We start from the raw sequence: 124658 nt of genomic DNA on the forward strand, positions 1-124658 counted from the left end.
ACTAAAAATATTTTTACTCCTATTTCATTTTTGTATGGAAAATTTCATTTCTGCTCTGCCACAGGAAGACAGCGTTATTGATTTATTTAAAATATTTATGCTGGATTGCAACATTAAGACAGACACATGCATTAGCAGGCATGATTCAGAACAATGCACCCACCAAGTTTATTTCTGAATAGGAGGTTGAGGAGGCTGTCTATAAACATCAAACAGCTCATTTCCCACTAATTACTGACACCTGCAGATGACGCTGCTCTGAGAAGATGGCACCATTCCATTTGTTTCTGCTGCCATTAGCATGGTAACATGCACATCCTGTGTGTGATACAGAATGCCCAAGGATGGTCCATGTCTTTGGAGATTTCCCATTTTCTCCTGAAAATTCTAATAGAAGTATCTGGAAGTGCTGGAGGCTGGGCCATCAGAAGTTTCTCAAGCTAAAGACAGATCTGCTAGAAGCAGATCTCCTCACTCTCTTCTGGTGGGATAATGCAGAATTCCCAGTGTTGGGGGTCACATTTCTGCCCGCCCATTCATGCACTGTGTGATCTTAGGAAGATAGTTTAGCCCCTCTAAATCACGGGATGGAGATAAATGATCAGTGCCCTCTCATCAGAACATGGCCCAGGCACAAGGAACAGAATGCTGGATGCAAGCTACTCATCCTGATATGGTGCTCAGCCGTGTGTTCTAAACCCACCCCTGTCACCATCCCTCCCTGACCTTAGTTTCTACCTATTCTAGCTCCCTCTTGCTGCCAGCTCCTGGAGTCATCTCGCTCATAGCATGGACTTTCTCTCACTTCACCTTGAACTTTTCTAAGACCCATGTCTGTGTGGAAAGCATTTTTTAAAATGGGGGAGAGGCCATGTACATTGTCTCAAGTCTGTAATTCCAATTACTCATGAGGCAGAAATCAGGAGGATTGTGGCCAAGGCCAGCCTGGACCAAAAAAAAAATTGTAAGACCCCATCTCAAATGATAATGATGGACATTATAGTGAGCGCCTGTCATCCCAGCTACACAGAATGCATACAGAGGGGAGATCTCTATCATTCATTCCATAGCTACTCAGGAGGCTGAGACCTAGAGGATCCCAGTTCAAAGCAAATCCATGAAAAAGAAACTGTAAGACTCTGTGTCCAATTAATTAGCAAGATGCTGGACTGGAGGCATGGCTCAAGTGGCAGAGCATTGGACATTAACCAAAGAGAGTAACAACAAAAAGAAGACAAGGAGGGAAGGAAAGAAGGAAGGAAGGAAGGAAGGAAGGAAGGAAGAAAGAAAGAAAGAAAGAAAGAAAGAAAGAAAGAAAGAAAGAAAGAAAGAAAGAAAGAAAGAAAGAAAGAAAGAAAAAAAGAAAGAAAGAAAGAAAGAAAGGGAAAGGAAACGAACACAATAGTCTTTTATTTGGGATCCAACAAATCAGAAAAAAAATAGTGTCTTTTTTCTGGGAGAGGGTCTTGGTATATACCTCAGACTGGCCTCAAGCTCACAATCCTCTCACCTCACCCTCCCTGAAGCATGGGGCACCCCACCCAGCAAGGAATGGCATCTGCTCTGCTGCAGGGTGCCCTGCAGAGGCCTCGGGCACTCTGGTTCATGCCATCGTCTCCCTAGTGTATGGACAAAAAAGTTGAGACGTCACTTAAAAAAAAAAAACTTCCAAAAAGCCATAAACAGTTCATGAAAGGAAAGTCCAACCTGCCTCTTAGTTTAGGAAGAGTTGTTCAACTTCATGAGCAATGCAGGAAACACAAATTAATTGTGAGCTACTGTTTCTCATCTATTAGGTTAGAAAATGATGAAAAGCACCAATAATGTCTGCTGCTGGCAGGGCTGTGTGCTGTCGAGTTCTCTCCTGGCTCGCTCATGAGGACCGATCACAGGGACTTTTATACCAGTTAGCCTCACTGTGTCTATTAAAATGTAGCATCCTTCGCCATAAAGAAAAAATGCAAATCAGAGACACCCTAAGATTTCCTCTCACCCCAGTCAGAATGGCAGCCATCAAGAAAACACATAACAGGGCTGGGAAGGTGGCTCAGTGGTAGAGTGCTTACCTTGCATGCATGAGGCCCTGGGTTCAATTCCTCAGCACCACATAAGCAAAAAGAAAAAAAGCCGGAAGTGGCGCTGTGGCTCAAGTGGTAGTGTGCTAGAAGAGCTGAAAAGCTGAGGGACAGCGCCCAGGCCCAGAGTTCAGGCCCCACGACCGGACCCAAAAAAAAAAAACAAAAACAAAAAACACATAGCAACAAATGCTGGCAAAGATGAAGGAGAAAAGGAACCCTCACACAGTGTTGGTGACTAGGAATGTATACCACTGTGGGAATTAGCATGGAGGCTCCTCAAAAAACTAAAAATAGATCTACCTTACCACCTTACCATACCAATGGAAGAGTGTAAATCAATATACAAAAAAGGCATCTGTATATCTATGTTATTGTAGCTCTGTTTGCAATAGCTGAACAGTGGGATTGCCAAGATGCCAGACAACAGATGAATGGATAAAGACAATATGACATGTATACCATGGACTATTACTCAGCTTTGAAGACAAATGAGATGAGTTATTTGTAGGAAAATGGATGGAACTGCAAATCATCATACTGAGCAAGATAAACAAAGTTCAAAAGGCCAAATATCACAGTTTTGCTCATTGTTTGAATCTAGACCTAAAATATATACATATCATAGATGATAGACAGACAGATAGAAATTGTCATTGTGCGATGAGGTGGGGGAGGGGGGAAGGGGAGAGGGAAAGAGAATGACAGAAGGAAATTCACTGAAAGCCGCTAGACAAGAGGGGTGGGAGATGGGAAAGAAAAAGCAATAGAAGTACTCAACCCAATATGCATTGCAAAATAATCCCATGAAAGCCCCTGTATATAATTAACATTCAAGTTTAAGTTTGTGTTCTTTGAGCAAACACCGTCACTATGAAAAATATACCCATTACCAGTAAAACTTGATGGATGAAAGCCTGGGACCAGAACATTTCATTGAATCATTGTGTGGGATTGGAAAGCCAATATTTATTACAACTTTGTCACAATGTGTAGAAAAAAAGAATGGAACACCTCCAGGAGGTTATAATGAGGTTTCTAATGGGAGGAAGTGGAAACAAATTAACTTTTTCCCAATAGAGTAGCCTGTTACATTCTGGTACATCATGTGGATACAACACTGCTCACCTGTCTTCCAGCACCACACTCTGTAGCAGTTTAGAAGAATGAACTAAACCAGAATCAGTGACTCAGACCTGTAATCCTGGCTACTCAGGAGGCTGAGATCTGAGGACTGCCATTTGAAGCCAGCTGGGGCAGGAAAGGCTGTGAGTTTTTTTTTGTTTGTTTGTTTTGTTTTGTTTTTAATTTTTGTTGGTCATGGGGTTTGGACTCTGGACTTGGGCATTGTCCCTCAGCTCTTCAGCTCAAGGCTAGCACTCTACCACTTGAGCCACAGTACCATTTCTGGTTTTCTGGTGGTTAAGAGTCTCACGGACTTTCCTGCCCTGGCTGGCTTTGAACCTCGATCCTCAGATCTCAGCCTCCTGAGTAGCTAGGATTACAGGCTTGAGCCACCGGTGCCTAGCAGTTGTGAGATTCTTACTTCCAATAAAGTACTCAGAAAAAGCCAGAAGTGGTGCAGTGACTCAAGTGGTAAAGTGCTAGCCTTGAGCAAAAGAAAAAAAAAGTGACAGCAAAAGACTGACGGTGCCTAGGCCCTGAGTTCAAGACCTAGGGCCAGCAAAAAAAAAAAAGAAAGAAAGAAAGAAGGAAGGAAGAAAAGAAAGGAAAAAAGAAAGAAGGAAGGAAGAAAAGAAAGGGAAAAAAAGAATTAAATGTCTTAACCTGAACAACAAACCAATTTAACCCACTCCTTAAAAAGGAGTCCAGGTATGGTACAGATGGAGGTGGTAGACTGCTTGCCTAGCATACACACCAGGCCCTGGAACTAGTCCCCAATACTATAAATAATGAATAAATACAAAGCCATAGTAGAATGTTGTGGATTGTGGAAGACTATATTTTATTTTATTTTTCTCTTGGCAGTACTGGGTTTGAACTCAGCTCCTTTTGCTTGATAGGCAGGCATTTCTCACTTGAGCCCCGCCCCCTGCTGCTTGCTGGGGGGGAGGGGCCGCTTGAGCCACGCCCCCACATTCCATTCTTTTACTGTGAGAAAACATCATGCTGTATTCTCAGCAATTTCTTAAAATGACTAAAACTCTCAACCCTCCCGTACAACAACCCACTATGTATTTCTGCCGAACGCAGAGCGTTTGAGACACCCATAACCTAATTATTTAACACTTAATGAAGCCACCAGAGGACAGATGTGTACACACACTCCTAATGTCTGCCCCTCAACTGCAATTAACATCCCCCGGAATAAAAGCAAACAAGGAGGGAACATGGCAGAGCTACAAAGTGAGTGCAACACAGGCTTAGCAAAAGGAAAGGAGCCAGGGAGCACTTCCCGAGGGCTGTTCATGGATGGGGCTGCTTGTCTCAGTGAGGAAGGGGGTGGGCAGGGAGCACCTCACATCCCCAGGATGCCCCTCCTGGATGACCTTGTTACTCAAGCTGTTGGGGTGCCACGAGCCCCTTCAGGGCTGCTTCTTTGTAAGCATCAGCTGCCCCCCCCTCCCTGCACTGGACCTTGGAAGCCACTGATTGAGCCTTTCTCTCCATGTGCCCCAGGTCTAAGCTACTAATAAATGTGGGCACCCCGTCTCCCTGCCTTCACAACCCCCGCCGAAGCTTCCTCCCCCATTCAAGCCAACTTTCTCCACTAATGATCACCAGGCACCGTGCCATCTCTTCCCTGAGAGGCCTCCAAATTCATTGTAGCCACTTGTTTTTTTTCTCTTTATATTTTTCTCCCCAGAGGCCCACCACCCATCATCTTAAAGATCGCTTTCTTTGACAGTTAAGCGCAGTTGTGTGGACCAATGTGACATTTCTTCGCTAGCATAATCATTATTTCCTCTTATAATTTCTCAATTGTTTCAGGGCTCCCCCCGCCATTGTTCCCCACCCTTTGAAGACCAAGATTTTCAACTCTACTTTAGCTGAAACACTGCGTACACTGCGTACAAGGGCAGCATCAGCAGAATTGAACAGACTTAGATCACACAGGAATAAAGCAAATCGTGCTGATTAGCTAAGCGGGCTGAGCTTTGTCTTGTAAGAAAACTACTGACAGATTCATTTAGCAACAATTCCAAACAAAGGTAGTTGAGACTTGAGATTTGGGGCAGCTCTGATCACCTCTAATTATAAAATAACTCTTTATGGTGAGAAGCTGATTGTTGTACTCCAAATGTTTGTTTTGGAGAAATCAAGGAATTCTCCAAACACATCCGGACTCCAGGAGAGAAATCTCACTGTTCCCTGATGGTGAGAGGAAGGATGAAGCACCATCAACAAGAGTTTCAACCAAGCTCAGAAGCTCATGCCTCTAATCCTAGTTACCTGGGAGACGAAGGTCCAGAGGATCAAGGCTCAAAGTCAGCTGAGACAGAAAAGTCCATGAGCCTTCATTTCCAATTAACCAGCCAAAAGCTGGGCTTAGGAAAATGGCCAGAGTAGTAGAATGCCCGCTGAGCAAGCAAGCTCAGGAAGCTGAGTCCAAGTTCTGGTATAACCTCCCTAGACTGGAAGGTTCCATAAGCATCCCATGCCACCTATGAGCACTTTGCTCTGGGCCCATAGGTAGTGTTCGTAAGCTTGTCATATTATAGGGGTGATCAAGGAAGTCACTGGTGGGCCAGAGTCAATGACTGATTGCAAAACCAAGCTGTCAGTGTGGTTTCCCCCAGTATAGACCAGAGCCTGAGCATCACTGGGGCTTCTCAGAAATGCAGAATCTGTGGCCATCCCTGGCCTCTGTCATCACAACCTTACCACGGGGCAAGATCCATCAGTGACCTATGTATTAGAATGTAGAAGTTTGATACACACTCCTCCAGGGACAGGAACTATCATACAGAAGACAGCTGAGACCTTAAGCTGTAACTGCCGCTTCATCTTGGCTTCTTTGAAGACTCTAGGTTCACATGAAGATGCATGTGTCTGGGAGGACATGGAGTTTGGAGTGTATGGTATTGTTCAGCTCAGCCTGAGGGAGATAGAATGGCAAAGTCCCAGGCAGAGCATTGAGATGTCAGAGTTTGTCTCTTGGCTAAATCTTGGGTTCCATATGTATTTTAAAAAGTGCCCATGGGGGGCTGGGAAGGTGGCTCAGTAGTAGAGCGCTTGCCTTGCATGCAAGAGGCCCTGGGTTCAATTCCTCAGCACCACATAAGCAAAAAGAAAAAAGCTGGAAGTGGCACTGTGGCTCAAGTGGTAGAGCACTAGCCTTGAGCTGAAGAGCTGAGGGACAGCGCCCAGGCCCAGAGTTCAGGCCCCATGACTGGACCCCCCCAAAAAAAATTTTTTTTAAGTGCCCATGGGCTGGGAATGTGGTTAGTGGTAGAGTGTTTGCCTAGCATGTATGAGGCCCTAGATTTGATTCCTCAGTACCACATACACAACAACAACAAAAGTGCCCTTGCCAAGAGTGTTGGCTCAAGCCTGTACTCCCAGCTGTTCAGGAGGTAGAGATTGGGAGAATCTTGGTTTAAGGCAAAAAAACCCAAAAACAAAACTTAGAAAGACCCCCATCTTCAACCAATAGCTGGGTATCGTAGCACATGTCTGTCATACCAGCTATGAGGAAAGCATACATAGGAGGGTTGTGGTCCAAGTTGGTCCTGGGCAAACTAGAGGCCCTAACCCTCCAAAATAATGAAAACAAAAGGCCTGGGGGCATGGCTCAAGTGGTACAGGAATGCTGAAGGAAAAAGACAGAAATCCCTCCTCCTTGGGCACTGAGACTTTGGGCCAAATCTGTCTCCCAGACTCCATGGCCTGTCAGCCTCTGTCCCCTTGCATTGAGAGTTAAGCTCAGGCTCCTGAAGTCCCTCCTAGGCATCTGGTATAGACTTGCTGTTTAAAATCAAATGGTTTTCAAGCACGCAGCAGCTGGAGGTGACCTACTGAGCTTCCTTGCATTCTTTATCCTGCCAGAGAGAGAGAGGGTGAAGTGGGGGGGGGGGGACAGGAGAGAGAAAGGAGCTATTTTTAATTCCTGGCCAAGAAAAATTTTTTTTTTTCAAATCCACTCTAATATTATGAGCTCAGCCTGTTCGAACAATGAATTCTGTTTCCATAATTGTCCTGTCCACAGTTCCACTGGGAGCTAGAACAAGAATCACAGTGGTTTCTAATTTAAATCCACCGAGTTCCCCAGCGGGAAGGGGTGGAGGATGGACGTGTTCTGGGAGCCCTGAGAGAACCCTGAAGGAAGGAAGTGATGGCTCGTCCCCAGGGCCAAGCCACATAGGTCATAATTAATATTTAACTCTGCTTTTAAGAATAAGTGGTGAGCCCTGAGCCAGCATGCATGTTATCTGAGGTCAGGAGCTGGAGAAATGCGTTGATTGATTGACTGGCTTTTACCCCCTCCCCATTTGTGCTCCTCTGTGTATATGATCATCAATAATGAGGTCCAATGTACAATGTCCAAAGCATTTTCTAAAAGGTCTCCTGCATTCAGCTATCAAGCCAGCCAGCCCTTGTCTTGTCCTGACAACGACCTTCTGAGGAAAGCAAGAACTTCCTGTGTTTGAGAAGATAAACTTTTGTCTCTTCTGCCACCAGATCTGCCAGCAAGATGGTTCTCTGTCCTTTAAAAACAGGCCAGGCATTGTGGCTCATCCTGTGATCCTAGTTCCTTGAGAGGCCAGGATTGGAAGGATTGTGGTTTGAGGCTAAATTCAGACAAAATGTTTATGTGACCTTCATCTCAACCAATTAAAAAAAAAAAAAGCTGGGTATGAATGTCTGTCATCCCAGCTATGCAGGAAGCATAACTAGGAGAAATCACAGGTCCAGGTCTGCGTCTGCCTGGACATAAGTTCAAGCCCCTATTCAAAAAATAATGAAAGCAAACAGAGATAAGATATGGCTCACACATTAGAGCACTTGCCTGACATGAGGCCTTAAACTTAAACCCCAGTACTGTCAAGAAGGCAACATGGTAGAAAAGGAGGAGGAAGAAGAGGATAAGGAGGAGAGGGAGGAAGAGAGGGAGGAGGAGAAGCAAGAATAGGAGGAGAAGGAAGAAACAGTATGAAGAGAGGGAGGGGGAGGAGGAAGTAAGGGAGGAGGGAGAGGAGGAGGAAGTAAGAATTTAGTATGTAGCTTTTCATCTGATTTTACATGTTAGAGATGTCTATAAACCCAGAAAAGTACAGAGCCTGGGCCAGGCACAGTGGCACAAAGCTGTAATACCAACTACTCTGAAGATAGAGGCCAGTGTGTGCAAAAGCTCTAGAACCTTTTTTTCTTTAATTAACAAGCAAAAAAGGCTGAGAGTGTGACTCAAGCTCAAAGCCCACCCCCCCCCCAAAAAAAAGGAACAGCAAATAACACATCTTCAGATCCCACACAAAAGAACTTACAAGTGTGAAAAATGTTCCCTTTATTAAAATTTTTAATATGAAATGAATAAACCTTAGAAACCATCCCAGCCATGGGCCATTCCCTCCCTTCTCCCTTTCCTGCCAAATGGGAGATGCACCCCCAGGCCCCTGTAGATGCCTTTACCCTCTGCCAGCCGCACCCAGAAACAATCTAGAGTAGCACTGTTTGAGCTGCAGGAAGATTCTGGTACTTGCACTTTGTCCCAGGATATTAGACTTCCTGTGATGACTGTTGCTTTGGGCACAGCTACTTTATTTACCTTAGCTTTGCTGGCCATGGAAGCCTGTGGTAGGAATTCTCTGGCTGTGTTCATGTTCCTTACATGGGTGGACATTTGAGTGGATAGGTTCTAGTGTGCTCTTCTGCAGAATTGCTGTGGACTCCATTCACAGACACCTGCAAATTTTGGTGGTGGGTTCTCACATTTCCTTCACATGTCAGGTTGCTATCCAGAAAAATCTGAACCAGTTCCAGAAAATCTGGATTCACTCTGGAAAAATCTGTGTCCATTCTGGAAAATCTGGACCAATCTTGGAAAATCTGGAACAATTCTGGAAAGTCTGGACCCATTCTAGGAAATATGGGTCCATTTGGAAAAATTAGGTCAATTCTGGAAAAATCTGGGCCAATTCTGGGGAATCTAGGTCCATTCCAAAAAAGTCTGGTTCTATCCACACTCCCATGAGCAAGGCAAGAGAGGTCCACCACCCCCATCCTCTCCCGTATTTAATGTGATTTGCTATCCCAGGTTTCTTCCTGTGGGATGGTTTTCCTCTTGTTCACAGTAGACAAAGCCAGCGCTGGAAGCAGATGTATGAAACTCGAGGCTGGGGTGCTGAGGGTGAACCTCTGGAGAACTCACCGGTCTGCTGTTACAACAGAGCTGGAGGACACAATGGACATGTTTTGAAAACAAGTTGTGGATGGGAAAACCTGGGGCCAGATTGACTGAGGCTTTCCAGGCAGACTCTTATCACTTAGCCATATTCTTAGCCTTTTCTTTGCATTTTGCTTTAGAGTCAGATGCTGGCTACCTTTGCCCTGGCTGTCCTTAAACTCATGGTCCACCTGTGTTGCGTAGCTGGGATTATAGGTGTACAGCAACATGCTTGGCTGGCTCCCCAACGCCTTTTAGACAACTCACTTCACCCTCCGGACCTCAGTATCCTCCTCTAAGGCAGAATCTGATCTGAAACCTATGTCACAGTGTAATGCAGGGGTGTATGTGTATGTGTGTGTGTGTGTGTGTATTTGGTGGTGCTGGGGTTTGAATTCAGGCCTGCACACTTGCCAGGCAGGTTTTGTACTGTGGAACCATTCCTTTACCCTGTTTCTTACTGGTTATTTTTACATTAAGGTCTCACTTCCTACCCAGACTCCTGCCTGACTGTGAGCTGACTATTTTTGGCTTCCCATCCTAGCTGGGATGACAGGAGTACACCTCCATACCCAGCCTCTTCCATCGAGACAACAATCTCTTAAGCTTTTTTCACCTGGGTTGCGTGGAACCAGAATCCTTCGAATCTTAGCTTCCTCTGAGGCCAGGATGACAAGTATGTACCACTGCACCAGGTACAGGTTAAGAAGGGAGGGAGGTTTGCTTGAACTTATCTTCCCAGGCTGGCCTCCAACCCCGATCCTCTCATTCTCAGCTTCCTCAGTAGCTAGAATTACAGATGTGAGCCAATGTACTCAGTCTGAGAAATAGGGTATATTTGAAGTCTCCTAGCCACAGACTTGGAGACCTGAAGAGGGCAGGTGTACACAGTAGGGGAAGCCCACAGGATTCAGTTCTTCTCCATCGTTGCTTGGATCTATGCCATGAGGGTGTGATAGCCCTCAAAGTCCTGCAAAGATCCCAGACCTAAAGAAAGAAAGTTTGGGCTGGGTGCTGGTGTCTCACACCTGTAATCCTAGCTATTCAGGAAGCTGAGATCTGAGGTTCATGGTTCAAAGCCAGCCCTTGCATGAAACTCTGAGACTCTGATCTCCAGTTAACCACCAAAATGCTAAAAAGGGAGCTGTGGCTCAAGTGGTAGTACACTAGCCTTGAGCATAAAACTTCAGCACCCTGGCCCTGAGTTCAAGTCCAGGACTGGCATAAAAAAAGGAAGTTTATGATGGGAGAGGGGAGGGCATAATGCTAAACCTACCCCATGCAGGGGCCTGGGAAGAAAGCAAATTGGAGCTGCTCTGCAGTAGAAATGCCATAGGAAGCCACATCAATTCTCTCTTCTGAAATTCCTCTTGCCAGCATTGTGAGTGATAATAAATCACTCATTTCTGACACGGTTTATTTTTCAAAGGATTTTTATAAGCAGCATCCAGCCATCTCATTTCAAACATAATTCAACTGGGGGGGGGGGAGTGGATCCTGCTATGTTTATTATTAATTAAACAAGATTATAGAACCAACTCAGTAAACATAGACAGAGGAAAGCAGGCATCATCCCAAATATTTCCCACCAGAAGTTTCTAGGGGGCTCCCAGGTAAGGATCCTTTTGTCTTCAATCCAAATATCTACTCAGGCCTCTGCCTAGGATGTGGGTGCTGGAATTAGATGCACCATGTGTGCAGATGTTGGAATATTTATTGCTAGTTAAAACTTCATGTCCTCTGGATTGATGCTGGTGTATAAGGATAAACGACTTTGAGTCTTGCAGGTAGTTTGAACAGGTGTAGAGGAAAGATTATTTAACACCGAGCTCTGCTTTCTGTCTTTAGATTCTCCAGGAAACACGAAATCCGGATCTCCAGGGACACTCCAGATGCGAAAAGGAAATCAATGATAAATGTATAAAATGAGGCGAGTTGTTTCCCACTGGTTGGGAGTGGGGTTCCCCCCCCCTTTTTTTTACGGTCTTGTTACCGTTCCAAATTTATGAATTCTAAAATATTTAGAGACTTAGTTGAAATATTTAAATGCCTTTTTAAAGACTGTGTAGGCAATAAGGCTGTAACCTGACAGTATCCAAAGTGCTCTGCACAAATCTCTGCTCTGCAGTACTCTGCTCTGCTTGAGAGCCCTTCCATCCCAGGCTTGAGCTCCATCATTGAGATGCGTCGGATGCAGAGATGGATGCAGTTGGATGAGGGATGGAACAACACCCACAGCAAGATGGCTATGTCATCAGTAGAAACAAAATTGAGAACTTGGGGTCTTCTGCTTGTTAAGCAGATGCTCGACCCTTTGAGCTGCACTTTCGGTCCTTTTGTAGAGGTCATTTTTGAGACAAGGTCTTGCTTCCTGTCCAAACTCATGCGTGAAGCACAATCCTCCTGTTTTAGGCTTCTCAACATGACTTAATGAGTGGTGCATGACACAATGACCCATTTCTTCCCTTGATATGAAGTCTCACGGAATGCTCTGCCCAGGCTGGCCTGCAACTGTGATCCTTCTCACCTCAGTCTCCGAAGTAGCTAAGAATACAAGCGGGAGCCACAGTTCCCAAAGGGGAATTCTAAAACAGTAACAAAATAAAGACTGTGCTTTTCCCCCTTAGTTTTTCAGGGTTTTTTTTTTTTTTTTTTTTGTGGTTTATGTTTTGGTTTTCTCTTTGTTTGCTTTTGGTTTTTTGTTGCTTTGTGTGTGTGTGCTGATCTTGGGGCTTGAACTCAGAGCCTGGGGGCTGTGACTGAGCTTCTTGTTCTACCACTTGAGCCACAGTTTCACTTCTGATTTCCTTTTTTTGTAGTAGTTTATTGGTGATGAGAAGTCTCATGGATTTTCCTGCATGGGCTTGCTTCCAACCATGATTCTCAGATCTCAGCCTCCTGAGTAGTAGCTAGGATTAAGCAGAAGCCACTGATACGGGCTGTTTACTTTCGAAATTTGTTTTTCAGATAGGATTTCATGCTTTTTACTTTGTGGGGGAGGGGCAGGGCTGGTCTCAGACTTTAATCCTCCTACCTTTGCCTCCTAAGTAGCTAAGATTTCAGGTATGCCTGGCCTTATCTGCATTTTAGTTAGTTGTTTATTTTACCCGGTGCCAGTAATTCTACAGGATGCCAGGGATTCTGTCTTCTTCCCTGGCCTCTAGATCTTTTCATTGGCCTAAATTCTGCACAATTGTTACAGTTGCACTTAATGATCGAGTTTCTGATGAGCACATTGGATGACTTGTCCTCTAAATAAACACTGCATGCAATATAGATGCTAATTTGGCAAACTGCCTGTACCCAGTCAGTTCCTCTCATCCCTACACAACTTCCAAACTCGGGAACTCAGCTGCATGTGTTAAAATAGAGAAAAATCTGGGTACCAAGACCCTTAGTGATTGGAGTCCCTTAGGGTCCAGTTTAGGTTTCCAACCCCTGTACATGATCTGTTTCTGTATTTAAACAGTAGATTTAAATCAATTACTACAAGGGGATGGTGAAGATAAAGAAGTAGAATTTGAGTTACTTCAGCCCTGCTCTTCATGGTGACCATGTGGAGGTTTTTTTTTTTTTAAATTTTATTTAACAATTTAAAACATCAGAACAGAAGAGCTGACAAGGGTCATATTTTTGTTGGATGTGCGCAAACTTTTTTAGTGTACACCAGAGAGGTTTTACCGAATTCAAATAACATCTATGGCAGGTCTGTTATAGGAGATAATTTTGCTATTCAGGAAGGGGGCATAAAAATGATGGACTTGGGGTGTCCGTGTGCTCAGCAAACCATGACACCAACCCCCTCAGCACAGGGGGTTTACTGTTAGCAAGTTCAGGTCTATGAGACTTTGCCTGATCAGGGCCCTAAGGCCACCACAGGACCTCTCTACACAATGAATCCCACAGGGAGTTATTCAACTATACATATCTTAACTGCCTTGAGAGTCAAGTATGCTAGAAATTACAGTATCCATTGTTTATTGCTATGTAGCAAATAAACTGAGCAGTTGAAATTGATTATGTACATTTTGACCACATGCATTTTATCGTGGCACAGTTCCTGTGGGTCAGGAATGTGTGGGTATCTCAGCAGGATGATCCACTATCTCCTCTAAGATTGCTGTCCAGAAGACTCTTATCCTCACCTCCTGGGCCTCTCCCGAGATGCTTGAGCTTCCTCACAGTATGGTGGCCAGTTTCTCCCAGAGCAGAGGCTCCAAGACAGGAAACAAGGAGGATGCCACAAGGCCTGGCTCAAGCTCCTTAGAGAAGTCACTTCCATTTCCACTGTATCTATTTATTAGAAGTAGCCACATTCAAAGGGAAGTGCATTAGTCTCTTGTTTCTGAGAGGGTAGATGCCAGGTTGCTGGGATCTAACTTCCATTTTACTATGTGCTACTGTCAGCTTTGATGATTAAGTGATTAATTGATTGACTGAGTGCAATACTTGGAATGGAACCCACAGCCGTGTAGCACTTTAGGCAAGCCCTCTAACCCTTGGAGCCACACCCTGAGCCCATCTTGCATTTTCAGAGAATATTCAATGGCAACCATATGAGGAGTGAATCAGGAGGCAGGGATAGATGGGAGAGGCGACTCACAAGGGAGTGATACAGCTTGGATCAGGGAGTAGGGCCAAGAAGAGAGAGGTGCCTGAATTCCAAAGGTGTTCACTGATTGGCTGTTGGGGAGGAAAAGGGGCAGGTCAGAGATGATGCTAGTTGGGGGGGCACTTCTGGCTTATGAGTTGTCTGCGCAAGCTGTGGGAATAGACCAGGAGCTCTCACTTCTGAAGGGGAACCTGAGAGGGAGGAGCAGTTGTTTAAGGGTAAGATCAGACTCAGGCTGAGTTTAAACATACTTAGCTTGAGACTAGCTATCCTAACAGAATGCTGGATATATGAGGCATGGGCTCAGGACTGGAGAGTTCCTTTTAGGCCTGTGGGGACAGAATGGAAGGCAAGTGATTTGGTGGGGGGGGGGGGGGGGTAGAGAAAAATGGCATTTAAATCCCTTTCTTTAACTCAACTCTTTTCCACTTTGCTGATTTGATTGGAAAGATTATAAAGTCTTTGCTAAACGATAAAGGGTAGGTGATGGATTTCTGTGACTTTCATCCAAAAAAGTTCTGGCCACACATAAAGCAACTTGAAAGGGTTTGCCGTCTGGCACAAAAATAAATCAGCTCTCCCCCCCTTCTCCCCCCCCCCCCCCAACACACCTTTGAAGCTGGAACAGTCAGTGTTTCATTTACATGCAAATGGATATAGACAGACAGACTGACAGTTGCCTTCTTTAGAAGATGGAAACCGTCTTTCCTTTTCCTACCCCTGGTACAGGAAAGAGTGGCAGCTTGAGGCAAATATTTCGTCTTCTTTTTTCCCTCCCCCAATTGCTAAGCAAGACCACGCTTGTCCCGTTAATGCTTCTATAACCTCTGACACGATTGCTTCAGAACTTTTCCTCTTGGGTGAACCTTCCACAGCCAGAGGCCTGGAGCTTTAATTAGAAAGCAAATCACCACCCCCAGGTGATCAACATGCAGAGCGAGCAGGTCTCCACTGGCTGGCATTCTAGAAAGAGCAGCTCAGGATGGACAGGTGTGGTCAGCAGGTGAACACCCCAGAGGGCAACCCGGGGCTCCTTTCTTGGAAGAACATGCATGTTCAAAGCTATAACAAGGGGGAAGAGAAAGGGGATGCTGGCCACACCTTTAGTCTTAGCCCAATCCCACCTTTACAGGGCCTCACTTCTAAGAAAGAGATCCTGAGTGTGGAAGTCCTGTCTTGATCATGTGTGTGTGTGTGTGTGTGTGTGAGAGAGAGAGAGAGAGAGAGAGAGAGAGAGAGAATGCTGGAGCTTGAACTCAGGGCCTGGGTACTGTTGCTGAGCTTTTGTGCTTAAGGCTAGTGCTCTACCACTAGAGCCACAGCTCCACTTCAAGGTTTTTAGTGCCTAATTGGAGATTTTAAAAAAATCTCACACACTATCCTGCTTTGGCTGAATAAGTAAATGCAGTTAAACTGAATGTGGTGGCTCATGCCTGTAATCCCAGCACTCAACAGGAGACAGGAGGACTAGGAGCTCAAGGCCAGCCTGGGCTATATAGGGAGGCCTTGTCTCAAACAAACAAGAACTCCCTACACATTTGCCCACCCCAACTCCTCTCTGATGTGTACAGCCACTAACAAGGTCTCTGTGACTCTTGGCCTCCTCCCACCCAACCCCCAACCCCTGTTCCCTTTAATGGGGAGGAGAAAGGAAAATTAGACAATGTGTTTTCCTAGAAGGCCACAGGCGCCTGCTCTCGTGTTCCTGTTGGCATGTTATTTAAGTTGTGTAACTTTTTTGTCGGTTGTAGGGCTCAAGGCCTGGGTTCTGTCCCTGAGCACTCTACCACTTGAGCCACAGAGCCACTTCCTGTTTTGTGATATCTCCAACTTCTGGTTGGAGATAAGAGTCTCACAGAGACTTTTCTGCCCAGGCTAGCTTCAAACCATGATCCTCAGATCTTAGCCTACTGTGTGGCTAGGATTACAGATGTGAGCCACCACCAGTGCCCAGCTGTGTTAACTTTGAAGACCTAGCTAAACTTGTATTTCTCCGGGCTAAGTGGAAACTCAAGGGAGGAATTTTTTTCCCCAAATTAAAACGATCATAAAACTGATTTGGAGAAAAAAATTAAATAAGAGAGAGAGAGAGAGAACAGCAACAAGCTTACGGAAACCAAAATGCATCTGTGTGTCCATTTCACCATTACAAATAGAATTAATCCACACATTTAAGGGCCATCCAGTGGGGTCTCCTCACGGCTTCCTCCTGTGAAACGTGTTCTCATCCCAGAATGTTATTAGACATCATTTATCTCCCTCTAATTTATTAGATTATGTCTATACACTGCTGTACTTGTTTTAACAAAGTGGTTTTTAAACAAATAGAAGTAAATGTGGATTTAATTTATTTCACCAAGCCAAGGATCCTGAGTAAAATCAATTTTTATTTGTACAGGTAAGGCTGGCAGCGTGGCCCAGCCATCGCTCCATGCCTGCTCCTTCCCCTGCTGGCGTTTACCTGACAGATGGCTTCATCTCTCTGCCATGATTCTATTACTTACAGAAAAATATACTTAAGGAGAATTAGAGGGCTTACTTAAACTGACAAAAGTCACCAACGTGCATGTTATAGCTGACACTGCCTCTCATTTACTCCAGCAAATGGAACCTACTGGGAAAGGCAGATTGTCAGTTTTTATTTGTAACTCTTTCGTTTGGGCTAATTTATGGTAGACCTTTAATGCTGCCCTAAATGCAAGAAGGAGCCTCAGCCTGGGGTATGAAGCTCCTAAGATCAACGTTCTCTCTTGGTGCTTCTCAGAGCTGAGGTGTCTGGGGTGCCCTCTGCATGCTTCTAAGGGGGTCTATCTTAGGTCAGCTCCTTAATTCTGCATTTCAGTCCCTTTCTTTGTAGGCCTTTTGACAAACAAGAAGAAACTACATCATTTCTAGCCTCTGCTAGAAACTCTTCCTCTGCCTCCCTCCCTCCCTTCTTTCCTCCCTCCCTCCCTCCTTTCTTTCTTTCCTCCTTTGCCAGTACTGGGGCTTTGAACGGAGGTGCTGGGTGTTGTTTGCTAGCTTTTTCACTCAAAGCTAATGCTCTACCACTTGAGCCAAGCTCTTTTGGGTAGTTAATTGGAGATAAGACTCTCACACACACACCCAGACTTTCCTGCCTGGAATTGCTTCAAACTATGATCCTCAGATCTCAGCCTCTTGAGTAGCTAGGACGGCAGGATAGCTACCCTGTTGGTGTCCTTGCAAATTTCTTACCTTTGCACACCTAAAGAGATCTGGACACTGGCTCTTAGGAGCTGGGTGTGAACGAGTGTATCTCTCTCACCTGTGTGGGCAGACCAGGAGGCATTCACACCATGGTAACTGGCAAGTACAACTGGGGGGGGGGGGGGCTACAGCCACACCCACCTTCCCTTTGTTCCTGGAGTCCATTGTATTCTCTTCAGGGCTTTGTATCTGCACACTCCCTGGCAGAGGATTCACAATTTTGAAGGGACCCTTTCATTATTGAAGGATTCAAAAACATCACGCACTTCTTCCTCTGATATTTCTCTGTTCTTGACCAAAAAAAAAATATACTGCTTCAACAAGACAATAAAAAACAGGTCCCCCTGTGGATGGGGACAGGAGGGAAAACCTGGGAGAGAGTGAAAGAAATTTACTCATTACCTGACTTACGTAACTGTAACCCCTCGTACATCACCATTATGATAACAATAAAAATTAAAATTAAAAAGGGCAAGAAGATTGTGGTTCAAAGCCAGGCTGGGCAGGAAAGGCTGTGAAATTCTTACCTCCAATAAACCACCAGAAAGCCGGAAATGGTGCTGTGGCTCAAGTGGTAGAGCACTAGCCTTGAACTAAAGAGCTAAGGGACAGTGTTCAGGTCCAGAGTTCAAGATCTATGACCAACAAAAAACAAAAACAGAATTACAACCAATTGCTGGCCACTCATGCCTGTAATCCTAACTACTGAGGGGGCTGAAATCTATAGGATCTAAGTTCAAAGGTTCCAGGCAACCAAGAAAAGTCCTCAAGACTACATCTCTCACCAGCAAAAAGCTACGGAGGTGTGGTTCAGGTGGCAGAGCATTCATTGTATTTAATTTATTTTTTGTCTTTATTATGTTGAAACAATCTCCCTAAGTTATCCAGGCTGGCTTTGAACCTGTGCCTCTTCTATCTCTCCTCCTGAGTAGCTGGGACAACAGGCATCTGCCATCACACCCAGCTGGCTTCACTTCTGTCACAGAAGCCTACTGGTAAGTGCTTTTGAATTCCAGGTCTGAAAGTCCTTTCTGCTAGAAAACTGGATGCAGAGTTTTGAGTTCAAATCGAGTTCAAAGAGGCTTCCCTGAGCCTCTCCTTTGTCCACTCAGGCATGCAAGGCAGGTGTGGTGCTTTGTGTCTCTCCTTCCAGTTCCTTGGAAGGTGGAGGCAGGAGGATCAAAGTACAAGGCCAACCTGAGCAAAGTTCTTATCACCTGTCTCAAAAACAGAATACAAGCTGGGTGCTGATGGCTCACGCCTGTAATCCTAGCCACTCAGGAGGCTGAGACCTGAAGATTGCAGTTCAAAGCCAGGCTGGGCAGCAAAGGCTGTGAAACTCTTATCTCCAATAAACCACCCGAAAGCTGGAAGTGGCGCTGTGGCTCAAGTGGTAGAGCACTCGCCTTGAGCTAAAGGATAGTGCTCAGGTCCTGAGTTCAAGCCCTATGACCAACAAAAAACAAAAACAGAATTATAGCCAACTAAGTGCTGGGCACTCATGCCTGTAATCCTAACTACTGAGGGGGCTGAAATCTGCAGGATCTAAGTTCAAAAGTTCCAGGCAACCAAGAAAAGTCCTCAGGACTACATCTCTCACCAGCAAAAAGCTATGGGGCTGGGAAGGTGGCTCAGTGGTAGAGCGCTTGCCTTGCATGCTTGAGGCCTTGCATTTGCTTCCTCAGCACCACATAAGCAGAAGAAAAAAAAAAAAAGCCAGAAGTGGAGCTGTGGCTCAAGTGGTAGAGTGCTAGCCTTGAGCTGAAGAGCTGAGGGACAGCGCTCAGGCCCAGAGTTCAGGCCCCACGACTGGACCAAAAAAGAAAGCTATGGAAGTGTGGTTCAGGTGGGAGAGCACCATCCTTGGAGAGAAAAGGCTAAGGGACAGCACCTAGGCCCTGATTTCAAGCCCCAGTACAAGTGCATGTGCACGCACACACACACACACACACACACACACACACACACACACACACATTATGAGGTAAGACAGGAATCCTGAAACTATGAGAAAAATCAGCTTTTGGAGGGAGATGCAGTGTTGGATTTGGGAAACCCAAGGCCAATCTTCTCACATTTAAGCATGTAATTAATGGCTGCTACACAGTGCCACACTGCCCCACTGGCTGCACACACAGTAATTCCCTTCTATCTTTTGTCAAACTTTCACACCTCTCCTAGAAACTCATTTTCTTCCCTAATTTCACACGTGCATTGAATGCCTGTTTCCCTGGGAGCCTCCTTCTCAGGGCAGGCAAAGGCCAGTCTTTTAGGGAATCAAACTTCCTGCTGGAACTTGAGCCCCCTTGCGTGGTGGGAACCCAGCCCCCTCCCAGAGCCACCCTTGTCAAATGGGGCCTTCAACATCTGATTTTCCTCATAGTTTCAGGATTCCTGTCCTACCTCATGATTGTGTGTGTGTGTGTGTGTGTGTGTGTGTACTTGTACTGGTGCTTGAACTCAGGACCTAGGTGCTATCCCTTAGCCTTTTTCTCTAAGGATGGAGCTCTGTCCCTTGAACCACACCTCCAGTCTATCTTTTTGCTAGTGATCTTCCCACTTAATCCCCCATCTAGCTCATTCTGCCTTTCCATTATTCAATTGCAGAAGGACTGAAAATGGTTTAAAATGACTCCAAGAGGTTATTTTTTTTTCTGTGAGTGCAGGGTCAGAAGTGAGCTTTTACTGCATGGCTGTTTGCAGGAGTGTTGGGGTCCTAGGCTCCAGGAGGGGAGGTCACCTCTTCCACCTCTGGGGACCACCAGTGTATTTTGTTTGCTTTTGGTTTTATTGGTTGGGTTTTTTGGTTTGTGGTTGTTTGAAAGTACTAGGATCTGAACTCCTGGCTTCTTGATTGGTAGGCACATGCTCTACTCTTCATGCCACACCCCCTCCTCTGGCCCTTTTTGCTTTAGCTTGTTTTTTTCAGATCTGATCTCACACTTTTGCCCTGCCACGGTGGCTCATAATCCTAGCTACTCAGTAGGCTGAGATTTGAGAATTGTGGTTCAAAGCCAGCTCAGGCAGAAAATACCCTGAGATTTTTATCTCTAATTAACCAGCAAAAAGCTGGATGTGGAGCTATATAAAATCTCAGGGACAGTGCCAGGCTCTAAGTTCAAGCTCCAGGACTAGCACTAAACAACAACAAAAAAATAACATACTTTGCCCGTTCAGACTGTGATCTGCCTACCTCCTCTGAATGAGTAGATGGGATTATAGGTGTGCACCACCACAATCAGCTAATCCTGAGTCTGTGCTCTATATAACTCAGGTAAGCAGAAGCAATCAATTGCTCGTGAGACTGGGGGACGTGAGTCCTCTCTGGATTTCCATTTCTGCTGTCCCAGGCACTCATATGTGGCTCAAGACTGAAGTATTCTACCTGCTTTTTCTTTCTTTTTCTCTTGCAGGGCTGGGGTGTGAGCTCAAGGCCTCAGGCTTGCTAGGTAAGCATGCTACCTCTGAGCCACACCTCTGGCCTTCCTTCCCTTCCAGCTCTCATAGACCACATCTGTCCCACTTTGTAGCCTCTGTGGGCTCCAGGGATGGATGAAGCTCCTTTATCAGCTCATTACTCCGCTCTCCTGTCTGGGCCTTGATGGAGCGGCACAGACACAGCGGCTTCCTCTTTGGAGCGAGCATGAAAGCATTTGCAGCCCCGGCCTCCACGGCTCCAATGAGGCCTGGCTTCCTCACTCGCTCACTTTGCTCGCTTGTCACTTTTTGCAGACATCTGCCCCGCAGCTTCTTTGCTTCCTGACATTAAACAAAAGCGAAGCCGAGGTTTCCTTAATTGGGGATCATAATCAAGAATCTGTCACGAGGGGCTTTCAGAAATTAATTCAGCTCGATCGCTCCTCAGACCTTGGCGAAGGAGCCGGCTTGTTCCTGGCCACATGGCTTGTCCCATTTCATCCCATATTAGCTCTCTAACAAGGCTGTGCCACCGCTCTTTGCTCACAAATGAGAAAAATTGGGGATGATTACAGAAGCTACATCTCCCAGTTCTCACCTAGAGTGACTGTGCTGGTGCTCTACAAGGAAGCTCTGGGTTTTTCTTTGCCAGCTGAGACTCATTTCCCCTCATGCCTGGCACCGTGCTACATTAAAAAGAAGAAGAAAGAAGGGAAAAAAAGTTTGACAACCAGGTACAGTGGCTCATGCCTAGAATCCCAGCTTCGCAGGAGGCAGAGTTTAGGAGGATCACAGTTCAAGGGCAGTGGGGATCAAGGAAAAATATTAGTGAAAATCCCATCTCAAACAATAAGAAGCTGAGTGTGATGGTCAGACATATCTGTCATCCCAGATACACAGGAAGGAGGAGGGAAGAAGATCTTAGTCTGAGAGTGATCCCAGGCAAAAGTTTGAGAGCCCATCTTAAACAAGCAAACAAAACCCTAAAACACAAGGGCTAGAGGTGTGGCTCAAGCTTGCCTGCCTAGTCAGTGTGAGGCCCAAGATTCAAACCTCAGTACTGCAATGAAAGGTATGTAAGGTTAATGTTCTGGCTGACACCCATCCATAACCCCAGAGTTATGGCAATGTTTGTGATGGGGGAGAGACACCAGCATCTAGGAACAGATGGGAGCAGGAGGCTGGGTGGGTGTGGCAGCCTCAGCACCTCCCTGTGCTCCCCCGGGCCTGCAGGCTCCTGAGCCATGGAGTTGGGGGATCCTGAGCTGTGTGCACAGAGCTCACTCCACGTCACTGGGTGGGAGGTTGGGGCAGGAAACCAGGCAGCCGCTGCCTCACAGACCTCGCCCATGCAGCTGGGGGTGTGCTAACCCCGCCCTTCTTTCCTTAGCAGGAGCAGATTGGTTTTTCTTTTCTGTTTTTGTTTTTGCTGGTATTGAAGCTTAAACCCAGGGCATTGTGTTTATTCGCTCCTGGCTATCACTCTTACCACTTCAACCACACCTCCAGTCCAGCTTTTTGCTGATTAATTAGAACTATCTTGCAGGGTTTTCTATCCCAGCTGTCCTTGAACCTGGATCCTACAGCTCTCAGTCTCCTGAGTAGTGAGGATTACAGGCATGAGCCACTGGTACCTAGCTGAAACAGACTTGTTTCATTTAATTATTTTATGCCATCCTGGGGCTTGAACTAGAGCCTGGGTGCTGTCCTTGAGCTCATTTGAGCTCAAGGCTAATGCTCTGCACTTGAACTACAACTCCACTTCTTCTGAATCTGTGAGTGTATGTGTGTGTGTGTTTGTGTGTGATTAAGTGGAGATAAGAGTCTCATAGACTTTCCTGCCCAGGCTGGATTTGAACCACGATTCTTAGACCTCCTGAATAACAAGGATTACAGGCATGAACTACCAATGTCTGACAACAGATTTTTTTTAATATTGTTATTATACCTTTTTTTTTTTTTGCCAGTCCTGAGTGTTGAACTCTGGGCCTGGGCACTGTCCTTGACCTTCTTTTGCTCAAGGCTAGCACTCTACCACTTGAGCCACAGCGCCACTTCTGGCTTTTTCTGCTAATGAGGTGCTGAGGAATTGAACCCAGGGCTTTATGCATGCTAGGCAAGCACTCTACCGCTAAGTCACATTCCCAGCCAAAAATATTTTTATTATCTTTAAGTAGCCATTCAAAGGAGTTACCACTCAACAACAGGTTACTTTTTAAAGATTCTCTCCCCCTACCCCATACACACACATACCCATATTTTAAGTCCTGCTTGAATGCTGGGCCCAGTTGTGATGAAGTGCCCCCAGCTATCCCAATCTCTCACCAGTCTCTTGGGTCCTGAGTTCAGGCCTGCTGTGACCAAGTGCCACAGTGGGGGCAGCTTTAACAACAGAAATGCCTTAGCCCGTAGCTCTGACAGCTGGAATTCTGTGACCGAGGCGTCACAGGGCTGGCTCCTGCCGGGTGCCATCTCCCCATCTCCAGGTCGATTGCTGCCAGTCTTTGGAGACCCTTGAGTTATAGCTGCACCATCGGATCTCTGCCTTCATTGTCTCCTGGGGTGCCTGAGTCAGAGTCCTAATTTCATGGATGAGGCACTCTGCTTAACTTATCATCTGGAAAATCCTTGCATGGTCACATTCACAGGCACTGGGGCTCTAGCATCCTTGGGAGGGACACGTTAGCCTATACATGTTCCCCTTGCTACTCCAGGGAGGCGACGAGCCCCCCCCCATCACTTGCCTGACTCTCCGAACTGTCTCTTCCCATGCCCCATACTTCCCTGGCCCCTTCTTGTGCTGGAGGGACCAAGGCCCTTCCTTTGGGTTTTCAGTGACTCAGCCCACTGCCCACACTGCAGCCTCCTCCCCTTCTACATCCCTTCTACCAGGGGACCTTTGTATATGCTCTTCTCTTGGTTAGGATCATTCTTTTCTCTTTTTCCCTACCTGGGCTCCATCTCAGGGTTTATTTATGTATTATTTACTATCTGTTTTTGTGCAGGGCTTATATCTTGTGCCTTAGCTTTTTCCACTCAAGGCTGGCACTCTACCACTTGAGCCACAGCTCCACTTGTCAGCTTTTTAGTGATTAATTGGAGATAAGTGTCTCAGTGACTTTCTTGCCTGAGTTGGCTTGCTACTAGGATCCTCAGATCTCAGCCTCCTGAGTAGCTAAGGTGACACCACACATGACACTCTTCTCATCGTTCAAGGTGAACTACCTGAGATGAACCAGAAGGAAATGGAACTGCCCACTGCAGGCTGCTAGGATGCTGGCTGCTGTGTAATTCATCTTTGTAGAATTTGCAGTTTGCAGTTTCACCTTTGTTTGTGTGGCTGCTGGTTCTCCTCTGGCCTCCAGCTGGATCTCTAGGCACCACATCTGGCTTTTCCTCATCCTCCACCACACCTAGCCATACATGGCTTGGAGAGGGTCCTCACTACATTCTGTTAGTGAGCTGATCACTTAGCCTACCCACCAGTCATTAGCAATTCACCAGAAGGGAGGGTGTCGCAGGATGCCACATTAATTAGTTAATAAAGCTAGAACAGGATTTAGATATTTGAAGTCATGGGTCCTTGGCCCCCAGCAGGTTAGCAAAAAAGCAGAGGCCTGGAAAGACACGAGGAAACCATCTTTCCTGCCGAGGATATACTTCACCAGTGGGGTGGAGAGAGGACTAAAATGGTCCCCACTGAGCTGAGGAAGATCCTGCTTTCCCAAGTGGAAGCCTGACCCAGATCCAGTGGGCTTTGGGAGCAGGGGCACTGCTGCTATCAGTCTGGCATGTATTGCTCAATCTTTCCAGACAGTGCACATTCCTGCCCTGTGTATCCTGGGCTAACACAGGAAGAGAGGCAAGAGGAAGGTAGAAGCAGGGATGCCTGGCCACAGAACATGTGCATGATAAATGCACCCCTTGGAGTCCTCTTCATGCAAAGGAGCTGGCCAAGACCAGAGGCAAATAGCCAAAGAGGACCCCTTTGGTTGTTAAGGACCACTCCCCTGGTTGCTAAGGACCGCCCCTCTTGTTGTCCAGGACAGCCTGTCTGATTACTTCCTCTGGAAAACATTCCCAAGTCTACCAAATCCTAGCTCCCTGCTTCCTCTTGAACCACAAGCCATATACCAACACCAATAGCTCCTCCAGATGTCCCTGGGACTTAGGTCCCAAGCTGGGGCCTACAGTGTTCTTGGATGTAACAGGCAGGGCTGCTCTGCCACAGCAGGGAGGCTGTCCCCAGGCCTGGCCGCCCACACAGGTGCTCAAAGAGCAGGACAGTGGCTTCATGAGAGACACAGGCCCAGGGAGGGGTCTCAGGACAGGCAGGCACTGGCGTGTCCTGTCAGCTCTCAGCCACCTCTCTACTGCTTCTTTCTTCATTTTGACTAGGACAAAAACTCCCCCAGTTGTTGGCAGAAGTTCAAGCCATACTGGGGTCTGAGGCTCCAGGAGGCCAGCTGTGCCTGACTGCCCACTTCGCCGCGGCTGCTGGCTCCGGGCACAGCTGGGAAGCATGGGACAGGTGTGCAAAGCGCCCAGCAACACAGGTCAAGCCAAGAACCACCTGCCAGGAAGAAAGGAGTGCCCCTTGTCTCCTGCGGCCTTCTGTTCCAGTCCCAGCCCTGCGTGGAAAGTAAATGTTATACAGTGAATTGTTCCTAGCACATCAGCAGTGCATGGCCCGGGCATTTTCCCCAGCCCTCACCGTCATCCATCAATGCCAGAAGGGGAGGCAGAGCCTGCCTGGGCTCTTGGCAAAACACACCGATGAAAACCTTGCACCTGTTGGGGGCTAGGTGGGGGAGGAATACCACATCAGGAAGGGGGTGATCTGCATGGCCTAGAGCATTTAAGGAGAGGGCACCAGGTCTAAGCTGCGGAGAGACAGCCAGAGAGCCACAGCTCCATGCCAACCCCCCCCACCCCGCCCCGGCACGCACCATGGCTGTGCTCACACCAGCTCTGCAGCCCAGCTTCCTCCCATAGGCGTAAGGAGCCCACCTGCCTGTCACTCCCACTTTACTCCAGGAGAGAGGCAGCTGCAGCTAGCCAGGGAGGACTTGAGCTTCCAAAGCAGACAAATGAAAAATGACACTCCTCAGTTTACTCACCATATAAGAGAGGCTGATCTTCAGAGCTCCCAGTCCTCGCCCTGCAGCCTCCGGGTGTGGCTGTCATTGCCACGATAGATGGATATGAATCAGCCAGGAGCAGCTGGCGTCCCTGGCCCCCACCATCCCTGCTTCTCCTCTGGTGTCCCTGGTCCCCACCATGCCTGCTTCTCCTCATTTCCTGTGCCTTGTGAAAACATTGCCACTTCATTCTTCCTGGTGTTCACACAGCGGCCTTGTTTCCTGTCTGAGTATTCTCAGGTATGAATTTTCAGAGTTCTTCAGATGAGTTCACTGTCATACTTAAATAAATTAATAAGGTAGGACTGTCCACTATTTTTTTCCTAGCCCATCTTAAAATATTAAGGACCTGCTTTTCAAATATACGGTCATCATCTATCCCAGCCATGGTGTGTGAGGACAAAATAATAAATATTATCTTTGTCTCCTCTGGCCATCAGCAGAAAACAGGAGGGAAAAGATGCTGTAATTCTTCTCTTCAGGAAGGTAGATTGCTTCCCCACCCCCCTCCACCCCCCACCCCTGCAGCATAGTATCTAAGTCTGACCTTGACTCCGAGTATTTTCTGTCATTTAGAAGAAGGAACCTGGGCACTGTAGTGCACACCTGTCATCCTAGTTAAGTGAAATGCTGAAGTTGGAGGATCGAAGTCCAGGCCAAGTCAGGCAAAAAGTTCAAGACTCTTTCTGGAGAATAACTAAAATCAAAAAAGGGGGAGCTGAGGGTATAGTTCGAGTGGTAAAGCCCTTCCCTAGCAAGCAGGGTGATCTATGTTTAGATGTATTTATTTGAAATAAATAAAAGAAAAAGGGAGGGCTGGGAAGGTGGCTCAGTGGTAGAGTGCTTGCCTTGCATGCCTGAGGCCCTGGGTTCAATTCCTCAGTACCACATAAGCAAAAAGAAAAAAGGCCGGAAGTGGCACTGTGGCTCAAGTGGTAGAGTGCTAGCCTTGAGCTGAAGAGCTGAGGGACAGCGCCCAGGCCTAGAGTTCAGGCTCCACGACTAGATCCCCCCCCCCCAAAAAAAAAAAAGAAAAGAAAAGAAAAAGGGATTTTAAATATTAAAGAAGGAGCTTATGTTTCCTCGGCTGGGCTACATATAAGCCAGCTCCTCCAGGTGGTGGAGTCTGAGGATCGCCTTCTGTTTTCTAAAAGAATTGAGCAAAACTCCATATTGGCCAGATCCATGCACTCCTGGCAGAGGGCTAGAGTGTAGCTCACTGGTAGTTCATTCATCTGATTTCTGCCTTGGCTTCTTTTCTCCTTTTTTAAAATTTTTTTCCTTTCTGATCTATAGGTTGCCAGCAACTGGCTTGATTGATTTCCCTCTATTATTTCCAGAGCGCCTAGCATGGTGGACACTGGGAAATGTTCAGACATGAATTTGCTCTGGATTGGTTTATTTTTCGGATCAACTTATCAGGTTTAAATCAACAAGCCTGGAATTTAGAGTTGGTGGCCCACCCGGCCAGCACAGCCTCGAATTTGTCTTTCTAACAACCCCCTCTCCCTGAAGCCTGAGTCTCTCATCTGGAAAGTGGGGGCTGCCACCCTCTGGACCTGCCTGCTTCTTAAAGATTCCATATCTTTAGCAGATGGTGTCCCCTGACCTCATGCTGACGTCAAGATCCAACCAATGTCACCCTGATTTGCCATTCAAATGATGTCAGCTAACAGCCCCCCAAATGCACCCTTTGTGCTCAGATCTCTGCTGATGTCCAGAGCCTTATGGAAGCTTTTCCAGTATTCCCTTGATTCCCACAAGGCTGGAGTCTCCTGATCCCCACTGTCAGAACCTCCCAATACCTGTTCATGACCCCTCCATTCCCATGACTGCCTTGTCCCTACCCCATGCCAGGACATCTGCATTCATATGCCCCCACCTAGTGCCACCATGCACCTTCCTAGCTTCCTGTCCACATCAAACTGCAGTCACAGTGTGTTCTCTAGAAATGACCCCAAAGCCAGGTGCTGGAGGCTCACACCTGTCATCCTAGTGACTGAGGAGGCTGGGATCTGAGGATCACAGTTGAAAACCAGCAGAAAAGCCTGTGAGGCTCTCATCTCCAACTGACTTCCAAAAAGCCAAATGTAGAACTGTGGCTCAAGTGGTAGAGCACCAGCCTTGAACGAAAAAGCTAAAGGACAGTGCTCAGGCCCTGAATTTGAGTCCCAGTACTGGCAAAAATAATAAAATAAAATGAAATGGATCCAGTATTCCATACAGCCCCAAACATCTCTTCTCCTGGGTCAACTTCCAGGTGCCATTAGACACTGATTCCTCATCTTGGCTGGTCTGTGTTCCGCTTCCTGGTGACACCTGAGTCCTCTGGACCAGCATGCCCTGTGCATGGCCCTTGGGCTCTTAGGTTTTGGTGTCTTCCACACTCTCCTGGGGCACAGTGGCTCTGGGATGGCCCTGCTTTCCGACTCTATCCAGTTGATGAATTACAAACCACATCTTCTACCCATATTTGCATAGAAAATCAATCATTAGTGGTGAAGCATTTTGTTAAACTTCCCTGTAAGAGCTGCTAGAGAAAAAGAAATGAGATGAGAGTGGATTTGTCCTCCTGAGAGCTCCCCTCCTCCCCTCCTCCCCCGCTACCCGGCTTACCTCGCCCCTCCTTGACCATCCCGAAAATTACTCTTGTCTTGATGACTGGGTCTTTTCAGACACAGAATTAGGTTTCAGCGCACTGAGCAGTTTCTCCGAACTCCATCTTTGTTCAGGAGGGTCTTATTTACCAAAGTTAATTTTGTTCCCATTGCAATGTGCTCCAAAATAAGTATGAATCATGTTTATTTTTCTCTACAGTGTCCTACCAGCAAGTAGCAATTGGAACTAAATTACCAGTGTTTGAGCAATGCACTCCACATATTTTAGAGCTGTTTAAAAGCATCTTGCTGGACAAAAGCTGGGTTCAAACAAAGCTATAAACCCAACCATTGTTAGCTTTAGGTTCCCCCAGAGAGGGAAGCACCCGCCCCCCAACTCTGGAGCTGCAATAGGACTTGAGGGAGGATGCGTTTGTTTGAGTTTCCAAAACTAGCCAGGGTTTTATGCCATCTGCTTCTCCCACATCCTGGGGAGACAGGCGCGGCTGAGGACGGCATTCATGTAATGGTTCCGAGCCTATTAGAAATGCAAACCTTTTTATTTCCTTGGAAATAAATCCCTACTTTTTTTTTTTTTTTTCCCAAGGCTGCCCAGAAGGAATTGGGCTGTCAGGAAAGGACTTTGTACTTTGCTCAACAAGGAGATTCTATTTCTTTCCAGACATCAATAAGCCTGTATACTCTAGAGAGGGAGCCTGGGTTAGAGGGGCATCCATCAACCAATACTTATGGTAGGCTGACCCTGTGCAGGGCAAACAACCTGGCAATGTCCTGTTCTCGAGGAGCTCACTATTCCACAAACAAGTCACGAAGGTTGCCCGTACTAGCAGCTCATGCATGTAATCCTTGCTACTCAGGAGGTTAAGATCTGAAGATCAGGGTTCAAAGCCAGCCCAGGCAGGCAAGTCTGTGAGGCTCCAATGAACCACTTTAAAGCTGGAAGTGTAGCTGTGGCTCAAGTAGAACTCTAGCCTTGCGCAAAAAAGCTTAAAGAACAATGCCTAAAGTCCTGAATTCAAGCCCTAGTACCAACACACAAATACACTCCAAAGAATATATGGGATTCACGGTGACAAAGACTAGTTTGGGGACAAATTTATGAGTTGCCAAGAGGCAAAAGCAGGGATATCTGCTATATGCTAAAGACCCAGCTTTGGGCTCCCTGGCCCTTCCTTTCCCCTTCCCCCTCTGCCTCCTTCTCCTCCTTCTGTTCCCTTCCCTTTCTTCCCCTTTCTCTTCCCTCTCCTTGCTTTCTCTCCCTTCCCATCCTTTGCCGTTCCTTCTCTCCCTGTCTTCTAGGCGAGTGTGCTACCGGGGTCTGCATCCCCAGTGCTGTCCAGTGCTTTCTAAGAACTCTTGTTCCAGCCCTGCCTGGAAGGGACTCCAGTGCAGAGGGAAACTTTCTATTAGACTGCAGCCAGGCTTTCCCCTAGCATTATTATTTAATATGCATAGGTTTCCTGGGATACACTGGAAACCTTGAGAAAGCTATCACTGGAAATCTCATGCCTCAGGGTTCATTTCAGGGAGTCTTATCTCACTCTCCGATTGATAGCTGCTTGGCAAGGCCTCCTAATTCTGCCCCTAAGCATTTCTGTCCATCTTCTGTGCCTCCAATCTCTTCTTTCCCAGCCAAGAGTGAGTGCCAGAGATCTCTGAACATACTGGAAGGTTCTAGAATTGAGAGATTCTCTACTGAATCTTCCCATGTTTTGTGTATGTATGCTGGTGCTGAGACTTGAACTCAGGGCCTGGGCACTTCCCCTTAGGTTTTTCACTCAAGGCTAGTGCTCTACCACTTGAGCCACAGCTCTGCTTCCAGCTTTTCAGTGGTTAATTGGAGATAAAAGTCTTGTGGGCTTTTCTGCTGGCTTTATACCATAACCCTCCAGATCTCAGCCTCCTGAGTGACTATGATTACAATTATAGGCATAACCCACTGGTGTCTGACTAAAAAATCAGTTTGTAAAGTGAATAATAAGCTTCAAATGACTCCAATTTTAATATTTTTTTAACATTCAAAAACAAGAGATGGCTCCATTTACCCACTGCTCCCTAATTCAAGGCCCTTTCTCTCCTGACTCTATTTCTCACCTGTGCCCCAGGAATCCAGTCTGGTCATGTGACTTGCTGTGGCCAATAGAATGTGGCAGATGCAAGAGAGGACCAATCAGGCATCTAGGCCTCAAGAGTCTGCACTCCAGGGTTATATCTTGAAAAAAAAAAAAAAATCAGGCTGTTGCCATGGCAACAACTCCAGGCCCCTCCCAGAACAGGAAAACCAGGTGGAGCCCAGCCATGGAGGATGGAGGACCCTGGTGGGCCCTGACCCCAACCAGCCCAGCCAAGGCCACAGAACTTCCAGCCACTTTTCGTCCTGAGCAATAATAAATGGCAAGTCTGCATCGGTGTACCAGGGCCACTATAACAAAATGAGGCTGCCTTGGAGACATGCACTAGAAATGCACTCTCTCAAGGTCCTGGAGGCTGGAAACCAAGGTCCAGGTGAGGACTTTCCTGAGGCCTGGGCCTTGGCCTGCAGACACGGCCTTCTCCCTGTGTCCTCCCAGGGTGGCCCTCTGTCATCTTGGGTTGTATTAGGGTCACCTGCATTGCCTCCTGAAGCACCCACACATGGAGACACACAGGTTTGGGGGGTTAGAGGGTACCCACACACATGAATGGGGAGCATAATTTATCCCTTGCAGAGTATCTGGTTTTCTGGGCATCCTGTAACACAAAGCCCCAAACATTCGAGGGTCCCTGGGGTGGTGGTAATGTTTCTTTCAAAACACAGCAATGAAGATTAATCCTAGAGTCCCTTGAAATGCAAGAGGTTAAACGTTGCAACTGTTGGATTCTTTCTACACTGGTCACAGTCCAACAGACAATCTGGGTGAGTTCAGGCACTGGCAGCAAGTGTGAGAATCTATGTCCAGAAAGGGCTGGGCCCTCATAGCACTTTAACCCTGGATTCTCTGCTTGTTCCAGAGCTTTGGGGGGGGGGGGGGGGGGGGAGGGACACTTCAGGCTTGTCTTCACACCCAGGGTGCCAGCCACAAGGGAACAACCAACACATGGGCCAAGTCCGGCTCATCCACTCCCTAGCCCTGAGGTTGATGATCTGCCTTATCCTAGCCTACAGACCTAGGAGAAAGCCAGGGAGAGGGAGGGACAGTGTCACTCTCACTGCAGTCTACCTCCCCTGCCAGTCACACAAGTGGCTGCAGCCCCAGGCAGCAGCTTGTTCTTTTTAATTAACTTGCTTTTTCCATTGAGTTTCCATATTTGCCATCCAAACTAACACACCTCTTAAATCCCAATGAAAGTCAGGGGTCATGCCGCCTTGGTGCTGGGAACCCTGCCGTCTGCAGTCATGGGGAAGAGCTCTTAGCTCCCTCTGCCCTGCCCCTCACTTCCCTTTCCTCCCTGTCCCCACCAATAAGCCACCAATAAGCTGTGTGTCTACACCAACGTTCACAGCAATGGAATCATACAACGTGCCATCCTCTTAGATCCAGCTCCTTTTGCTGAGTATGTTTTGAAGGTCCATCCACATTGTATCAGGCCTCAGTGCTTTCCCTTTTTGTGATTTAGTAACATTCCATTGTACATGTATGCCACCATTTCTTTATCCATGCATCCATTGGCAGACTATTGAGATGCTCTCACCTTTTGGTTATAGCTCTGAACAGGCCAAGCTGGCAGTTAGAGGCAGATCCTTGGTGAAAACGGAAGTTCTCTGGTTTCTAAGTATATGTGTGTTCCTACACTGTGTTACACTTAGGTGCAGTCAAGGGATTCCAGAGAAAGCACTGGGCAGCCTGCCAGGTCCTGCCTATATGTGGAGTGGAGTTTTTGTTTTTGTTTTTTAACAGTAAATCAGAACCAGAAATTGCCACTGTGTCAAATCCATCCCAGATGTTCGGCCTAGCCTAATATCACACAAACAGAGCCACCTGGCCCTGAGGATTCAAAGAATCCAGAAGAGTTTGATCTTACAGTATTTCCTTTGAAAGTTAAGTGCATGCCGGTACACTGTCCAACACACACACACACACACACACACACACACACACACACACACCTACACACACCTACACACACACACACACACACACTGTCCTATGTCAGCCAAGTTGTGACAAATAATTGTTTTCCAAAGATCCCCCACAGCAAACTCCCTCAAGATACTTTTTGCAGGGACCAAGGGCATCTTTCATCTTTCTAAAAACTCAGAGTCACCATGGTAAATAAGAATTGCTTAAAAAAAAAATCCAAGGACTGTGACCAGTGAAGAAAGAATCCAACAGTTGCAACGTTTAACCTCTTGCATTTCAAGGGACTCCAGGATTAATCTTCGTTGCTGTGTTTTGAAAGAAACATTACCACCACCCTGGGGACCCCTGTACGTTTGGGGCTTTGTGTTACAGCCTGGGATCTTGCTATATGTTAGCTGTTATGCAAAGTTAATTATCTTGGTCATTTGAATGCTTTTCTCCAAACATAATATAATCTCATTACGGACTAAGCAGAGTGAATCTCCAGCCAAATTCCATTTAGGAAATTGAAGGTAATTTAGAGTTATGTGATTTGGAGGGGAAAAAAGAGAAGATGAAGAATCCCCTTTCTCTTCGAAATGCTAATTTTGTCCATCTCCATAATAAAAGTCACTGGTCTGCTTGGGGAGGGTGAGGGACAGGGAGGGGCATTGGTGTAAATGAGGAGGGCCACTGGACCATAGGTGGTAGGTCTGACCTTCCTGTGGGTGCTCTGTACGAGGCAAACTTGGAGTGTGGGCTCTGGGGAGCTTCCTGGTGTGTGCCATTGGCAAAGGAGAGGGAGAGAGACAGAGAGAGAGAGACAGAGTATCTTAGCTCAGTTCAGCTGCTGTAGCAAAGTGTGCCCAGCAAGTCTTCTTTCTTTCTTTCCTTCCTTCCTTCCTTCCTTCCTTCCTTCCTTCCTTCTTCCTTCCTTCCTTCCCTTTCAAGTATCCCAACTTCCCAGGGCCAGTGGGACTCGAACCCATGATCAGTGAAGAAGTCACCAACACTCAGACAGCTGTGCTAGGAATCTATATTAGCCATGGTGACTGCTCTTCACTATACCAAGACAGTGAAGAACAGCAACGAAGTCAAATATCTCAGGGTATTTAAAGGCAAGATCCATGGGGGAGGGGAACACCACTCAGGTGGGACTCACAGTAGTAGTTTCATGATTGGCAAAGAAGCAAGTTACAGAAGCAGAGCCAGCAGTTAGTGATTACAAAATGGCGATTATAATGCCAGTGATTTCAATAACCAAGGCCATAAGTCGCAATACAAAGTCCTTATCCCAAATCTTCCCATCAAGAAAGCAGGTTAGTGAAATAGCAATTACAGTCTCAATAAGACAAGCAATAAGTCCTGGAAGCAAACACCACATTCCAAATTTCTTACTTACTATACCCCAAAATCAAACCACTTTCCAGGTTTTCTGGCTGAGTTTCACTGTTATTTACTGAATTGCAGTAACCTGGTGTTTACTTCAAGACTTTATCTTTGGAATTTTTCCTTTTAATGACTAGCCTGGAGTTTCGTTTTTTGTTTGTTTTTTTCTCTCTACAGGGAGATCCTGCCTTTCTAATATGACCTTATTCTTCATAATCAATACTTTTGTTGGATTTCTAATTTCATATTTTATATTCTTTTTGGAGAGGATCATCATACCCTTCTTCCTTCTTTTCTTTCTCTCCTGTGGTACTAGAGTTTTGAACTCAGGGTTCCCCCCTCCCTTGCTCGACAGGTGCTCTACCCCTTGAGTAATGCCCCCCTCCTGCCCCCATTGACATGTTATTTCTAGGGAGGCAGCGTTGAGATCCCTGGTGAGGACTGACATGAGTCAGGGAGAGAAGGCAGTGCATAAGGTGTCTGTCATTGACTCAGTAGCCAAAGTGGGTGATTAGAACTCAGGACATGGGGTAGGAGATGTGCCGGCCTGGCAGGGCTGTATCTTCCACAATCTCCAGCAGGGGCAGAGGGGCAGCTCTGTGCAGCCCAGCCACAGCTCAGGGAGTCAGGGACAGAGTCCAGGTGTGGGCACCTGGGCATGCACCTCTATCCCCAAAGGAGGCTGAGCCCAGGGACACGGGGTAGTGCACTTCCTCTTACATGGGACCCACAGTCTCTGCCACCCCTTTTTGAGAAGACTCACACAAGAAAGCCATTCCTGTCCTTCCCCACACGGCCCAGCTCCATAAACAGGGGGAACACATCTCCATGTCTGCTGATCAACTCAAGCATGGAAGGTTCTAGACAGGCATGTGGGTGCTTGCTCTCCCCCTTTTTACCCAGCATCCCTTGCTACCTTCAGAGGCTCAGAAACAAAGCCACAGTCACCAGAGTTTCCACTGTACGCCTGGGCGAAGGAGGCCACATGCCCTCCACGCTGAGAAACTGAAGAGAAACTGAAAGAGCAGCACCCTGCCAGGCTGGCAGCAGAACAACAGCCCGCGCCCGTGGCGGCAGCCTCCCCTGCCACCTCCTCTACCCACGAGCGGCCTGTGGACTCAAACCTTTGGACCACTGTCCTTTGCTAACTCGACCCACCCCAGAGCGCTACACCTCAGCCCAGAGACCTGTGCACCCAAAGATTGCCTGTGCTCGGTTGTAACAGAGGCAAGAAGACACCAGCTCTAGTCCCTGCCCAAGGACGAACCCACATGTGTCCACCAGAGGGGAAGCTGTGTCCAAGAAGGGTCCAGGGGACTCAGGAAATGTGTGAGCTTGGGTACACCCAACACAATGAGTATGGCTACTCAGGATGCAGGCCAAAGGTACATTGTCTGCAGAGAATTTGAAAGCAATTATCAAGGCCACATATAGTGGCATACTCCTACAATCCCAGCTACTCAGGAGATGGAGCTAGGAGGGTCAAATTTCAAGGCCAGTCTGGGCAAAAGTTAGGGAAATCCCCATTTAAGAGACAAGAAGTGCTTGTTAGTATATGACTGTAATCTCAGCTATTCTGAAATCGGAGGTAGGAGTATTGTCGTCTGAGGCTGGTCCAGGCAAAAGTTCAAGACTGTCTAAAAAAAAAATACTAAAAGAGAAAGGACTAGAAATGTGACTTAAATGGTAGTGTAGCTTTGAGTTCAAACCCTAATGTTGCTAACAACAACAACAAACTATAAAAAACTGGACATCAACAACTAGAAATCAGCCTGTTTCTTAGTTTTCATTTTTGCTTTTTTTGTTGTGCAGTTTTTCCAGTACCAGGATTTGAACTCAGGGCCTCCAGTTTGCTCAGCTGACATTCTGCCACTTGAGCCATGCCTCCAGCCCAATTTTTTTTGTGTGTGTATGATGGTCCTGGGGCTTGAACTCAGGACCTGGGCACTGTCTCTGTGCTTTATTTTCTCAAGGCCAAGGCCCTACTGCTTGAACCACAGCTTGACTTCTGACTTTTTGGTGATTATTTGGAGATAAGAGTCTCACAGACTTTTCCTGCCCAGCTGGCTTCGAACTGTGGTTCTCAGATCTCAGCCTCCTGAGTCGCTAGGGTTACAGGTGTGAACCAGCACCACTTGACTTGCTGCCCAGGTTGGCCTTGAACCTCCATCCTCCAGAGCTTAGGCTCCTGAGTAATTAGGACTGCAGATGTGATCCACTGGCACTTGGCTTATTTCTCTTTGTTATTTTTTAATATATTGTTAAACTAGGATATGTTAGTTGTAGCATTTCTATGCTTGCATGTGCACAATTCATTCTACCAGCTTCACCTGCTCTGTCCCTCTCTTATCCACCTTCCCATTCCTTAAAATAGCTTCAACAGAGCTGGGTGCTGGTGGCTCACACCTGCAACACTAGCTACTCAGGAGTCTGAGATCTGAGCATCCTAGTTCAAACCAGCCCAGGCAAGAAAGTCATGAGACTCTTACCACCAATGAACCACCTAAAACCGGAAGTGGAGCTGTGGCTCAAGTGGTAGAACACTAGCCTTGGGCACAAACAGCTAAGAGACAGTGCCCAGGCCTTGGGTTCAAGCCCTAGGACATACACACACACAGAGCAAAAGTGCTTGCTCATAGATTTCTGTGACTCTTCTAAATTAGTGGCCTCCTCACATGGCCACCAGCCTTGCTCAAGTGATAGCTGGTCTTCCAGTTCATCATGCGAACTCACTTCCTCTTGGTGTGGGGTGGTTCTGTGCATGGGAGTTCAAGCCAGTGTTACTGGCTTGTGCACACGGACAGTCAGAGACATTTCATAAGAACCAGAGCACCATACAGCGGTTTGAGATGGCTCCTGGGTTTAGCCTTCGTGATCCCATAAACTACAACACTGGTATTTTTAAGGAGCCTTGAGTTCCAGTACTAAAACAAGTGGTGCTACACCCAGACATGACTCCAGGCCTTCTACTGCCTGCCTGTTTCTAATGGATTTGCCAAAAAGCAAAGTCAGGGGCAGGGGCAGCAATGAGCAGGTATGGTGATGGATGCCCAGGACTAAATATCTTCCATTTTTAAACAGGAAAACCAAAAGCCACCTGAAGCTCACATAACCCCAAGCATTTTAAAACAGAATCCATTACCCAATGCCAGTGGGTCATCAGAGACAAGCCCAGCCCCAAATGTTTTCCCACAATGCAATCGTTCCTGCCTACTGCAAGTCTCTCTACAGTGATGCATTATTCACATGCAGCCACAAGCACCTACGTCCACCATGCTGGTACAGTGTGCTGGGCCTGGTGTCCCTCTGCTGATTAACTGACATGGGAAAGGATGTTCATGCTGGGGCTGCTGTCTCTTGCGTTCCCTGGAAAGGAGAAGATGGACCAAGAGCAGGCAAGACAGACTAATATCTGTCTTCCTGATATTAGTCACCAGTAAAATAAAGAAGATACCTCCAGGCACTGGGGACTCACACCTGTTATCCTAGCTATTCAGGAGACTCAGATTGAAGTATCATGGTTCAAAGTCAGCCCAGGCTGGAAAGTCCATATGACTCTTTTTTTTTTGGGGGGGGTCTGATTGTGGGGCCTGAACTCTGGGCCTGGGCGCTGTCTATCAGCTCTTCAGCTCAAGGCAAGCGCTCTACCACTTGAGCCACAGCGCCACTTCCAGCTTTTTTTTTTTTTTTTTGCCTATGTGGCGCTGAGGAATCGAACCCAGGGCCTCAGGCATGCAAGGCAAGCGCTCTACCACTGAGCCACCTTCCCAGCCCCATAAGACTCTTATCTCCAGTGAACCACTAGAAAACCAGAAGTATAGCTGTGGCTCAAGTGGTAGAGTACTAGCCTTGAGCAAAAAAGCCCAGGGACAGTGACCAGGCCTGGAGTTCAAACCCCACAACTAACAAAAAAATGGATGATAGACAGGTAGATAAAGGATGCTTTTCTGGGTACCCTCAGGGGCTGGGACCAAACCTCTTCCAGATCCCCAGAGCTACACCAACCTAGAGCCCACCAACTCCTCACCTGATGTTCATGCAGGTTCTGTATTGGGGCAAGTCGCTGTCAGATGTTATAACTCATGCAGTTGAGTTCTGTCCAATATCTCTTTCCAGCCCACAGAGAGGACTACTTCTCCTGGATGGAGGCCAGGAAACAAACAACATCAATGACAACAAAAACAAATCAAAGGTCATTTAAAGTACTTGGCACACAAGAAAGAAAATAAGACTTTTCAGAGGACTATTATTATTATTATTATTACTATGCCAGTACTGAAGCTTCAACTCAGGCCTAGATGTCCCTGTCCTTTTTCCTTTGGCATTTTCATCTGAGCCTGGTGCTCTACCACTTGAGCCAAACCTCCACTTCCAGCTTTTTTTTGTCAGTTGTGGAACTTGAACTCTGGGCCTGGGTGCTATCCCTCAGCTTTTCAGCTCAAGGTGAGAGCTCTACCACTTGAGCCTCAGCGCCAGTTTTTGATGGTTAATTGGAGATAAGAGTCTCACGGACTTTCCTGCCTGGGCTGGCTTTGAACCGCAGTCCTCAGATCTCAGCCTCCTGAAACTCTAGGATTACAGATGTGAACCACCTGTTCCTGGCTTCTTTTTTTTTTAGCCAATAGAGAAGGTAGTATAGGTAGATGCATCAGGATCTTTCTAGAATCTTCTCTGGGGAATGGTGAGGAAAGAATTTGAAGTGAAGAGTGTGGGGCTTCCAGGGGCAGAGAGCACAGTAAGAATGTGAAAGAATAAAGTATGTAAAACATAATAAAAAGCCTGGAAGGGCTGGGAAGGTGGCTCAGTGGTAGAGTGCTTGCCTTGCATGCTCAAGGCCCTGGGTTCGATTCCTCAGCACCACATAAGAAAAAAGAAAAAAGCCAGAAGTGGCGCTGTGGCTCAAGTGGTAGAGCACTAGCCTTGAGCTGAAGAGCTGAGGGACAGTGCCCAGGCCCAGAGTTCAGGCCCCACGACCGGACCAAAAAAAAAAAAAAGCCTGGAAGGTTCTGCTTGCTCTGCGATGCTATGGTGGGGGGTGGGGGATAGTGGGAGGAGTTCTGTGCACACAATGGCAGCCGGGTGCAAACCTCCATTAAAGAGCAATATATTCTCAGATCAATCATTTTGTGAAATGCGTCTCTGAGGCCCCAGATATGTGATGCTCAGTGAGGGGGATGTGGCTGGAGTTAGAGACAGCAGAGGCAACTGCATTCCCAGGCTCACTCTGTCATTGCTCTTGGCTCTGCACAATGCAGCAATGTCTCCATATGGCCTTGACATGGAAGTTGGGCTGGGGGAAGCCACGGCCTCACTTTCACCATCTCTGATCTCTTTGAAGGATTCAGCAGCTCTGATGTCACTGCAGGAAGCTAACACTTGGCTGGGCACCTGCAGCTCACGCATGTAATCCTAGCTGTTCAGGAGGCTGAGATATGAGGATCGCAGTTCAAAACCAACCCAGGCAGGAAAATCCATGAGACTCTCATCTCCAATTAACCACCAGAAAATCGGAAGTGATGCTATGGCTCAAGTAGTAGGGTGTTCACCTTGAGCTGAAGAGTTGAGGGACAGCACCCAGACCCAGAGTTCAAGCTCCATGACTGGCAAAAAGAAAGGAAGGAAGGAAAGAAGGAAGGAAGGAAGAAAGGGAGGGAGGGAGGGAGGGAGGGAAGGAGGGGGGAGGGAGGGAGGGAGGAGTGGAGGGAGGGTTTGGGAAGAGCTGAAGACTTGAGATTTGGGGGGACATATAAAGAGAAAGGGAGACAATCTGGGGACTGTAGGTCTTCTAAGGAGCAGAAGTCAATTCTGCAGCCACAACACAGACTCTGCTCCAATGGTCTCCCCATTTCTAAGCTGACCCTTACTCAGGTGACCCCATCTTCAGAGAACACAGGTCCTGCATGCCCCCTCCAAGAAGCCCATGCAGGCGCCCACTGATGGGTGTCCACGGGGCAAGGCTGGATATCCTTGTGTGGCTTTTCCCTCTGTTCTTTGGTCTCCTCTTTTGCCTGTGGTGGGGGATAACCCTTCAATAAGTCACTCCAAATCCCCATCTCTGGGGCTGTTCTCGTTACATCTATTTGCATGGACAATGAACCTGCAGACAGAGACGCATACATCAGGGGAGGATCCTGCCTGCTGTCTCCCAGGAGGAGAGGCAGGGTTCTTCTGGCTCACTCAGAGAGGGTACAGAGAGACACACAGGAGATGAGCGAGGGATCACCTGTAGTCTCAACCCCCCTTTGTAGGGCATTTGCAAGCTTGTCCTTTGTTCCTGGGCACAGGCATAGCTACAGCTGAGGAGGGAAGAGGATCCAGAAGAGGTGAGGAAGGAAGGAGGAGAGGGAGAAGGAGAGAAGAAAGACAGACAGACAGATGGACAGAGGGCACACTGTGTGTGTCACACAGGAGCTAGATGGCAGCCTGAATTCTAGGAAAGTGGGTATCCTGGACAGGGAGACCCAAGGCTGGAGGACTGAGGTTCAGGACCCCTGAGCCTTCCTCCCACCATCAGCCCTTCTCTTATTCCAACATCCTAGGGGGAAGTGACGGGAGGAGGCAGCTACAGGACAGACTAAAGAGATGATATGTCTTTATTCTCAGAAGACTGAGCATTACTGTAAGAACTCTTCTGGGCTGGGCTAGAATTTAGCCAGATGTTTTTTTGTTTTCTTCCTCTTATATGCCTATGCTGTGCTGACTCTCAGCCAAGTAAATCTCTTTTCCCTTTAAGGTAGCCTGCCTCTGGTACCTTGTTATAGCAACACAAGCTGATGAAGACAGGACTTAACTGAAGGGAAAGTATGCCATAGCCCTTGCCCAGTACCTACCCAGCTGAACTCTTTCACCATTTCTGTACATTTTATAAGACATCTAGATGGAGCTGGCTTAAAACTTAAGATGCAATTGACTCCAACAGTCCCTGTCAGTCCTTCTGGGCAGGTGGGGGTCTTCCTGTTAGCTAGGCTGGGTTCTTGCTCCAACCTCTGATGCACACTGAGTTTGTTTTACTAGTCCTGGGACTTGAACTTCAGCACTGTTCCTGAGCTTCTTTTGATCAAGGCTAGCTCTCTACCACTTCTAGTTTCTTGGAGTTTAGTGGAGATAAGAGTCTCACAGACTTTCCTGCCTAGGCTGACTTCAATCTGCCATCTTCAGATCTCAGCCTCCTAAGTAGCTAGGATGACCGGTGTGAGCCACCAGCAGCTGGCTCTAAGTTTGTTTTTTCCTAAGAGTCTGGCGCTGTCAATATTTCCCCCCCTCTCCTTCTGATTATCCCTCTGGATTTATTTCTTCCTTCATGGCTCTTTCCTCTTCCACTCTGATTTCTTTTTCATGTGTGTGCTCAGGTATTTTTTTTTTTTTCTTGAGGAGTATTGGTGAGGTGAGCTTCCAGAACTCTCTGCCCGCCTAAGGTGTTTCCTTTGCTCTCAGCCATGATTGGTTGTTTAGTTGAATACAGGGGTGTAAGTTTAACGTGAATTTCTCTTGCATTCTCTGGGAGAACATCCTTCATTGTTTTTTAGTTCCAATATTGCTGCAGCGAGTGCTCAGGATGCCTGGCGCACTCTCTGCCCAGAGAGGATTTCCAACCTTCTCAATATCTACTCACTTTTTCTTTCCAAAATTTTCAGGAGGTTTTTTGTAATACAAGCTACATACTTTTGTTTTGAAACAGGGTCTTGGTGTGTGGCCCAGGCTGGCCTTGAATTCCTGGGCTCAAGTAATCTTCCCACTTCTACCTCTTGGGTAGCTGGAATTATAGGCATATACCACTGTGCCCAGCCATCTCCTGTGTTGGAATTCTAAAAGGACACTGCTCTTTCTGAACTCATCTTTTAGGTCTCAGCTTTTCCCTCTTCTTTCTGAGTTTTATATGGTTTTTGACCTTCAAAAAAACCATATCCCCACTTCTTTATTGAATTGTTTTTAATTTATCCTAATAATTGGCTTTTTGGGGCAATACTGGGGTTTGACCTCAGAATCTCATGCTAGCTTGGCAGGCGCTCTACCACTTTAGCCATACCTCCCAGCCCTTTTTTTGCTTTTAGGGTTTTGTTTTGTTCTTATAGGTCTTCTACTGACAGCCTCCCATGTAGCTGGGATGACAAGTGTGAACCCTCTGTGAAGCTCATTGATTGAGATGAGATCTCTGTTTGTCTGGGCTGGCCTTCTGGTCTCTCCTCCTGCAGAGCTGAGATTACAGGTATAAACTACTGCACCTAGCAGCAATTGTATTTTAACTTCCACAATCTGGTCCTATATCCAGGCAGCATATTCCACAGCAACCCAGCTTGCTGGTGGGTGTGACCTGATGTGATCTCCAGGGATCCTCCTTAGAGGGGTTTGGGGGTCACCGTGTATCCTCCCTTCCCAGTCTCCCTGCTAGCTGTTTCCTCTGAGCGATTTTTTTTCCAGATGCTGACTGCTATCTGCCTCCTCATGGGGTATTAGGGGCAGACAAGGGACTCCTCTCCCGCTGGTCGCCTTCCCTGCCCCCTTCCTTCTGGGCACCCCTCCAAGTGAGATAGGAACAGAACGGACACCATGCATTTAGAAACTTTATGGCACTTTTGACACTGCAGTAATCACCAAGCATGAACAGCTGGCTTCTATCTCCACCATCTTTTTTTATATAAATCCTATTTTCTAGTAATTAATTTTTATTATATTTTACAGAAGAATCAGTCCGTAACAGATTAGACTTTTTTTTTTTTTTTTGTGGTTGTAGGGCTTGAACTCTGGGCCTGGGCGCTGTCCCTCAGCTCTTCAGCTCAAGGCAGGCTAGTGCTCTACCACTTGTGCCACAGCACCACGTCCAATTTTCTAGTGGTTTATTGGAGATAAGAGTCTCACAGGACTTTCCTACCCAGGCTGGTTTTGAACCACAATTCTCAGATCTCAGCCTCCTATGTAGCTAGGATTACAGGCATGAGCTTAGACATTAAAAAATTTTTTTCTTATTATTTTTGAGACAAGGTCTTGCTATGCAATCCAGGCTGGCCTTGAACTTTTTTTCATCCTACCTCCAGCTCCTGACTGCTGGGGTGACAGTGCTGGAAGCTTCCTCACTGAAGATACTTCTGGAAGCACTGTATTAGGGAAGACGGCAGGAAGCAATCTTGCTTCTGCATCCCAAGCGGCTCTCCTCCTCACCCCAGGCTTCCCGTGCTCCTAAGATCTGGCTTCAGTTTATCTTCTCATGGAGCTGTTCATGAATAGACTTGTTTTTCCCTCTACCTGCTGGATTCAAGAAAGACAGGAAGGAGAGGTGAGAGTGGTAAACAGAGGCAGAGGAGAATAAGAGTCTCTGGGGCCTGCCCTCCCCCCAGGTACTGAGGAGTTGCAGGTAGACAATTAGAAGCAAGACAAGTGGTCGTGTCCACTGCTGCATACAGATTTTTAAAAGTTTGGGGCATGTTGGGGTGGACCCCACCGCGGTGCCCAGCCTTGAACCTGGGAGCTTCGTCCCCAGAGCCCCATCCAGATGGGTGAGCTCACAGGCCAGGCCCTGGAGCACCTGGGGGCCGACCTGAAGGTGGGAGGAGGGACACACGAGAAAAGCCAGGACACCAGAAATCACCATTTCGCTCACCAGCCTAGGCCGATCAGGAGCATGGGCAGTGGGGTGCGGGGTGCCCGTCCCGGGAAGTGTCCCAGAGGGACGACAGGATTGGGGGAGGGGGGCTTCCAGAATAAAGCTTGAGGGGTGTGGAGGAAGGAACTCGGGGTATAGGAGCCCCCCCCACTAAGTGCCCAAGGAAAGATGGCGTCTGGGATCTTCCTAGACTGCAGCCATCCATCAGAGCCCCAAGAACCTACAAAGGGGTTCCCAAACTCTGTTAGCCAGGCTGGGGCCCGGCCGGGCCTCATCCCACCCGATCTGGGGGCAGGTGGCAGGCCCACCCCGGGCCCCCACATCCAGGGCCCGCTGGTCCTTCAGCCCCCCCAAGCCGGGGACCAGAGCCTTGCCCTGCCCCCCCCCCCTCTAACCTTTTGCTTTTTTTGAAGTCTCACTTCCTGTCGGGTTTTGCATTTCCCTCCCCCGCCCCTCCCGGCTCATGACACACTTTCTCTCGGGGCCTCCAGGCCAGGCCTTGTGCAGCCCCCTGCGGCCTCGCAGCCCCGGGGCGGGCGGCAGCCCACGGTGCGGCCCCCCAGGCCTGCGTGGAGGAGGCTGCGCCCGAACCCACGGAGCGCCGGAGGATGAACACCCCAAGTAAGCGCTGCGGGGCTGGGGTGGCGGGAGGGAGGTGGCGGGGAGAGGGACGACGAGGTACAGGGAGGGGCTAGGCCGGGGAGGGGGCCCCCAGGAGCGGGGCGGGGGGCTGGGGCTGCGCGGGGGGCTGGGGCTGCGCGGGGCTCCCCTCCCACCAGCCCCCGATCTTCCCTCCTCCCCCTCGCCCGCCCCTCATGGGAGTCTCACGTTGCCCCTCACCGCAGGCAGAGGAAGGGGGCGGCGAGTGGGGGGCCAGGGGCTGGGCCGCGGGTGCGGGGCGTCCCGGGCGCCCCCTCCCAGGGAGGAGTGCAACCTTGGGGACACCTGCCGGGCCGGAAGTCTGCAGCCCGGATGACTCCCGACGATGCGGCTGCTGTCGGGCCTGGAGGCCCCGACGTGGGGTGCTGGAGGCACAGGACGCCCCGCGGGGGCCGAGGGGCGCCAGGGGGCGACCCGCGGGCCCGAGCCGCCCGGGCTCCCCGCCGGGGTTCCGGCCCGGCTGACTTCCGGGGCGCTCAGCATCCGCCGAACCGCCCAGCCTCGGTCTTGAACCCGCGGCCGGCCTCAGCCTGTGCGCGCCCGTCTGGGGCCTCGATGCGTGCCGGAAATCCCGGACCCGGGAATGCGGTGGAGAGCAGGAATGGAGCCCGAGCCCTCCGGCTGTGCTGGGTGTCCAACCCCCCCAACCCTTCGCACCGGTGTGGGTGTGGCTCAGTGCGGGAGTCACAGGGGCAGGCTAGCACCGCACACAAGCTCCCCGGGGAGAAATGGATGCCCTGGCACTGCCCAGGCAGCCACCATCCGCCTCCAGAACTTTCCTCTTCCCAAACTGGAACCCTGTGCCCCCCTCCATTGCATTCCACCTTTCCCTCCCCACCCGGGCTCCCCCCCCACCCATGAGCCGTCTGTGCATCTGAGGCCTCGTCTAGCTGTGTCGCTGGACTTTTGACCTCTGGTGTCTGTGTTACCTCACCCAGCTTCAGGCCACCCTTGCCCCGTCCAGGCTGTAGTGTGGATGGACTCCGAGCTGAATAGTAATTGGCCTGTACCCAGGGCTGAGTTGTATGCAAACCAGAGACTAGATGCCAAGGAGCTATTTCCTTCATTTACCAAAACAAACAAACAAACAACAACAACAACAACAAAAACCCTTGTAAATCAGTGAGACACCACTGATTTGTCTGAAAGGTCCTAATAGTGAATGTTTTAGATTTGGTGAGCCATCTGGTCTCTGTTGAAGTGATTCAGCTCCAGGAGCCAGAGATGAAGGAGGGAAGGTGGCCACCAGATCAGGCCTTGGTGGTGCTTTACCCACCCTCGAACTGGAGAAATCATCCCAGAGGAAAAATGGCTAATGGGTAGAAGTAAGCAAAGAGAACCAGAGCAGACCATCAAGCTTCTGACATTATAGTTAAATCAACAGGAAGTGGAGGGGGGGGGGCTCCAAAACAACAACAAAAACTAGATGAGACTTAATGTGAGGGGAATGGACCACAGGCATATTCCATGCTAAGCATTGTCTACCAGCCAGATACCTGGATCAGTCCTCCAGCAGGTGCCTTCTGCCTCCAAGTAAGTACCTACAGAAGCCAAGCAGGGCTGGGAGGCAGAGATTGGGAAGATCACAGATTGAGGCCAACCAGGACAAAATGTTCTCTAGACCCTATGTCAACCAATAGCTGGGCATGGCAGTGTGCCCCTTTCATTCCAGTTGTGTGGGAAGCACAAATGGGAAGATGTCAGTCTCAGACTGGTGGAAGTGGTGGGGGGGAGGGGGGGGGGGTGGAGGGGGTGGAGTGCAAGGCCCTATCCCTCAAATAACTAAAACCAAAAGGCCTGGAGGTGTGGCTCAAGTGGTAGAGCACCTGCCTAGCAGCATGAGACCCCGAGTTCAAACCTTGGGCCTAACAAAACAAATACATAAGTGAAGGGAAAGCCTGTCTCACAGACAGAATGCCACGGACACCCCAGGATTCGTGCAGGCAGCTGTTCATTCCAGCATTGATTTCCCCAGGGCAAAAGTCTAGCTAAAGTGGGTTTAAGATGGAAGGACAGGAGAACACTTAGGGACAATCTCCCAACCCAGCAGCCAACACCTGGACTTGACATCCCCTGCCCACTCCTCCCCTTGAACCTGAGGCTTAGACAGCCAGCTGTCTTACCTGGACATGGAATAATCCAGAAACTCAACTTGTCCTTTCATCTGAAGCTTTCTTCCTCACCATCCTGCCAGTTGGTCCGGCCGAAGCTCTCTGGAGCAGACTTTGAGACCTCATCATTTGTCCACTTGCTCGGCACGGAAAAACCAATTTCTCTGTGGAGGTGATGATGGATGACATTTGCTTGCCTCGTTAATGCGTCTCTTAGTGGAGAAAAAGTATTCCATTTGCAGCTGGTGGGGAAGAGACCACAGGGCTAGAAAGGGAATTGGGCTTTCACATTGGACAGCCTTGGCCTAGTCCTTTCTCCTTTTAGGGACTCAGTTTCCCCCTGTGTCAAGGAAGAAGATTAGAGAGGGTTTGAGATGGCAGATGGAATTCATATGTAAGCCAATCCCAATCAACTAGTAATGGCTGGGACACTAAAGAATACAAGCTTGGGGTGGAGTAGAGGGTACAGTTCTGTGATCAATTGCCAATGTCTGCCATGGTGTAAAACTCACAATTGAAGCCTGGTTCCCACCCACCCCCATTAGTCATCCCTGCATGACTGAGACCCCGTCCAGCTTCAGAAATCCACAATGACCTTGTGACTTTCAGCTGTGCACTCCCCCGCCCTCCCCAAGATTGCATTTCTTCGGGAACTAGATAGAGACAAATAAACCCTGCCTCTTGCACAAAATTGCTCTGAGGAGCTCAGGAGATGCTTGGTTGAAAAATGGAGCAGAAAATAACAAAGCCTTCTGAGGAGGGGTGGTGAGGTTTATTAATGGACTCTCCAGTCAGTGCTCCTTCCAGCTTGTCTGGGCTTTGACCTTTGGTGCCTCTGTGTGACTTTCCCCCAGAGACCCAGCAGGACAGGTCTGCTTGATTTTCCCTTTCTCTCCCCCCTCCTCCTCCTCTTTTTCTTGCCATATCAAGGCTTCAACTCAGGAGCTCAGGGCTTTGCATTTGCTCATCTTATTTGTTTGACTGGTGCTTTTCTACTTGAGCCACACCTGTAGTCCAACATTTTGCTGACTACTTTGGTGTCCTCTGCCTGGACTAGCTTTGAACTTCCATCCTTTCTTCTTGGCCTGTGATGCTGTATTATAGCAGCATAAGCTGGACTAAGAACCCGTGGCTGCATCCATTTAACACCTGTGGCGTTGTAGCTCAAAGTGGCAGAGCACTAGCCTTGAGCAGAAAAGCTCAGGGATGGTGCCCAGGCCCTGAGTTCAAGCCCCACAACTGAGGAAAGAAAGAGAAAAAAAGAGGAAGGAAGGAAACAAGCAAGCAAGAAAGGAAGGAAGGAGAAAGGAAGAAGAGGAAGAGGAAGGAAGGAAGGAAATATGGTATATATACACATAAAGGAATTTTATTCCTCCATTAGGAAGGATAATATTACGTCATTTACAGGGAAATGGATGGACCTGGAAAAAATTATGCTGACTGAAGTAAGTTAGGCATCCTGTCCTGTAGAAGTGAGAGCAGACAGAGAAAACTCCATGAAGATACACCCAGGGGCACGTGCATGTGACACACAGATTGACTAAAGGATGGGTACCCAGAGATATCTGGGGCTTGAACTCAGGAGCTGGGCGCTGTTCCTGAGCTTTTGTGCTCAAGGGTAGGATCTACCACTTGAGCCACAGCACCACTTCTGGCTTTTTTTTTTTTTGGTTGCTAATTGGAGTTAAGAATGTCATGGACTTTCCTGCCTGGGCTGGCTTCAAACCATGGTTCCCCAGGTATCAGCCTCCTGTGTAGCTAGGATGACAGGTGTGAGCTACTCACGCCCAGCAAATGAACATTTTAACGAAATGAGCAACTGGAAATTGATGGGACCCAGGAGAGGGAGTGGAAGGGCGGTGGGCAAAGGCTGTCCTAATATTCAATGTGCACAGGTGAGATGGAGCCAGCTAACTTGGGGGGATGGAAGAGATGGGGAGAACAGTGAAAGCAGGGACCCTAGCAAGATGCGGTGCACCTCAAAAACTAACACATTGAATTGCAACACCTTTGTGCAACTAAATGAAGAAAAATAAGAGGGTGAATGGGTGTGGGGCTCATGTCCAGCGCAGGACTGTGGGGGAATGAGGAGTGGGAGAGGGGACCACTCGGATGCTGTGGCAGGATGGGTAGGTGCTTTCTCAGGAGCAAGGCTGCGTGTCTGGGCAACTGAGCTGAGTCACTAGCCAAGGCAGAGGTCCCAATTGTTGAATTGTTGTAGCTCTTAACATATGTTGTGCACAGAGAAGATGGACCCCTCTGGGCAAGAGGCTGGCCTGCATTCAATAGGACAAGGGCACCAAAAAATTGTTTATTGGAAATACAAGCTTCATTGAGTGTCCTATGTTTTCTCACAACCATAGCTTAGACCTCTGGATTACTTGTAGCAGCAGGTCATGTTTGTTGTTGCTGGTAGTTCATTGTACAAGTATTCTATGTTTCATTTATATGTCTAGTGGTGGATATTTAAATTGTTTCTTTTTTTTTTTTTACTGTTATGGATCATGTGCCAGTACCAGGGTTTGAACTCAGGGCTTCAAACTTGAGTATGGCTGGCACTCCACCACCTCAGCCAGGCCTCCAGTTGACATTTTGCTCCTTAATTGGAGATAGTCTCTTGGACTTTTCTGTATTGGGTAGCCTCAAGCCAAGATCCTCCAGACCTCAGCCACCTGAGTTGCTGGGATTACAGGATTACAGTGCCGGGCTCACTATGTACTTTATACTTACATTTCAGAAATATGTTTGTTTACCTAAGCATAAATTTGCCAGGTCCTGGAATGTGTTCATATTTTTCCCAAACAAATACTCCCGAAGAGCTACCCAAGGGTTTTACTCTGGACTATGTTCTCCATCCAGGAAAGGCTGACTGCCCTGTTTGTTCTACCTCCTGACTCAGCCATAGCACTGTCTGTTTCTGCGTAGGTGACCTCTTTTGTGAGTTACATTTGCATTTCACTGATCAGTAACTGGATTGAACATGTTTTCTTGGGTTTGATGGCCATTTTGAAGATCTGTGAAATGTCTCTTCCAGCACTTTGCCCATTTTTTTCTCTCCCGCTTTTACTTTTTGAATAGCTGTAGCTCTTTACATATGGTAGCTATTTGTACTTTGTGGGAAATATGGATTGCAGATATTTTTCTTACTTTTTTGACTTGCATCTTATATCCTCGATATTCTTCTGATGAGCAGAAGTTTTGTTTTCGTGGGACACAACTTGTGGTGTGTGTGTGTGTGTGTTCTTATGGCTGACTCTTTTAGTTTTTTAGTCCATTTAAGAAAGATTTGCCTTGCCCAAAATATCCGTTTCCTTCTAAAAGCTTGACTGGTCCATCTTCCACACTGATAACCTTTCCTTTCTAGTCAACTTTATTGAGATATATAATCAACCCAACAGTATGCACCCATTTTAAATACAAACCGTTCCATTGGAGTCTTGATAGATCTACATCCATACCCTCACCACAACCTTAAGTCCAAGGAGATGCCATTGTGCCTCCAAAGGTACCTCAAGCCCCTTTGCTATGCTAGGTGGGTAGCAGGTGCCCCCTGTTTCTGGGGCCATGTGGGAGGCTCCAGACTTCCCCAGACTGAACTCAAACCTGCATCAAGCCAGATTCTCAGCCATGCTCTGTGCACATGACAGGTAGAGACAGAATCCAGTTACTTTAGAGAAAAGTGACAAGTCTAAAACACTGTTCTTCTTATTACAAATAGTGGAGCCAGGAGCAGGTCCAACTGAGATGATAGATTGTTGAGCTTGGAGGAGAATAAAGAAAAGACACAGAAAAAATAAAAGAAGGGGCTGGGAAGGTGGCTCAGTGGTAGAGCACTTGCCTTGCATGCCTGAGGCCCTGGGTTTGATTCCTCAGCACCACATAAGCAAAAAGAAAAGCCAGAAGTGGTGCTGTGGCTCAAGTGGTAGAGTGCTAGCCTTGCATGCATGAGGCCTGGGGCCTTGCATGCTTGAGGACCTGGGCTCGATTCCTCAGCACCACATAAGCAAAAAGAAAAAAAGCCGGAAGTGGCGCTGTGGCTCAAGTGGTAGAGTGCTAGCCTTGAGCTGAAGAGCTGAGGGACAGCACCCAGGCCCAGAGTTCAGGCCCCACGACCGGATCCCCCCCCCTCCAAAAAAAAAAAAAAAAAATAAGAGAAGACCAAAGGTGGGGAGAAATGGTGCAATCTTTGCAAGAATCACCCCCTGATTCCTGGACCAAGCCCCCCTTTTCTCCTCAGGCCTGGAGCAGTGATGTCCTGAGGCAAAAGATCTGTAAATTTGAAGGGCGAGGTGTGGGGGTGCAGTGGGTTGCTGCTTCCTCATCTATCTGCATTGTGAGCCGGAATGGAGGTCTCCACCCAGCCAACCACCACGTCCAAAAGATGTGGGTTTTTTTTTTGCTTTTTAGAAATTTAATTTTATTGGCAGCACTGGGGTTTAAACTCAGGGCTTTATACTTAATAGGCAGGTGCTCTGCCTCTTGAACCACAGCCTCCCGCCCATTTTTCTCTGGTTGTTTCTGAAATAAGTTCTTTCTCCACTTTGTGTCTGAGCTGACCTGGACTGTGATCCTCCTGTTTATGCCTCTTGCTGTAGCTGGAATGATATTTGTGTACCACTCTAGGTCCTTTATTAGGGTCTTCTGAATTTTTTTTAACCAGGCCTAGCCTAGAACCATGGTCCCCCTGATGTCAGCCTTTTGGGTAATTAGGACAACAAGTGCATTCCACCTCACCTAACTATTGCCTGACAGTGAGTCTTGCAAACTTCTATGCCTAGGATGGTCTTGAACCTCAATACCTTATTCATGATCTTTGTGAGTGCTAGGATTGCAGACTTAAGCAATCAACCCAGCCTCTTTCTTTCTTCATGTGATTTTTCTTCTGCCTTGAAGACCTGCTTTTGATATGTCTTGCAGGGCAGGTCTGGCGGTGACTTTGCCTGTTTTCCCTCATCTACAGAAGTCTTTGAACTCAGTAGATTGAATTCCATCTCATCTGAAGACCAGAGTCCCTCCTTCCCTGAGCCTTCTGTTTCCAGTTACCTGTGTTCAGCCAGCGGAAGCCTGAGAACAATATTGTAATACTACTAGAGAGAGAGAGAGAGAGAGAGAGAGAGAGAGAGAGCGCACAGCGCACATATCCATGTAATTTTTATCACAGTGTGTTATCATTGCTTTGTCATTGCTTATGGCTGTTAATCTCTAACTCTGTCTAATTTATAAATTCATGATGAGGACAGTGTGGTTAAGGGAAAGGTTCTCAAGTGAACAGGGGAGGTGTGCACAAGGCCAGCAAACATTGTAGCTCCATGTCTTCCTGGCTCACATAGTCTCTGTTGAAGAGTCTGCTGTCACTCTCACCCCTGCCCCATTCCTGGGCAAGGCGGGACCAAACTCTCCCCCCCAGAAGGGTCAAGATTAGTCAGGACTCTTGCTGCCTCCCCCATTGCATCTGCACCACAGGGTCCCCCACCTGGGCCAGGCCATGCCCCCAGTGTGCACAGGCAGGAGCTCTGTGCCAGGTGCTCACATCCACTTCCCTGGGCTCCTGGGCCGCCCCTGGGGGCAGCTCAGGCTTTGCAGGGCGATAGGGTCAGTACTGTGGACAGAAGTGGGTGATCTGAGCCAGGAGCCACAGGGCAAACTGGGAGGAGCCAGGCTCACTGTGCTGTCCTCCCAGGCACTGCCCTGGCACTGACAGACTGTGTGTGACCATACTGGGATTTGAACTCAGGACCTCACATGGCTTTTTGCTCAAGGCTGATGCCCTGCCACTTCAGCCACAGCTCCACTTTCAACTTTTTGGTGGTTGACTGGTGATAAGAGTCTTATAGACTTTCCTACCCGGGCTGGCTTCGAACCACGTCTCTCAGATCCCAGCCTCCTGAGTAGCTGGGATTGCAAGCATGAGCCACCAGGGCTGGGCTTTGTGCTTCTAACTTTGCACCTCATTTTTTACCTTCTAAAATCCAGCCTCGATGTAGGGGGAGGGGAGGGCTACATGTGATGAGAGGAAGCCAGGAGATTCAGCATTTTATTCTTCAGACCACACTTCCCTTCCCTCCCCTCCTCTACTCTTCCCTTCCCTTCTTCTCATGGCAATACTGGGATGGCACTCAGGGATTAGAGTTTGCTGGGCAGAGGTTCTACCTCTTTGGCCATGCCCCCAGTCCTTTTTGCTTTATTTTTTAGATAGAGTCTTGAATTTCTGCCTTGGGCTAGTCTTAGACTATAATCTTCCTACATATGCTTCTTGGGTAGCTGTGATCACAGGCATGTCTTACATAGCCAGCTTGTATTGTTGAGGTGCCACCTCAGCTTTTTGTCTGAGCTGGCCTTGAAGGGTGATCCTGTTTATCTCTGCCTCCTGAATAACTGGGATTCTAAATGAGAACCACTATGCCCAAACAAGGACCACACTTCTCTCACAGAGAAGGCCACTTTCAGTGGGGACATAGGATACTCCTAATTCCAGTAAATGGGGCCAGCACATGCTTGATGACTTCTTGGGGTTGATTCTGGAGTCTAAGTCTGAAATGCTACCAGCCATGGTCATGTGACATAGCCCAAGACAAAGGATAATATTTGGGCGTGCTCCAGTCTCTATGGTGGAATATACAAGGACTGAATGGTATTCCCCCAAAACCCATATGGTCAGCCCTAAACCCTGGTACCTCCAAATGTGACTTTTAATGTTTTGGCAGTTACCAGGATTTGAACTGAGGGCCTGGCACTCTTGCTCTCCCATCTTCACTAGTTTGGGGTTCCTTGGGGGACACCTTGCTGAGTTAATTTTCTTCTAATTAGCTCTACCCAACCTGCCAACAGAGCTTCTGGGATTTCAGTTTCAAGTCAGGAAGAAGAGGAACCATGGCACTAGTCCCCTGGTCTGACAACTGGAAGCAGACTCATGACTGCTCGGCACCCGGGGGCAGGATGGAGACTGACCTCATGACTGGCCTAGAGGCCCCTGCCCCTTACCTGGGTTTCCCATCACACTCCTGCAGGAGAAGGTACCCACAGTTTCATGCAGGAGACCTGTGCCAGTGCTCAGCCTCTAACCACCCACCAGGAACTTCTCAAGCTGACCCAGACCCTTCCTCCCTGCCTCTAAGCCCCTCCCACCCCACCAAACCTTCTGTCTCCTTCAGCAAGGCTGCCTCTCTCTCTGTCACTCTCTGTCTCCCTCTCCCTTTCCCACTCTCTTTCTATCTCTGCTTTTCTGTTGCAAGGTGCTGGTGCCTCACACCTGTAACCCTAGCTATTCAGGAGGATGAAATCAGAGGATCACAGTTTGAAGCCAGCCCAGACAGGAAAGTCTGTGAGATTTTTACCTCCACCTAACTACCAAAATGCTGGAAGTGGAGTTTTGGCTCAAGTGGTAGAGCCCCAGCCTTGAGCACAAAAGCTCAGGTACAGTGCCCAGGCCCTGAGTCCAAGCCCCAGGTTATGCATGCATGCATGTGTGCATGTGCATGCGCACATGCACACACAGACACATAGCACACACCCCCCCTATAATACCAGCTACCCAGAAGGCAGAGAAGCGTATGGAAGTTTATTGTTATCTTTTTACCCTTTCATGTGCTAGTCAGCTCATTATGTTTAAGTCTTTGTGCTTGGGTTTAAATCTGGTTTGCCCTTGCAGCTGCCCTGGGATGGGTGCAAGCCCCATTTCTCTAAGCCCCAGCCTCCTCTCTAGTAGCTGAGTACAGTATTTCTTGTATGGAATTCATTACTATTTTGCTGTTGTTGCTGTGAGCAAATACCAGCCAGAAATAAGCTGAAAGAGGTGGGATTCATTGTAGCTTCAGGTTTCACGGATCCACCCCCATAATCAGTTGTCCCCAGGCTCCTAAGCAGAGCATCATGGCAGCCTGGGCATGTAGCTGAGGAGCTTCTTCACCTCATGGTGGACAGGAAGCAGGGAGGAAAGACAGGAAGTAGCCACGCAGACACAGCCTCAAAGGCCCACCCCATGACCTGCTCCCTCCAATCAGTCCTGGTCTTCTCAAGTTTCCTCCCCACCAGCCGGGGATGGAGCATTCACCACAGGAGTGCATGGGGGCAGTGCATACCCACCCAGCACTGCTGTGATATCAATGTCCCTCAGTGATGGGCAAAGAGTTGGTGAGAGCCATGCCTGGCCCGGTCAGCTGCCAACAAGGACAGACACGATGTGTATTTATAATCCTGATTTCCTCCACTGCCCTTGTGTGAGTTTGATTATTAATCACTAATTTGGCCTCCTCCCTGGTGAGTGAGGGTGACCTTATAATTTATTGCCCAAACTAGGATACTATTTTAATTTTATTAACATCTGGAAAATTGACTCCATTTGGCGGATGGCTCTGTGCATGTTCATTGCACACGGAGGCTCATAACCACCACCACATTATGGACGCAGAACGGCTCCATCACTAAAATCATAACTATAGCACACCTTCCTCTGTCCTGCCATCACAATCCAGCAGCTGCTGCTGGGTGGCAGTCTTTTATTAAAAATTGTTATTGTAAAGGTGATGTACAGAGGGGTTACAGTTACAGTAATGGACAGGGGTTACAGTACATTTCTTTTTGAGCAGTGTCACCCCTTCCCTCACTCTCTCCCAGTTTTTCCCTCCCCCTCCCCTCCCCCACAAGTTGTATATTTTCAACATCGTGTCTAGTGAGTACCACTGCTGCATTTGTTCACCCTTTGTCCTGCCATTTCAGTGCTCCCGTCTTTTCCTCCCTAAAACAGATTAACTTACTCAAAAGACAAAAAACACAAAACAAAAACAGAAAAACAGCAACAAAGTAGAAAATAAATAAAAGACAAGAAACAGAATAGCATAAAACTTGGTTTCCATTTCTTGGAGATCATTTTGATAAACATCATTTTATATGATTATATGCCCATAGCTATTGAGCCTTTGTGATCCTCTCCTAAAAATATCCTCCTTTGGTCTCACTGTGTGAATGTTTAGAGTCCTGTTTAGTTTCTCATGCTCAAGTGTATTTTCTTTGTCTTTCATCATCCAGGGTGTTTACTTGCAGATTTATATTCTAGTTATAAAAAGTGAGGGAAACCATGCAGCGTATGTTTCTATGGGTCTGAGTTAGTTCACTTAATATAACTTTTTCCAAGTCTTTCCATTTCCTTGTGAATTGGACAATGTCTTTCTTTCTGATGGAAGCATAGAATTCCATTGTGTATGTATATATATATATATATATATATATATATATATACCACATTTTCTTGATCCATTCATCTGTGCATCAGTCTGATGCTTTTCTCTTTGCAAGAATATCTAATCCATGGAATCATCTAATACAAAGACTTTCAAGACTGGCTTCATTCATTCAGCCTTGGACATTTATCTGTGATACAGCATGTATTATTGCCTTCTTCCTTTTCATTGCTGAGTAATATTCTACTGTCTATAATGGATATTTGGGCTTATCCAGTTGGGCAATTTATGAACAATGGTATGTGAACATGAGTGTATAGGGTTTTTGTGTGAACAAAAAAACAACAACAAAAATATGTAGGAGTGGAATTGCTTAATTCCAAGCCACTTCTGAAAGTGGTTTTGTAGCCCCTCCCAGTGAAAGTGAGCTCCAATCTTCGCAGCCATTTGGATTTGGGGTACTAATGGGGTGCCATGATCTCTCACTGGAATTTCAAGTCTTCACTCCATAGTGCTGGCCACACCACACTGGCTTTGCATGAGCTGATTCCATCTTCACACTGGAATGTTGATTTTCTTGGTGCTTTTTCATGCTCTCTGCTCTTCTAGATACAAAGACATAAACTCTCAGTCTAAAGCTTGTCTACGTGTTCTTTTCATGGGACCTTATCTTTTTTATTTATTTTATTTAACTCTTACCAAGCTCAATTTGCCTATTTTTTTTTTTTTTGCTTGTTTTTGATCAATGGGGTTTGACTTTAGCCTGGGCTCGGTCCCTGAGCTTCTTTGCTCGATGCTGATGTTCTATCACTTTGAGCCACAGCACCACTTCTGGCTTTCTGGTGCTTCATTGGAGGTAAGAGTCTCACGGACTTTCCTGCCCTTGCTGACTTTGAACCACCATCCTCAGATCTCAGCCTTCTGAGTAGTTAGGATTACAGGTAAGAGCCACCAGCACCAGGCGATTTATCTTTTTTTGTCCCACATTCTATGTTCTTGTAGACATAGCCAAGAATATTATCTAATTCATGACCACAAATTTCCTGCTCTGTTTCAGATTTAAGCAGAGGATCCATTTAGAATTCATCCAGGGCCTGGACGCTGTCCTTTAGCTTTTTTGATCAAGGTTGTTGTTCTACCCCTTGAACCACAGCTCTACTCCTGGCTTTTTTGGTGGCTGATTAAAGATAAGAGTCTCACGGACTTTCGTCCCTGGGCTGGCTTCAAACAACAATCCTTAGATCTCATCCTCCTGAGTAACTAAGACTACAAGTGTGAGCCATTGGCCCCAGCCTTATTGTTTTATCGTGTGTTTTAACATCCAAAGTGGCACCGACTGACCTCATGTTTCACCGCTTGGCTACAGTTCCCTATTAGTTTGACTGTTACATGTTAGTTTAGCTATGTATATGTTAGAACTAGTTTTTTGTATTTTTAAATTTTCCAGCATATAGATGGGAAGAAACTGACTGACTGTCTTAGGCATTCTCTAAAATTTTGTTACATTTTGGCCAGCAAAGAGCTGTTTTGTGAGTTCCGCTCCGCATTATTGCTCTTCAGGGGCTCACACATGGCCATGTCCGACATTCCTGCACCTCCTTACAGAGAATTCTCATTCTGCCTTGGTGGGCACAAAGTCCTGGGTTCCCACAGAGTGCTCCTGTGGAGTATTTTAACTGTTTGTGAGTGAGCTTGTGGTTCCTCTTCTTAGGGGATTTCAGAACATTTCTGATCTCGGTATGTTCTACGTATTTCTATAAGTTTTGCTTTACATGTGCCAAAGCCTGTCATGAAATCTATCAGCATTCCAGTAGTTAATAACTCCTCTTTTTTAAAAAAGTGACAGATAATGATAAATGTTTATTTTTTGAATTAGCACCCATTAGTTGTATCATTGTGATATTTCCACACCTGTGAATAATGGGCCCTGTCAGCCTCTCCCCTTCCACTTTCCCCTCCCCCCAAGCCATTCCAACAGGTTCCATTATTCTCTGTTCATACATCCACACAAACTACACCAACTATACTGGTCCTCCCTCCCCTCCCCTGCTTGCAGAGCATAGAAATCTTTGTCCCTTTTAATGTTGTTTCCCTTGAATTCCATTGTCTCACAAAAGGACAAATGTCCAACTAGATTAGGGCTCCATCCTTCTCCCTCCCCCAAAAAAAAAAATCTCATTTCAACTTCATCCTCAATTTAAAGGCCGTGCCTGGCTGCGTGCAGTGGCTCCCACTTGTAGTCCCAGAGAGGAGCATGGTTTCAGGCCAACCCAGGCAAAAAGTTAACCAGACTCCATCTCAACCGATAAAAAGCAGGGAGTGGTGGTACATGCCTGTCCACTCCAGCTTTGACAGAAGGGCTAAAGTAAGAGGATCACGGTCCAGGGTGGCTCTAACAGAAAACAAAACAAGACTACCAAAAAACAAGACAGAAAAGGGCTGGAAGTGGTGGTTCAGTGCAGAGCCTCCTGCCTAGCAAGACTAAGGCCCTAAGTTCAAACCCATGCATACAAAATCTCATGTGATTCGTAAACTCGGGAAGGAGTTGACGTGGACCAGCCAGGCCTGGTTTAAGCCTCTAATCCTAGCTACTTGGCAGGTAGACGTCAAAGAATTGCAATTCAAGACCAGCCTAGGAAAAAGACCAACAAACCTGAGGCTCCATCCTGTCTCCGTAGTGCATGCCTACCATCCAGGCTATATAGGAAGCACAAACAGGAAGATCACAGTGGAGCCCAGTCCAAGCATAAAGTGAGACCCTACCTCAGAAATAAGGCAAAATGGGGGGGGGGGGAGGGAGGCATGGCTCAAACAGTAGAGTGCCTTCCTAGCAAGTGTGAGGCCCTGAGTTTAGGCTCCAGCACCACCAAAAAGTAATTTTTTAATGCCACGAATCCCTGACAAACCTACCACACACTGAATGATGGAAATGTAATCGTAAATAAAAAGATCCGGACTCCTACATAGGCAGAATTTTATTTCCAGGCAGTGTCATAATAGGGAACTCCACAGAGACAGAAATGGGTGAAGGGTTGCCAGGCCCAGAGGCAGACAGCGAGAGGGTGTGGCTGCTAGTGCAGGCAAAGTTTCTGTTGTGTTAGGGTGGTGAAGAATGTTCTGGAATTGGATGGTGGTGGCAGTCACACAGCCACGTGAATTTACCAAAGACCACCACAGCCTAGGGTCTTCTTTCTTTTCCTTTTTGTGCTTCAGGAGTTTGAGCTCAGAGGCTTATACTTTACTAGGCAGGTACTGTACCTCTCAGCCACAACTACTGCCAGCCCTTTTGATTTTTTTAAATTTGTTTCTCAAAGCCAGGCACTGGTGGTTCATACCTGCAATCCTAGTTATGCAGGAGGCTGAGATCTAAGAATCAAGGTTCAAAGCCAGCCCAGGAAAAAAAGTCTGTTCTATCTCCACTTGACCAGAAAAAAAAGCCCATTTTTGCCATGTAGCGGGGATTACAAGTGGGAGCTGCCGTGCCTGCCCATGATCATTACATTTCAAGGTGACTGTTTCTCCCTGTCATCATCCACATGTGGAAACATCATTCTGGAAATGGCCCCAGAGTATAAATGGGTTCAAATATTGCTGCCTTCCAGGAAAGCCTTCTTGAATTGGAAATATCCTAGGATTTTCTAACCTGGCTGTAACAGCCCAGCCCCTGAGGCAGGGGCTGAGAAATGGCCTCCAAGTTAGCCTTCTCTGCTATTTCTTGGTTTCATGGAATCAGAAATAGTGACTGCCCTTGAACTGTGATCCTCCTTATTTCTGCTTCTCAAGTAGCTGGGATCATTCTATTCCAGTGGGGCTGGTTTTCAGGTTTCACTGTTTCCTGGTTTCATTGTCCATCGTGTGGAACCTTGAATGCCCCTCAAGTGTGGTTTGGTGGCATTGTGTAGCCCAGTTTCCTCTTCTTGCCCCTACTGCTACCAGTACTTCATGTGGCATCTCCCCAACTCTCTCGTCACCCATCATCTATTACCGCCACCACCCTGACCAGGGTGTCCTTTTTGCAACTCTTAATGAAGCTGTCCTGGCTAAAGAAATTCAATATGATTGAACGGCAGCAAAGAATCAAAATCTAAATATCTGAGAGGGATGAATAATAACTAGGTATTAAGGCTTATTGGTTATTTATTACTGGCAGAAGGCAGGAAAATATTAGCAGGCTGAAAGCTGTGAATTAATCACAGCTGGTGAGAGGCGACCTGGAAAATGGCGTCTGTCATTGTCAACACTGCCCGCTATTCCAGAGGTGGCGGGGGCAGAGCCCTGCGCCTCACTTTCTGTGATAGTCTTTCTTCCCTGATGCAAGCTATCGGCACTAAAGGGTGAGATTTAAAAAAAAAAAAAAAAAAAGGATAGTCAACTACCAGTGGCTCATGCCTGTAATCCCAGCTACTGTAGAGGCTGAGGTCTGAGGATCATCGTTGGAAGCCAGCCTGGACAGGAAAATCCCAAAGACTCCATCTCCGAAATGACTAGCAAAAAGCCAGACTAGGGGCACGGCTCAAGTGATAGAGTGCTAGCCATGAGCAGAACAGCTAAGGGACAGCACCCAGGCTGAGTTCAAGTCCGAATACCAGCACATGTGAACACGTGCATGAACACACACACACACACACACACACACACACACACACACACACACACACACACAAAGACTCAGTGCCCAAGACAAGGGGGGGGAGGGGAGGGTCGCGGGGAGGGGGTGGACTCTCCATCGCTACGGCCTGGGCAGGAGCTGGCACCACATGCCTCTAGTTTTTCTGTATGTTGAACATTTATAATCCCAGATTCCAGGAAAGGAGGCCTAAGCTCCAGCCTCAGGGAGAAGGCCAAGACTTTGAGACTCATCTTCTAAGAATGGTACATGGAGCTTCTTAGAGATCTAGGCTCTCAAGCTAGAGATGTGACTCAGGTGTTAAGTTGCCTGCCTTGAAAGGAAGAGGTTGAGTTCAGGTCCCAATACCATTAGAAAGAGAATCATGGTGTTTGTTTGTTTGTTTTCCAGGAGAGAGCTTTATCAATGCAAGCTTGAATTTCACTCTAGAGGCCCTGAGCTCAATGGAAAAGAAGGAAGGAAGGTAGGAAGGGAGGGAGAGAGGAAGGGAGGGATAAAGAAGAGGAGGAGATAAGGGAATCCCAACTACTCAAGATGTTAAGATCTGAGGATCATAGTTTAAAGCCAGCCTGGACAGGAAAAGTCCCAAAGACTCCATCTCCAAAATGACTAGCAAAAAGCCAGACTTAGGTGCATGGCTCAAGTGATAGAGTGCTAGCCATGAGTAAAACAGCTAGAGACAGCTCCCAGGCCCAGAGGGAGGAAGGGAAGAATGGATGGAGGGAAAGAAGGAGGGAAGGAGAGAAGAGGAGATAAGAAGGGAATGGAAGTGCAGAAGAGGAAGGAAGGCACTCACAGGAAGGTGGAAGGACCAGATGAGGTTGCAGTGATAGGTGGGTGGATGTCTGGAAGGCAGGTGGAATGGCTTCCCCAGGAAACCACCCTGCTGCTACACTTTGAACTTGACCTTAAGCTTGACCTTGCCTTTGACCTTCAAGCTCCCAACAAGGTCTCTTCAAGCTGCTCAGTCAGTCAGTCATTTACAGCAGACTAGTACAGTTAGCACAACAAACAAACAAACAAACACACCACTTTTGCAGACTTCCAAGCGTCTGGGAGTTGGATTGGGCATTGTTATTGCAGAGCCTATGGCTTTGGGCCCCTGGACAAATCTGCCCATCTCTAAGCAGGGCTGTTTTTCTTCCTGCTTTTGTTAGCTGGTTGATTGGCTGCATTATTTGTGTTCTGTGCAGCACTGGGGCAGGAACCCAGAACCTTGCTGGTGCTAAGCAAGTGCTCTACCAGCCCAGGCCAGCAGTGCGACTCAGGTGCACCCCCCTTCTTTGCCAGAAACATCTATCTCCAACATACCCAGAGATCCTAGTGTGTGGAATGCTCTGGTAGGAATATTTCTTCTCCCTGTTCTGAGCAGGTGCTCATAGGCTAGGGAACATATTTAGCATAGCCAGGAGTTGAAGCCTGAAGTCAAGAAGACTTGGAGGTCAGGAGTGAGATGCACCCGAGTGTGAATGGGACTCGGGAAGGCCCTAGGGTGACCGTGGGCCTCCAGGCCTCTCAGGGGCAAGCCGCACCTAGTCTGAGATGGCTTTGCTGGAAAATGCAGCTGCGCACCCAGCTGGGCTGGGCATCCAGCACAAGGAATATCACTGACAGATTTACCAGCTCAGCGTCGAAAGCTACACGAGGCTGGGTATGGCAGTGTACTCCTGTAATCCCAGCATGCCTGGAAAACCTTAAGCTACAACCTTCCCAATATCTGCCTCCCTAGTAGCTGGGATGACAGATGTGAGACATCATACCCAACTCCAACAATCACATTTGAACCTCAGCACCTTGGACAATACATGAAACAGTCCATTTACTCCAAATAGGCCTTCAGGTCTTTGTCTTGAGCAATCATGATTGTGAGAACTCTTCATTTATGGGAAACCAACTGTATTTCCAGGCCTGGGCTTTAGAAATGCACTACAACACCCCTCACATACCACAACCTGTGTGCACCATAGTTCCTGCTTTCTAGAGATTGAGGGCAGGCAGAGTGGGAGAGAGAGGTTGGGTGCTGGGTGCAAGGAGTTTCAGGAAGTTTGAGGGGGGACTGGGCAGTCCCTCTGACCTTCTGGGTTGTGAGCAGAGGAGACGGGGAAGTGCCCGTCAGAGACCAGTAGATGCCCCCAGCCATGGCCTCCGCCTTTCTGTCCCAGCACAGAATTGAGCTGCTCACGTCCAGCAGTGTGGCCAAGCCCTTCCTGTCTCCAGTGGCTTTTTCCCAAGAATTGCTTTACAAAGACAGCACACTGGTCTCCGCTGTGGACATGAAGCCATCACAGGAGTGAAGTACAGATCGGGGCAGAGGGTGTTAGATAAATAGAAGCAATAGGACCCAGAGAGGCAGGGAAAAAGGGGCTTCACTCCAGGAACTGAGTCAGGTCCAGGAGCCCCCCCCCACGGGCCTCCTGCAGGACAGACACAGAAATGGGGGTGGCATGATTTCCTCAAGTCCTAAGGCCTGAGGACCAGCATCTCCCATGTTCCAATGTGGGAGAAGATGGAGGCCCCTGCTCAAGGACACAGCTCGCCCTTCCACATCTTCTTGTTCTTCCTGGTCCTCCACACATTGGCTCCTGTCTGCCCATATTGAGGAAGGCTGGCCAGCTTCACCCACCCAGGGCTTGTCTCTTCCAGGAGCACCCTCCCAGACCCACTGAAAATGTCTTACCAGCCCTCTGGGCAGCCACTAGTCCAGTCAAGTTGGCACATGGAATGAGCTAGCATGCAGAATGCTTCCCGAGACCCAACAAAGGGACATCTGAGCCACAGCCCCATCCATCTCTGCCAGCGAGAACATTTGTCCCTGCTTCTCCTGGCCCTGGTCTGCCCCTCTGCCACCCCAGCTTGTAGACAGAGTCCCTGGAAGGAGCACGCCCCAGCCCAGTGAGCAAGGAGCGGTGAAGAGTTAATAGGATTTGATTCTGCTTTATGCGACTCCCTGTGTCTCCACGCTGGCTTCCATGGCGACATCATTAGCAGCAAGCTGCTAATTAAATTTCATATTTATGATCAGAAAATAAAATCATTGGACCTTTTTGAAATAGGATTTTATGAGTTTGGGCTGAGGCCGCTGAGTCAGCAGTGGGGGGACCAGGCGGCCTGGAACCACACAGCTTCAAGGCAGAGATAAATAAACCCAAGAATGCTGGGGGGCCAAGCCTAGGCTCTAGATTTCAAATCCTGAACTCGCTTTGGGGGGATCTTGGAGAGAGGGAAGGGAGAGAGAGGGAGAGGGAGAGAAAGAATGAGAACTCTACATCCACCATGGCAATATCATAGCAAAAGGAACTCCCACCTGGCCCTTTGAGGGTTTGGGGTTCATGCCCACACTCTTGGTTTAAGTCACAGTGCTCTGTGTTTGGGGCCCCGGGTTTTGTGGGGGTGCTGGGATACAAGGCCAGCTGTTGTACATTTTATTCTTGGATTAACAGACAAATCACTCATTACCCAAAGCTCCAACTTACGCCCTGGGGTGTGTGGCCAGAAGCTCTCCTAAGCCACTTCCTGTTCCTGTATGACTTTGCCCTTCTCCTCCTGGGGTACCAACAGAGGCCTTGGGGGAAGATGGTCTTTCAGGAGCCCCCCAGAGGCATCTCATCCGCCATTTGTCTGTTAACCTGTCCAGTGGGGAGCAGCTGAGACCCCAGCTTTGGGAAGGTCTTGCCCCTCCTCTGTCATGGCAGCCCAAGACAGGCTGGTCCTGAAGTCACCACTGCTGTCCTGCCTGTTGTGAGAGACCAGGGCTCCAGGAAGAAGTTTGAGCAGCGCCAGCCCAGGCCATGCTTCTCCTCTAAATCCCTATTGGGGTTCCTGACCCAGTGCTCAGGGCCTCCCACTCACCTCTAGACCCTCTTCTGCAACTTGGAGGCCAAGGGCGCACCATAGCAAAGGTGACACACATGTGTGAGTCTGCACAAAGTAGATGCCAGGCTTTCCTGGGTCCTCCGGCTGTAACATGGGGATGTGTGACCCGCAGCCCCCAGGGGTCTCCCAGCTTGAAATTCTATCACTTCCTGAACCTTCCCCCCATGCTTCCGCCTCTGACTGGCTCAGGGAACTGTCCAGAAGCTGAAATGCCTTCTCTTAATCCATAGCTGGAAGTACTGGCACACTCCCTGTACTCCCAAACTATGTGGGAGGCTGAGATTAAGAGGATGGAAGTTCAAGGTCAGTCTGGGCAGTAAAGTCTGTCTTCATAGACACAGATGGAGACTCAGGCTTGAGTCTCACCTCAGAGGAAGTGAGACCCTGTCCTAAAAATAACGAGTGAAAACCAGAACGGAAGCATGGCTCAGCAACAGTGTCTGCCTAGCAGTATGAGTGAGGCTCTGAATTCAAACCCCAGTACCACCAAAGGAAAGGAAGGGAGGGAAGGGAGGGAGGGAGAGAGGGAGGAAAAGAAGGAGAGAGGGTGGAAGGGGGGAGGGAAGGGAGAGAGGGAGGGAGGAAGGCAGGAAGGAAGGCAGGAAGGAAGGAAGGAAGGGAGAGAAGGAAGGAAGGAGGGAAGGGAGAGATGGAAGGAAGGAAGGAAGGAAGGAAGGAGGAAGGGAGAGAAGGAAGGAAGGAAAAGAAAGAGAAGAGAAGGGAGGAAAGAAAGAGAAGGAAGGAAGGAAAGAGAGAAGGAAGGAAGAAAGGAAGGAAGGAAAGGAAAGGAAAGGAGGGAGGGAGGCCGTTGGAGATCGCTGGACTGGGGCAGGACAGAATGCAGAGCAGCACTCATACTCCATGTGGCTGTGTCCCTTCCTTACCCACTGAAGCTGGTATCTCAGTGGTCACCTACTGATCTCGCCCAGCCTCTGGCATTTTGGAGAGGGTAAGGGGAACCACACCCCTGAGTCTGGCCCCAGTGGGACCTGGGGAGGCCTCAGGCCCATGTGTGGGGAGACGAGCTTGGTGTGGGAAGCTCGTGGTCAGTTGTATGGAGCGGGGAGGGGCTTGATGGCCACAGGCGCAGATACCTACCTGTGTCTGCACCCTTCCATGTTGTCATGCACCCCTTCCATCCGTCCTTCCCCACTCTTCAGGCCGTCCCTATCCTCTACCTTTAGGGCTGCCTGGAGGAGGCAGCTTGTCCTGGGAGTCACCTGTCCTGGAGGGCAGAGACAGATACAGCCTGGATGTCAGAGAGGGTGGGAAGACAGGAGGGTGGGCTTCAAGGTTTGGGGGCCCCACAGGAACTAACAAAAGCTGAAGAGCCAACAGGAGGAGTGGGCGAGAGGGTGGGTGATTATAGATGCCTACACTGGGAGAATTGCAAGGAAGAGGACTCTGGTCTCCTGAGCCAGATGAGCTGGCAGGAAGGGGTGAGCTACCCTACCCCAGACTCCTCCATAGCCGCCCTGGGCCCCTCTCCAGCATCTCCTTGCATGGGGCTGGAGTCCCCCACAGACTAGGCTCCGAAACAAAAAGGGAAGTGTAACACCTACCCCAGTTCCCTCTGCCAAAAATAGGTGCAGCTGAGCCGAGGGGGGGGGAGGGGCTTCCGGGATGGGCGCTGAACTCCACTGGACCTCAGCACCAGGAGACCCCAGCAGGGCCCAGGGCCCCCGCTGGCCTCTGACTGGAGACCCACGTGTGGGCTGCCATCCCATCTCGGGGCTGCTTGACCCCTTGGCGCCCTCTCCCATCAGGCCTTTGGCTCTTGTCAGCCATGTGGGCCAGTGGCCTCATGTCCCTTCTCACTTCATTCCCTGAGCGAGATGCACAATGTTAACAGCACGTGCGGGCTGTGTGGAGACTGCACGCTGGGCTGGGCCTGTGCAGAGTCCAGATGCCACCCAGGAGGCCACGGGCACAGGGCATTCTACTGTCACCAGGCTCTGGTGGCTCTCAGCTCACTGAGGACACGCCACAGTCTTGCAGCAGGGTTTTGAAGGCAGCATCGGCTTCAGGAACCTATGTATCATAAGTGTGGCCACCCAGCCTGGGCCTGTCTGGCTCTGGGAAGGTCTCCTGCCTCCCCTGAACCTCAACTCCATCATCTAGTCCATCTAGGCTTGCTTGAGTTTGCAAACTAAGAGTCCACCTCTGCCCACAGCAGAACAGAGTAACTCTAGGGATTGGGCTCACACCTGTCATCCTAGCTACTTGGGAGGCTGAGATCTGTGGATTGTGGTTCAAAACCACTCTGGGCAGGAAAGTCCAGAAGTAGAGATATGGCTCAAGTGATAGAGCACCAGCCTTGAGTATAAAAGGCAAGGGATAGCACCCAGGCCCTAAGTTCAAATCTCAGGACTAGCACAAGCAAAAAAACAAACACTTGCAGGAAATGCCAGACATTTGTGGGGTGAACAACCCCCCAGTAAGACAGGAGCAGAGCCACCCCAAAGGGGAGCTCTCCTCCCCTGCTGTTTCTTGTAGGCCCCCAAAGCCTTCCCTCTTCCTCGTAGAATGTTTATAGACCACTGAGGACCAGTGGCGCCTGGTCTTAGCCCTTTTAAAGCGAGGAGCACAGTGATCCATCACACAGACACTTCAGGGTGACCCCAGCCATCCCTTTGGGGATCCCCAGCCCGCAGCCCACTGGGGTCACCTCCAGTCATTCAAGCTCCTGGCACTTAGGGAGAAGATGGAACAATGACAAAGCAGCTGGGCACCCCCCATTTCCCCACTGGGGTACCACGTAACGCTGGCAGATGGTTTCTGGGTACAATTTCGACGGGTGCCTTCCCGCATTAGTAGTGACTGTTTGATCTGCACACAAGTGGCCTCCTAGCTGACATGCACGCCCCTCCATCACCTGCGTGTGCAGCCACCAACACGCCCAGGGTTCAGGGCAGGGTTCCATCAGAAGTTGGGGGACACCAGTGATCCCTGCTCTGCAGGGATCTGTGTCCCCCCCGAACCCCATCACCACACCCACATCAGGTGGAAAGAATGGGGACTGTCACCACTGGCTTTACAACCAGTGAGCGGAACGGCATTACTGGGAGAGGCCTGCGATCTGGGGATCAGAGACCCCAGCCTGAGTCATGGCACCCCCCCCAGAGCTCCCCCACACCTCACCCATCCGCCCCAGCCCCACTCATCGCTTCTCTTTCCTCAGCTCTGCACCTGTGGATGCTAAATAAAACTCTTAGAGGCTCTTCTCCTTTTCTCCGTCACCAGCCCAGAGTCCCTGGGGTCCCCCCTACCATTCCACAAGTACAGCCAGCCCCCCCCCCCAAGTGACCAGCTCCAAACGCCCTTCCCCCGTCCCATTTCCTGCCCCCTCCACCATGGGGACCAAGCTGTCTGCAGCACCTGTATTTGCACAGGGCCCATGCATCACACACACACACACACACACACACACGCACACACACACACACACTTTCAAACTGGAAAGCAACTCCAGAAACTTCTAAAGACTCGTGCCATGTAAATACTGAGTTGCTTATGGTGGTACTGTATTGCTTAGCCAATAGCACACACACAAAAGGCTGCAGGTTCAGTGCAGCTCGGTTAATTTTTTTTTTCTTTCTTTCAAACGTTTTGTTGTTATTGAGCTTGGAGCTTTGCCCTTGCTAGCAGGCGCTTTACCACTTAAGCCACACCTCCAGTCCTTTTCCTTTTATTTTTCAGGTAGGAACTTGAGTTTGGGCTTCCAATTTTGATCACGCTACCTCCACCTGCCACATAGCTAGGATTACAGGTATATGTCACCACGCCTGGAGTATTTGTTAAGATGGAATCTCATTAGTTTTGGGTTTGGGTTGGTTTTTTTTCCCCAGACTGACCTTGCGCCCTGCCTCCCAATTTCTATTTTCCAAGTAGCTGGGATGACCCGTAGGAGTCAACTCTGTCCCTGGCCTTGGTTGTTGTTGTTGTTTTCAGGTATTTTTATTCTTGAATTTTGGAAGTGCTGGATCTAGAGGGCTGACTGTATTGGTTTGCTTTCTGCCTGTGTGGATGTGCCCATTCTGGGCACAGAATCACATATACATGGCCTTTCCAATAATAAACAACTGGCTTGTTTTTCTCAGTGCGTTGTTTCCAAGGGCCATGCCTGTGTAGCATGTTGTCATTCTGGATAAGCTGTCTTTATTTTAAATGTCTCTGGCTTTGAGGGGTCTGGGCTTTGGGGTCTATTCAAGGACTGTGTAAAGGCAAATGGAAGAAAAGAAGCTAGAAGTACAGCAGTGCACACACTTGTAATCTCAGCTACTCAGGAGGCAGAGGTAGGAAACGCTCATTGTGACCCCAAACCCAAGCAAAGCTGTTCATGAGAACGTCCGAAAAATAAAATAAAAACAAAAGGGCTAGCCGGGTGCTCATGCCTGTGATCCTAGCTACTCAGGAGGCTGAGATCTGAGGATCGCAGTACAAAGCCAGCCCAGGCAGGAAGTCTGTGAGACTTTAACCACCAGAAAACCGGAAGTGGTGCTGTGGCTCAAGTGGTAGAGCGCTTGCCTTGAGCTGAAGAGCTGAGGGGCAGCACCCAGGCCCAGAGTTCAAGCCCAAGACCGACAAAAAACAAAAGGGCGGGTCATGTGGCTCGAGTGGTAGAGTGCTTGCCTAACAAGTGTGAGGCCCAGGGTTCCATCCTTAGTCCTGAAGGAAAAAAGAGAGGAAGAAGAGGAGGAGGAGCTGCCTGTGACACCAACCAGCCAGTCAGTCTCCTTGGTGGAGGCTGAGCCAGAGCCCGCCTGTGGAGGTGTAGAGGCCTTGGAGTCAAGTGTGGCTCCGGCCAGCCTCAGAGCTGCAGCCTGGCTGATCCTGAACACATTGTAGCTCCTCACTCGAGCCAAACGCCATGTCCTAAAGTCACAGAGGGCGGAAGAGCACCAAGCTGGTGGCAGAGAGCTCTCAGAACTCTAAGACTGAGTTGGAGGTTCTGCATAGAGGCTGCCTGATGGGGTACTTCACTAAGGTACCCCCTGGCCTCTCCTTGACAGAGATTTCCAGAAGGGTTTGAGTCTAGCTTCTGTGCCCACCCAGTCCCAGGCACCATCCTCTATTCTTCTAGAAATCTTGCCATCCAGAAAGGAGCAGAGTTCAAGGGACAGACTCGGGAGCCTGGAACTTTCTCTATCTGGACCACTGGTCCAGGTTTGTTTGGGGCTTATTTGGGCATTACTGGGGATTTGAATGCAGGGTCTCACGCCTGAACCATACCTCGAGTCCTTCCCTGCTTTAGTTATTTTTCACATAAGGATCTCGCTTTGGGTTTGAGTTAGTCTGGACTGCAATTCTCTTATTCATGCTTCCTATGCAGCTGGGATGACAGGCATGCGTTACTAAGCCCAGCTTGTCTTTTTGTGGGTTTTTTTTAAATTGAAATGGAGGTCTATGACTTTTTGCAAGACTGTCCTGGAACTATGATCCTCCTAATCTCAGCCTCCAGTAGCTGGGATGACAGGTGTGAGCCACCTCACCCAACTGGATCACATCTCGGAGAGGGCATCCAGGGAAAGGGGAGACACAGCCCAGCCCAGAGACCTCAGCATACAAGATGGACAATGCAGGGTGGGATTCAGACCGGAAAGGAGAGAGAGACATGCTAAGTTTCCAGAGGGAGGTTAGTAGGGAGGTACTTAGTTAAGTACCCAGAACAACAGGACCTTAGTGCTATTCATCTCCTGCTACGGACCTCCTCTTCTTAGCCTCCATCCAAGTTGCTAAGATTTCAGGTGTGAGCTAACAGCATCTGGCTACTCTGGTTATTTTTGAGATAAGGACTCACTTTCTGCCAGAGCCCATATCTGAACTATCACCCTCCTGTCTTATGCTTACCCCTTCAGCAGGATGGCACTGCCACACTCAGCTTTTTCCATTGACATGGGGTCTTGAGAAAGTTTTATCCAGGTGGCCTGGAACTATAGTCCTCTTGATCTCAGTCTCCTTCATAGCTGTAAAGATTACTGCTTGGTCTGCTTGCAACTAAGCCTCCATCTTACCTCTCCCTCTCCCTCTCCCTCTCCCTCTCTCTCTCTCTCCCCCCCTCCCCTCCACCCCCTCACTGGAGATTGAACCCATGGCCTTATGCTTGCTAAGCAAAAGCTCTACCATGTGAACTACTCTCCAGCCCACCCTGATTTTAGTTTGTTTTTCATGTAGGGTTTCATGCTTTTGCCTAGGCTGGATCCTCCTACCTCTGCTTCCTGAGTAGCTGGGATTACAAGCATGCACCACCATACCCAGCCCCTTCCTTCCTATGTTTCCTTCACTGTCCTCTGCCTGCTTCGTTCATCAACCCCATATAGCATCTGGGGCCCTGGGACCTTCTACTCAATTGTCCTTGTCTTCTCCTTCCCCTGAATCTCATCATCTTATTTGTCTGCCTTCTGTATGCACTAATGCTGAGTGAATGAATGAATGAATGAATGCCTCCTGGTCCCTTGGGAGTGTCCTCATTACCACACTTTGCAGACACTCTCTAGGTTGGCATCCAAAGACATCAGGAGCCCAATCTGGTCGCATGCACCCTTGAGACCCCAATGCTGACCAGGTGGGAAGAAGAGGCAAAAAGAAAAACTTAAGAATCCTCTGGCTCATCCCCCTGGCTACTCTCCGGAGGGGCTCATTTTGTGATGCTGTGACCTTATCTATGCTCGACCTTTTCACTTAGAAGGCTGTCAGGCCCATGGGTCTGCCCCATGCAATCCTGCGCCAGCCCCAAGCTCCCTGAGCCGGATCTTGCTGACGAACACTTGTGGAAGGTCACATCCATGCTCCTATCTCTGACTTTGCTCCTTCAAACTTCTTCCCCAATTTCTTGCATCAAAAAGCAACATAGCCTGGAGTAGTCACTCCTGTCTGTAATCCCAGCTACTCAGGAAGTTGAGATCTGAGGATCAGGGTTCAAAACCAGCCCAAGCAGGAACGTCTGTTAGACTTTTTTCTTCTTTTTTTTTTTTCGCCAGTCCTGGGACTTGAACTCAGGCCTGGGCCCTGTCCCTGAGCTTCTTTTGCTGAAGATTCGCACTCTATCACTAGAGCCACAGCACCACTTCCAGCTTTCTGTTTGTATATGGTACTGAGGAATTGAACCCAGGGCTTCATGCATTAGGTAGGCACTCTACCACTAGGCCACATTTCCAGTCCCTGTGAGAAAATAGGAAGTAATGCTATGACTCAAAGTAGTAGAGTGCTAGTAGCTAGACCTGAGCAAAAGATCTCAGGGACAGTGCCCAGGCCCCAAGTTCAAACCCCACAACCAACCAAAACAACAACAACAACAAAAAATATGATTTTCAGCCAGTCCCCCAGGAGGGATTCAGAGAGGGCTCCCTGACTTCCTCCTCACCCCAGGCAAGGATAGGCAGGGCATTGAAGAATGCTTGAACCAAAGTGAAGTGTGTAGCTTCCCCTCCCCTGCTCCCTCTCTCCACGTCCCCCCTCCCCCCCCCCCCCGCCCTGTCCTGACAGTGGCCACAGGCACTGGCAGCCTCTGGGGGCAAAGGCATTTCTGTGGAGCCAACACGGAAAGGACCAGCAGAAAGGGCCTGTTCCTCCGGGAAGGCCTGGGTGCCCCCCCTCCATCTCCACCCCACCAGTCCCACAAGGCCAGGCCCAGCTTCCCAGGAGTCACCAGGAGTCAGGGAAGGTGACCTCGCTCTGGGGTGGGCACCTCTGCCGTCAGTGTGCTGTGCATCTCAGGCCAGGGGTGCAGATGGGGCCAGTGTGATGAATGGATATGCACTGCAGAACAGCTTCAATCTGTCACTCCTGACGGGGCCGTGTGCAAAAGCTCTTGTGCAGTAGTGTTAGCAAAGTTGACAGCTGAGGCTGGGGCTGGGGGTGTCACATCTTTCACTTCACTAGTGCAGCTCTGGAGGCTGCCGTTCTGAAGTTCATTGTCAGCACAGATCTGAAGTCACTACAGTGATTCTGCACATCTGGCAGGGCCCCGGGAGAGACCTGGCCATGCCCTCTGCCTGTGTGCGTAGTAACACGCCTCATCCTCCCATCCTGACTTCCTCCGGTCCAAACACAGCAAGCTGAGAAATTAAATTTTTTTGTCACGTTGGGATTTGAACGCAGAGACTCATGTTCTCACTTGGCTTTCCTGCTTGTGGCTGGTGCTCTACCACTTGAGCCACACCTCCAGGCTGGCTTTTTCACTGGTTAATTGGAGTCTCCCAAATTTTTCTACCCAGGCTGGCCTCAAATCATGGTCCTCAGCCACCTGAGTACTAGGATTAAAGGTGTGAGCCACCAGTGCTTCACAAGTTGAGATATTTTTATCCATAGAAAATACCAGTCCTAGGCTGGGGTCCCCCAAGAGTAGGTGGATATTGGCCTGTAAGGGTCACAGAGGGAAATGTTATAGGCACTTTTGTGTTCACAGAGCTGCCTGGGCAGGGCTGTGGGGTGGGCTGGAGAAAAGCCTGGGTGTGGTGGAAGCCAGAGTGATGTATAAGGACTGGCAACCAGGGTGGTGTGAGACCTGCGAGTACCATGCAGGCTGGAAGAGGATCTGTACTGGTGACGAGAGGGGTTCATGGACCTTGGGCAGGATCATTGCAGAAGGACAGATGGATGGTTCTGCTAATGCACAGAGCTGGATGCATAGAGCTGGGTGTGCAGAACTGAGTGAGTAGGCAAAGCTGGGGGATGAAGCTTGTTAGTGGTGTGGCCACCATTGGTTGCATTTCCTGAGCAATGTCTGCGTGCTGCATTGCTGGTGTTAGTGTCCTGCTGTCTGTCCCCCCCCCCATGGCCTGTGATACATAGGTCATATTTTTAGTCTTCCCTCATCATTTGCCCATCCTGGTTTTGTAATAAGAAGAAAGAGAAAAGAACCTGCCACCGTACCCACGAGGGAGGCTGAGAGGGAGAGGATCATGGTTCCAGAACAACTCAGGCAGAAAAGTGAGAGGGAATGGAAGACACAGATGCAGTGGTGTGAGCCTGTCCTGCCATCCTAGCTGTGATGGGAAGCCTCAAATAGGTGGATCACAGTCCAGACTGTCAGGGAGTCCCTATCTCAAAAATAAAACAGTGCAGGAAGATGGCTGGAAGCAGGGCTCAAGTGATAGAATGCCTTCCTAGCAAGTGTAGAGGCCTGAGTTCAAATCCCAGTATCGCTTATGGTCAGTATGATTTAGAAGACATGGATCTTATATATCCTGTGTATGTTAGGATTGTTTTTGCTTGCAAGTAATAGAAACATAATCCAGTGGTTTACAATCTAGAGCATTTCTCACAGACCAAGAGCATAAAGGCCAGCTGTCCAGAGCTGCCACCAATTACCCAAGATGCTAATAACATCCTCTCAGGTCATCCTTAGAGTATGGCCAATTGTCGCAGCCACAAAGTAGCTGCCCTGCTTCCAGCCACCACATCCATGTTCCACATAGGAAGACAAGGACAAGTAAAACGCTTTCCTCACCTGATCCTGCCTCCTTTCAAGAGCCTTCCTACATGTCTTTACCAGAAATTTCCACTTACTTGGCCAGAATTGTGCCATATAGCTACCTCTAGCTGCAAGGGATCTTGGGAGCAAAATCTGGTTTGGGAGGTAGAAGGGGGTTTTGCTTTGTTTTATTTTTTGAGACTGGCTCAGTCAACACCATAAACACAATACTGGGGAATCTTCACAAGTAGGAGATCCTGGGTGTTGGCTCGGCAGCTGGCAGTGTCTGCCTCTCCACTGTGAATTTAAGATGATAATTGCTGCTTTGAAAACATGTATCGGTGAAGCTCCACTGATTGCTGTACACATGTTAATTGATGGGAAGTATTATCCTGTCAATATTTCGGCTGGATGAGCTCAGACAGACAGAGGTTAACAAGTGAAACTGGGATGTAAGGGCCAGTCTCGCAGGGGGAACAACAGCCCTGTCTGTAAGAATGGAAGGGATTAAAGAGGGTGGTCTGGGCCCTCTTCCCTAAATCTCTCACTTCGGGGCTGTAAATGCTGTGGACGGCAGTTGTCTAGTGGTGGACTAATGTCTCTTCCATTCCTTCTCATGGGCAGTAGAACATCCTTTTAAATAATCACCCCCCTTTCTTCCCCCCCAAAGTCCTTCCACTTAAGTGGACGCTTCATTAGAATAATTAAACCCTGCATATCAAACTGTGTGCTCCAATCACCCAGGCAAATGAATTAACCACAGATGCATTTATCTAACTGACTTCCGGCCTCTGGGAGTTCCAGAGCTTCTGTGCTAGGGCAGCTTGGAGACTAGTTGGAGCAGGCTGTGCTGCGGGACAGCACACTTCCAAAGGACTCAGAGCTTCTGCATCCGAAGTAGCCACAGCAGCCTTGTGGTTTATATTTCTTTTTATTTATTCACCCAAAAATGTGTATTGGAGATCTCCTAAGAGTAAGCTCCCCTCTCCCTGCCCACCCCCCCCCCCATTCTGCTGGAGATCTGGAGCTAAAACAAACAGTTGCTAGACCTCTCTGAGCCTCAGTGGCAGTAGTCACGAATTCATGGGATTGTCATGTGTACTAAATGAGACAATCCAAATAAAGCACCTAGTATCAGGCATCCAGCAGCTGCCATGTGCCTTTTTATACACAGCTACTAGAGGATTGACTCCATCAAAGTGAGAGATTAAAGCACTGGTGCTCAGGATGCAAAGAATGTCATTGGTTAGATGAGCTGCAGTGCTTGACAGATGATGTCTGTGATGCTTGAGGTCAGGTGGTATGGAGTCTGCTCAGCCTGGGTTGGGATCTGTGGAACATCACCCCATTATTCTGCCATCTTCATCCATAAAGTGAAAAGAATGAAATGTGTGTTACTGGAGTTGCACCATCAGGGTCAAGGGTCAAGGGTCAGCTGTTGCCTGGCGATACATAAAGCATGGTGTCTGTGCAGACAGACAAGGCTGACTATTTGATTCTGCGTGCTTCACTGTACTCTCTGTATTGCTAACTAATGATCCATGTGTTCTTTTCTTCTTGTTATTATTATTTTTTTTACCAGAGTTATACATGAGCAATTTGTGAGTTGGAAAGGAGGCTGGTGAGGAACAACAGATTCCCGCACTGGCCACTGACATCACCAGTCCTGACAGCAGAAGCCGCCGCTTCTCAGGCCTCTCCAGGGCTCGATTCTGTTCCTTGGTTATTACCTCTTATTGCTAAACAGCACATTTGCCTTGCTAACAAATGGTTACAGAAATGAAAATTTCACTTTTTTCTTTCACTAACACTCCAAGAACTTCTTGCTCTATTCTCCACATAATGTTATAATTTTCTGTGTTAGAATACCAGTGATGGTTAGGTAGACACTGTACACATTAAGTAACCAATTGTGTGCTGTGACTGTCTAGGCTTTAGATTTTCCTGGAGTTATTGCCTTTTTTGTGTGCATGTGGCTCAGTTTTTTTAGCCGATTGGTAATTTTTCCCATTTGATTCTCAGATCTGTCATTTTCCTAATAGTATGACTTCTTAAATTATTAACGATATCAGAAATTCTTCAGAATTATCTCCTGGTGACCGTCATACAGTGGTCTATCCATACTTGCACAATAATACCTGTTTTTTTAATCTGTCATGGGGCTGAACGTTGGGCCTGGGTGCTGTCCTTGAGCTCTTCAGCTCAAGGCAAGTGCTCTACCACTTGAGCCACAGCACCACTTCTGGTTGTCTGGTGGTTCATTGGAGATAAGAGTCTCAATGCACTTTCCTGCCAGGCTGGCTTTGAATTCGGATCCTCAGATCTCAGTCTCCTGAGTAGCTAGGATTACAGGTGAAAGCCACTTGCACCTAGCCTTGAACCAGATGTTCTGTGCTGCTTTTTGCTTCCTTCCTGCAGCCTCCTTTCTTGGCTGCTTTTCCCAATTCAGTTCTTTGCCTTCTTCCTCTTTATTGCTTTATTCCCACATTTTGCTAGGGCATGTCTTCTACAAGCTGTCTAAGAAAAGGCATAGAGGATAGATATTTAGAGCTTTGGCCTTTCTGAAAATAAGTCCTTTGTATTTTCACATGTAATAAGTAGTGTAGGTAGATACAGAATTTTAAGTTTTGAAGCATTTTCTGTCAATGTAATCCCACTGTGGGACAACGTAATCCCACTGTGGCCCAGCTTCCAGTACGTGTACAGAGAGGGGTTCAAGGGTAAACTGGGGTGCTTCTTGACATGCAACCTGAAAGTTTCCTTCTGGAAGCTTCTAGAGTTTTCTCCTAATCTCGGCTAGCCTGAAACTTTACAATGTTGCACTCTAATAAGATCCTTTTGGTTGATGTATTGAGCATTTGAAGGGGTCTTTATATCTGAAGTCTCATATCCTTATAGTCTGAGAAATCTCTAACATTATTATTGTATTAAAAAATTTTTTTTGGTGATACAGGGAATGGAACTCAGGGCCTTGTGCTTGCTAAGCAAGTGTTCTAGCACTTACGCTTCCAGTACATTTTTTTTCTTTTGTTATCTTTAGGATGAGAGCTCATGGTTTTTCTCTGCCTTCCTCTATGTCTCTCACATAGCTGGAATTACAGATCTGTGCCCAGCTTATTTATTGAAAGAGTATCTCACTAACTTTTTGCCTGGCTGGCTTCCCAATCTCTGACTCCTAAATAGCTGGGATTACAGGCATGAGCCACCATGCCTGGCATCTAACATTATTTCTCTGATAAGTTCATCCCCTTAATTATATTATGTACTTGGAAAACATACAAGAAAGAATATCTCTGTAATCTCTGCATAGAATTTCTGTTTATCAGATAGTGGACCTTGTACAGTGACCCCATTTGTCCCTCTTTCTTACCTTTCTTCTCTCTAACTTTTTGGGAATTTTTCTCACTCCTGCTAGCATTTTATTGGCTTAAATTTCTGCTGTATTTTTATGGTCGGTTGTGGGGCTTGAACTCTGGGCCTAGGCGCTGTCCCTGAGCTCTTCAGCTCAAGACAAGTGCTCTACCACTTGAGCCACAATCCCACATCCCATTTTCTGGTGGTTAATTGGAGATAAGAGCCTCACAGGCTTTCCTGCTTGGACTGGCTTTGAACTGTGATCCTCAGATCTCAGCCTCCTAAGAAGCTAGGATTATAGATGTGAGCCATTGATGCTGGGTTTTCTTCCCCAGCCTCTGTGTGTGTGTGTGTGTGTGTGTGTGTGTGTGTGTGTGTGTGTGTGTGTGTGTGTACAAGTACGTGTATACGTGTATACATAAATGTGCATGCACCATTACTGGGGCTTGAATTCAGGGCAAGGGTGCTGTCCTTGAGCTTTTCTGCTCAGTCCTCAGATCTCAGCCTCTCAAGTAACTAGGATTACAGGACCGAGCCACCAGCTCCTGGCCCAGCCTTATTTTTAATTACCAAGAGCTCTTTATTGTTTCTTAACTGGCTTTCTTGAGAAAAGCCTACTATTACTAATAGTTTATAGACTCTTAATTATCAGGCTGAGGGAGGAGCCATCTGTCTGTTTCATTGTTGCCTTTAGAAATGTTGGACTTCTGGGAAGGTGGCTCAGTGGTAGAGAGCTTGCCTTGCATGCCTGAGGCCCTGGGTTCGATTCTTCAGCACCACATAAGCAAAAAGAAAAAAGCCGGAAGTGGCGCTGTGGCTCAAGGGGTAGAGCGCTAGCCTTGAGCCGAAGAGCTGAGGGACAGCGCCCAGGCCCAGAGTTCAGGCCTCACAACTGGACCCCCCCACAAAAAAAATTACTAGAACTAGAAATGTTGGACTTTTTGTTATTTTGTTTTTCTTTGAGACAGATCTAACACAGGCTGCTCTAGAACTCACCATGTAGCCCAAAGCTGACCTCTAACTCCCAATCCTCCTGCCTCTGCCTCCTGCAGGCTGGGATTGCAGGCATGTGCCAAGATGCCAGTTAGTGGGTTCTTTCAAAAAATTTTCTCTTATTCACTGTATTCTCTGCTCCCTACAGTTTCTGTCCTCGGATTATCTCTTGATCTCTGCCTTCAGGTAGAGATTTCCCTCAGAAGCCAACCTTTCTTTGGCTCTGATTGCTCTTAAGTGAGAGGCAGCTAAAAGCAGCATCTGGGCTTAGCCAGGGAACAAATGGCTTCCCTATGGATTCACACCAGTCTATCTTTGTAGAACCCGGCCTTAGTTCCATCTCTTACGTTAAGATGACAACTTCAATTTCTGTATGCACATCTTCCTTCGTAGCCCTTTATAAAGGCAACTTGGGCAGGGGGTGGGGGGAATTGTGGAGTTTGAACTCAGAGCCACTCTACCACAGAAACCATGCCCCAGTCCTAAAAATAATTTAAAACACAGGCTGGGTATGAATTAAATGAAGGAAGGAACCTCAAGTCCAAATTTTCCCTTTTTGCCAAATGACATTGAACTTCTCCAAGCTCTCTTTGCCTGCCTGCTGTCTTTCTTTTCTTTCTTTCTTTCTTTCTTTCTTTCTTTCTTTCTTTCTTTCTTTCTTTCTTTCTTTCTTTCTTTCTTTCTTTCTTTCTTTCTTTCTTTCTTTCTTTCTTTCTTTCTTTCTTTTATGTTGGGACTAGGACTTGAACTCAGAGCCTGGGCACTGTCTCTTAGCTTTTTCACTCAATGCTGGTGCTCTACCACTTGAGCCACTTCTAGCTCTTTGATGGTTAATTGGAGATAAGAGTCTCGTGGGCTTTCTTACCTAAGATGGCTTCGAGCTGAGTAGCAGGATCACAGGTGTGAGCCCCCAGCACCTAGCTTCAAGCTTTATTTTGTTAACTGTAAATGGTGGTTTTGATGAGGACACCTCCACTGCTGAAAGGTATTTGGTTTGTGCTATGTACTACTGGAGACAGAACCTAAGACTTCACACATGCTTTTCAAGAGCTCTACCACTTGAACCATGCCCCAGTCCCTTTTTGTACTGGAGATCCTCCTGCCTCCACTTCTTGAGCAGCTGGGATTAAAAGTATACACCACCAAGCCCTGCTTCAAACAATTCGTAAGGTTGGTCAATGACATCTAACATGGTGCCTGGCACAAAGCAAGCAGTCTGTGTGCAGTAGATGCTGCCTCCATCTCGTGACTATACCTTCATCCCTGGAAGTCACCAGCTTAAGTGATCAAGAGATGAACCTGTCAAAATAGAGCCCTAGAAATGTTGTCTGATCTTAGGACCAGGTACCCAAAGGCTTTAGTCAAAGTTCCATGACCAGAAAAAGCCAAGTCTCTCTATTGGCTGACCTGTACCTCAGTTTCCTCACTCAGTGTTGACCCAGAAGAAACTAGAGCATGAGGGCCAATGGTGGCAACCTTTAATCACAACTCTGCTTACAATCAAAGGTTTCTTACAGCTGGGTACCAGTAGCTCAGACCTGTAACCTTAGGTACTCAGGAGGCTGAGATCTGGTTGGAGGCTATTCTGAGCCGAAAAGGTCATTAGCCTCCTCTAGTTAATCAACAAAAATCTAGGCTGGAGGCATGGCTACAATGGTAGAGCACCAGCTGAGCAAGTTGGAGTTCAAGCCTCAGTACACACACACACACACACACACACACACACACACACACACAGGATTTCAATTGTGATCTGATGTCACAGTGATTCATGCCCAAACCAAGCAAGCTCCTGCTTATAGCTGCCTCTCCCAGGGGCCCTGTGCCTCCCACGTGGGGGGACTCAGAGCAGCTTCTGGAGACCCCAAGAGTTCAAGTCCACTCCTGCCTCGGCAGGGCTTGAACCCCACCTGTCCTGGTTGTGGGCCTGCCTGTTCCAAGCAGCTCCGCCCCTTCCTCACAAACCTCCCCAGTGGCCTTGAACAGCTGTGCTCGGTGAGGCGGCGGCCCTGTCCCTTGTCAGACCCCATAAAGAAGGCATCCCTTGGGAAATCACCGTGGGTTGTGGGGCTGTGGTGTGTTCCTGCCCACGAAGCCGAGGGTGTAATTCACAGTGAAAGCAACTCTCTGGTTGGGGATGTGGCTTGCTGCCTTTGAGCGACTGAATTCACCACTGATCACAGCATTGCTCAGAGCCCCATGCAGATCCGCCGTGCTTGCCGTGAGATACCACGAGGCCACCAGCTCGCCGATCCTGAAGGTCTGGGGACCTGTGGTGGGTCGTCCCGTGTCGTCCTTGCGACTGGACATAACAGAAGCCCTTTCCCCCTGGAATGTACGCCTGTACTGTCCCCTGACACCGTCCCACCTCAGAATTTCACTTCCTGCCATGTTCTTCCAAAGCATAGCACCCTTATTTGTATTTTAGGTCATAGGGGGGATTGAACTCAGGGCCTTGCACTTTCTAGGCAGGCACTCTACCACTTGGGGCTATGCTCCACGTTTTAGATTTTAGTTTTCCAGACCGGATCTTGTACTTTTACCTCATCTGGGCTTTGACTATGATCTTCCTCTCTGCCTCCCAAATAGCTGGGAATTACAGGCATAAGCAACTACACCTGGCCTCAGAGCATCCTCCAAATTTGATTTCTTCTTTTCTCCTCTACTCCAAGTTTGATTATCTTCCCTTTTCAGATCCCAGCCATCTCAACTCTCAATCCAACAAGAGACTGGCTCCAAAAAGGATGAGATCCCACCAGGAAGTGTAAAAGTCAGACTTCAATAGTTGTTCATCAGCTCCTGTGCATTGAGCATCTACACATGCCAGGTACGTTACCTGTCTTATTGCCTTTATGTTGAAAAGCTAGACAGAGAGACTTGGTAGAGGGGAAGAAGAAGGGGCTGAGATCTGACATTAGCCTGAATTTCATGCTGGGGGCACAGCAGTGGCAAGTCTGTGAGGTTACAGAAGGTAAATCACACAGACCTCCGGAGATCAAGGTCGACATTGTGAAATTTATTATAACAGCAAATGTATTATGACAGTCATATGATAAATGTCTTTGACAAATGAGGGCAGCGGGAGTGAGCAGCTGTGCTGGGACTTGTGCATGGGTATGTGGTCTCTGTATCCTTTGCTTCCCAGATGAAGGTGAGCAGATTCACCCTTCCCCTTGGAGCCTGGCCCAGGAGCCTTGAACTTGTCGGGGTTGTTGTTGTTTTTGTTTTGGTTTGGTTTTTGTTCGGTTTTTTTTTTCCCCTTAATTTTGTTATGATGAAGGTGTTGTACGGAGGGGTTACCATTTCATAAGTCTAGACCTGGGGTGAGTGCTCCAACATGCGTTACTGAGCATGCTCAGACTAGGATCAGCAATCAAGAGGGAAAGATGGCCAACAGGAGCACTTCTGGGTGCTCTTGATTGATGGTGCGCCTAGATTGCATCACAACAGACGGAACACTGCTGGGCACACTTAATGTATGTCACAAACACAGCGGCCAGCACCCCTCTGGACACGATGAGGTCGCATCATAAAGGCGTTAGGCAGAAATGACTCTGTGCAGTGTTAGCGTCTCTTCTCTAAAAGAGGACGCTCTGAAGTTACACTCATGGCGGCCCCTACGGGTGCACCAAGCAGAAGGAGGGCAGTCCAGCCGTGGGCCTCACTCCCAGGCTTTTCCCTGGGAGTTCTGACCCTTACTTCAGCATGCTTTTCTTTTCTTTTTCCTCTCATACTAGGAACTGAAGCTGAGGCCTCATGCATGCCACCTCTGAAGCCATGCCCCAGCCCTTTTTCTGTTTTTTTTTTAGACAGAATATCGTCTAACATTTCTAATATTATTTAATATTTTACCAACGCTGGTCTTGAAGTCATGATCCTTCTAGCTCTGCCTCCCAGGTGGCTGGGATTACAAGTGTGTGTTACCATGCCTGGCTCCTTTTGTTCTCTCCTACCTCTCCCTCTTGCCAGTAAATTCCCATTCAAAAATGGCACCTGCTGCCTAAGAGGAACCTTGGGGCGCTGTAATATGGGGCAGGCCCAGTAGAGAGGACCAGTTTGGACTCAGTGTAGGTTGTTTGGGCTTTCTGCATCTTACTTTCTTTGTCTACAAAACAGGGGGCCATGTCCACCTCTCAGGGTGGCTGTGATAAAACAATTTCTATAAAGGGTCAGGCATGGTGCCTGGCAGGCAGACAGCCCAAGGCTGGGCTCTTCCTGTTACACTTGTGCTTTTGGTGCCACCTTTTACATGAACTTCCGGGTGCTACCCTCACCATGAATTGTTACCTGTGTAAATAGTTGGCCTGTACCACCAAACTGTGAGCACTATGTCAGAAGTTTCTCAGAACCCTCTGTGCCCACTAGAATGGCACTCAGGAAATGTCACAAGCACTTCAGCCCTACTTGCCCCACAGGGTGCAGCACTGGGCATTCATGATATCACCGCCTGTGTGAGACCTGAGGTCTGTGACCGCCTCCCTCTGAGGAAGAGGCACCCCTTTGCCTGTGGTGGGAAGAAGGTTTTATCCTAGTCATTTCCTGCTCCACTCAGGTGGCCGCTCTGCCACCCAGGGCCCTGCAGGAAGCGTTGCCATGGCACCAAGCCCCCTGCAGCTAGTTTCACACCCAGCCTCCACAGCCATGCTGTCTGTGAGAGACAGGAAGCATGATTCCTAAGTACAGAACTTCAGAGCCCCACAGAAGTACAAGCTGTTAGCACCTGACCTGCCATTCTCTCCTGCAGCTGCACCTCTCAGCCACTCTGCAAATCCCCCACCAGGCCCAACATCTTTCCATCTCTCTGCCCTGCCATCTGGATGACATTCCGGACATTTGTGCCCCAGGGAATCCTCAGATCCACCCTGGGTGCAGAGATCCCTGGCATCACTGGAACAACTAAAAGATCAGTCACAGGGTCTCCTTTCTCTGAGTTACTGCCCAAGATGAAGGCAAACTCCTGCCATCCGTTTCCCATCACTTGACATGGGGAGCTCCAGTTCACCATGAGCATCAGCTTCCCTGCACACGGCCTGGGCCATGAGGCACTGCACAAGCTTGTCTAGAAACCGTGGGTAGATGCCACACAAAAGCCACTTTGGCAGTTCGCAAGACACCCATTCTCCCGGAACCATGTGGGTTGGGATTTCCGAGGGGGAAAAAATAGGATGTGATTCTGTTAGTAGTTGTTGATAAGTAGCAGCAACGCCTGCTGCGTGTTTATTCATAAATAACTCATGGTAGCGCTGGTTTAGAATGCTGGCTGCCTGAGAAGAGGAAAGGAAGTATGTCTTCCTTCTTAGGTGAAAATGAGCACCCTGGTGCCCTGTTGTCCTGAATGGGAGGGTGTCGTGGGCAGCGGGCTCCACCCAGGATGCATGGGTGCCACTGGGTATTAGGCTCAAGGCAATGTAGCACAGAAAGGCAAGCTGTGCATGAATGAGCTCAGAATATGGGGGACTCGTGGATACATAATATATGTAATACATCACAGCACAGCTATTGAGAAGGAGGAATAAAAGAGCTCCAGTTTGAAAGCTAGAAGTAAAACTATCCCTATTTGCAGATGACATGATCCTACCTTTAGAATATCAAAAGTCATCTACTATTAAAACTATTAGGTAAATTAAATTGGCAGCCGAGGAAAGAGAGCAGCCCATGGTATACAGGCAAAGGAAAGGTTTATTTTCGAGCTCCAAGCCGCCTCTGGTCAACTTGGAAGCCAATGCAGCAGGGATTTAAAAAGGTCTAACCATAGCCAGGCCACGATTTATCAAAACCAGGGGCGGGAGAAGGTGTGGCCACACCAGATGTAGATGTGATCTTGGGGGCAGGGGTGGGGGGGAGGTGACTGCCTCCAAGTTTGCCAGTTACTGAGGTGACACAAGTACTGGGCGGAGACTTAACCAAGAGGCGGGAGGAGTCTGCTCCCAGGGCGTACCTTACAAAAAACAATAAATTAGTCAGATGTTAGCAGCTCATGCCAGTAATCTTGTTACTCAGGATGCTAAAATCTGGAGGATTGAGGCAGCCCAGGCAGAAAAGCCTGAAACTCTATCTCTAAAATCGCCAGCAGAAAGTCGGGCTGGAGTCATAGCTCAGGTGGTAGAGCACCCACTGAGCAAGCAAGCCAGCCTAGCAAGGGCAAAGCCCTGAGTTCCAACCCCACTACTGCCAAAAAAAAAAAGAAAAAGAACAGTTATCTTTCTCTCAGAAATTGGCAAGCAAATCCTACAACTCACATGGAATCATAAAGGGGCACATGATCTCCAAAACAATCTTGAAAAAGAGTAATAGGGTACCAAGGATGGGGGATAGGCTCCTACTTCCCAACTTATTACAAGACTATGGAAGGCAGTGCGGTTCTAGCATAAAAACAAACAGACTTGAGTGTGGTCAACTGGAAAGTCCAGAAACAAACTTCCGCATTTAGGATCATCTGATTCTCAACTAGGAGTCCAAGCTCACTCCATGTAGAAAGAATAGTTTTTGGGGGGTGAATTCTCTGGAACAAGGAGCTATCTACATGGGACACTCTGCAGTGAGACACACCTGATTTGTAACATACACACAACAGATTACAGTGCTGAATGTAAGAGCTAAAGTATAAAACGGTAAGAAAAAAAATAAAAGTAACTGTTGGGGGGTTTGTTTTGTTTGTTTGTGATACCAGTGCCTTGTGCTTTTCCAGCTGGCATGCTACCACTTGAGTCACAACACCAGCCCAAGAGGTAAACAGTGACATTTGTGTGTGTGTGTACAGAGGCTGAGGCTTCAACTCTAGGTCTGAGTGCAGCCTCTGAGTTTTATTGCTCAAAACTAGCACTCTACCACTTGAGCCACTTCCAGCTTTTTGGTGATTAATTGGAGATCAGAGTCTCACAGACTTTCCCAGGCTTCCAACCACAATCCTCAGACCTCAGCCTCTTAAGTAGCTGGGATTACAGGTGTGAGCAACCAACACCTGGCAATAATTACTTTTTTTAATACGTTCCAAAATCAAAATGGAAGAAAAAAACAACTATATGACATCAGAATTTAATTTTTTAAACTAGATTCTTTTTTTTAGTACCATTTGAATGCAAGACCTTGATTGCTAGGCAGATGCTCTACCACTTGAGCCAGGCACCCACCCCTTTGTTTCAGTTTGTTTTGGGGATAAGCTCTAACTTTTCCAATCACAATCCTCTTATCTCTACCTTCTGAGTATCTGAACCACACCTGGCCCAAGTTTAGACTCTAAGAATATGAAAGTACTCCTGACAGAAAGGGAGAAAATATTTGCAAGTCACACATTTAATAAAGGATATGCATCCAGCATATTCCTACAACACAATAATAAAAAGACCAACAGCTCAATTTTTAAATGGGCAAAGGATTTGAATAGATAATTCTCTTCACAAATGGCCAATATGCAAATGAAAAGATGCTCCATATCATTATCATTAGGAAAATGCAAAACCAAACCACAGTGAGACTCTACTTCACATTCAGCACAATGACTGTAATAAAAGACAGAGGAGAGCCAGCATTAGCAAGAATGTGGCAAAGGAGAGCCCAGACATTACTCATGGGAATGCAAGATGGCGTGGCTGCTGTATGCTGCAAAACGTTACATGCACACCAACCATATGTCTCAGGAATTCCACCCGTACAAGGATGAAAACATCTATTCACACAAACAGCTGCCCAGGAATGCCCACAGCAGCACTGCTCATACTGTAGAAATAACTCAAATGTCCACCTGTGGATGATGGGCCACACAACACATGTCATATCCATACAATGAAAAATCACTTGGGATCTGGGCCAGTGGCTAACACCTGTAATCCTAGCTACTTGGGAGGTGAAGATAGGAGGATCGTGGTTCTAAGGGAAGCCCTGGCAAAAAGTTAGTGTGACTCTTAAATCTCAAAGAACAAGCCAGGTGTGGTAGCAAGTGCTTGCAATCCCAGCTATATGCAGGAAGAAGAGGTAGGCTCATGGTCCAAGGCCAGCAGAGGCAAAAAATCATTTGGCAATTTTTTTTCATGAAGATCTGATATGTGCTTCAACATTAATGAATTTTTTAAAATTATTCTAAATGAAAGAAACCAGCCACAAAAGACTACATTGTATAACTCCATTAGTAGGAGAGTCTAGAAAGCGTACTTTTCTAAGCAGGAAGGACAGTTCTTAGAGAAAAATAGTGACATTAAAAGGGATAGTGTTTCTTCATGAAATGAAGAAAATGCCCTTCACACTGACCGTGTTACCCCAGCACTCCTGGCTCACTCCTCCAATCCTAGCTACTTAGAAGGCTGAGATCAGGAAGCTCAGGGTTCCAGGACAGCTAGGAAGAAAAGTCCACAAGAGTCCACTTCAACAGAAGAATCTGAACATGGTGGTGTGAACTTGTTATCTCCACTGTGACAGGAAACCTAAAAGAGGAGGATCACATTCCAGGAACATACCTTAAAGGGAAGTGAAACCCTACCTCAAAAAAATCACACGCAAAGGGCGTTGTTCAGAGGTAGAATGACTGCCTAGCAAATGTGAAACCCTGATTTCAATCCCTAGGGCCACCAGGGGTAGAGGGAAACAGGGGGAGGGGTGGGGGAGAGAAGAGAGAAGAAAGGAAAGTGGGAAAAAATGAAGTATGTAGGGTGTAGTAGTGCATACTTGTAACACAATACTCAGGAGGCTAAAGTAGGAGGATTGTGAATTCAAATCTATCTTAGGCTGCCTATTAAGACTCTGTTTCAATCAAAGCAAAATGAAATCAAAAGATTGAATTAGATCTACGTGTATTTTTCTTAAAAAGACTTAAAACCTTATGATTAAGCCTGAGCCAGGGGTTCATTCCTGTAATCCTAGCTACTCAAGGCATTGAGATCTGATTATCACAGTTCAAAGCCAACCTAGGCAGAAAAGTCCATGAGACTCTAATCTTCAATTAACCAGTGGAGGTGGGGCTCAAGTGGTAGAACACCAACCCTGAGCAAAAAAAAAAACCAGGCAAGAATGCAAGGCCCTGAATTCAAGCCCAAATACCAGCATGCACACACGTGCGCGTGCATGCGCACACACACACACACACACACACCAACAAAGTATTATGACTTACCTTTTCATTGTGTTTAGATATAAATATGTATTTGTATTGATGTTCAAATCCTCCCTTCTCGCATATATACTTTATATATACTTTATATATACAGTCTCTATTGTACTTATTTCTTGTTAATATCAATTAATTATACAAGGGGAACTTTTTTTCTTTTTCCAGTAAGGGTTTCAGCTCAGGGCTTCTTGCACTCTCTCAGTTTCCTTCCTAGGCAGGCACTGTCTCATTTGAACCACATGTGAGTGCTGTTTTATGCTTCTTATTTGGGAGGTAGCATCTTTTCTGCCTGGTTTGGTGTTTTCAGTCTTCTGGATCTCAGCCTCCCTAAAAGCTGGGATTATAGGGGTGAGCTACCAGTATCCAGCCAGCTTACATTTTTTTGGAAACTTACCAAGACATAATTTTTCCAAGTTTTTCCACTTCCTTACAAATGGGGCAATGTCATTCTTTCTGATGGAAACATAGAATTCCATTGTGTATATGTACCACATTTTCTAAGCAAAGTAAGCCAGAACCAAAGACATATAGGCTGCATGGTTTCCCTCATTTGTAGTTATTAGAATGGGCCTGTGTATCTATAAGTAAACCCAATGGATAGTAAAAGACAGATAATTACACCTGAGCATGGTTGATTAAACAGCAGTCTAAACTTTCACAGTGAGAACAAAGGGGGATATTCTTAGGAGAGGATCAAAGGGCTCAATAGCTATGTGCATATGATTATATAAAACGATGCTTATCGAAATGCACGCCAAGAAATAGAAGCAAGAGGTTTTTTTTTATTATTGTATTGTTTGTGGTTCTTTTTTCTTCTTATTTTTCCTCTGGTTTATTCCCTTCTGTCACTGGTTGTTTTTTTTTTTTTTTCTGTACCCTTTGTCACTGGTTGTTTTTTTTTTTTTTTTTCTGTACCCTTTGTCTTGTATATATGTTTATCTGATATGGGGAGAGGAAGGGAAAGAACAGAAATGGTGGGACAAAGGGTGAACCAATTCAGCAGTGGAACCCACTACACATTATGTTGAAAATGAACTATACAACTTGGGTGGTGGGGAGGAAAATCAGGGGAAAAACTGGGAGAGAATGAGGGAGGGAGGGAGGGACACTGTTCAAAAGGAAATGTATTCATTACCTGACTTACGTAACTGTAACCCCTCTGTACATTACCTTTATGATAAAATTTTAAAAGAAATAATAAAACTTATCCAGATACTCTCAGAGGAGCGCACAGGGCTATCCTGAACTCTTCGGTCCACCTTGTTGGGGTTTAGGCATCCCAGGAGAAGGCCTGGAGATGGAGGACTACATGGAGACTCTGAAGGACGAGGAGGACGCCCTGTGGGAGAACGTGGAATGCAATCGGCACATGCTCAGCCGCTACATCAACCCCGCAAAGCTCACGCCCTACCTGCGGCAGTGCAAGGTCATTGATGAGCAGGATGAGGATGAAGTGCTGAGCGCTCCCACCCTGCCCTCCAAGATCAACCGTGCAGGTAACAGAGGTGGCCACCAGGGGTGCCAGAGGCAAGGCACCCCATTTCCCCCACTTTCCCCCCAACACACACACCTGGCTCAAAACTGTCAAGCCAGGGATCCATGGACCACTGCCCATCACAGTCCCCACTGAGCTGCCTCTGGTTATAACTCAAACGGTCCTTCAAATTGCCAGAGGGTGGAATTCACACCTCTTGTTTATTTACTTAGGTGGTTCTGGGGTTTGAACTCAGGGCCTGTATTCCCTAGGTAGGAGCTCCTCACCACTTGAGCCACACCCCCAAACCCCAGGAATTGGCATCTGATTGACATCGCTAACCTGAATTTTAGCACCACCTTCAATTATGTCAGCAAACAATGAATCATACTAGTGATTTGTAATACCAATGAATTTTGTCAACAAATAGAAAACAGTAAACAGCCAGGCGCTGGTAGCTCATACCTATATTCCTAGCTACTCAAGAAACAGATCTGGAGGATTGAGATTCCAAGTTGGCCCAAACAGAACAGTCCATGAGACTCTGATCTCCAAATAACCATGCAAAGCTGGACTGGAGATATGACTCAAGTGGTAGGGCAATAGCCATCAGCAAGAAAGCCAAACAAGAACACAAGGTCCTGAGTTCAAGCCCTGATTATCAGTAAATGAACACATAAACATGCCAGGTATGATGGCCTCTGCCTGTAATATTGGCTACTTGCAAAGCAAAGATGAGAGGATTGATGGCCAATGCTAACCTGGGGGAAAAACAATTAGCAAGACCCAATCTCAACAAGTAAACTAGGCCTGGTGTACTTATCTATGGAATCCTGAACCCCTGAGTTCAAAGCTCAGTACAAGTAAATAAATACCTTGATGTCACATTATATCTTTGCAAATGTCTTCAAATGCATTTGTTTCTCACTCAAAAATCACAGCAGTTATTAAACCAAGTTTTAAACTGTGGAGCATTCATGTAAAAGTATGTTTGTTACAGAACCACACATTTGTTTACTATTTGATAACTTCCATTGTCACCAATTTCCTTTGCTGCTGAGATATTTAATCTGTTAAGCAACCTTATTCTGAGAAGGGGTCCATAGGCTTTTCCAGCAGTCTCTAGTGCTTGCTTTATTTTCATGCACCCATGTGTACACTGAACATCTAGGCTGTATTCTTTATTTGGGTCCTAGACTGTGATATAAAATGTATTTGTCTCTGGGATGAGAGCTCGCTGTCCCTGTGGCACAGGTGATAATAAGCAGTTCCTAGGCCTTGACTCTGTTCTGCCCCCATGGGAGACATCCTTAATTAAGAACATCATGACTTCCCAGTGAGCTCCCGTGTGACTCTGGAATCCTTCTGAACACAGAGTGCCAGGCAGCTTCACCAAACAATCAGAAGTGACATGAGATAAAATGTATTTATCATATCTGTCCCGGGGAAAAGGTAGAGTGTTAAGACCTCAAAAGAAGAAATATCTGAAAATAAAATGTTTAATGAAGGGCCAAGAAGTATACACAATAAGTGCATTTAGGAATGTGTTCATCTGTGTTTCTAGTGCTATGTCAAAATACTTGAGTCAGGCTAACTTTGTACAGAAAAGAAGTTTTTTGGCTCATAAAGTTTGGGAGGCTTAAGGGTAAGCTGCTAAGAGCTCAGCTCCATGGAGGTGATTGTTGGCAGGGTGTGGAGAAGAGATTACATTTCCCACCAGGAAGCCTCAGAGTGACTGGGGTCCCTCAATCCTCCCTAAGGGCACACCCCCAAATGACCTAAGGAAGATCATAGAGCTCTTCCTCTTTTCGGTGACTTTCCCTAGCTCCCACTCAAATACTCAGAATCCCTATATATCCCCTATGCTTCCAACCTCTGTCAGCCACAGAAAACCTAATGCATATGTGGGTGGTCTTAGCCCTGGCCAATCAGAAAAACCCAAAACTCGTGATTTCCTGTGACTAAGATTCTACATATCCCACTTCTACCAATTTATTAGACAATGATAGGTAAGTATTCACCAAAGCCCTGCTGAAGGCCTGACAAGTTGATTGGCATTATCTGGACTCCAAGATCCATCTCAGAAATGCTAGAAGTTGGTGGAGACACAATCAGAATAAGACTTACAAATGCAGACCACTTCTGTCCGTCCTGTCAGGGCTGATTTGCTTTTCCTTTCAGGTCGATTGTTGGACATTCTGCATACCAAAGGGCAAAGGGGTTATGTGGTTTTCTTGGAGAGCCTAGAATTTTACTACCCAGAACTGTACAAACTAGTGACGGGGAAGGAACCCACTCGAAGATTCTCCACCATCGTAGGTGAGTGATGTTACCATCGGAAGTATGTAGGCTCTACTAGGAGACATGTGTCCTGCAGAAGGACAATATGAAGGCTGTGAGTCTGTCACATGCTGGACTTTTGGGCTGTCTACCATGAATTTCACCTCATGGTGAAAGGCAGGTGACAAGGGCAAAACAAACAAGAGCCCGGGGGTGGGGGGGTCCATGACATGCCTCATCTGTGGTGCTGGGGACTGGGAGGAGGGGGTAAGCAGATGGGCCTTTGATCCTCTGCAGCTTACCTCCATCTTCCCTGCTCTCCTGCCAGGGTCTAAATGTTCTATCAGTTTTCTCTGTCTCCAGGCCAGCCCCTCCCACTCCCTTCATTCATTTCCTGGCCGGCTCCAAGGCTTTCTTCATCCTCTTCATGCCCCGTCTCCTGCTTAGGTCTCTTCTATGGTTTTCCATTTCTCCATATAAAGACCTGGGTCTTTAATGTGACTCACAAGGAACCCCCAAGTCCTCCTGGCCTCACCTTTCTGCCTCCATCTCCTGCGCTCTCTCCTTCCTCTTTTCCCTTGCTCAAACACTTGAATCATCCTTCACTTCTGGAAATATGCCAAGACCCTCCCTCCTCCAACTGGCCATGGCTGTGCTTATCTACCTTCTAGGATGATACTCCTTTCCCCTGAGGAAAAATCCTCCCTTCTCTAACCACTGCCCCCCAGAGCGGCTCTGGTTCCCCCACCACACATAATCATAGTCTCTTATACCTTCACTTTGTGAAATACTCACAGACTAATGCTCTCCGGGTGTGAGCTGACCCTTCCTTCCTTCCTTTCTTCTTTCTTTTTTAATAATTTTTATTGCTATAAGTGGTTACATAAATTTCACAAATTTCACAGTATTGTGAGATAGTGATACTTAGTTAAAGTCACAAATACATCTTAACTTTCACAAGGCAAATTGTCATTATCATGGTCTATAAAGTTTGTGAATTCTATGAGCTTTGACAATACAACTATTTCTTCCACATGGGGTGATAGGTACATTTCTTTCCTTTGGCTTAGTGTAAGTTGTTGTATATTTTCCCATTTCCCTCTGATTCTGTGCTCTCCTCCTAGCTTCCCTCAGATGTGCATGATTATATACTATATATGTGGTCAAGAACATGGAGTCATTTAGAAATGATACGACAAATTGGAAGTTCTTTGTTTCTTGAGTCCTGTTTACTTTGTTCTATCTCCTTATATTTTGGATTTAACATCCACATAGCAGGGAGACCTTGTGCCATTTGTCTCTCTGCTCTTGGCTCACTTCACTCAAAATGATTTGTTCTAGTTCCATCCATTTTCCTAAGAATGCCATTATTAGCCAGTGGCTCATGCCCATAATCCTAGCTACTCAGGAGGCTGAGATCTGAGGATCACGGTTCAAAGCCAACCTGGGCAGAAAAGTCTGTGAGACTCTTATCTCCAATAAACTGCTAGAAAACCGCTCAAGCAGTAGAGCGTTCACCCTGAGATAAGAGCTGAGGGACAGCACCCAGGCCCAGAGTGCAAGCCCCACGACCCACAAAAAAAAAAAGAAAAAAGAATGCCATTATTCTGTCCTTTCTAATGGCTGTATAATATTCCATTGTATATAGGTACCACAATTTTTTGATCCATTCATCTGTAGTGGGACATCTTTCTTTTTTCTTTCTTCCCTTTCTTTCTTTTTACCGTCCTGAGCTTGGACCAGGGCCCAGGCACTGCTCCTGAGCTTTGGTCAGTGAAGGCTAGCACTCTACCACTTTGAGCCACAGCACCACTTCCCTTTTTTTTTTTTTCTTTTTTAATGTCTTTTCCTCTTACTAGACAAGAAGCTCTCCCAAGACCAGGCTGTTTTGCTCACCTTGACTCCCTAGTGCTAAAGGGCCCAACAGAGTTTACTAAGATGTTGTTGAATGAATGAGTGAATAGATGACGCCTGTCCCCTTCCCCTTCAACCCCCCCCCCCCCCGCAGACCTCTCCCTCCCCCTCCCCACCCCCTCCCCAGCCCTGGGGCCTGACCCAACGCCCCTTCTCCACAGTGGAGGAGGGCCACGAGGGCCTCACGCACTTCCTGATGAACGAGGTCATCAAGCTGCAGCAGCAGATGAAGGCCAAGGACCTGCAGCGCTGCGAGCTGCTGGCCAAGGCGCGGCAGCTGGAGGACGAGAAGAAGCAGCTGCTGCTGACGCGGGTGGAGCTGCAGACCTTCCAGGACCGCTACCACAAGATGAAGGAGGAGCGCGACGGCTACAACGACGAGCTGGCCAAGGTCAAGGACGACAACTACAACCTAGCCATGCGCTACGCCCAGCTCAGCGAGGAGAAGAACATGGCGGTGATGAGGAGCCGGGACCTCCAGCTCGAGGTGGGGCACGCGTTGTTTTTCATAGCCGCAGCGTTTGGATGGCGCCCGCCCATTGCAGTGGGGCCGTCCATCTTTCTTGCTTTTTGCTAGCTCAGTCCTTGAAGTACACGTCAGAGGACATATGAACCACACATCTACTGGAATGTTTTCCTCTCTTTAATAAATTAATAGAAATATCATTTTTTAAATCATGGGCACCTGCAGACAAGCGCTCACAGCTCCCACACACACTTCAATGCGGCCCGACCTTTCTGCCCACACAGATGAGGGGAAGGGGGGGAAGGGTCTACAGCCGTCCTGCGCATGCGTGAGCAGACACCTGTGCCTGGGTCTCTCTCTCTCTCTCTCTCTCTCTCTGCGCATGTGCAGGCATGCGCAGAAAGCCTCTAGGAGCTTAATGCATCTGGATCCAGTCTGCACATGTTCAACACAGGCATTAAAACCCCCCATGAGTTCAGTGCACCTAGATCCACTCTGCGTGTGTGCAGATCTGTGCACGAAGCCCCCATGCGCTCAGTGCACCTAGATCCATTCTGCACATGCGCAAACATGCACACTTCTCCCCTGTCTCAGGAAAGGGGAGAAATCGGAGACTACAGCCCCAGTGTGACAGGGAGGTTGGAGCACCTCGGCTGCAGACCACCAGGCTGAGGAAATAAACGCAGCACCTGTTTGGCAGAGGCTGCACACCTTGGGGCCAGGCCTGTCCATCATGCCAGTATCTACATTGCTCTCCATGCTGCTTCCCGCCCTGTGGGACAGTCGGCATGCTTATCAGTGCACACCCACCAGCCTGATGGTTGACATGCTTCACCAGTTTATTTCCTAAGTAGAGGAGGAAGGGGACTTGCGTTATCCACCTCTTCCTTGTATTTACCAAATGTCATCATGCTCGGACCCTTAAGGCTGAGAGCACTGCCTGTCAGGGAGTGTACATTATAATCAGAAAACAAATCCATCAAAAACCTGGTAGGTTAAGGGCTACCAGGACTAGAAGATGGAAGAACAGAGTGAAGCAAGATGCTTTTTTATTAGCTTTGTTTTGGTGGTCCTGAAGTTTGAACTCAGGGTCTTGACACCTGTTAGAAAGGTGCTCTATCACTTCAGCTAAGCTGACATCCCTTCTTAAATTTTAGTTATTTTTCAGAGAGTGTCACTCACCAATTTTTCCTAAGGCTAGCCTCAGACTGAGATTCTCCTACCTCTGCCTCCCAGGTAGCTTGGGTGACCGATCTATATAGCTACACCTGGCTTGTTTGTTGAGTTGGAGATCTCTGTAAATTTTTGCCCTTATTGACTTTGAACAACAATCCTTTTATTAGCTAGGGATATAAGAATGCTTCACCGCACCTAGCAAAGTGGTCTTTCATCCAGGATGGTCAGGAAGGGTATCTAAGAAAGGAACAGATGAACAGGAATGGGAACCATCCATGAAAGTCAGGGTAACATAATTGCAGAGACCCCCCAAGGAAGAGGACTGTTTGGGTTTTCCCTGGCTTAATGTCAGGAGAGATAGTGAGGCTGAAACCAAATGAGCCAGTGGTACTAGAGGAGGTGGGAGAGATAAGAGGGCCAGCTGGAGTCCAGGTATGGGGGCAGTGGTAAGAACTGTGGGATTTATTCCAGTTGTGATGGAAGCTGCTGAAGGATTGAGAGCTGGAGAGTGACAGCTGATTTATATCTGAGAAGGATCACTCTGGTTGCTGGGTGGAAAATAGACTCTCGGAATATTTATGAAGCACCTGCCATGTGTAAGACACTGTGCTAAGTACTGTGAGGGACACGGGGATAAATAACCTGAGCTCTGCTCGGGTGACTTAGGATTTAGTGAGGCAGACAGATCGGTAAACAATCCAGGAGCATTCAGGTGAATTGAGTCCGTGGTCTGATGGGCAGTGGAGCGTTTCAGCTCAGAGTGTGCATGGTGAAGTTTTGTGTTAGATTCAGGCTCTATCGCTTTCTTGGCTGTTCGTCTTAGGTTTTTCGGTGGTTGTGTTATTTTGTTTTGTTTTGTCCATTTGTGAGAGATAGAATCTCTGTATGATAGGATTGCTGAGTTTCTGCACTGAGTTTTGAGCAGAGTAAGGCCTGCAATTGTGTGGCCCCGTCCCCTGTCCCCCCTCCCTTCCTCCCCCCCCCCCACCGTCCCAGGACAAAGTGAATTTGTTTTGCATGACCAATTCCAGGGGTCTTGGTGCTATTTATTAACCTGGGGTGGAGAAGGGGGTACTTAGAAGTTGCACACTAGAACTTTCTCCTGTTCTAGACACCTAAGTGAGATACACTAAAAATGAAAAGATGTGTCAGAATGAAAGACTGTCCAGCCACCCAAGTACCTGGGTCATTTCTCTTCTCCAAGATGCTTCCCGATAGGGCCAAGGTCTCAGGACAGTTCAAGTGGCCCTGTCCTCTGTAAAGCTACAGACTCTGCCTGTCACATTTTGGTCACATTTCTTAAAGTTATTCCTTTTACAAGTTTCGATTTGGAAAATGGTGCTGGGCATAGTAGTCCATGCCTGTAATGCCAGCAATCGAGAGGCAAATGTAAGAGGATTGAAGTGTAGGCTACATAGTGAGTTCTAGTCAAAACAGAAAAGGAAAAAAAAAAAAAAGAATGAGGGCAGGATCCAAGGAAAGGAAAGGAAAAAACAAAAACTGTATGCAATTGCTCACACCTAGAATCCCAGATACCTGGGAGGTGGAAATCAGGAGGACTGCAGTTCAAGACCAGTCAGGGTAAAAAGTTATCAAGACCCCAACTCAACAAAGAAGCCAGTCACAACACAGCAACTCACATTTGTTATCCTGTTTATGCAAGAAGCTAGGTCATAGGATTATGATCCAAGATCCATCAGATAAAAATTGAGACCCTATCTGGCCTGGGATGTAGCTCAGTGGCAAAGCACTTGCCTAGAATGCAACATCCTGGGTTTGATCTCCAGTACCAAAAAAGAAAAAACAAACAAAAAATACAGCTGAAATAAAACAAAACCAAGCAAAAAAAAATTGAGACTCTATCTGAAAGTGAAAACAAGACTGGAGGTGTGGTTCAAGTGGCAGAGCTCCTGTCTAGTGAGTGCAAGACCCTGAGTTCAAACCCCAGTATCACAAAAAGAAAGAAAACGTTATGAAGGCGTGTCTTATGGAAAAGTGTCTCTGAGTCCTTCCTCACCACCAACAGAAAGGAGCAGAGGGACAGAGCTTGGGTTGTGTGGGAAAGCAGTAGGATCTGGGGGTGCTGGGCACTTCCCGTGTCCCCTGCCAACGCCCCTCCCCTCGGCTCCTCTGGGGATTTCAGATTGATCAGCTGAAGCACCGACTGAACAAGATGGAGGAGGAATGTAAGCTGGAAAGAAACCAGTCGCTGAAACTGAAGAATGACATTGAGAGCCGGCCGAAGAAGGAGCAGGTCCTGGAGCTGGAGCGAGAGAACGAGATGTTGAAGACCAAGATCCAGGAGCTACAGTCGGTCATCCAGGTGAGGCGCTGCTGGGGTGATGCAGGTGAGGATGGGGCATGGCCATGGTGACACAGGAGGGCGGGGTCATGGTGATACAGGTGTGGGAGGAGCGGAGCCACGTGATGGAGGGGAGGGGAGGGGCCGAGTGAAGCCATGGTGACACAAGCAAGGGCGGAGCAGGGCCAAAGTGGTGCAGTGAGGGCGGAGCCAGATGAGGCCATTGGTGACACAGTGAGGGCGGGGCGGGGCCTGGGTGAGGGTGGGGCGGGGCCTGGGTGAGGGTGGGGCGGGGCCTGGGTGAGGGTGGGGCGGGGCCTGGGTGAGGGCGGGGCGGGGCCTGGGTGAGGGCGGGGCGGGGCCTGGGTGAGGGTGGGGCGGGGCCTGGGTGAGGGCGGGGCGGGGCCTGGGTGAGGGTGGGGCGGGGCCTGGGTGAGGGCGGGGCAGGGCCTGGCCCGCACTCAGTGCAGATGATGCCTGTCAGCCTTGGCCACTTCCCTTTCCTCCTCTGTGAAGTGGGGGTGACCACAGCACACCCCCTTATCAGGGACATTCCATTATGGAAGATAATACTTTAAAAAAAAGAAAAGTTTGCCCCTGCCTGGGTGTGGAGGCTCATGCCTGTCATCCAGCTATGTGGCAGGCAGAGATAGGAAGCTCATGGTCCAGGCCTAGGGAAAAACACTATATTCTACTTGGAAAAAAAAGGAATAAAGAACAGGAGGTGTGGTTCAGGTGGTGGAGCACCTGCCTAGCCAGCATGAGGCTCTGAGTTCAAATCCCAGTAGTGCAAAAAAGAAAAAAGTCATCTCACTGACGCCTGCATTGAGAATCGCCATCCACCCAGAAATTAATGCTTTGTGCCATGAGAGGGAAAATGTACATCAACAGCCTTACCCTTAGACACACAGAAACCCAACAACACGCCGCCATCCCCTCCGACTCCCTCGCCTGTCACAGTGAGCAACAACATCCCAAGATACCTCTGCAGGAAAAGAAAAGATGCCCCCTCTCCATGCTATAGAATGGCCCCTAAGGGGGCCTGGCTGGATTTCAAGCAGAGACTGAGTCCTGCAGTAGTTGGAGCAGCTTACAGGATATTTGGGAGTGGCATCTGGGAATCTGGGGGTCTTTCTCATCATCACCCGAGTGTCTGGAGGAGCAGCTGCTGCTCCTGGCAGGATACTCGGCACAGGCTCCCCCTGGGCACAGTGGGCTTTCTGGGTCTTTCCAAGCGATCAATTTCTTAGATGATAAGCTGCTTAAGGTCCCCAAGAGAAACCCTGCCTCTGCCGGCACAAAACCTTCCACTCACTCTTCGTCTGTGGCTCCTCTGTCCCCACCCTCCCCGTTCACCTTGCTTCTCCCACCACCCAGGCCGGCAAGCGCAGCCTGCCAGACTCAGACAAAGCCATCTTGGACATCTTGGAACATGACCGGAAGGAGGCACTGGAGGACCGGCAGGAGCTTGTCAATAAGATCTACAACCTTCAGGAGGAGGTGCGCCAGGCTGAGGAGCTGCGAGACAAGGCAGGTGCACCAGGGGACTCCAAGGGCAGCGTCCACCCAGCCTGACCCTGACTCCTGCCCACCAGGAGTTGTGGAGGGTGGGGAGGGTAGGCATGGCAGCCAATACTGGGGCTTAAACTCAAGGCCTGGACACTATCCCTGAACTTTTTCACTCAAGGCTGATGCTCTACCACTTGAGCCACAGTGCAACTTCTGCTCTCTCTCTCTCTTTTTTTTTTTTTTTTTTTTGTCCATCATGGGGCTTGAACTCAGGGTCTGGACATTGTCCCTGAGCTTTTTCACTCAAGGCTAGTACTCTACCACTTGAGCTACAGAACCACTTCTGGTTTTCTGATGGCTAACTAGAGATAAGATTCTTACAGATTTTGCTGCCCCGGCTGCCTTAGAACCGTGATACTCAGATCTCAGCCTCCTGAGTAGCTAGGATCCCAGGCGTGAGCCACCTGCTTTCCAAGATGGCTTGGAAAAGAAGACACTCAGGGCACACATGGCCTCTGCATTGTTCTCCCCACGCATTGCCTAGTAGATCCATACCCATCCATTGCCAATTGAGCAGCATTCGACCACAGATGCCTTTCAGTCAGGTAGCTGCTTCTTGGACCGCTTGGGCCACATGGGGAGGGATGGGCAGTGCCAGGCTGCACAGCTGGAAAGTGAGCCGCCTGCCCTGACCTATTGATGGCTGGTGGCCTGCATTGATTTCTCACCTTGCTCTCCCACAGTACCTGGAGGAGAAGGAGGACCTGGAGCTGAAATGTTCCACGCTGGGCAAGGACTGCGAGATGTATAAGCACCGCATGAACACCGTCATGCTACAGCTGGAGGAGGTGGAGCGGGAGCGGGACCAGGTACCCTCCAGCCCCCTCACTCCACACACACCCCCAGTCCCTGGGCCCCAGGGCTTCTCAGTGACGTGGCCCACCCCACCATGTCATGGACTGCACAGGGATAGCCCATAAAGCCGTCTTTCCTGTTTCTACTTCAAAGGCCAATTCCAAAACCAGGCGTGGCAGGGCATGCCTGCCACCCCAGCCACTCAGAGGCAGAGATAGGAGGATCGCAGTCTAAAGCCAGCCCTGGGTAGAAATAGCATAAGACCTCATCTGGGAAAAAACTACAGCATGAAAGGCAGGGTGTGGTTCAGTGGTAGAGCACAAGGCACTGAGATCAGACCCCACTACAGCCATCCAGGAAGCTTCCAGAATCCACAGGCATTTGGGGATCACAAGGGCCTAAATAAGATTTCCAAGGGCTCACATGCAGAACGTGGTTTGGTTTGGTTTTTGGCAGTACTGGAGGGTTTGGGGGCGGGGTTGTGGGGGTTTTTTGTTGCTGTTTTTTGTTTTTTTGGTCATGGGGCTTGAACTCTGGGCCTGGGGGCTGTCTCTGAGCTCTTCAGCTCAAAGCTAATGCTCTACCACTTGAGCCACAGCACCACGTCCAGTTTTCTGGTGATTAATTGGAGATAAGAGTCTCACAGACTTTTCTACCTAGGCTGGCTTTGAACTGCAATCCTCAGTTCTCAGCCTCCTGAGTAGCTAGGAGGACAGGTGTGAGCCACTGGTGCCCACTCAGTACCTTGCAGATCTCAGCCACTTGACGCACATCCCCAGCCCTCTTGCTTTAAGTCACATTTGAGATACAATCTTGCATTTTTCCTGGATCAAGATTCTCCTATGTACCCTTCCTACACAGTTGGGATGGCAAGCATGTGTCATCACACTCAGTTTTTTTCATGTTGGCTGAAATGAGGGTCTTATGAACTTCTTTGCCAAAGCTGCCCTCAAAACTTGATCCTCCCAGTCTCTGCCTCCTGAATAGCACAAGCACAAGCATACCTGGCTAAACAAGGTCTTTATTAAAGCCGCCCTCAGGAAGGGCAGGCTCTGCTCCAAGGGACACTCATAAGATGGGGTGCCCTCAGACAAGCTGCCCACTCAGGATCCTCATCTGTGAAATGGGATGGGGTACAGCCCAGGGGGTACACAGCCAAGCTCACCTATCCCAGAACACATGGCAAAGGCTGAATGCACAACATGGGGTCACCTGGTTGAGACCCCCAAGAGTCAGAGTCAAGAGACACACAGCCCTGGCCTGGGTCAGAGAGGTCCCTGGGGGTTCCATCAGGGTGAAAGGTCAGGCGTCTCTGTCTGGCTTTCCCCACAGGCTTTCCACTCCCGAGACGAAGCCCAGACGCAGTACTCGCAGTGTCTGCTGGAGAAGGACAAGTACCGGAAGCAGATCCGGGAGCTGGAGGAGAGGAACGACGAGATGCGCATTGAGATGGTGCGGCGAGAGGCCTGCATTGTCAACTTGGAAAGCAAGCTCCGCCGCTTGTCCAGGGAGAGCAACAGCCTGGACCAGGTGAGTGGGCTGGGCCACAGGCGTCCAGGCCCCACGGGAGGCAGCTGACCCCCTTCCCACACGCCTCCTGTGTGCACACCTGCAGAGCGTTGACCAGAACGGAACTGGCTTCAAAGTTAGAAAGTATAGTCCAGCGCTAGTGGCTCACACCTGTAATCCCAGCCACTCAGCAGGCCAAGATTGGAGAAGTGAGGTTCAAAGCCAACCTAGGGAAGGGAAAATCCATGAGACTCATCTCCACTGAGCCACGAAAAAAGCCAGAAGTGGAGCTGGGACTCAAGTGGTAGAGCACCAACCTTAGTGACTAATGGACAGCACCCAGGCCCAGTACACACACACACACACTCACACGCACACGCACACTCGCACACACAAGCCATGGGTATGAGTCCAAGAGCCTGTCCACCAAGAAGAAGGCCAAGGCCCTACTGGGGGAAAGCCGGACAGGAGGAACGGGGGGTGGGGGCTGAGGATGAGGAGCTGCAATACCGGGCACCAGCCCCCCACCCCTGTGTGCAGAGTCTACCCCGGAACCTGCCAGCTGCCATCATCAATCAGAACTTTGGGGACACCAGCCCCAGGACCAACGGGCAGGAAGCGGACGACTCCTCCACCTCTGAGGACTCTCCAGAGGACAGCAAGTACTTCCTGCCCTACCACCCTCCCCGGCGCAGGATGAACCTGAAGGGCATCCAGGTACCCGCTGTCAATCAATCTCATCCTGGAGGGTAGGGCACGGGCGCCCCCTGCAGGCCACCTCAGGCTCTGCCTGGGGCTCTGTCAACCAGGGATGGCTTGCCACCTCAGCCCTAGAGAGGGAATTCATGCCAACACATGGTGTCTATTTGTTTTATTCATTTCCTTTACTCTTTAAGACAGACAGGCAGGCAGGCAGGGGCAGGCTATGCCTGCAGCTAACCCAGCCCAGGCAAAAACACAGACCTTACCTAAACAATTAATTACATAATTAATAAAGCCAATAAGGCTGTCTGCCTGGCTCAAGCAACAGAGCACCTGCCTAGCAAGCATGAAGTCCTATGTTCAAACCCCATGCCCTGTCTTCCCCTCCCCTCCCATCTCTCAGCTGCAGAGAACCAAATCCCCCATCAGCCTGAAGCAGGTGTCGGATGTTCAAGGTTAGTGAGTGCCCCCTGCCTCTCGCCCTCATCTGCTACTCCACGTCTCTCAGACCACTTTGGGGGCTTCTGGGGGGTCACACCAGGGAGCAGTCCATGCACGTGGTGATCTAAAGCCCAAGAGCCCCTGCCCCTCTCCATCCACACCAGGCATGCCGACAACCTGCCCTGGGAACGATGCCCCAGTGTGGAGGTGGGAAGTGGGAGGGAGAGAGGGATGTCGGGACATTGAAGCAGCCAGGAAGGGAAGCCTGGGGTTAGGGAAGGGGGACTGTAAAGGGGGAAGACAGGAAGGTGAGTGTGGCCTGGGAAGTATGCTGCATTGAACACTGCTGCCCAGGTGTGCTGAACCCAGAGTTGGGAGTTGGGAGTAAGGCTGTGAGGTGAGGTGAGTCAGGCTGAGCTGATCTTTTCAGGCATGGAGCAGTAAACAGGCCGGAGCCAAAGCCTGGTCCAGCTCACTGTGCTCCATCAGGTGTCTCCAGGACCTTTTTGTTGTTGTTGTTGTTGTTGTTGAAAGACATGTGCAAAGGGCCTGGGGTCTGGGAGAAGCAGAGTGTTAGCCCCAAGCAGAAAGGGAACAGCACCCCAGGGCCTGGACTCCATGCCTCAGGGGGCTGGGCCTACTGGGCTGCCTGGTTCTGGGGCTGGGTCAGGCCCAGGGGCCAGAAGACCAGCTGTGCCGACATAGAGGGGGAGGTCAGGGGACTCTGATGGCTGAGCAGTCCCACCCAGACTGGCCCTGTGGGCACACAGTCACCCAGGCAGCCCCTCACAGAGCAGGGGAGAGGATGGCACCAGCCATCTCTGATTTCCTTTTCCCTCCCCCTCCTTTCTGCCTGGCCCGTCCTCACCCCATACCTTCTCCCTGTCCCACCATGGCCCTCTCTGCTGCCACAGGGAAGGGGTCGGAAGATGACTGCACAGGCTGCAGCCCTGGCTCCTCCCGCTCACTCCCAGCTACCAGCTCCTTCTGCGATATGGTGAGCTGGGCTCCCGCGCACATACACCCCTGCCCCTGGGCTGCACGTTTCCAGACGTTTATGGGAAGATGTCTGCAGGCTTCCCAACGCATTCGCACCTTCCTTGCCTCCTCCTTTCCCAATTTAACACTCGGCGGGAGGAGGGCCTGAGGCTGAGGGCCAGGGGGAGGCGTGCTGGCACCAAGGCAGGATTGCTGCTCCAGAATTCTGCTTCCCAACCCCAGGGCAGTGGCCGGCAGCCAGGGCTGGGCCCTGAGCAGCTGCAGGCGCCTCTGGCTGCACCTGGCAAAGATTTCCCCAGAGCCAGGGTCCCCAACACCAGACCTGATGTGGCTCACCACAGCCAGGCAGCAGGAGGAGCCCAGGATTCTAAATCCCAAGCCCCAGGGCAGCCTGGGAGGCTGGGGCTAGCACCAGAGCACACTCCAAAGCTCTTAGCCGAGACACCACACAGACAGTGGCCTGGTTCCATGTCCCCCACCTCTCCAGCACAAGACACCTCTAATCTGCCCCCACCACAGGTTCCACGATCTTCTCTGTGTTCTGAGCAGAGAGAGTGCAGCACTCCAGCTCTGCACCCCACACGCTCCACCCTGCCCGCCCCGTGTGTCCCCAGCCTCCTCTGGCCAAGGTCATTCAGCACCAGCACGCTGTGCCCACATGCCTGGGAACAGCCCAGTTAGATGGAGGTCCCAACTGTGTAGTATTTAGGCCTGGGGGGGTGTGCACCCCATAATGCTGCCGTGCTCCTGTTTCCCAGCAGCCCCACCGCAGCCGAAGCAGCCTCATGTCCACCACGGCTGAGCCCCCCGGAACTGACTCCATTGTCAGGCGCTGCAAGGAGGACATGCCTCACCGCAGGTGAGCGGCAGGTGGAGGTCCAGCCCGCCACCACCAGGCGCTGCACACTTACCTGCGCCCCCATGCCATGACCTTGACAGGAAGCAGGGAGGGGCACAGAAGGTGGGCTGTCAAATGGCCAAACCCAACTCTGGTCACAAGGCTCATGTCTGTAACTGCAGCTCCTCAGGAGATAGGACTTGGGAGACACCGCTGTAAAAAAGTTAAGGAGACCCCCCCTTCTTAACAAACAAGCCTAGCATGTAGATAGACTCCTGTAATTCCTTCCAGTGATTCAGTGATTCAGTGATGAGGAAGATTGTGGTTGGAAGCTAGCCTGGGCCTGGACACAAACTTAAAACTTTCTGAACAACAACGAAAGCAGAAAGGGTCAGGGGGCATGCCTCAAGTGGTAGAGAGCCTGTCTAGAAAGCATAAAGACTTGAATTCAAACCCCAATACCCCCCCACATACACACACACAAAACTGTGTCCCTTGGCCCCTGCTGCCCAGAAATCAGGGTCCTAGGTTCCTTGGCTCAAGAACGTGGCATTTTTTGGACAAAAAATAAGAAGTATTTACTACTTCCCATCCTCCTTCACTTCCCCAAACCCATCTGCATCTGCTAATCTATAAAATGCATATATATGTATGTACATTGTGTGTGTGTGTGTGTGTGTGTGTGTGTGTGTGTGTGTGTGTGTGTGTGTGTGTAATAGTATATAGGAGCCAGGTGGCTGTGGTGTGGAGGAGAGGTCTATCTTTTTTCTTATGCCATTATTGGGGCTTGAACTCACGGCCTGGGCACTGTCTCTGAGCTTTTTTGCTCTAGGCTGGTGTTCTGCCACTTGAGCCACAACTCTACTTCTGGCTTTTTGCTGGTCAATTTGGAGATAAGAGTCTCATGGACTTCCCTGCCCAGGCTGGCTTTGAACCAGATCTGGAGTTCTTCCTGAGCCCCTTCAAAATCAGCCCTACCTCCTGGCCTCCTGCCCTCCCCAGGCCAGCCCTGTGAGGTTCTTGTCCCCCACACCTGTTTGAGAACCCATCAAAACCAAAATGGGGCTGCAGGTACTGTCGGGGTCTCAGGCATCAAGAATGAGCCAGGCCTCACCCCACCGGGTCCCCTTACCCTTCAATCTCCACCTGCATGGGGCCTTCCTCACTCTTCCTCTGCACCCTGCGGTACCCTTCCTCTCCCCCTCCCCCACCCCCACATAGCCCTCTCAGAACCCAGGCATCTTGGTTGTTCTGGAAGCTTCCCCCTTCCCTGCATGCTCACCACGGGGCTCTCTTCTCCCCTCCCTCCTGTCCTGCAGCATCGTGGAAGAGGATAATGATAGCGGTGGCTTTGACACCTTGGACCTGGAGGGTACGTGCCTGCTGCCTCTGAGAGGCCTCCCGGAGCCTGGGGAGGTGCTGCGCCCCCAGGCAGGGGTGCAGGGGACCGGAAGTGTGTGGAAGGCATTCAGAACTTGCATTTAGGCTCAGAGCTGAGATGAGGGTACTGGGGGGCCTGGAGCCGCCCAGGAGCTGGCTCTTTGTTTCAGACCCAGTTGGAGCCACTCGCGATGTCCAACAAGACCGCAGAGATGGGAGGTTTGTTGCTGCTGTTCCAGTGTCGGGCCTTGAACTTGGGGCCTGGGCGTCCCTGAGCTTTTTCACTCAAGACTAGCACTCTACCCTTGAGTCACAGCTCCACTTCTAGCTTTTTAGTGGTTCATTGGAGATAAATAATCTCATGGACTTTCCTGGCCAGGCTGGCTTTGAACTGCGATCCTCTGATCTCAGCCTTCTGAGTAGCTAGGATTATAGGCGTGAGCCACTGGCACACAGCTTGAAATCCAGGTTTTAAAAGGAATCATCCTCAGCCGGACATGGTGGTACATGGCTGTAACCCTAGTTATTTGGGAAATAATTTTCTGAAGCCAGCCTGGACAAAAATCTGAGAGCTCACCAGGCACTGGTGGCTCACCCATGTAATCCGAGCCCTTAGGAGGCTGACGAGAACCATGAAGACCAGGCCACCCAGTGTTGCCCTGCATTATAGCCAGGCTCCGTGGAGGTGCTCAGCTTGCATGCCATCTGCAGGACCAAGCCCAGGACAGCAGCTCTCAGCGGGGCTATGGTTCCTGTCATTCTGTGGGCTAAAGAAACAGAGTCTCAAGGGTACAGAAGAACAAGGCAGTGGGAAAGAGGGAAGCAGGATCCTCGGAACAGCTTCGGTTTCCATCCCTTAGCCAACTGCACAGAGTGCCAGGCTGGGGGTGGGGGTGGGGCTGGCATTGCAGTGGCACCAGAGTGACGTGTGATCCCCTGCAACCAGAGGTGGACACTCACCACTAGAGGTATGGTTTAGCCTTTGGGCCTTCCCAAGGGCAGAGCTGGGCAGTGTGGACATGCCTGTGAACCCAAATAAGCCATGCAGGGAGCCAGGAACCAGGGCCTGGAGGATGGGGGTGGGGGGGCAGGAGGGAAGGACAGAGTGCGCATGTACTGTGCCAGCCAGGAAGCTGGGTCCAGCCAGCCTGGTGCCAGGTGGCCAGGACACAGATTTCCATCCAGTCCTTGCCAGGATTGACTGCAGTGCCACCGCTATGAATAAACAGAGCAGAAAGATGCAGATGGGCAAGCCCCAGCCACATCTGGGCAGGTCAGTGGGAGGAGGGAGGGTATGGGGACCTCTCTGTGTCCCCTGGTGGGTGGCAGAGATGGCAGGTTTGGAGAGAGACAGCTCGGGAGTCTGAGAACACCCCTGGTGTGCCAAGCTGGCCCCCACAGTCCCCAGCCCTGCCTTGGGCCCCTTGCCTGAGGATCGGCCTGTGGATGAACCAAAAAGACTAGTGACCATCTCTAATTGTGGACTGTCAGATGTGCTGAGGTATTAAAGGGAGGTTAGCACCTACCAAGGGCTGGATAATGAGCAGAGCTGGAGGAGTCTTGCAGAGAGGAAGTAAGGAAGAGAATCCTGGGCAGCCATCCAAAGTACTTTGCAGTATCGGGATGGGGGAAAATCCTCTCTGCAGAGAGTCCTTGTTATCAGCCCTGAGCAGGATCTGCAAGCCAGATTCCAAAGCTCTGGAAAGCAACCTTGTCCTCCCTGAGTCCTCAGGGTAGTCTAGCTGAGGTAAGAAAGGTAGGAGAGACCCCAGTACCATAATTTTGGGGAGCCCTCACTGGATAGAGGTGATGAGATTTCAAGAGGTGAAAAGCTAGGGGCCTAGTTAAAACTAATCAGGCCAAGCCGGGCACTGGTGGCTCATGCCTCTACTCAGGAGGCTGAGATCTGAGGATTGCAGTTCAAAGCCAGCTAGGGCAGGAAAGACTTTGAGATTCTTATTTACAATTAACCACTAGAAAACCAGAAGTGGTGCTTTGGCTCAAAGTGGTAGAGTACTACCGTTAAGCACAAAAGCTCAGGGACAGCGCCAAGCCCCAGAGTTCCAGCCCCAGGACCAGGGAAGTGGGAGGACTAATTGGGCTGGGCATGGCAATGCATGCCTGTAATCCCAGCTAATTGGGAGGTGGCGATGGGAAGATCAGGATCAGAGCTTGGCCGAAGTAGAAACTCAAGATCTTATCTAAAACCTAAAGCAAAAAGGACTGAGAGAAGGTCATCACCAGTTGTGCCAGAGTAACCAGAGACAGGCTCGGGTGCTCCCTGTTGGTGCTCCTAGGTCCTAACAGCCTGCCCTGGCTCCTTTGCAGATGACAGTCATGAACGCTGCTCCTTTGGGCCTCCCTCCATCCACTCCTCCTCCTCCTCCCACCAGTCCGAGGGCCTGGATGCCTACGATCTGGAGCAAGTCAACCTCATGTTTCGAAAGTTCTCTCTAGAAAGGTACAGATAGGCACAGCAAGAATGGGCTGCAGGAGGCAGTCCCTGGGCTCCGTGGTGACCACTGAGGCACGGTGGCCAAAGCTCGGGCAGTCCCTTCTTGGGTGGCAACAAGAGGACAGGGTTGGGGCCAGCAGTTGAGTCGTGTGACTAGCAAGGTGGCTCCATCTCTGACAGCCTTGGAACCCAGAGGCCGGGGCTTAGGCCGCCCAGCTGCTGGCTAACCACCGCTTTATCTTCCAAACCAGACCCTTCCGGCCCTCGGTGACTTCTGGGGGCCACGTGCGGGGTCCTGGGGCCTCAGTGCAGCACACGATGCTCAGCGGCGACGGCCTGGTCGGCCAGCTCACCCTTCTGGGGGGCAACGCACGGGGCAGCTTCATCCACACAGTCAAGCCGGGCTCCATGGCGGAGAAGGCAGGGCTGCACGAGGGCCACCAACTGCTGCTGGTGAGGGGCAGGGGGCTCCCAGGGTCCAAGAAGCCCCCCTACCATGCACACGTCCTCCCCCTCCCCCCCCCCCCCCGCAGGAGGTGCTGAGCGGGCCACCATGTCCAGGCCAGCCACCACTGGCTCTTATTCCCCTGGGGAGGGGGCAGGCAGCCTCTACCCACTGTGCCCTTGGCTGGCAGGCAGAGGCCAGAGGAACAGTGTGTTTGCTCCTAGCTGGAAGGATGCATCCGAGGGGAGAAGCAGAGTGTCCCCCTGGACGCGTGCACGAAGGAGGAGGCCCGCTGGACCATCCAGAGATGCAGCGGACCTGTCACCCTGCACTACAAGGTCAACCATGAAGGTGAGGTCTCAGACAGTCCAGGAGTCCCCCACCTCAGGCCCATCTGTTCTGTGGGAAGAGCGAGCCCCTGCCAGCCCCAGCGAGGGGGCAGAGGGGGTGTCAGGTCCAGCAGGCAGGTTTTGAGGAGCAGACAGGGACAAAAGCTTTTCCTTGTCTCCTTGGGCCGGGCAGCACGCTTCCTGCTGCCTAACGGGTTGCATTGGATGCAGGAGCCCTAGCCGAGGCCGCTTTCACCAAGCCCTGCCTGGTGGAAGTTTCCCTCTTCTATGGACCACATCACAGCCCTGACCTTGTGTCCAGGGGTCCTCTCCCCCCCACTCCAGGGGCCAGCTGCCTCCCCTTGCCTTCTTATCTTCACCCCCTGTGGTTTCTAATCACAGCTCCGCTGTCGGCTCCAGCTCCTGGGCAATGTGGGCTCTGTTTGGTTCCCCAAATCTGATTTCTATTCTCACCTTGGGTTTTCCTGCATGATTTTCTCTGCAGCTGGGTCTTATTTTTAACCACAGGGCTCATGAATGTTTCAGCAGAGAATAAATAGCCAACTCCTCTGGCGGGTCCCGCATCCCTTCCAGCAGTGTTTGCGCTGGTGCAGATAATAAAAGTGTTCTGTCCCCAAACACAGGGCTAAGTCCGTTCCACCCCACCCCTCCACCACAGGGTGAAGCGGACACTCCCTCTCTCACACACACACACACACACACACCTCTGCAGCCTAGCTTTTCAGCCTCACAAATAATGTCTGACCACTGGCCAGCAATGCCATAGTGTGGGGTGAATAGCACCCTCTGGAGTTGTGCAGCGACATGGCCCTGCCATCTGGAACTCAAGACAGTTAGCTCAGACTATCCCAGCCAGGTGGAAGGAGGGACTCTAAAATGCTCTGAGCAAAGCCAAGAGGCTCAAGGGTGACCTGATGTGGAATCTCTTGTTTCTTCACACCCAGGCCGTGGGAACTTGGCCCCTGCTGGTAGGAACATCCCTGGACTGGGTGGAAGGACATTTGAGGGCTGTGAAGGTGTATTAGCTCCCACCCTTGCTCAGTCTCTTGCATGTGACATCAATCTAGGGAATTTATATTATGGATTGATATCCTAGATGTTTGCTTTACAGTTTGCTGATTTTATAATATTCACAGTTGGTACTGTGCTTTCTTCCAAAGTTATTTGCAAAACATTTACTCAAAAATAAAAACAAGCCGGTGCCAGTGGCTTACGCCTGTAATTCTAACTACTCAAGAGGCTGAGATCTGAGGGTCGCCAGCCTGGGCAGGAAAGTCCTTGAGACTCTTATTTCCAATAAGCCACCAGAAAACTGGAAGTGGCGCTGTGGCTCAAGTGATAGAGCACAAGCCTTGAACTGAAGAGCTGAGGGACAGTGCCCAGACCCAGAATTCAAGCCCTACAACTGACAAAAAAGAAAGAAAGAAAGAAAGGAAAGAAAAGAAAAGCTATCATTGATAGGTGCCAATGGCTCACACCTGTAATCCTGGCTACTCAGGAGGCTGAGATCTGAGGATCACAGTTTGAAGCCAGCAAGAAAGTCTATAAAACTCTTATAGCCAATGAACCACCAGAAAACCAGAAGTGGAGCTGTGGCTCAAAGTTGTAGAGAGCTAGTTTTGAGCAAAAGAATTCAGGGAAATGACGCCCTGGCCCCGAGTTCAAGCCCCACAACCAGCCAAAAAAATAAATAAAGTATCATTGAAGGTTAGAATGTGGGTCACGGTCTTACCCATCCCTTGGCAGGATCTGACCCAGCTAAACACATAGATTCTCAGCAATTGCTTGCATGTCTGTATCCAAGAGAAATAGGCACATGTGTGCACCAGAAATAACTCATAGCTGACTTATTCATAACAATCCCAACCTGCCACCAGGGCAAATGTACATATAAGAAGGAGAATGAATAAAGGCATGAGGTGTGGAGTACCATACAGTGGTAAAAAGAACATACTACCACAGCTTACAACATCTAGAGGAGTCTAATAGACATAACGTTGAGCTTTAGCATCCAGACCAAAGGTGTTTCTATATTTGTTTCCCTGTGTAGAAAATGAGGCACAGTGAACAAGGTAATAGCAATCAGGATGAAGCTTCTCCTTGGAAAGGGTATTCACTGGTGGGGATTGGCTACAGAAGAAAAAAGCAAGTGCCAGCCAAGCATGGTGATGCATGTCTACAATCCCAGTACTAGGGAGGCTGAGGCAGGAGGATTGAAAGACTCTGTCTCAGAAAGAAAAAAATAGCAGGAATGCTAATAAAAGCAATTATACCTTGGCACAAAATTTAGCTCTGAGCTTCAAACAGAGAAACTCACAAATGACCACATGCCCATCAGGGAGAAACTAACCATCCACAAACTCCCCACAACAGTCCTGCCCAGGAGGGGTGGTAGGAAGCTGTGGGTGACTTGGGGGTTGGGGGCTGCTGGGTGATTTGGGGGTTGGACCCACCTCCGCAGGGTACCGGAAGCTTCTGAAGGACATGGAGGACGGCGTGATCACATCGGGAGACTCGTTCTATATCCGGCTCAATCTGAACATCTCCAGCCAGCTGGATGCCTGTTCCCTGTCCCTCCGGTGCGATGACGTGGTGCACGTCCACGACACCATGTACCAGGACAGACACGAGTGGCTGTGCTCCCGCGTTGACCCCTTCACAGACCAGGACCTGGACATGGGAACCATCCCCAGCTACAGCCGGTGAGGCCGGGGGCTGGTGAGAGAGGCAGGCGGTGCCAGGGTGTCTTCAGAGGGCTCACGGAGGAGCCTGGAACCCCAGCCTTTGCCTGGTGACCAGATCTCCAGTCGCCCCTCCACTGGGAAGCTGCCCTGAGCCCAGGAACCATGCCCTGCTCCTTCATTGAATTTTCCCAGTGCCTCATGCAGCCTGATAATGACCAGGCCTGGTGCTGACTCCTTGATCACGGATCACAGTGAACTTGGGAACTGCTGGGGAATGAACCCTGGGTCTAGACAACATCCTTGGACTGTGGTACTGAACTGCCATACAGCTCACCAGCTAGGAGAGGGACAGCAGCCCCAGGCTCACAGATGAGAATGCCCAGGCCTGAGGAAGCCTTTGCCCCAGTCCTGCAGGGGGTGTGCAGGAGGCACAGGCAGCCCCATCTTCCTTAGGGGGCTCTGGCCATTCCTACTGCTCCAGCCCCCAAGGGTGCCCCTGTCTCACCTCCCCAGGGCCCAGCAGCTCCTCCTGGTCAAGCTGCAGCGTCTGGTACACCGGGGAATCCGGGAGGAGACAGATGGCACCCACCACACACTGCGCACCCTCCGGGTAAGTGTAGGCTCACCAGACAACAGGGGTGGAGATCTTGCCAACTTGACCCCTGTCTCTCCAAGTCTGGGGAACAGCACCCATGAAAATCTTTGGGATCATGAGCTGCAGAGGAGCTTGGTTTCCTCTGGGAATGAACAGCCCCTGGATCAAACCCAGCCTGTACCCTCAAGGAAGACGGTGGCCTGGATCACTCCCGTGATGTCAGAATGCCACTGTTGGATTGGGGTGACCTTCCCCCAGCCTCCAGGCTGCTCCCCGTCTGGCTGCAGCTCTGTGTTGCTACCTGATGCACAGAGAGGATGTGGAGAGGGAGTTTCTGTTTCTCCACTGCAATTACTGCTCTCAGCTCCTGCCAACCCCACCCCCCACTCTCTCTGACTGATCAACTCTTTGCAGAATACGCTGCAGCCTGAAGAGCCACCTTCCACCAGTGACCCCCGGGTTAGCCCCCGACTCTCCAGAGCCAGTTTCTTCTTTGGCCAACTCCTCCAGGTAAAAGCCCTCTAGAACCCACTGTCTTTGTGTCCCATTTTCTTTGGCTCTGCCTTCTGCCTGCCAAGAAGAGATGGGCAGGTGGCATCAGCATAACAAGGCTCTGTGTTTAAAACTTACAAGTTTTCATCACGCCTGAGGACCCCTGCCCACTTAATCCACTCCATAACAGGTCGGTAGACAGTTCTCTGCTCCTGTTAGATGAAAATATCCCACTTTCTTTGAAGAAAAGTATGGCCTAAAACAGCTTAAACATCTTAGCTGTAAGAATATTAGTAGAATTGGCAAGCTCTTTGAATAATACCTAAGTAATAGCAATAAAATTGTATTTTTAAAAAAAGAATGCTAATAGAAACAATCCAGGGCTGGGAAACTGGCTCAGTGGTAGAGTGCTTGCCTTGCATGCATGAGGCCCTGGGTTCAATTCCTCAGCACCACATAAGCAAAAAGAAAAAAAGCCGGAAGTGGGGCTTGGCTCAAGTGGTAGAGTGCTAGCCTTGAGCTGAAGAGCTGAGGGACAGCGCCCAGGCCCAGAGTTCAGGCCCCACGATCGGACCCAAAAAAAAAAAAAGAGAAAAAAATCCAAAAATCTCATGTGTCAAGAAAACAAAATCATTCCAAATATTAAGATTAGTTTACTGCCTCAGATTGAACTTTAAATTTATCTGAGCATTCTGAACCAAAGAAAAAAGAGAAATTAACAAGGCACCAGTGGCTCATGCCTGTCATCCTAGCTATTCAGGAGGTTGAGATCCAGAGGACCTCAATTCAAAAAAAAAAGTACATGAGGCTCGATCTCCAATTAACCAGCTAAAAGTTGGGCTGGTTGCCTGGCTCAAGTGGTAGAGTGCTACCCATGAGCAAGAAATCCATGTGAGCACAAGGTCCCAGAATTCAAGTCCTGCACACACACAAAAAAGGAGTACGGAGAGCCAGCAGGTCGCTTAAATCTTACCTGTCTATTAAAACATTTTAGCTCTTTGAAACCAGAAAGGAATTTTTTTTATTGTGCTTACTTCCTAAAAGGAACCCATTTTTGCCTGGACCATTTTCCTTGTACATATACAAGGAACATTGACTCACACATTATGGTAGTATCAGAAATGTCACAGGTACATAGACACAGTCTTCGTAACTATTTCTTACATTATTGGTCAGGAATTCATCCACTTACCTACCAGCAGCCACCTGCTGCATATCTTCAGTCCTTACAGAGAACAGGATGGGCTTTGGGGTCGGCTGAGTTGGAGGCAGCTTAGTAACAGAGAGGACCATTCTCCCTGTGCCACGCCCCCATCCATCCCCTGCTCTATCCCTCTAGTTTGTCAGCAGATCCGAAAATAAGTACAAGCGGATGAACAGCAATGAGCGTGTCCGGATCATCTCTGGGGGTCCCCTGGGTGGCCTGGCCCGGTCCTCACTGGATGCCACCAAGCTCTTGGCAGAGAAGCATGAAGGTGTGTGGTGATGGTCTGGGCACCCACTGAGAGGGGTATCCTCATCCCCAGATGGGGCCTGCTCCCCCTAAAGATGAGGATGGGAAGATGATGTTGGCCTCCAGTTGGGTACCTTGCAGTGCCAAGACCTGGCCTGATTGACACTTGTCATCGTGGCTTCCAGCCCAGCTGCCCACGTTAATTGGAGCTGCTGGCTGTAGAGTGTTTATTTATTGATTTCTCTCCCTACTGAGTGCTTTTTGCCATTTATCTCACTGATGAGGGGCCACCTGGTGCCCTGTTTCCCATCCCCCACTGATGGCCAGCCAGCTCCTCTCTGCCTCCTCCCCTCCTCCCCTCTGACCAGGCTGGGCCTTCCTCAGGGAACAGGAGGACAAAGGCCAGCACTGATAGTCTGGAAGACTGGCCAGGCTCCTTCTAAGACTGGCTAGGCCAAGGGATGGAGGAAAGGGACAGGCAGGTCACTGGTTTGTGGGAAGCAGAGTCTGAGGCTGCCTGGGGCTGACTTTAGCAGTCCCTCTACCACCACACACACACCCCAACCCCAGTGGGAGGCCCTACTCCTGCTGCCTGCCTGGGCTTACCAGAGCCATAAAAGTTCCTAAAGCTTATCTCTACCATCCCTGACCCCTGCGTCCACCTGGTCTCCTGCCTGGATCACTTTTCTCCCTGGCCACCACCTCCTCCTCCTCCAAGCCCAACTCTGAGCAGATTTCCTTGATCATCTGAAGCCTTCCAGTCTAGGCTGGGCTTACACAGGCACAAACCCCTGTGGACATGGTCACCTCAGACATCCCTGGGTGCCCAAGCCTCTGACAGCCACTCTACCCGTCCTCTGCCAGAGCTGGACCCTGAGAATGAACTCAGCAAGAACCTCAGCCTCACGCCCTACAGCCTGGTGCGGGCCTTCCACTGTGAGCGCCGGCGGCCTGTGCTCTTCACACCCACTGTGCTGGCCAAGACGCTGGTTCAGAAGCTGCTCAACTCGGGGGGTGCCATGGAGTTCACCATCTGCAAGTCAGGTGGGTTAGACAAGCAGACCCAGACGGAAGGACACCTTGGGGGACCCCCACCATCAGAACACCCCAATGCCTCCCCAGACCTGCTTCCTATCTCCTCCCTATCTCAGCCCACTTCAGCAGGGCACCCTCCCCTCCTAATCCCTGTTTTATACTGAGGATGACAAAGCTCAGGGTACCCACACAAGGGTGCAGCCAGTCACCCCAACACTCTGGGCCATGGTCTCCTCACACATGGAAGGGGGTGCTGGGATGACATTAGATACTCACCAAGCCCCAATCCCAGCCGGAGTCACCTATATCTATCTATTTGCTTACTTATTTAGCTATCTATTTAGTGGCAGGACCAAGGATTGAACTCAGGGTCTAGCACTTGCTAGGCTGGTACTCTACCACTTGAGTCACACACCCAGCCCTTTTGTTTTAGTTTTCAGATAAGCCCTTGTGGTGGGAATGAAAGGTTTATCCTCCTTCCAGACCCATTTCCTACACACCTTGAGTTTGTACCCTGGCCACTGGTGTGAGCCACCAAGGCCAGCCTGGACCCAAGCAGAATTTCCAGGCTTAGACCTGTTCCTCTGCCCACCCACACACAAATAAAAGGAACCTCTGAGGCACAGAGAAGTTAAAAATGTGATCAGAGGGCTGGGAAGGTGGCTCAGTGGTAGAGTATTTGCCTTGTATGCATGAGGCCCTGGGTTCGATTCCTCAGCACCACATAAGCAAAAAGAAAAAAGCCGGAAGTGGCACTGTGGCTCAAGTGGTAGAGCGCTAGCCTTGAGCTGAAGAGCTGAGGGACAGCGCCCAGGCCCAGAGTTCAGGCCCCACAACCGGACCCCCCCCCCAAAAAAAATGTGATCAGAATCACTCAGCAAGCCAGCGGGGCCTCCTCCCTTCTCCCACTCCTCAGTACTCCCACAGAAGGAAGCCATCACTGGGCCCATGAACTTGTCTTGTAATTGTCTGTGGGCCATACTTTTTTGTCCTGCCAGGTCAGTACAGCAACTGGTTTGGCATAAAAAAAAAAAAAAAATCCCTGTTTGGCCCTTAGTAGGGTTGATTGAGGAAATCAATGGATGGATGGACAGATGGGTGGGTTGATGGATGAATGATGGACAGGTAGATGGATAAAGAGTGGGTAGGTAGCAGGTAAATGAGTGAATGAGTCTATAGATAGGTAGAGGGATGGATGGGTAGATAGGCAGATGATGAGTGGGTGATAGACAAATAATGAGTGGGTATATAGATGATGATTGAGTAGATGACTGGATAGATGGATGAATGAATGGAAGGAAGAATGCACGGGTGGGTGGGTGAATGGATGGATGGGTGGATGGATGGATGGGTGGATGGATGGATGGGTGGATGAATGGATGGGTGGATGGATGGATGGATGAGCAGATGATGGGTGGATGATAGATAGATACTTATCCACCAATCTTGTGGATAAATAATGGGTGGGTAGATAGCTGGTGGTTGAGTAGATAAGTGGGTAGATAGATAGATAGATGGCCACGTGGAATGGTAAATGGATGGATGAGTTAATGAGTGGGTGGGTGGATGGATGGATAGATGGATGGATGGATGGATGGACAGATTGTCAGTGGGCTCATGCGTAAGATTCTTTGTGATTGAACTCTTGGTGGTGGGAGAAATGTGACACTAAAGTTCCTGAGCTGCTTTGCCCAGTGAGTCTCCTTCCTGAGGATCCAGGTCCCCTGTATTTGTGACCCCACCTGCCCTGCCAGCTATGGGGAGTGTGTGGCCCCAGCACTGGACTCCATCCAGTGAGGACATTGAGATTCCTTCCCAGTGACTGGCAGTGGATCTGACTGGCTTCAGATCCACCAGTGACCACCCCCCTGTGTCCCTCTCCCCTAGATATCATTACGAGAGATGAGTTCCTCAGAAAGCAGAAGACAGAGCCCATCATCTACTCCCGGGAAAAGAACGCCAACACTTTCGAATGCATTGTCCCAGCCAACATCCAAGCAGTGGCAGCCAAGGTAAGGGTGTGGGTCAGAGACCCCCACCTGGTCACTGCCAGGCCTCTAGTGAGAGGGCAGCTGCTTTTTCCTCCCTACCCCTATGACTTCCTCCCTCCCTCTGCCCCTGTTCTGCCAGCTCGAACTCGGGTTTATTTTGGAGCCACCTTCTGTTTCTGCTTCTGAACTTATGCGCCCGAGGTGTGACACTGGGGTGAGAGACAGCAAGGTGACAGGTGTCATGTGGCCCAACCAGGAGAAAGAGAGTCATCAAGGCCAGCGAAGTGTCTGTGCACCGAAGGTCCTTTGGGAAATTCTGGAGCCAGGCACCTGTGACCCTACCCCAAGCACTGAGTTCTTCCCTCGACTGGCACTTGGGCCCCAGGCAGCTGGGCTGGTGTCCCAGGGGGCGTGACCTGACACACATGTGAAAGCTGAGGCCAAGCTTTTAGAAGGCCAGAATATTTTGTGGTGTTTAAGTTTGGGTCAGAGTCGTTAGGAAGTTTGATGGCTGGAGTGGAGAGGAAGTGGGCAGGTGTGATTGGGGCTCAGATGCAAAGTCAGGCAAATGTCAGATGACAGGCAGGTGCTGCCAGCTGTGTGAGCAGGGACAGTGGCAAAGGAGCCTGGGCATACTAGGCATTTGTTTCTACCTCTGGGGCCTGGGTGCTGGGTCCACTATGTGCGCGGCACAAATTCAGAGATACATTGTAGGGGTCCATATCCCACCCAATCCCCTCTCTCTTGGTATTTGAACTTAGGGCCTTATAGTTGTTAGGCAGATGCTCTACCACTTCAACCACATACCCCCAGCCCTTTTTGTTTTCATTATTTTCCCAACAGGGGCTCACATTTGGTGCACAGGCTACCTGAATTACGATACGCCTTTTTACACTTCCTGCATAGCAGGCATGACTAGCAAGAAACATCACAACCAGCTCTTTATTGATTGAGATGGGTCCTTGCTAACTTTTTGCCCAGCTGGTCTTGCACCTCCTTCCTCTTAGTTTCAGCCTTCTAAATAGTTGGAATTATAGGCATGAGCCATTGCACCTGGATGTTTCTTTTCTATTTCTTCTTTCCTTTTTTCTCTCCATCCCCTCTTATTTTTTCTTTTTTCCTTCCTCTTTCCTTTCCTTCCTTCTTTCCTTCCTTCCTTCCTTCCTTCTTTCCTCCTCCCTTCTTCCCAGCCTCCTTTCCTTCCTTCCTTCCTTTTTTCTGTTACCTCAGTCTAGATTCAAACTCACAATCCCCTGCCTCCACCTCCCAAGTCCTGGGATTACAGGCATGTGCCACCACACTCAGCATTTTTTTTTGTCGGTCGTGGTGCCTGAACTCTGGGCCTGGATGCTGTCCCTCAGCTCTTTAGCTCAAAGCTGGCACTCTACCACTTGAGCCACAACACCATTTCTGGCTTTTTTCTGCTTATGTGGTGCTGAGGAATCAAACCCAGAGCCTCATGCATACAAGGCAAATACTCTACCACTGAGCCACCTTCCCAGCCCACACTCAGCTTTTTATGTGCTCCTTCAGTATGAAGCCTGATATTCTATTTACCATGATACCTTCAGTGAAGCAGGGGACTGTGAGGCCCAGGGGTGAGAACTCTACAGGTGCTCTCAGGACCTACCAGCCAGCTCCATCTTTCTCGTGCTTTCTACCCTCTAGCTGGAGTGGCAGGTGGCCTGTTCATCCCTCTGTAGGGCCAGCCTGGCCTCTGTCGCCACAGGTCTCTGTGGACACCGCATCATGGGACAAGCCACAGGATGTGTGTGTTCTTGTCCCTGCTGTCCCTGTGTGTCTGTCTGTCCTTACGCGCACAGGGAGGGCAGGGCGGCTGCTGACTGGTGTCTGCTGTGCTCCCAGAACAAGCATTGCCTGCTGGAAGTGGGGATCGGCTGTGTGCGAGACCTGATCAGGTGCAGGATCTACCCCATCGTGCTGCTCATCCGCGTGTCCGAGAGGAACATCAAGAGATTCAGGTGGGCCCTCACCTCCGCCCACCCCTCCCCCTGCCACCCGGGGGCCTTGCCCAAGATGGGGCCCACACCAGGGCAGACTCTTGGTCATGTGTGTGGAAAGTACAGGCCAGGGTGTGGGTCAGCTTGCCCCCGTTCCCTTACAGTGAGAAAACTCCTGAGAAAATCAGCCCAAAGCAGAAGACAGTGACAATGGTGCCTGTTACAGAGGCTCAGCACCCGGGGGCTGGGCTCTGTGCTGTGTCCAGGCATCCTGGCAGAAAGCTGCTCACCTCCTGGCAGCAAGGAAGCGGGGAGTGGGGGTGGGCCAGCCCGAGGACAAAACGCCCCCCATGTCAAAGCACCCCATGACGGCCCCTCCCAGCCCCAACTCCCTGCCGCCACCGCCCCCTTCCAATAAGGCCACCAGCTGGGGTCCAAGCTGAATGCCACCACCCCCTTGTTTATGCCAGTTCTGGGGCTTGAACTCAAGGCCTGGGTACTGCCCCTGAGCTTTTTCACTCACGGCTGGAGCTCTACCACTTGGGCCACTGCTCCAGTCCCAGATTTTTGGTGGTTAATTTGGAAATAAGTCTGCCTGGGCCAGCTTCGAACCAAAATCCTCAGATCCCAGCCTCCTGCATAGCCTGGATTGCAGGTGTGAGCCACCAGTGGGCCCGCTTTGGGGGACACCCCAGAGCTCGACAGTAGCAAGAGGCCTCAGGGAGACGCGGCAGAGCCATGAGGACAGCCCTCCCCGGCCCTGCAGGGCACAGGATTTAATTCCACATCCACATGTGGAATTACATAAGAGCCTCCAGGCCAAGGCTGTAAGTGCACTGTATGGTAACTCAGGCAGAGGGGGCAGTGCCTGGCTGGGCAGCAACCAGAGACACTCTGGCTCCGGCTGCAGCTAAGACACCACCTCTAGGATCTGTTTCAAGGTCCATGTGGGATAGAACAGAAAGAGAATGCCACTGGGGCCTGGGCAACCAGGATGGACAACATCCTGGGTCCCTCATGTCCCCACACAGCCACCAATATATGTTGGGGAGATCAGATCTTGTTGCTCCACGAGTAGACTGGATCGTGGTGTTGTGTAGGAAATGGGATGGAAATCCCTGAAAAAAAGTCAATATGGAATTATGAGATCCAGCTATCCCGCTTCTGAGCCTTTGCCCCCAAAGAACCAAAAGCAGTTGGGTCTAGTATTGAATGCCTGTAATCCCAGCTCTTTAGGAGGCAGAAGTAAGGAGGATCACGGTCTGAGGCCAGGGTCTTCAGACAAAAGTGTGCGGCCTTTTGTGAAAGACTAAAAGCAAAAGACCTGGCAGCATGGAACAAGTCATAGAGCACTGTCTAGCCTATGTGAGGCTCTGAGTTCAAATACCCAGCTCTTCCCTCAAAAAAGAATTTATTTTTTAAATTTTCACTTCTTAGGATTTTTTCATAATGTACAACATGAACGGGCCCAGTAGAGCCCAGTGTGAGGCGCTGGTGGCTCACACCTGACATCCTAGCTACTCATGAGGCTGAGATCTAAGGACTGCAGTTTGAAGCCAGACCAGGCAGGAAGAGCCATGAAACTCTTATCTCCAATTAACCACCAGAAAGTTCAAAGTGGAGATGTGGCTCAAGTGGTAGAGCACCAGCCTTGAGCAGAAAAGCTGGAGGACAGATAGCACCCAGGCTCTGAGTTCAAGCCCCGGTTTTGTTGGGGGCTGCGGGGGAAGCCAGAGGATACAGGCGGTAGGGATGAATGGAGCTAGGAGTGTGGTATAATCAGCAGGGTGGACCCAGGAACCCACACAGCCCTCCATGCCCCTAGGCTGGCAGGGAATGGACATCAAGTCTTGCAGACTCGCCACAGCCCCCACATTTCCCCAACAGGAAGCTGCTACCCCGGCCGGAGACGGAAGAGGAGTTCCTGCGCGTGTGCCGGCTGAAGGAGAAGGAGCTGGAGGCCCTGCCCTGCCTGTACGCCACAGTGGAGGCCGATGCGTGGAGCAGCGTGGAGGAGCTGCTGCGCGTCCTCAAGGACAAGATCGCTGAGGAACAGCGCAAGACCATCTGGGTGGACGAGGACCAGCTGTGAGCCAGGGGTCCGCAGACACTGACACCGTGATGCTCCGAAGCCAGCCTGGCTGGGCCCTGCGCACCCATCATGGAGTCTCAGGAGACACACATCTGGGGAGGAACAAGCAGCAGCTGAGCAGCCAGGGCCAGCCCGGGACGGGACCCAGGGCTGGAGGCCCCAGGCCAGCAGGCCCCTCCACAGCCTAAACGCAGTTGAATGTATTGTATGGGGACTTTGTAGAGCTGGGGGTGCTGCCGGCCCCAGGGACGCACTGTCGGCTGTTCCCCAGGCAGGGCAGGCCTGGAGAAGACAGGTGGACATGCTGTCATTTCTATTGCATTAAATCTCTCTCCTTTCTATTCCATTTGGTGCTCTGCAGAAGGTTCTGTCCGGCCATCTGCCCAGCAAGCCTGGCTCAAGCCACGTGGGCCCACGGGGACCCAGGAGGTCCCCAGAGGGAGAGCTACTCAACGTAGATATTGGGCTTATGAGGTTGTCACATACAAAAAATGACTTTTAAATCATGTGGAGATAAAGACCAGTAAAGTTTTTTTTTTTTTAATTGTTTTGCCTGTCCTGGGGCTTGAACTCAGGACCTGGGCACTGTCCCTGAGCGTCATTTCACATAAGGCTAGCATTCTACCACTTGAGCCAACACACCACTTTGGGCTTTCTTAATAATTTAGTGGAGATAAGAGTCTCACAAACGTTCCTGCCCAGGTTGGCCCTGAACCACAGTCCTCAGATCTCAGCCTCCTGAGTAGCTAGGATTATAGGTATGCACCACCAGCACCCAGCTCCAGCGAAGTTTTTATCAGCAAAAGAAAGAAAGGTGGTACACAGCCAGCCCCGGACGCTGGCTCTGACATCAGAGCCGTAGATACTGGGAAATTGGGGTGGAGTTTGGTTTGAACTCACCTTAGGGTCCATGCCCCCTTCTTTCTGGATAGGCCTGATTCATTCTGGTGTGTCTAAACATTTTCATGAGCATCTGTTAATCGCCCAGAAGAATTGCTTTGTGCTATTTCCATGCGTGTGGATAACGCATTGTGAGCGAGTTCACTCTCTTAGCGGCTTTGCTCATTCTTGCTGCCTCATGGCTTTGACATCAGCAATGGAGCCGAGAGCTGTGGAGTCCTGTCAGCAAAGGGTGTTGGGATCTGAAATGCTGAGTCCCTGAGCCTCCTTCCAAGCACTTACTAGTTGATTGCAGTGCTCCTTTGAAGCAGGTGGCTTTCCTTAAGATTCACTTATTTTTTCCCTTTGTGAACACTTCTGTGGTGAGAGGAATCTTGGTTGTTATATGTCTATCCTGGGGCTTGAACTGAAGGCCTGGGCACTGTTCCTGACCTTTTTTTGCTCAGGGCTAGTGTTCTACCACTTGAGCCACAGCTCCACTTCTGGATTTTTGCTGGTGATTTGGACACAGAGTCACATGAACTTTCCTGCCCAATATGGCTGCAAACCGTGATCCTAAGATCTCAGCCTCCTGAGTAGTTGGGATTACAGGTGGGAGCCACCAGCACCCAGCAAGACAGGAATCATGTTCTCAGATGAGTAGCACTGTCTTTCTTTACAATATTCTTGCTGATGTCTCCCAGCATAGCAATCTTTTTTTGGTGTTTTTTTCTGGTCTTAGAGTTTGAGCTTAGGGCTCTCTACTTTCTCACAGCTGGTGCTCTACTACTTGAGTCAAAGCTTCCGCTCAGCTTTTTGCTGGCTAAGTTTTGAGACAGACTCTCTAGAGCTTTTTTTTTTTTTCAACCTTAATCTTCTTGACCTCAGCCTCCAGAGTAGCTGGGATTACAAGCAGGAGCCACCACACCCAGCCGCTGCCCTCTGTGTATTGCAGCTCAGCCAGGGAGTGTGAAAACAGAGTGCCAAGTAATGTCACAGCAGTGGTGGTGATCTCAGAATTTCTGGTTCCTGTTTCTCCCACTTCACTTTTTCTCCCAACTGATCCACTGCCGCTCTTCCTGCTTTTCTCAGGGCTCCAAGGGAGCAGCTGACTAGGACAATAATGACACTCGCCCCAGGAAGTACCATCCTGTGCCAGCCCCCCACCATTGTCATCTCCACCCCCAGCTCACAGGGTCCTGCTGCGTGGGGCCCTCTAGGGGATCTGGGAGTGCAAAGGCCCTACTGTGGTAGAGACATCTCTTTCCCTGTTCAATGTGAACTTGCCAAGTACAGACTCAACCACAGCCAGCCACACACACCACGCCAGGCTTCTCCCTCCACAGATACTATTCTGGGAATCTGTGTGCACGCCTAAATGACCCTTGCAGCGAGGGCTAATCAATACAAGCATAAGCCAGCCAGGCACAGTGTGTCATGCCTGTAATCCCAACTACTCAGCAGAAATCAAGAGGATTGTTGTTCAAGGCCTGTTCAGGCAACAATGGAAGACCTTTCCCTTCCCCCAAAAAAACTAAAAGCAAAAGAAGTTTCAGGAGGTAGTGCTTCAGTGGCAGGGTACCTGCCTAGTAAACAAAAGAAAGTAAAGGAAGGAAAGATAGAGTAAGGAAGGGGAAGGGAAGAAAGGAAAGATTGTGTGCAAGTCCAGCCCAGGCAAAGAAGTCCTCAAGCCTCCATATCCAGTTAAGCCTCAAAATGCCAGGCTGGAGGTGTGGCTCAAGTGGTGGAACACCAGCCATGAGCAATGCAAGAGCTTAAGGCTTTGTATTCAAGCCCTGGTGCCAACACACAAAAAGAAAAAGAAAAGAAAATAGAAGCCAATATGTGGGAGGGGGAGGGACGGGGGGGGGGGAAGCAAACAAATTGCCTCTCCCTTCAGCTGGCTGGTTGGAACACAGATAAGATGGCTGGAGCTGGAGCAGTCATGTTGGAATTTGGAGACAAGCACAAAGGCAGAAAGATAGGAGTTAGCGCCTTTGGTGACATTTGCGAGCCCAGGACATCCTGCCGCTCAGATTTCTTTGCGACAGAAATAAATTTTTATCTCTAGTTAAGTGGCTGTTCCTGGCTTTCCTTACTTTATAGCCTGCAGCAAATTCTCAACAGAGGAGGGGGGGGGCATCTCATTTCAAATACCGTGGGGTCCATCTTCTGCTAGGTTTTTGCCACATAATCAAGATATGAATAGTGAAAGAACTAGGTTCATAAAGAATCTCATCCTCTGTGTGTGTGTGTGTGTGTGTGTGTGTGTGTGTGTGTGTGTGTGTGTGTGTATGTGTAGCCAGTTGTATTTCTGGCACTCCAGCTCTCCCAGGACAATCCAGGGAGCTGGGATCCCCTAGCGGGGTCTGGCGGAGCCCCTCCAGCACCTTTGATCTGTCGGGTCTCTTAGCAAAGCCAGCACCCCAGCAGGAGCCTCTTAGCACCGAGGTATCATTTTTCCAAACAGCCCCAGGAAAGAAACTGGATCCTGGGTCTGCAGAGCGCTGGCTGTGGAGTTTCCGTGGCACTGGCTATTTAAGGCAAGATAAAGCACTGAACTCGGAGGTGCTGGCTGGAAGACCTGCCCCCACCATTTGGGAGCCTGGAGTTAAATACTAAATTTCCAACGCACCGAGTCACGGAGCTTCCCACTTAGAAACTGTGCCAAGGGGCGGACATGGCCGGAAATGAGTCCCGGATAAGAGGATTGCTGATTTATTTATATTTATGTCTTTAACTTGAGTCCTCCAGTTTGCAGGGCAAAAACAACCAGGCCTCCCAGAGTTCAAGCCCCATAACCGACAAAACAAAACAAAATGAAACAACCAGACCTGCAGCTTGTATAGAACCTGGACCGACAGGGTAGAGATAGGTCAGTGCTTGAGAAAGAGATCTGAAAAGAATGAGTGCCGAGCCTGGCAGCGCATGCCTATAATCCCAGCTCACACGGGAGGCAGAGGTAGGAAGATCAGGCGAGATCAAAGTGCTAGACGCTATATGAAATAAAAACTGAAAATGAAAGAGGACATACCTCAGGTGGTAGAGCGTTTTGCCTGGCAATGGTCAAGTCCTGAGTTCAAATCCCAGTACCACCAGAAAAAAAAAGTATGTACATAAAAAAGGAAAAGAATTAGTGCTGGCTTCTCTTCCCCACCTCACCCCACCCCCCCTCACCCCTGCCCTTGTCTCCTGATGGTATCCAGGTGAGGACAAAGGCTCTCCCTGAATGGATGGGGATCCACATGAGGATTTCAAAGGAGGTTCCTGACATAGACTCCAGCATGGCTGCAGCTACAGCTCTGATTTGTCACAGCCTCTGTGTGCAACTCCCTTTGTGGCTGGGTTTGAACACTGGCGGCTGCCCAGGTTGCCGGGTGGTCACTGGGGTTTGGTGCCTGCACAGTGAGCCCAGAAGCCTTGGCGGGCGTGGAGCCTGTAGGGGGCTGCTGACTAGGGCACCCGCCTCAGATCTCACTGCCAGACCCACATCCAGCCTGCAGGAGTGACCTTGTGTAGGGAGAAAATGCAGTTTCTCAGTCTCCTAAGCAGTGCCATAATTCCCAAATGTTTTTCAAACCATTGCTCTTGGATTGGGCACATATCTAC

The 124658-nt window shown here is 49.1% G+C and overlaps 1 protein-coding gene across 5 annotated transcripts; it reads left to right on the top strand.

The window, feature by feature from the left end:
- Positions 1-43946: 43946 nt before the first annotated feature.
- Positions 43947-120714, top strand: Card11 (caspase recruitment domain family member 11). 5 transcript variants are annotated; one of them, XM_042686879.1, is made up of 25 exons: positions 43947-44084; positions 80367-80499; positions 88047-88268; positions 90428-90565; positions 92602-92927; positions 96226-96405; positions 97762-97914; positions 98637-98762; positions 100081-100278; positions 100798-100974; positions 101363-101414; positions 102315-102397; positions 103158-103258; positions 104557-104609; positions 106946-107078; positions 107324-107525; positions 107742-107868; positions 110329-110569; positions 111065-111161; positions 111561-111656; positions 112978-113113; positions 113956-114135; positions 116014-116138; positions 117984-118099; positions 119966-120714. In XM_042686879.1, the coding sequence occupies exons 2-25, from the start codon at positions 80493-80495 to the stop codon at positions 120168-120170; spliced, it is 3474 nt and encodes a 1157-aa protein (XP_042542813.1). In that variant the 5' UTR covers positions 43947-44084; positions 80367-80492; the 3' UTR covers positions 120171-120714. The 5 variants fall into 5 exon arrangements, with proteins under 5 accessions (XP_042542813.1, XP_042542815.1, XP_042542816.1 ...); XM_042686881.1 differs by having other exon boundaries at positions 103161-103258; XM_042686880.1 differs by lacking the exon at positions 43947-44084 and adding an exon at positions 60450-60500.
- Positions 120715-124658: the final 3944 nt, after the last annotated feature.

The sequence above is a fragment of the Dipodomys spectabilis genome, unplaced genomic scaffold, assembly GCF_019054845.1.
Source record: "Dipodomys spectabilis isolate Male_0828 unplaced genomic scaffold, ASM1905484v1 ptg000098l, whole genome shotgun sequence".
Lineage (NCBI taxonomy): Eukaryota > Metazoa > Chordata > Mammalia > Rodentia > Heteromyidae > Dipodomys > Dipodomys spectabilis.

Bases quoted from the DNA above. Each gene is read 5' to 3' on its own strand.
- Card11 (XM_042686879.1), top strand. The intron at 110,570-111,064 runs GTGAGGCCGGGG...TCACCTCCCCAG, and splicing joins ACCATCCCCAGCTACAGCCG to GGCCCAGCAGCTCCTCCTGG. The intron at 114,136-116,013 runs GTGGGTTAGACA...CCTCTCCCCTAG, and splicing joins GTTCACCATCTGCAAGTCAG to ATATCATTACGAGAGATGAG.